The 121,896-nt window shown below is 47.7% G+C and overlaps 3 protein-coding genes and 1 long non-coding RNA gene across 6 annotated transcripts in view; 3 read left to right on the forward strand and 1 right to left on the reverse strand.

Moving 5' to 3' along the window:
• The window catches only part of WNK3 (WNK lysine deficient protein kinase 3), a 114,415-nt gene extending 91,560 nt beyond the window's left edge, over positions 1–22,855 (forward strand). For both annotated transcript variants that reach the window (XM_040404952.1, XM_040404951.1), the window contains exons 18-24: positions 12,286–13,100; positions 14,596–14,689; positions 15,257–15,384; positions 16,681–17,156; positions 17,679–17,890; positions 18,220–18,422; positions 20,012–22,855. In XM_040404952.1, the coding sequence (XP_040260886.1) occupies positions 12,286–13,100; positions 14,596–14,689; positions 15,257–15,384; positions 16,681–17,156; positions 17,679–17,890; positions 18,220–18,422; positions 20,012–20,326 (2,243 nt within the window). In that variant the 3' untranslated portion in view covers positions 20,327–22,855. The remainder of the gene's footprint in view (positions 1–12,285; positions 13,101–14,595; positions 14,690–15,256; positions 15,385–16,680; positions 17,157–17,678; positions 17,891–18,219; positions 18,423–20,011) is intronic.
• Positions 22,856–40,209: 17,354 nt separating this feature from the next.
• FAM120C (family with sequence similarity 120C) lies at positions 40,210–74,586 on the forward strand. Of its 2 annotated transcripts, none has more exons than XM_040404953.1 (16): positions 40,210–41,014; positions 47,159–47,405; positions 51,753–51,835; positions 63,028–63,156; positions 63,987–64,086; positions 64,162–64,244; positions 65,086–65,366; positions 65,506–65,785; positions 67,289–67,460; positions 68,542–68,791; positions 68,884–68,998; positions 69,418–69,627; positions 69,801–70,002; positions 70,079–70,217; positions 71,183–71,246; positions 72,526–74,586. In XM_040404953.1, the coding sequence occupies exons 1-16, from the start codon at positions 40,466–40,468 to the stop codon at positions 72,748–72,750; spliced, it is 3,129 nt and encodes a 1,042-aa protein (XP_040260887.1). In that variant the 5' UTR covers positions 40,210–40,465; the 3' UTR covers positions 72,751–74,586. The 2 variants fall into 2 exon arrangements, with proteins under 2 accessions (XP_040260887.1, XP_040260888.1); XM_040404954.1 differs by having other exon boundaries at positions 64,168–64,244.
• Positions 74,587–85,651: 11,065 nt separating this feature from the next.
• On the forward strand, positions 85,652–119,450 carry PHF8 (PHD finger protein 8). Its single transcript, XM_040404955.1, has 22 exons — positions 85,652–85,862; positions 87,883–88,123; positions 90,013–90,098; positions 90,204–90,318; positions 90,432–90,592; positions 91,466–91,607; positions 92,796–92,982; positions 93,327–93,489; positions 93,992–94,079; positions 94,531–94,637; positions 95,622–95,713; positions 96,731–96,820; positions 96,894–97,124; positions 99,058–99,173; positions 100,001–100,191; positions 100,486–100,571; positions 100,653–100,780; positions 112,542–112,891; positions 113,075–113,170; positions 115,973–116,082; positions 116,360–116,639; positions 118,306–119,450. Exons 2-22 carry the CDS (start codon positions 88,026–88,028, stop codon positions 118,395–118,397), a joined length of 3,009 nt encoding a protein of 1,002 aa, XP_040260889.1. The 5' UTR covers positions 85,652–85,862; positions 87,883–88,025; the 3' UTR covers positions 118,398–119,450.
• On the reverse strand, positions 119,146–120,143 carry LOC120977167. Its single transcript, XR_005773836.1, has 2 exons — positions 119,769–120,143; positions 119,146–119,721 (listed from the first exon to the last, which is right to left on the reverse strand). It is a non-coding gene; the product is annotated as an uncharacterized LOC120977167 (long non-coding RNA).
• Between the last annotated feature and the right edge of the window lie 1,753 nt (positions 120,144–121,896).

Raw genomic sequence — 121,896 nt, forward strand, 5'->3', positions numbered from 1 at the left:
GCCCAGACCCTTAACGTTCAAGGTGACACACCTAACCATTGAGGAGGAGTGAGTAGCAGAGAGTCTTACCAACTATGAAGGTAGTGGCAAAAGCGCAGGAGGTGTCCACTCCAGGGAGGGGATGGGCCTTGTCCAAGGCTGCTCCCTGTGGGGTAAGAAGAGCTTCAGCAATGGGGAGATGTTCCTCCGGGTTCAGGGAACGCCAATCTCGGTGAAGGGAATGCTCCCCCAGGATCAGCAGACCTCACTTTGGGCGAGGGCTGTCGACAACTCTTGTGACCCTCCCCGTCGTCTGCCAAGCAAGAGGGGTGGGCAGGGATGTTGTGGCAATCTTCCAATCAGAGATTTCAGGTACTGGCAAATCCAGCGCGGCACAGAATGGGCTGAGGTCAGCGTAGGAGCGCAATGCCACAGTGCGGCAATTTATCCGGGCGTTCAAGGAGAAGGGGAACCCCCAGCGGTATGGGATCCGATGGTCCCTCCAGGTGTCCAGCAGAGGGAAAAGGTGTTGACGTTTCTGCAGCATGATCCACGACAAGTCCTGGAAAAGCTAGACTTTGGCTCCCCGAAAGTCCACAAAATGGGAGTCTCTGGCTTTGATCATGATCGCCTCTTTCCAGGCTAAGTCGTGAACGCAGCAAATAATGTCCCTTGGTTGGGGGGTGGATCCTTTGGGTCGGAGGGCTCTGTGGGCCCTGTCCAGCTTAGTGGTATGAGACGTGTTGAAGAGCACGTCCAGGATTACCTGTATGTCCTCCTCCCCTGAGGGCTCTGGGAGACCACGGATTCTGATATTATTTCTCCTCCCACGATTGTCTAAGTCCTCTATATGACGCTGCAACTCGCGGAGCCCTGCGACTTGAGGACACTGAGGTATGGAGTTGAGAGACACAGGACTGTGTAACTTCATGATCTTTCTCTAGGGTCTCTACTCGGGTGGCAATAGAGTGTAGGTCGCGCCGAACCGTGGAGATTTCAGAGCGGCATGTTGTGGTGACCTCTGTAACCAGAGCCTGGAAGTCGCCTTTAGTAAGCAGCTGGGAGAGCATAGAAGCCCAGTCCATGGGCTTCTAGTATAGGTGCCGTGGTCATAAGAGTATGGGATGGGGGCAGCGTACCGCTGCATGGAGGAGGTAGCCACTATGTCATCCTCAAGTTCCAGAGAGGAGATGGGGGCAGAGGGGCAGAGGACACTGCTACAACATTGGGCACATCTGCAGTCTCCTTCTGCAGGGAGAGAGAGCCGGGGGGGGGGGGGGTTCCGTCCTTCCCTCCCTTCCCTGCAGCGCTGAGGGAGCGCTGCAGGGAGAGAGAGCCGGGGGGTTCCGTCCTTCCCTGCAGCGCTGAGGGAGCGCTTCTGCAGGGGCAGCCAGGTGGGGCAGGAAAGATGGCGGCGCCCTCTGAAGCGTGCCACGGGTGGGGGCGGGGGGGTCTGGAGGAGGAATGACCCCTTGTGGGGGGTGCTTGGGCAGCTTCTTGCCTATGTGGAGGTCTGTGCTGAGGACTCAAGGCCCCTAATGTTGCGCTTGGTGGCGGAGCTTGGCGCTCAGGCATCCTGCTCCATGCGCTGCTAGACTACGCCCCCATTTTTTTACTATTCTTACTTTCCTCCTGCAGCCGTCAGCTCTGCAACTGCTCCTTCATTCTCCTCCAGATTGAAGGGAGGGGAGGGCTGCTTTACATGCTAAAATCTCAGGTTTGGTAGCAGCTAGGGATATCCCAAAATAGAAAGAAAGACGGTCCAGCTTCACTGAAAATACTTGAGGCTTTATTTAATCCCGTGCAGATAAAAACCAACGTACAGCAATGCAGAAAATCGACCGGTTTCGGATCACTATAGATACGGATCCTTAGTCATGATGTGCATCAGTAGGAGGTGAGATCGAGACTAAATAGTAGACCACCAAGAACAGGTGATCGCAATCAGGTACAAGACACACCTCCTGATGACATCCTCCACATATAAAGTGCATAACAATTACAACATGCCAAAAGACATAGAAAAATAAGAGCTAGGGATATGGGCTGGGATTCCAAGCTTTCAGACAATACCAGAATGGCAGCATTATCTTCAGTACATGGGAAGATATCACAAAGAAAAAGCGGGTCAGTCAGCACATCCCAATGCGCAGGGGCACGTTGATATGGCTGAGAACAACACTGTAAAACAAAACATGCAATGCAACAGCTCTCTGCAAACCAAATAACTACAAAAATGCATAATAATTGCTAGTGTTATACTTATTAATTAGAGATGTTTGGCAAATCATTTTGTACAATACAATTCAGGAAGATATCACTGTGAGAAATCGGGGTGCAGTGAATACAGCTGAAAGTGAAAGCAAAAGCAGGTTTTACCGCAATTATTCCCAACTCGATTTCTAAAAAAAAGAAAATCCTACACAAATCTGCTGAAAATTAATGTTTATTGTTAACGTGTATTTTTTATTTTTTTTTGTAAATCTTTCTTTTTTATTTTATACTTAATATTTTTATTTTTTTTACTAACTTTTAGCCCCCTTAGGGACTAGAACCCTTGTCCTATTCACCCTGATAGAGATCTATCAGGTGAATAGGATCTCACACTGTCTCTGCTGCTCTGTGCTTTGTGCACACAGCAGCATGGAGCTTATCATGGCAGCCAGGGCTTCAATAGCGTCCTGGCTGCCATGGTAACTGATCGGAGCCCCAGGCTTACACTGCTGGGGCTCCGATCGGAGGAGCAGGAGAGAGGGGATCCTGTAGCCACTGCCACAAATGATTAATACTGGGTGGGGGAGCGCACTGCGCCACCAACGTTTTTAATACTGGGATGGGGGTGGGGGGCGCACTGCGCCACCAATGATTAATACTGGGGGGCTTGGGGGGGGGGGCGCACTGCGCCACCAATGAAGATAAGTCTTTCATTAATTCATATACAGGAGGCGGGAGCTGGCTGCAGAATCACATAGCCGGCTCCCGACCTCTATGAGCGGTAGCTGCGATCCGCGGCACCTAAGGGGTTGACTACCGCAGATCGCAGCTACAGCTCATAGAGGTCGGGAGCCGGCTATGTGATTCTGCAGCCAGCTCCTGCCTCCTGTATGTGAATTAATGAAAGACTTAAATTCATTGGTGGAGCGGTGGCCACAGCCCCTCCCCTTCTTTTGTCCTCTCTCCTCTAATTGGCGGCAGCAGCATCACAGGGGGAGGGAGACACTGCTTCCTTCTCCCCTTTGCTGCTGAGGGAACACAGAGAGCGCTGAGAGCAGCGCGTTCTGTGTTCCCAATACGTTATCGGTATATCGGCAAAATAGATGCTGATACCGATAACGTTCAAAATCCTGAATATCGGCCGATAATATCGGTAAAACCGATAATCGGTCGATCCCTACAATTAAGTACTGTTCCCACAGCCTAAGCTGAGCTCGGGCAAAAAAGTTAGGTGGTTTATATGTTTTGCTAAGGACGTCTATAGCCAGCATACACATCAGACTACTTTTATTAAAGGGCATCTGTCAACAGATTTGCACCTATGAAACTGGCTGACCCCGTTACATGTGCACTTGGCAGCTGAAGAAATCTGTGTTGGTCCCATGTTCATATGTGCCCACATTGCTGAGCTAAGTAATGTTTTAATATATGCAAATGAGCCTCTAGGAGCAACGGGGGCGTTGCCGTTACACCTAGAGGCTCTGCTCTCTCTGCAGCTGCCACGCCCTCTGCACCTTGATTAACAGGACCTGGTGTTAAGATTTTTTTCAGTTCCTGGCCTGTCAATTAAAGTGCAGAGGTTTTGGCTGTTGCAGAAAGCAGTTAGTCACTGTAAGGCTCCATTCACACGTCCGCAATTCCATTCCGCATTTTGCGGATCGGAATAGCGGACCTATTCATTTCTATGGGGCCGAATGATGTGCTGCCCGGATCCGGAAATGCGAACCCGCACTTCCGGGGCCGCAATTCCGATCCCGAAAAAAAATTGAACATGTCCTGTTCTTGTCCGCAATTGCGGACAAGAATAGGCATTTTCTATTAAGTGTCGGCCATGTGTGGTCCGCAAAATGCGGAACGCACATTGCCGGTGTCCGTGTTTTGCGGATCCGCAAAACACACACTGATGTGTGAATGGACCCTTAGGGTGTATTTGCAGAGAGAGCAGAGCCTCTAGGTGTAACTTTAATGCCCCCGTTGCTTCTAGAGGCTCATTTGCATATATTAAACCATAATTTCTCGCCCAGTTTCCTTGGGGGACACAGAAGACCTTGGGTATAGCTCATCTCCCTAGGAGGCGTGACACTAAGTGAAGACTGTTAAGCCCCTCCTCCACAGCTATACCCTCAGCCTGGAGAGAGAGACTGCCAGTTTTTGCTTAGTGTCCAAGGAGGCAAGACACTCCCTGCTCTGCAGGGCTGGTTTCTCCTTGTTTAAATTTTAGATTTTTACTTTTTTCTTTTCTTTTTGTTCCAGATCATCAGGGACAACAGAGACGCACTAGACCTCTCTGTTTCTCCCGGGGTTGAGCTGCGCCAGTGCCGGTCACCCGCACGGCTGCCTCCCCCACAGAAGGCAAGGTGGATCAGGGCAGCCCAGCTCCCCTACATCCCGCCAGCGCAAGGGTCGCCCGCACGCCAAGTCCCCCTTCCAGCGTCCTGCCACTACGGTGCCAGTAGCTGAAGGGGCGACCCTGCTGGAACGGACCGAGGGTGAAGACGTCTATGGTGAGAGATTGGCTTCTCCAGCCCAACGTCCCCGTCCCCCCCGGTCTCCTGCGTGCCTGACCCTATACTGGGCCTATGGACCCTTCTGTCCCTGCTAGACCTAGGCTGGCCCCTGGGCTGCCGCAGGGCGACATTCTGCTCCCTCTCTCCTGGCCTCCATAGGTCATTGGCACCCTTCTCCCTACAAGAAGAATGCCTGGGGAGCTGCAGAGGTCCGCAACTAGCTGCCCCTGACAGAGGGGTTATGCAGGCGTCCCACCCTCACAGGCACCCGGTCTCAGGGTCCCCCTCCCTCTTACCGGCTACTGCTTCAGGGCCAGAGCCTTGCTGCTCCTGACCCTCCTCTGCCCTCACGGGCACCGGCCCAAGGGCAAGGTGGTTGTGGCTGTTGGCCACATGGTGCGCTGTTATAAGCCAGGGCCCGCTCCATGGGTAAAATGGCTGCCGAGCGCAGGGTCCTCGCTTCTGGGCAGCGGGGTGGGCACCCGCGGCCTGCAATATGAGCGCTATGCTTCATCAGCCCCAGGCCGACCGTCGGAACATTACGGTCGGCCGGGCACCGCAGGCTTTACGGCCGCGATCCCGGCGCTCTATCCGGGTCCCCGGCTCTTCCGGCCCGCGGGGTGGGCACCCGCGGCCGGCATGTGCATGCGCCGCTTCGTTCCCCGGCCGGTACTTGAATACTGTGCGGCCCCGGTCAGCCGGGCGCCGCTAATAATTTAGGCCCCGGCTTCACGGCCTACAATTACTAGGCCGCAAAATTCCGGCCTCTGTTGGAGGGGGCTGGAACTTCTCCAGGCGGGAATTCTTCCCGCCGGGAGGTTCCCCCGCCCCCAGGGGATCGCAGCGCCGCCCTCCAGGCCGGATCCCTGTTAACCCTTTGGGTACAGGCCGGCTTCAGATGGCCTGTATGGGTGCCCCCAGGGGATCGCAGCGCCGCGGTACAGGCCGGCTTCAGATGGGCCTGTATGGCTGCCCCCAGGGGATCGCAGCGCCGCCCTCCTGGCCGGATCCCTGTTTAACCCTTTGGGTACAGGCCGGCTTCAGATGGGCCTGTATGGAACCCCCCAGTGCTCCTGTAGGTGGCTCCCCTTTCTGTTATATATATATATATATATATATTAAAAAAATTTTTTTTTATATATATAACTTGTGGGCTGCGCAGGACGCTGCAGCCTCATGTCAGTACATGCCCCCCTTCCCTAGGCGGCATGTCGCACTCCCCGGCTGCGGCGCTGCCAGGGTCATTTTACCCTCCTAGCCCTCTCTCACGATACGGCGCTGGTCAAGTGCATGCGGCCCTTTCTGTAGGCAGCATTCGTCACCCTCTTCAGTTATGGTACTGCCATGTGCGGGACCCCCCTCCTGGGCGGGATACTGTACTCTCCCTGGCTACGGTTTGGCCTTGTGCATGATCCCCCTTTCATTGGCGGACTACTGCAGTTACACCGGATACGGTGCTGGCCATGTGCACGACCTCCTTCCATAGGCGGAACGCTACACTCTCACTAGATTAGTTGCGATCTGTGCATGACCCCTTTTTCTTAGGCGGAATACTGCACTCTCACCAGATACGGTGCTGGCCATGTGCACGATCCCTTTCCATTGGTGGAACGCTGCACTCTCACTGGATTCGTTGCCGATCATGTGCGTGACCCCCTTCCATAGGCGGAATGCTGCACTCTCTGATTTCGCTGACGCCCATAGGCATGACTCCCTTCCGTGGACGGCATTTGGCACTCTCACTGGATTCACTGCCAGCCATGTGCATGACCACTTTCCATAGGTGGTATGATGCACTCTCATTGGATTTTCCCTGTGGCGGCATACATACACTCCCTCGGTCGGTGATGTTCTCTCGCCGGTACATTGTTGGCCATGTGCATGAACCCCATACATGGCGGGGTGCTTGCACTCTCACTGGATCCGCTGCCGGCCATATGCATGACCCCTCTTCCGTGGGCGGTGTACGCACGCTCACTGGATTCGCTGCCGGCCATGGGCACGCATCCTTCAGGTGACATGCACACATTCTCACCGACTGATCGCACTCTCCCTGGATGCGATGCTGACCGTGTGCATGACCCCCCCCCCCCCTCTTTTCTGGGCGGCATACTACACTCTCACCGGATACGTTGCTGGCCTTGAGCATGGCCCTCTAACATGGGTGGAACGCTTGCGCTCCCATTGGATACCGTGCTGGCCTTGTGCGTGACCACCCCTCATTCCATGGGCGGAATTTTGCACGCTCACGAGATCCAAGGCTGTCCTTGTATGTGCCGTATTGGACTTGCACATGTTCCCCTTCATTGGGAGTAGTTACACTCTCACGAAGTTTCGGTGTTGGGTGAGTTGTTGCACACTCACTTAATGCTAGGATAGCCCTGTGCATGTCCCCCTTTCACTAGGTGGACCTCCTGCATTCCTGCTGGATACTGTGTGGCTATGTGCATGGCGCCCTTCGGGGCGAAGTATGGTATGCCCTACTTCTCTGACGTAGGTACGGCCTTGGGCATTCCCCCCTTTTTTTGGGGCGGGCTTTTGCACCCTTGCCGACTGCAATTTGCCAGGTACATTTCCCCCCTTTCGGGGCGGTCAGTTTTGCGTTCCATCGCATACCATACTAGTCTTGTGCATAACTCCTTTTCAGTTTGCACTTTGCACTTCCGTAGATACTGTGGCACTCTGGCTGGCCTTCGCTGAGTGATATTTTTGCAGTGAGTGGACGTTTTTGTGCGTTGTTTGGGCCGTGTATACCTTCTCGTCCCGTAGGTGGGTTGGCCTTCTCACTGCTTACGGGGCTACTCGTACGTATCCCTCCTTTCCTCCTGCGACATATTTTTTTCTCTTGGGAGACGGTGTTTGCAGCAAGCCTTGCACTATTCTCTAAAGAGATCATTCTGTCCACCTGTGTAAGCCTAAGGTGTTGTCCAACAAACAATAAATGAATGCCTTATATATAAGTAGACGGCCTCTACCTGCTCGCTACTGCTCCGAGCTGGGCGGTGCTCATTCATTTCGTTGGCCCTTCCGCCGGGGAGTGTTCGTGGTTCCTAGACACGTACCCATTCGTCTTCCCGCAGCATTGTTTCCCTGCGCTAGTGGTCACATGGTCGAGAGTGCTGTCTGCAGCGCCCTTCGCATTCTATGTTGGCTCTGGCGGGACTACGGTCCCCTCGCCTACTACGAACCTTCTAACCAGGTTCGGGCCGCTCTTCTTGGGAAGGTCACCCAACTTCTCTTGGGTGCTCGCTTACCCAGGTCCGGAGGACATCCACCTTGAGTTCTTCAGGATATTCGCTTTCTGCGAAGCGGTGAACCGGGCGTCTCAGTGTAGCGGGGTTCTGCTTTTGAGCTGTCCTATGGCTTCTCTATGCCCACTCCTCCTTTCTTTTGGAGGGTGTTATCCCGGCCTCTGTCTCGACTGCCTTTTCTCGCCGGTTCTGTTTGGCTCCCACTCGGTACGGATCTCTCCGATGTGGCTTCTGTTCCGGCCACGCTTCAGAGGATGTTCCTTCTCTGCCCTCCCCTCTGGGAAGAGCATGGTTGTTCAGGTGGATGGTTCTGGTGTCTTGTCCACACTGACTGTACTAGCTGTGTACCTATCTAACGGGTCTACCGCGTTCTGTCCTCCCGCTGGGTGCAGATTGCGTTTTTTCCATTCTAGGCAATGTTTCTGCTATGGATTTACCTTCTCGGTAACTTGGGAGGACTACCATTTAGTCCGTCTTCCTGTGGTGGCTACATCGGCTTGGGCTTTAGCCTGTCTTGTCCTGGCTTCGGGCGGTTGCTGGGCGGACCCTTCGGTTCCTGTCCGTTTGCTCCCCCACTCCGGGTGGATACGGGACATCATTGTTCGGGGCCGACGGGACCAGTTCTACCGACCGTTCTGCCCGTGTTACTGATCATTGGGTTTTTGCCCGCTTGCCCAGGCGACTCTAGTGAGCTCGCTAGTGTTCGCTTCTAGCCGAGTTTTCGTCCAGGATCTGTGGTAGGACTTAGGACTTTACCTGGGGTTCTGTGGGAAGCTGGGCGTTCCCCCACTCTGCCTTTCTCTCTCCATGGTTCTGTCTTTCTCCAGCCCGGCCTGGACCTGGGGCTGGGACTCCGTTGCTTGAGGTATCAAGTGTCGTTCCTGTCCTTCCTCTTTCAGCGTTCCCCGACCCTCTGGGCCTGTCAGGAACTTCTTCCATGGAGCGGCTCTGGGGTTCCTTTGTACTGCCCTCCGTTACCGTCCTGGGAACTACATACTGGGCTCTTGGCGCTCCAATTTTTCCTTGGAGCCGTTACAGAAGTCCTCTCTACTCCTTCTGTCCTGTACGGTTGGGTTTCTGTAGCCATCGTGTCTCTGACTGGTGCCTGAGTGGCGGCCCTTCTTGTTCCGAGCCTTCTGTCTTCCCCCAGGACAGGGCTGTTCTCCATTCCGTCTCTTCCTTCCTTCTGAAGGTGGTGTTTGTCCTTCATTTCATTGAGGCAGTCGTCCTCCCCTTCCCACCCCCGGGAACGGACACTTCACCGATTTGGACGTTGTTTGGGCCTTGCAGTTTTTTACTTGGAGATCTCCGACTCTTGTCGACGTTCGGTCTCTTGTGTTCCCAGGAGGTCCGCGCAAAGGGTTGAGGGCCTCCAGGGTGGCTTTCCTCCGCTTTCTCAGTGTGGCTCTTGCTGTGGTTGTCGCACCAAGGGCAGGGTTCTGCTTTTGGTGTCACCATTCATTTTGCCAGAGCTATCGGTTTTTCCTGGGCCGGAGGCATTAGGCTTCGGCCATGCATTTGTAAGGTGGTCACTGGTCTTCCTTGCACACCTTACCGAGTTCTACAGGGTGCATACTCGGCCTTCGGCGTATGCTGCCTTGGGCCGCCTGGTCTGCAGGCGGCGGTTTTTTGTTGCCTTTGGGTGCTTCGCCTTGGTGCTGTGGTCCCTCCCCCTTTGGACTGCTTTTGAACGTCCCAAGGTCTTCTGTGTCCCCCAAGGAAACTGGGCGAGAAAACGAGATTTTTGTATAACTTACCAGTAAAATCTCTTTCTCGCTCTTTCCTTGGGGGACACAGCACCCACCCATCCTTTGTTCTTCTCTGACTGTTTCCGAGTTTGTTTTACCCTTTGGGTAGTTGGCTTGTTGGTTCCACTTTTTGGACTTTGCCTTTTCTCACTACTTGGACACGCAACTTGCAGTCTCTCTCTCCAGGCTGAGGGTATAGCTGTGGAGGAGGGGCTTAACAGTCTTCACTTAGTGTCACGCCTCCTAGGGAGATGAGCTATACCCAAGGTCTTCTGTGTCCCCCAAGGAAACTGGGCGAGAAAGAGATTTTACTGGTAAGTTATACAAAAATCTCGTTTTTTCTCAGCAATGCGGGCACATATGAACATGGGACCAACACAGATGTCTTCAGCTGCCAAGTGCACATGTAACAGGTCAGCCAGTGTCATAGGGACAAATCTGCGGACAGATGTCTACACAATTTGCAGCATCATGATAGGGCGCACTGTATCCACTGCCTGCACTCACCACAGGATCTTGTTGCTCTAATACTGTCCATGGAGAGTGTGAAGATGCAAACCGCCTTGGTGCTGACAGAGGTACACCAGGGAATGTGCTTGTGACGCAGGAAAAGTCTGCAATGGAACGGAGCGTTTCTCATTTTCTCAGAACCCTAGGCTGGTGCAGCTTTCCCTGTTATGCTGTCTGAAAATAGCCTGGCCTTGCATCAGCTTGTCATTCACGCCAACTGTCACTTGTGACTCTTAATTAATGACAATGTGACCTCCCTCCAACCTGTCCTGTGAGTGAAGTGATTTTACTCTGTGACTGGAAGCTGACAAGTTGCATGATCTCATTTCTTTTTGGTTTACAATATAGTGTTGTGACATTGAAAGAGAAGATGCACCTCGACCTATCCTCAAAGGGATTGTCTGCTTTATTTATATTGCTGACCTATCCTCAGGATAGGTCATCAATACTTGATCGGCAGGGGTCCGACTCCTGGCTCCCCCTCCTCTGATTAGCTGTTTGAAGAAGAGGCCACAGTCCTGCGAGCACTCCATATCCTTCACTGTTTACCTGCTAAGTGGTGCAGGTGTAATTACAAGTAATCCGTCCCATTCACTTCAATGAGGCAGCTCCTTCCTATACAATGCATTTTAATTGGAACGACCTTCTCTTCAAACAGCTGATCGACGGGGGTGCCTGGAGTCGGAGCCCCGCCGATCTGATTGATGAACTGGGGGAAGGTGTGTATATATAATGTCTATAGAGTGGAGGAGGGTAATATAATGTATATAGAAGAAGGACTGGAAGAGTGTCTACATTACTTACTCTCCTCCATTCCTCCCTCTATATACATTATATACCCTACTCCAGTCCTCCCCATCCCCTGGTCGTCAGCCATGTGCAGTCCCGGATGAAGCTATCTTGCTCCGAGAACTGCAGTGCGCTCTCTCTACCCCTCGGCTCTTACATCCGCTCTCTACCCCCAACCGTTACAGTGTGATCCTGGCTACAGTCAGTGCTGGCACCCACTGTGATCTGGAGCACTGTATCAGCACAGCACAGGCTGCTGTCGGCAGGGACCCCTACATTCTGCGCTGATTCACAATATTTCAAGCTGTTCTGTCACCAGGATCAACCCTACACAACCAGGCATATAGTCTGGTAGAGTTGATGAAGACGACTAAAAGGATACCTTTCTTTTCTCTGTAGGAACCTTCGTTCTTGAGAAATTTTAACTTTTACGAACATGCAAATGAGCTATTGAGCACCAGGAGGCGGGCTTATGTGTTTTGAGCACCACTCCATGTTCCCGGTGCTCCATACTGGCACCTCTTTCCTTTAAAACATGGTGGTCCCCCCCCCCCCCCTTCCCTAGATTGATAGTGCTAGACCAGAGGTGCATGCATGGTGTTACTACTGTACATTGTGATATCACTAATGGCAGTGTACAGTAGCAGCAGTATGCATTGCGATACTAATTGTTTTTAATGCTCCCTGTTCTCATTGGTGGCAGTGGAGGCTCAGGAGAAGGAGGCAAGAATACTCACTCTTCGATCTTCCCCGCAGTCAAGCTCCTCTGCTTCAGCGGTGCTCAAAACACATAAGCCCGCCTCCTGGTGCTCCAAAAACTAATTTGCATATTAATAAAAGTTCAAATTTCTCAAGCACGCAGGTTCCTTTAGAGAAAAGAAAGGTATCCTTTTAATCAGCTTAATCAACCCCGTCAGGCTGTATGCCTGCTTGTATAGGGTTGATCCTGGTGACAGAGCCGCTTTAATAAAATGGACATCGTCAGGGTGCAAGAAAGCAAATAAATCAAATGAATGCGATTTAATCGTGCAGCCCTACCTTTTAAGGCAACTTTTATAATGTGATACTGTGTGTGTGTGTGGGGAAACCGTGCCACGTACTTTAGATAATACTGGTAGTTCCTGTTGGCATACTGATTGCCCCTCAGCGTTTGCCATTGAAGTCCAAAGATTGGGCATATGATTTCAGTCTGCCCACTCTTCATCGAAAGTCTCTCGTAGGGGAGATTAACAAACAGACTGCATTATGGTATTCATACTTTTCTCTTTTTTTTTTCTCTCTCCCCAGGACCACATAATGAAGCAAGGCGCAGTCTTCCTGATGATCTCTCTAGTGCTAAGCAAAGCTGCCCCTTTCAGACTGGGCACATTATGCTCTCTACATCCTCCGACGGCCAGGTTTCTTCCAAAGAAGCTGCGCCTCTGGTAGTTACCACTCGCGTGTTAAATGGTAATGAAGTCCTGTCCTCTACTGTCAATAACAGTAGCTCAGTAGCAGGGCAGATTCAGAAAGAGCCTGAAGTCTATGGCAATAATATAGCTGTGGTGACAGAAGCTCAGCATCCAGCCGTTCATGGTGGTATTGGTCAGGATGCGCAAGTGGCAGACGGTGGTGCTTACACAGCGGAGTCCGTTGTGCAGCCACCTTCTGGTCCCATGGCTGCTCAGAACCCCTCGGGTATGTCTCTTGGGCCTTTAAAGTCAGACAGTGTTGGACCTTCAGAAACTCCTTACTATCCGCAGACGCCCGTCTCTGAAGCGTCACTTGTGCATTCTGCTTCAGTTGTGGAGTCTGACAATGAAGGTCCACCCAAAATCGAATATTCTGATAACTGCATCAAAACCCTTGATGAAAAATTGAGAAACCTGTTATATCAAGACAGCTCTGCCAGCTCTTATGCCGACAGCCAGAAGGAGACGCAGAGTACAGAGTCACCCCTTTCATCTTCTGCTGAGGATACCCTGTCTTGTCCTGCCCCTGAAGCCGTCAGTGTGGATGACACCAGTGTTCAGGCCACTCCGGAGCAGACAGAGCCTGTTCATCCCCTGCCAGTCAAAGCTGCTGAAGCGGTCGTTGCAGTTCCCGATGTGTTAACGCCATCTGTAAGTAATTCCCCTCTCCAGCGCTTGCCTGAGACATTTCATTTACTGGAAGTGCAAGTGTCTTTCTGCCTTCATCTATTTGATTGCAGTACTTCACATTATCTGATTCAGTTGTAGCTTTGTTTTTTATTACATCACTTAAGGCTCTATTCACAACTTGATATCAGCCTAAATTGGAGGCATATGCCGAGAGGACCTCCCAATGTATGCAGTAAAGCTCCCCCTAGTGGAGGCTCCAGGCAGCCACAGTGTTAACTTTTAAATCCCTGTCTATGCAGGAGATGTGTAGTGTCGTATCAGAAACACAAAGATTTTAAGTTAATCGACTCAGAACATCAGACCTAAAATCAACTGGATAAAAAGCTCTCACGCTGTTAGGCAGAACTTCACAAAGAACCTCAGTCCCAATCTAGGCTTTTGTCATATATATTGTACTCTTATCTCTCATTTACTAGACTCTATAGGTTCCCATACTCATTAGTGTAGCCAGCTAATGACCATTATCGTCTGAAAAGAAGTCTGCTGTGTTTGAGATTTTCGTCCAATAGGCAAGCAAAAGATCTTTATTTCAAAGAAAGATGGTTTGTGGATGAAATATTGATTGATGGTTCCCAGGAAGGTCCCTTCCCTGTTTTCACTGCAACATGTATATTCCATCTGAATGACTATATGTGTATAGGGGTGGACTGGAAACGTAACGTGGCCCTGGGGAAAAAAAAAAGCTAAAAGTGGGCCCCATGTTGTAGGTGCGTCCAAATTGCCCAAAAACGGGGGGAAACAAGTGGGCAGGGACAGAAATAGTAGGCGGGTCAGCAATACCATAGTGCAGAACTAAATACCACAGTGCAGTCCTGCCGTCCTTCACTGTATTCAACTCTATCACCGTCCTGAGGATGCAGATGCAGTTGAATTCAGGTGGGAACCTGCGGCGGCTGGCCAAGTGCATAGGAGAGCATCAGATCATGAAGGACCTGGCTGGGAGCTGTGAGGAGGGCTTGAGCCCTAGGCATTGACTAATGCGGAAATTTCCCTGTAGGGTCTATGGCCAATCCGCCCCTGTGTGTGTACAGCGGTGTCTGTAAATCGAGCGTTCATCGATTGGTTGATCAGTCAACAGCCTTTTCCCATCTAATGTGTATGGCCTTCTTTAAGTTGGCCTTTATTAGGCCTCATGCACACAACCATGTCTATATACAGTGGAGATCTATCTAATGCCTGAGCAAAGTTTCATTCAAAGATGATCTAACTGCTAGTATACTGGTAGGGTTGCTTTATTATTGATATCACTGCTGGGGCATAGTGAAGTCTCTGAAAATTTGTGAAAAAATCCATTGCTCAAAAAAGAAATCTCTCACAGCGGCTCAGACTGTGTTTCCTCGACTAGGAACAAAAATTTGATTATTTTTATTTATTTATTTTTTTACAGTTTTTCCTGAGAACTACTTCTCATATTATTCACATAATCAATTTTCTTCATTCATTTAATCCTCTGCAGGAAAGCTCTGAAGACGCCTGGCACCCTGGAATTTCTTCTCATTCCTGCACCAAACGCTCTATGGGCGCCGGAGCCTCGCATCTACAGACAGGAGGTGGATATTTTGGCCTAAGCTTTACTTGTCCTAGTCTCAAAAACCCTATTAGCAAGAAACCGTGGGCTCGCAAATTAAAAAGCTGGGCATGCAGGTTGCGGCATTCCAACAGCTTATTCAAGAGGTCAAGAGTCCGCCAAGGTAGTGTTGCTTACAGTTAGGCCCGTACCATAGGAACATCCCTTTTGGTTATTTCCGTACGTATATATTTATTTTTAGTGAGTTATTTTATTTAATTTTTTCATTTTTTTCATCCTCAGAAGTGTTCCCTCACATTTCTTGCACATTCACTTTTGCCGTTTTTCTTTTCTTTTTGTGTTTGTCAAGCTGTGTCTTTACTGACACGTTGTTAGAGCATCGGACGCTCGTTGCTTTGTCTTTTATGTGAACCACTGGTATTTGCCTGAGCATGGCAATGTGTATTTTAGCTGGAGCCCGCACGCACCGTTGTATTCCTTTGCCCCCTTCCTTCTATTTGGTAGTAGGATAACAGGTCTTCACAATTTATTCATGTAGCAGAAATCCCTGAGCTTTTGCGCTTTTTTTTGTAATCTTTTTTCTTTTTAGCTGACGATGACGGCGTGAGACGAGAGGTACCCGACGCTGCACAGAGGGTGGTAGAAGCACTGGCCGAATGTGCCTTGTCTGAGGGAACCTCATCTGGAACCAGTGCCTTCAAACGTGGACGTTTTCAGGTGTGTGCTGCCAAATGTAAAAGGACTGTATGGGGTTATTTTAGTTCAGTCTAATTTGATTGGATGTGTCTGTATATACCGTATCTTTCACTTTATAAGACGCACCCCAGGATTTAGAGGAGGAAAAGAAGAAAAAAATATTTTTCATCAGACCCCCCTCTGAGATTCTCAGATCAGACCCCCATATCAGGAACTCAGATCACACCTCTGTTTCAGGCCCCCGTTGCACTGTTACCTGACTGCACACTATGTACTGACGATGTACACAGTCGGGACAGTGCAGCGCGGCCCCAGGGAGGGTGAGTACCGGCAGCACTCGCAGCGCTTCACTTCCCGCGCCTACTTCATGCTAGTGAGCGCCTCCATAATGGAAACTCCCACTAGTATGTGCTTTATAAAATGCACTGCTATTTTCCCCCACTCTTTTTTATTAGGGGGGGCAGAGTTTGCCTTGCATCTACACCATATTCTCAAAAGTCTTCATCAGCATAGAAATTCATAATTAATATGTTTCCAGTCCCACTTCCTCACATTACATGTTTCACCACTTAAAACTGTTTTCTGGTTCTTTAAAATTGTTGGCCTATCCTTATTGTAAGCCATCAATATTGGATTGTTTATGGTATTACAGGTCAGTCTCATTCACTTTACGAAGCTGTGATTGGGGCCGTTACTAGAAAGTACAAGGCTTTGCCCTATAAACCATGGATGAGGGAGATTAGTTGTTTAATAGGGCCTCCGTCGTTCTTGTGAGCGCCGCCTCCCCTTCATGGATTACCAGGCATAGATCTGTACTGTTTAGTATCGGCTGCGCTGGGTATTACAGTTCACTACATTTTTTTTAAAGTTAATGGATTTCTTGTAACAGCTGATCTGGGGGAATGGGGGTGCCGAGTGTTGGATCCTTGCAATGTAATATTGACTGCCTATCCTTAGGAGGGGAAATCAATTTTAAAGAACATTTATTGGGTGGGTTTAAGTCGCCACTTTTGTCTTCTCTGATTTCACATAAGTAGACAAACGGTCATATGAGGGCATGTTTGTTAGTGGGGGCAACTAGATTTGACACAGCCCCCAATTGTCATTACAACAGGGATGGGATTGCTGTACCTGGGATAGTTAAATTTAAAGAAATATGTATAAGTATTAATGGCAAAATTCTGCACCTGAGAGGCTGATGAATTTTGCACATAGTTTGACGTAACCTTCAATAAAACATCCATTCTTGATTTTTATACAAAAACCGTCTTCGTTGCCTTGTGGCTTTATTCTTTTCCTTCACTTTCTTATCTTCAGGTTGTGACAGTTCCACAACAAGAGCAGTCAGTTGCCGCCAAATCTCCCAGTATTCCCTCCACTTCCCTGCCGTCAGAGAAAACCATTTCTGCAGAAGAGATGGAGTCTGCCGCCACTAGAGCTGTGGAGACGCCGCAGTCTGCCAGCACAGCTTGTGAGACAGATACATCTTCTCTTACCCCTGATCGGGAACTGGAAGAAACCTCCGTCACATGCAGCAGCGCCCCATCTAGCTCAGCACTGTGGATGAAAGAAATCAAGAAGGAAAGCTTTACAAAGCAGCCTAGTAGTGACTCGGAAATGTCTGCAGCTCCGGGTAAAGCCCTGGAGACTGGACAGAACTGCCTGGGAGAAAAGGCCTTCACCCAAAAGCAGAACTCCCTTCTCTACTCTCCATCTTCTCCCATGAGCAGTGACGATGAGTCAGAATTAGAGGATGAGGATTTAAAGGTGGAACTGCAGAAACTTCGGGAAAAGTTAGTGCATTCTGATGTTTTCTTTACCTTTTTAAAAAATGTCCATCCTTACAGGAAAGTTAAAGGTTTCTCCAGCTCAAAGAAGAGAGCAATATGTATGTTTGCATTGTACGAGAAAGTTACCAATTGCGCCATTTCCAGGTTTCACTGTGACTCCTGTTTCTCCCCGACAGTCACATGATTGGAGAAATGCGGTTTGTACAGCTGTGGCATGATGTCCCGTCTGCACCCTCAACCCCCTTAGATGGGATGTGCGGGACTGCTTGACGCAGTGGTAGACACTGCAGTGTTCTGGGCAAGGGGAAATCACAGCCAAAGTTTAAAATAAAGTATAATTAGTAGGTGAATTTTCTGATCTTGCAGAATTGGATCAAAGGACAGGAGAATATTATGGGGAAAAATTGCTGGGATAAAAAAAAAAAAATGTGTGTATATATATATAATTTATTTTTTTTTGTTTTCTGTATAAGCTTTCCTTTAAACAGAATATTAGACCAATGCATGGGTTTACTCTTTGCACAGGCACATTCAGGAGGTGGTGAGCTTACAGGCCCAGCAGAACCGAGAGCTACAAGAAGTATATACACGCTTGTGGGCTTTAAGGGATAACAAAGCACAGACCTCTGACAGTCCTTCCCAGCCAATGTCCCCACGTCGTCCCAGGTCTCTGAAGAGTAAGCAGCGCAGCCGGCCACAGTCCATGACCCACATGGATAATGGGATCGGACATTCAGGTAAGCTGTCATTCATAAACGTCAGTCGCTCAGTATCCGTCACTTGAAGATACTTTATCAATTATTTGTTTAAACTGATGATCTATCCTCTAGATCATCCGCATCAGCTGTTTGAGAAGGCAGCAGCGCCGCGGCCTTCTCACGGTTTCCCGCAGCCCAGTGACGTCACGACTAGTATCAACTGGCCTGGGCGCGGCTAAGCTCTGTTTTGAATGGAGCTTAGCCCCGCCCAGGCCATTGATACTAGTCGTGACGTCACTGGGCCAGTGGTAAACAGTGAGAAGACCGCTGCACTCTTCTAACGTAGTCTTTTTGTGTTCCTTATTCAGATCAGCAGTGTAGTGAGAGTAACTCGGATGCCTGCCAGCAGTCGACCTTTGAGAAGAAGAGCCTGTTCACTGACGATCTGCATAAGCTGGTGGATGACTGGGCAAAGGACAATGCAGGCAACATGCATCAAAAACCTAGCCTGAATCAGATCAAACTGAACCAGAACCGCCCAGAGGCAGATGGTTGGAGTCGGGGTCATGAGGTAACAATTAACCCCAAAGTCATTCCTTAAAGAGGACCTTTCACTTGTAAAAACTATGTGAACTAAGTATGCTGCCATGTAGAGCGGCGCCCGGGGATCTCACTGCACTTACTATTATCCCCGGGCGCCGCTTCGTTCTCCCGTTATGCCCTCCGGTACCTTTGCTCCTTAAGTTATAGTAGGCGGGTCTTCCCTTGTCCTGTGGGCGTCTCCTTCTCCTAGGCTGCAGCGCTGGCCAATCGCAGCGCACAGCTCACAGCCTGGGAGGTTTTTTTCTGTGCGCTGTGATTGTAAAAACTTAGTTCACATAGTTTTTACAAGTGAAAGGTCCTCTTTAATCCTTTCATAACCAAAGGTCTTAGACCCCCAAGACAAGAACTAAATTTACCCTTTGAAAATCACACATTTAAGTCTTTATTCACGTCCAGTGTGAGCCCTCAATGAAAGTATACTTTGGGAGGATTTCATGCTGTATTAGGCTGAGTTCACATCTGCGTTCTCCTCTCCGTTCTCCTACTCCGTTATAGGAGCAGGAGGATGGATTCAGCACATAATTGAGCCTATGAGGCCCATAGACTATTATGGAGTCCATTAGGTTTCCGCTCAGAGGAAGATTTTTGAGGCGGAAACAAAAATTGTGCATACAGGACTTTTGTTTCCGCCTCAAAAATCTCCCTCTGAGTGGAAACCTAACGGACTCCATTAGTCTATGTGGCCCGTAGGCTCCGTTTGGCTCAGTTATGTACCAAACCCATCCTTTCCGTTCTCCTGCTCCTATAACGCAGCAGGAGAACGGAAAAGCTGAACGCTGATGTGAACTCAGCCTAAGGGCTCATGCACACGAACGTATTTTATGCACTGCGCCACCAATGATAATTAACGTTTACTATACAAACACAGCCGGCAGCAGAAGCACATTGCTGGCACCCGACCTCTGACAGGGCGCTGCGATCAGCTGCAGTTAACCCCTCAGTTGCAGCACCTGAGGGGTTAATTGCTGCGGATCGCAGCGCCCTGTCAGAGGCAGGGTGCCGGCAATGTATTTCTGCCGCCGCCTTCATTTGTAATGTATTAAACGTTAGTTATCATTGGTGGCGCAGTGGCCAGAGCCCCTCCCCTCCTCCGCCCCGCTGCGCTCTCATTGGTGGCAGTAGCAGCAGCACAGGGGGAGGGAGAGACTGCTTCCTTCTTCCCTGTGCTGCTGAGCGAACATGGCGCACGCTGACAGCAGCGCGCTCCATGTTCTCTGATACTGGGCTGTGCAGTAGCACAGCTTAGTATCGATTTAAAAGACAAATCCCGGTATCGTATCGATACCGGGCTAAAAGTATCGGCTGGGTACCGAAAGTTCGATACCCGAAAAACCCCCAGCTCCGATACGGAACAACGGATCAGTGAAAAACGTGCTGCAAAACAACGGTCGTGTGCATGAGGCTAGTATTTATTTTAAGAGGTAGGTTACCTTTTTATTGTCTATATGTGTTCATCAATAACATGCTCACTGGTAATTGTATGCCTCTAATATGATAGTGGAGTGAAATGCATCTGCAGGTAATTAATTTTACATTTTGTTCTCATCTCTCGTTCAGGCTTCATCGGTCACATTAAACTTCACGTCCACCTGGGCCCCCCCTTTGTCACAGATTCATGGGACTGTTCCGGCTGCTATCTCGCCGTCACTCGTTCCCAATTTTACATCCAGTGGCATTTCATCCTACCCAATACCGCATGCCTGCCAGCTCAATGCAATGGGCACCGCAGGCTACCCTGTACAGTGGCCTAGCCAAACGCCAGGCCTTCCCGCACAGCACCTTGCAGCAGCATACCAGCCTGGAATCGGAATGCAAGCATTTCCCTCCGCTACAGCTCAGAAAGCTGCTACAATCCCAACATCCCCCAAATGATCCCTTTAAAAGACTGTAGAACTTTCTCTGGGATTTCCCTGCCTTCCTGTACAGACTTCATCGGACCCCCACTCGCCGTTTCTTTGGTTGTTTTACCTCTTTGGTTGGTTGTGATACAAAGGGTGTGCTGTTATTTCCCCTCTCTCCCGTTAACGGGGGATATCCCCCCCCCCCCCCTCCTTTTCTACGTGCTGTGTTGTGTGAATTGGGTTTGAACGTACCCTCGTTGCTCCACCTAGTCATCCTGCAATGTGATTTCACTTTTCACTTTTTACTTTGACAAACCTTTCGAGGCCACCTCCCGAGCCTTTGTACAAGGTTACACAGCACAACAATGTCTCCTTTCTACTAGAAAATCCTCTTTTGGCTTCTTGGGGGCTCCCCATGTTTGTTTGGAGGGTGGTCAACGACCTCCCTGGAAATCTTTTTTTTTTTTTTTTGTATTCAGTGATTCCATTTCAGAATCTCCTAAAACAGAAGCTTCCTACACCAGCTCCGGAATAATGTGAATTGTTAATGCTGTTGTGCATTTTGGATGCTTTCTACCCAGGCAAGCGGTACAGTCTCCGACGGCAACAAGCTTTATTGGCTCCAGAGCAGGGTCACTCGGTTTCTTCATCTGCTCTGGAGCACAATGTCTCTCTGGCTTCACCTGCATGCATTTAAAGCCCCCCATTTCCCCCCTCTCCGGTACCTCCTGATAACATAGAGGCCTTCTAGCTTCTGTCTTTCGCACAACTGCTGCTTCTGCTTTGCCCGCAGACTCTTGCTGTGCCTTGGGGGGGATATTGTACAGTCTGCCGTCTTTTGAATTTGATGACCTGCCATTTTAGACCCCGCAGCGTACAGGCCGAAGGCACTTCAAGTTCAGCTAGTTTGTAGATACATTTTTATACTAGAAAAAAAACTTTGTTCTGTTTTATATATTTTTTTTTTTTCATTTCCCATTTCTTTTTTTACTTCAATGAGGGCTTAATGTGAATGAGGTTTAACAATGTTGCAGAAAAATACTCCATAAACCCAGCGCTTGGGAGCGAGAAGGTAGGAGAAAAGGGGCATTAAGAATTCGGAAAGATACCGGTCGGTGTGCCTGCCGTGGAACTTGGCTGTGGTGCTTGTAGGGACCCCCCGCCTTCATGGGGTAGGCATCTGTTCATCTCAATGGATTCTCTAGGTCCTCTAAAGCAGAGAGCCATGCTAATTAAAGGTATGTTGTGGTAAAAAGAGGTTATCCCTATCTACGAGGTAGGGAATAATTATTAGATTGGTGGGGGTCCGACCACTGGGATCACAAGAACAGCGGTGCCGTACCCCCAGTTGGAATGGAGCAATGGTTGAGCATGTGTATCGTGACTCCATTTAAACTGCCGGATATAGCTGAACGCTCTAGAGTCGAAGCCGTGGTAGGTGTGCTTGACCATCGCTCTATTGCCGCATATGTTATCCCAATAGCCCATTTTAGATCAGTGGGACCCCCACCGATCTAACAGTCATCCCCTATACAGCGCTTAAAGAATAACTTCTTGTTATTTGGAATAACCCTTTAAGGAGGGTAGTGGTCCAAATCCATCTTTCAACCATTTACACATACTAGCCTTGAAAAAGGTGGCACCTAGGCTTGGGAAAGGCGGGGGTCTCCACCCCAGAACCAGCACCACTCATGTCTATGGGCTGTGTCTGGTATTGTAGCAGAGCTCACTTGGATGGGGCCCATGGACAGGCCCTTAAAGGGCACGCCCACGGATCGATGCGTTCTATGGCTCCGGCCTACAGTAAGGTTTCACTGCTGTGAATTGATTTTTGCGCAATAACTATAAGGTAGCGTGTCTAATTGCACATGGGGAAGGTGTGCGTTAACATGAGCGCTGGTTCCTGTTTTTTGTTTTTTTTTGTGCCCCAAAAAATCTGAAATGATTTGAAACCTTTGTGCAATGGAGAATAAGTTCTCGAAGGTTCGGACGGACGGTCCCCACAATCCCGGAGGATGGCGCTCCCCGCCAGTGTCATGTATATATGTACAGTGTCATTCTGATGCTCTGCATGAATGTATCATTTTTCTTTTTTTCTTTTTGTTTTATCTACCTCGTTTTGTGGCGCCCATCCTAAAACACAGGAACCGCACTTTGATGCTTTGTCTCGGAAAGGGTCTTCCCTTTTATCTCGCCTTCCTTTCTGTTCTTCCTGCAGCTCATCGAACAGAGTCGCAGCCGGAAGCAGACATCTGTAGATTACGGCCTGGGGGGGGGGGGGGCTTTTTGTACATGGCATTTCCTAAACTAACTGTAACACAAGTGTCTCTTACTTGCACACTGCTTAGTGACCGGAGCCTTGCCGTCGATGGTCTGAGTTCGCCCTTCGACTGGATTGTCTCGAGGCTCAGTGGTTGCTTTCATTTTTTTTCATTTTTTTTTGCATATAGGGCTATATAGCGATTACTGTAATTGGAGAGATCATCCCCTTCCTGTGACAGGGTCTGGTCTTTCTAGGTGTGTCATGGCCCAAGCTGAAGATAGAACTACCAATCTCTTTGAAAACTTGAAGACTCGTTTTGGTATAGGATTTTTGTCTTGACCTTGCCTTTCTGTAGTTAAGACAGCTGCAGCCTGAAAAAGAGGAGCGGCGCGTAGGTTTGATTAAAAGCCGTATTAAAAATCCACTTTTTTTTAAATTTGATTTTTGTTAAATTTTTCGAAGATTTGGAAAAGGTTCTGCTTCTTTTTTTTTTTGTGTGTGCGCGCATTTACACTCTGGCAAACATATCTATAGGCCCCAGTTTACCCATTTACTGGCCTCCACTGGGACGGTAAATAAAAAAAATTATACTGCACAGTATGTATATAGCAGTGTGAACGCACCCTAGCCAAGAAACTGCGCCACACTTGTCAGTGGGCTACATCTAGTATTGCAGATCATCTTCATTAAGGGGTATCTGTCAGCAGTTTTGTACCTGTTACATGTGCCCTTGGCAGCTGAAGGCATCTGTGTTGGTCCCATGTTCATATGTGCCCGCATTGCTGAGAGAAAGGATGCTTTAATATATGCAAATGAGCCTCTAGGAGCAACGGGGGCGTTGCCATTACACCTAAACGCTCTGGTCTCTCTGCAACAGCTGCGTCCTCGGCACTTTGATTTGACTTTAGGAGATGTCAGGGCCAGGTGTTATGATGGGGCGCGCCAGTTGCAGAGAGAGCAGAGCCTCTAGGTGTAATGGTAACGCCCCCGTTGCTCCTAGAGGCGCATTTGCATATATTAAAACACCATTTCTCTCAGCGATGCTGGCACATATGAACATGGGACCAACACAGACGCCTTCAGCTGCCAAGGGCACATGTAACAGGTCAGCCAGTGTCATAGGTACAAAACTGCTGACAGATGCCCTTTAAATTCTATAGGATTTGGCTGCAATATTAGAAACAACCTCTTTAACGATTTTCTTTGCCTGTGTCTTCTACCCCACAACCAGAGGTAAACTGCCTGGTCTGCCTTGGATCAAGACACTGCTAATTGCATAGGAAATGTGCTGATACAGTAGTAAAGTGGGTTCCTGCTTCTGGGCGTATCCTCGGAGACCAGGTAGTTTAGCTTCGGCCAAGCAGGTGGCACTGCCTTAAGATGGATGACCCGAGTGTTTAGGTTGGCACACGTCGATGGTGTCGTGACTGCTCTCTGCATCCATATTTTGTCTTATGGGCGCTAGTGGTTTCTTTTAGCTGGGTCGTAGTGCATATATAGTTTCTTTTTGCTCGAGGTTGTCGTCTGAAATCCTCTGTTCAGCTTTAAATCTCTGTGGATGCACAGCTATAGGACAGTAATACGTTGGCGCTCGGTCAATAGGTGAATGTGCCATAATTTCACCCACCAGAGGGCGGTGTGTGTGTGTGTTTGATACCCCAATGTATTCCCTACATTTGAACCAGTGATGGATGGATTCCATAGCGCCAGATGAGAGGCCTCGGGGAGCGATGATGTCGCGGCTCTGAAAGTCCTGGACGTTTCTGTCCCCTTAAGAGTGTGTGTTGTATATAGGATGGTGTGCAGATGTGGTTTTCTGTCCTGTGGCTCTCCGACTGGGAGTTGTAGTTTTTACGATGGCTGGAGAGACACAGGTTGGAGATCACTGGTGCGGGAGCGCAGCTTATGTGCACTTCTGTCACGATCGGGGGCCTATCCTCTCTTTATTACGGCAGTAGCACCGACTTACTGGGAAGTAAGCGCCTGGTAGGACTGTGGGTTCGCTTATACACTGCAGCACCTCTCTTGCAAAAAGCGAATCTTCACCTTCTATCCTCATGCCGTTTTTACGTCCAGAGATAAGTTCTGAATAATTTCTTAATAAATCGTAAAAGGGATCACAGCTTAGTTTTTCTCATACATGGCTCCAAATCCTTTGCATTGACTTTCAAACATAACATGCTGTTTACCTGCACTCCCCACTAGAGGGAGCGCACTGCATTCTGTGATATTGGCTTCTATGGCTACTGGTAGCCATAAGCTCCCTCTAGTGGTGACCGCAGGCAGACAGAATTTTATGATCTAATGCTTGACTATGCGGGGGATTTGGAGCTCTGTGTTAAAGGGTTTTATTAAATATATATATTTTATTTTTTCAAGGTGAACATTTAAAGCTCCAATAAATATACCAACAGATTGGCACCTACATCATAAACGCGACCACCTTCTGCACATGACTTGCTGCCTATGGCTGTGGTTTCTGTCCATTTCAGACTATTGTGACTTTTGTACATTGCATTCATGGCGGCACACTTAGCCATATAGTGTCTTTATACTTGTTTGGTTCTTTATAGTCCGGGCCTAGAGAGGGGGATGGGGGGTCAATGATCCGGCGATTACGTTTATTTAATTTTTTTTGTTTGTTTTGTTTTTTCGAGTTGCGGCACCCAATAAACTGTGAATAGGATTGTTTAGTTTTTTCCTCTGTGATGTTTAGTTATTGTTTGCTGCTTGCAGTACTCTGCAGGATCGTGCGGGAGCGATGTTCTGCCGCCTCAGTCATCCTTAGCACGCAGGCACATGGAGGATTCGCTGTTACAGGGCCGGTCACGTCTGCTCTGCTCCTTTACTTGGCTGTCGGTTTGTCTTTAGGTGAATGTAGCTTTAATGGAATGTAATTGCGATCTCTCCAGCTCCCTTATCTCGGTACTTACCTAGTAAAGCGGCGTGAGGGGACCACCCTTCAGTTCGGTCGTCCTCCGTAAACCGCCTTCATAGTAAGGATCGGAGGAAATATGTGCTTTATCTTTTGTCTTTTTTGTGAGGTGAGCTGTGACTTACGGTATATAATCGTATGAGGAGGCAGTATTGTATGGGGCACGCTGGCGACTTAAAGACCGCCATTCACCAGTGACTTTACGTACTTGAGACGTCTTCTAGTGGTACGTTACAGGGAAAGCTGGGTGTTGAGTAGTCCCATCTGAAGTGGCACATTGTTAGCATATCCACTCTTTATAGGGTTGTAGGGGAGGGTCTGACCACTTGGCGCCCCACTGGTCCTGAGAATGAAGGGAACATGATTCTGGTAACTGGATATGGTCCTATACCCCTTCCTTCTCAGGATTGGTGGGAATCTTAGAGGGCACGCTCCACCTGTCGTAAAGTAATACCAGATGGGAATGCCCCTTTAATGACTGTCCACCAGTGACAAACGCCTGTCTCCAGCGGCAGCCCTGCCTACTAATGCCGCAGTATACCTGCCGGCAGAAGCGGAGTGATGAACCACACCATTGACAGCCAGCCCGGAAGCATAATAGATAAGTAATGGCCGAATTGGTGTACATACATAGCTTCTGACGAGAGGGAGTCACCCCTCCTGACATGTCTGTTTTAGTCACTACTTGTATTCCCCATCTAATACCAATTCTGGAGCATCTGTTTTTGCAATCTGCGTTGTGCTGTTCCTCTGTTATCCCCCCTTGGAAATTTTGGATTTATTTGACCATAGGACATCGCCATTCCCCTGGTCTCGGACACTGTTAGCTCTGGTTGGACAGGGCCGGAGTAGGCAGGGACACACCCCAACTGATAAAGACCAGTGGTCAGGGTATTCATACAGTTCGAGGTGGAATAGTAGAGGAACGGCACAGGGCCCAGTTGTAGGAAACCGTAATTCAGAGTTGTTAGTACATGGAGAAAGCAAGTATTTACTAAAACGGACACGTCGGGATTGCTGACGGATCCTTTATATGAGGCTTAGTGATTGGGCCGGTACGACTGCGGCCCGTCTGACCCGACCTTGCTGCATCGAGGGTCTACAGTACGGTATTCACAGGATGGGTCAGATGGGGCGACACGCTGGCCTTCTTTAACGGGTCGCACATGGATGTCTGAACCCGGTGTTACACTCATGAGGAATAGCGGGCTGAATGGGAGACGTAGAGGAGCGAGAGGTTTCCCTGGAGCAGCGCACGAGCTTTACTGTACAGCCCAGTGCTTGTATTTCATGTCTGCAGGAGGCGGTGACTTGTGCCTCTCAACAAGTCGCCACACCTGTAAGTAAATCGCAGTTTTTTTTACATGTATATACGGTTTCTGTTCCTTTAAGATGAGCCGCTTTACGCCACCGTTGTCCTATTCCGTTTCCTTTCTTGCGTTTATCTGATGCATAAGAGAAGCCAGGTCGTGAAGTTTCGCCCTACCCCCACCTCCATTCAACCTGCTGATTTCGGAATGACGTTCACAATTTTGCGTTGTTGACATTTTCAGACTGTGAATAATTATTATTTTTTGTTTTTGCTCACCCCAGGGATTTGTTCAGAATGTCTGCCCCTTTAACGCCCCCCCTCCCCCCCCACACACCTTTCCTTTTTACTGCTAAATACCAAATAGCAGTGAACATTGCGACGATTTAAAGAGCCGAAGCTAAAGAAGAACCCCGGCGTTTCAGTTCTGTTGAAGCGGCAGCTCCGGCTCTGGTCTGTTTTTGCCTTTTTGTATTATTTCTTACGAGTCTGAACAGATCCCTGCTTTAAATCTACCAGTGGTTTGTGTTTTATACATAATATATATATATATATATTCTTATTACAAGTACTGTGTTTATTTTTGAAAGTTGGTCTTTTACTGCAATATACTTCAGTTTAGAGACGCAGCATGCACTTTTTTGGGGTATTTTAGAATACTAACATTCCATCACTGGAATTGTAATTGTTTAACTACAGGAGGTTCTTGTAAAGTTTGCATAAAAAAAAGTTCATTAAACTGTCATTATTAAACTTTTCGATGTTTTCTTTCTTGCACATACACACACAAACGTTTTCAGACTTCCACTTTTTTTCCCCAAAGAAGTTGTGGTGGCCCAAAGCCATAAAATGTAATGTAATGTAAATCAAACTGCCACTAGGTGGATCTTATGAGCACGGTGAAGACACCTATATGGCGTTTGTGTGTAGTTAGCTCCTCCTAGTGGCAGCTGCAGGAGGCTAGAATTTTATAATTTAAATTGGAAAAACCCTCCCGAAAATGTCACTTTTTATTGTAGATTTTTAATTTAAGTAACTATAGCTGGGGCACAACTCAGGGGAAACAAGTATATTTTTAACCCATTATTGACATAACTAAGTTTAGCCTTAAAGGGAACCTGTCACCAGGATTTTGGGTATAGAGCTGAGGACATGGGTTGCTAGATGGCCGCTAGCACATCCGCAATACCCAGTCCCCATAGCTCTGTGTGCTTTTATTGTGTAAAAAAAGATTTGATACATATGCAAATTAACCTGAGATGAGTCCTGCCCCTGAGATGAGTCAGGGACAGGACTCATCTCAGGTTAATTTTCATATGTATCAAATAGTTGTTCTTTTTTACACAATAAAAGCACACAGAGCTATGGGGACTGGGTATTGTGGATGTGCTAGCGGCCATCTAGCAACCCATGTCCTCAGCTCTATACACAAAATCCCAGTGACAGGTTCCCTTTAAGGATCAGTAACATTTTTCTCCCTTTGTGTTCCAGAAGTCATAACTTTTTTTTATTGTTATCCTTTTTTTTTTTTTTGTTTTGCGGAATGAGTTGCATTTTTTTTTAGAATCCATATTGGGGTACATATAGTGTATTAAATAAAATTTTATTAGGGTAAAGGATAAAAAAAAATCTGCATTTTTAACATGTGGTAAATACAATTATGATGATGCCAAATTTATGGTATTTTAGATTTTTTTTCCTTCTCTCCTGCAGGCTGTCAGCTCCTGCAGTGCCCCATTCTCCCTCTCTTACTCCAGGAGATCACAGCCATCTAAAGGGGGAAAGCTGCGTAGCAGCTAGACATATGGACCTGGTGTTGTTTAAAGCTGACAATCTAAGCTTTTAAAACAAGACCAGAATCACAGGAGTATCTTCACTACATCGGGGGATATAGCTGTTATAAATTAGATCAGGATTGAAAGCAGTTAACCTGTTTTCATTTTCAGCTGCTATCACTCCTGACCCATTTTCTAAGGCCCCTTTCACACGGGCGAGTATTCCGCGCGGGTTGAACGCATTGCACCCGCACTGAATCCTGACCCATTCATTTCTATGGGGATGTGCACATGAGCTGTGATTTTCACGCATCACTTGTGCGTTGCGTGAAAATCGCAGCATGTTCTATATTCAGCGAAGTGAATGGGGCCGTGTGAAAATCGCAAGCAAGTGGCATGGTAGCTAGGAGACGATCGGGATGGAGACCCGATCATTATTATTTTCCCTTATAACATGGTTATAAGGGAAAATAATAGCATTCTGAATACAGAATGCAAAGTAAAATAGTGATGGAGGGGTTAAAAATAAAATTAACTCACCGAGTCCACTTGATCGCGTAGTTGCGGATCTCTGTCGTCTTCTGTAATGTTGAGCTGCCGGCTAAGGACCTGTGGCGACGTCACATCACATGATCTAATCACATGGTCCCTCACCATGGTGATGAACCATGTGATTGGACCATGTGATGAGCACAGTGATGTCATCAAAGGTCCTATTCCTGTGCACAGCAAAGAAGACAGAAGAGATGCCGGCTGCGCGATCAAGTGGATTAAGGTGAGTTTAATTATTTTTTATTTATTTTTTAACCCCTCCAGCGCTATTGTACTATGCATTCTGTATTCAGAATGCTATTATTTTCCCTTTATAACCATGTTATAAGGGAAAATAATACAATCTACAGAACACCAAACCCGAACTTCTGTGAAGAAGTTCGGGTCTGGGTACCAAACATGCTGATTTTTCTCACGCGCGTGCAAAACGCATTACAATGTTTTGCACTCGCGCGGAAAAATCGTGCATTTTCCCGCAACGCACCATCATCTTATCCAGGCAAAAAACATGACGCCCGTGTGAAAGAGGCCTAACAGCTATGTAGTGGAGATAATTCTTTGGTTCTAGTCTTATTCTAACGCTTAGATCGTCAGCTTTTGAACAGCTGCTACAGATCCCGAGATATGAGGGGTAAAAGCGGCCATCCCCTCTCACCCTGCTGCCTAAGTTCTGCTTCGCCGAACTGTTACGTCCTTTTATCAAAGCCCAAGCAGAGCTCAGGCAAAAATGTTAAGTGGTTAAGGTGGTTTTCAAATTATTAATGTAAAAAAAAAAAAATTGGGGCGACATATAGTACAGGACATTCTCTTTCTAAGGGGCCATTCACACGTCCGCAATTTCGTTCCGCATTTTGCGGAACGGAATTGCGGACCCATTCATTCCTATGGGGAAGCATGATGAGCTTCCCGGACACGGAATTGCGGACCCGCACTTCCGGGTCCGCAATTCCTTTCCCGAAAAAAATAGAACATGTCATAATCTTGTCCGCAATTGCGGACAAGAATAGGCATATTCTATAGTGCCGGCGATGTGCGGTCCGCAAAATGCGGAACGCACATTGCCGCTGTCCGTGTTTTGCAGATCCGCGGCTCCGTAGATCCGCAAAACACGTTTCGGACGTGTGAATGGAGCCTAACAAACCTAAAGCCAGCCCTGTACCACACATGGATCCAGAGATCTCATTGCTCTGCTAGATTTATTTCAAGGTGACAGCTCAGGGAGCATGTCCTTTTTAGGGAGCGTGTGTCCTTTCTGCTGCAGCTCTCCCTGTAACTGTCGCAGCTTCAACAGTAGAAACGGAGGTGGCAGTTGAAGATCTAAACTGAGCGCGTGTGTCCACCTTAGTGAGGTGGACAGAGAAACATGGGAAAGAGCAAACAGCAGGTGGCGCTATACACACAGATTTTATTGAGTATCTCAGCGGCTATAGCAAATGTTTAATTACATGCAATTACCAAAGTATTCAGATCCATATGCGGGTTTAAAAAAATGTTGAATATTTTTCATCGGACAACCCCTTTAACTCATGGGATGTTTTATTACATATAAAAGTGTGCAGATCAGCATAGGTTTACTGGAATTTCTTCCAAGGGCTTAGGATACTTCCATTTAAACACATATCTTTGTGGATGACACATTACTTTCCATCACCCACAGCTGTGGCCCTGGAGATGAGCAGGGACCAGCAGACCTGATCTGACGGGTAAGAACATGATCCGTTAGATTCTGAAAAGTAGGCGACATAATCCAGTCTGCAGCGCTCCCCGCTGACTCCCAAATTGTCTGCTTCAGCAGGTGCAATGCATTGAGTTTCCATTGTAGTGCATGCAAGTCTAAGGCCTCATTCACACGTGAGTGATTTATGGACATGCACGCTCTGTGTTCTCCGCGGACAGCACACGTACAGATTAATTTTAATGTATGTATTCACATCTGTGTTTTAGCACGCTCTATGTTCATGGTTGTTGCTCTGAAAAATGTCTTTTCAGCTGTGACACTTTGACTAAACACGGATTCTTCACAGAAATCTTCATGGATGCATCACTGACCGTCTTATCGCGGATTTCATCACAGACGTGTGAATGAGGCCTAAGGTCACCATGCAACGCCATGAGTTGGTTGGAGTGGTATATGGTGCACTGGTTTTGGACTCTGCACCAGCGGGAAGGTAACGAGTCAAACTGGGTTTGGCAGATGACAGGAGACCGCGCCCTGGGCCAACGTGCAGTGCCAGCTGTGTGCTTGGCAGATAAGTGGAATCCAGACGGACTTCAGTGAGCAATCTGTCATATCTCAAGTTGTGCTCTTGCTTAGATGCCTATTCTAGTGGTGAAATTGGGCTTTCCGCCTCCATGGGGTCCCAGCAATCACAAGAATAGGGGGGGGGGATCGGTGGTTCACCTGTGTCCTCTCCATTCACTTCTATGGGACTGCCACGTACAGTGCTCACAGCAGCAACGGTCCTTTCTCATGGGACTGTTCAGCATCACTTGTGGACCTCCATTCTCATGATTGCTGGGCGTCCCAGTGGTCGAACCCCCAGCGATCAGACATCCTGTGGATAGGGGACAAGTATTAACCGCTTTGAAGGTTTATCCTGTTATAAGTTATCTCCGTCAGCAGTTTTTCACCTATGACACTGGCTGACCTGTTACATGTGCACTTGGCAGCTGAAGACATCTGTGTTGGTCCCATGTTCATATGTGACCGCATTGCTGAGACAAATTATGTTTTAATATATGCAAATGAGCGTCTAGGAGCAACGGGGGCGTTGCCATTACACCTAGAGGCCCTGCTCTCTCTGCAACTGCCGCACCCTCTGCACTTTGGTTGATCAGGCCAGGCAATGAAAACATCATCACCTCTGGCCCTTTCAATCAAGCAGAGAGAGCGTGGCAGTTGCAGAGAGAGCAGAGCCTCTAGGTGTAATGACAACGCCCCCCGTTGCTCCTAGAGGCTCATTTTCATATATTAAAACTTCATGTTTCTCAGCAATGCGGGCACATATGAAGATGGGACCAACACAGATGTCTTCAGCTGCCAAGCGCACATGTAACAGGTCAGCCAGTTTCAGAGACACAAAACTGCTGACAGATGCTCTTTAAATGGACAGGTGTATATGTATTTGCACTGCTGCTCCATTCAACTCCATGGGCCTTGATAAGGGATAAGTTGTAATGGGACATCCAAAACAATGTACCCTTAGGGGGGGTGAGTAACAGTTAAAGGGGTTCTGCACTTTGTTTTAACTGATCTATCCTCTGGATAGATCATCAGCTTCTGATCGGCGTGGGGTCTGACACCCGGGACCCCCGCCGATCAGCTGTTTGAGAAGGCAGCAGCGCCGCGGCCTTCTCACTGTTTACTGCTGGCCCACTGACGTCACGACTAGTATCAACTAGCGTGGGCGGGGCTAAGATCCATTGAAGTGAACAGAGCTTAGCCCCGCCCACGCTAGTTGATACTAGTCGTGACGTCAGTGGGCCGGCGGTAAACAGTGAGAAAGTGCAGAACCCTTTTAAGCTAACCATATAGAAGATAACTCAGCTAAACGCCTTTTCTGATCCCTCCCCTATAAACATGAATGCTCAGCTTGACCGAGCATGCATGTGTCCTTAAAGGGAACCTGTCACCTGGATTTTGGGTATAGAGCTGAGGACATGGGTTGCTAGATCGCCGCTAGCACATCTGTAATACCCAGTCCCCATAGCTCTGTGTGCTTTTATTGTGTAAAAAAAACCGATTTGATACATATGCAAATTGACCTGAGATGAGTCAGAGCTTGAAAATATTACTCTTCTCTGGTCACACAAGTAAGATATGACTCTTTTATATTAATTTGCATATGTATCAAATCGATTTTTTTTAACACAATAAAAGCACACAGAGCTATGGGGACTGGGTATTGCGGATGTGCTAGCGGCCATCTAGCAACCCATGTCCTCAGCTCTATACCCAAAATCCCGGTGACAGGTTCCCTTTAAGGGCTCATGCCCATAAGCGGACTTGCTTAGTGCCTGTGCTGTGGGCCACAAATTGCTTCCGATGCGCATCTACGTACCGCAAAAAAAGATAGGAGAAGCCCTAGCTTTTAGTTGTATCTGGCAGATGTGGATCTATTCATGTCAATAGTTGTATACGGGCAATGAGCAAGAATCTGGCATTGAAATTAAACATCGCCGACATCGAGTAACTTGAGACAAAAAAAAAAATATTGTTTGCGTCATGTGACTGGAGCGTGAGTGAAGTACTTGCTATTACTCATGCTCCGTGGTCACCCGCCGGCCCGCACTGCGCTGGAACTTGACACATCGTCAGATTAAAATAGACAAATCACCAGGACCAGATGGCATACACCCCCGTGTCCTAATAAAATTAAGTAATGCCATAGCAAGACCCTTATTTCTGATATTTAAGGACCCTATACTGACAGGGAGCGTTCCCCAGGATTGGCGCATAGAAAATGTGGTGCCAAAAAGTAGTGCAAAAAACAGAGCCGGGAAACTATAGGCCGGTAAGTTTAACATCCGTCGTGGGTAAACTGTTCGAAGGTTTTCTAAGAGATGCTATCTTGGAGTACCTCAATAAAAATAAGCAAATAACACCATATCAGCATGGCTTCATGAGGGATCGGTCATGTCAAACTAATGTAATCAGTTTCTATAAGGAGTTAAGTTCTAGACTTGACAGCGGCGAATCAATGGATGTCGTATATCTGGACTTCTCCAAAGCATTTGACACTGTACCACATGAAAGGTTAGTATATAAAATGAGAATGCTCGGACTGGGAGAAAACGTCTGTATGTGGGTAAGTAACTGGCTGAGTGATAGAAAACAGAGGGTGGTTATTAACGGTAACAACACTCAGATTGGCTCACTGTCACTAGTGGGGTACCTCAGGGGTCAGTATTGGCCCTATTCTCTTCAATATATTTTATTAATGATCTTGTTAGAAGGCTTGCACAGTAAAATATAAATTTTTGCAGATGACACTAAACTGTGTAAAGTAATTAACACTGAAGAGACAGTATACTGTATATACACTACAGAGGACAGTAATACTGTATATATACACTACAGAGGACAGTATACTGTATATATACACAACAGAGGACAGTATACTGTATATATACACTACAGAGGACAGTATACTGTATATATACACTACAGAGGACAGTATACTGTATATATACACTACAGAGGACAGTATACTGTATATATACACTACAGAGGACAGTATACTGTATATATACTACAGAGGACAGTATACTGTATATACACTACAGAGGACAGTATACGGCTACAGAGGGATCTGGATAGATTGGAGGCTTGGGCAGAGAAGTGGCAGATGAGGTTTAACACTGACAAATGTAAGGTTATGCACATGGGAAGGAATAATGCAAGTCACCCGTACATACTAAATGGTAAAACACTTGGTAACACTGACATGGAAAAGGACCTAGGAATTTTAATAAACAGCAAACTAAGCTGCAAAAAACTGTCAGGCTATTGGGAGATCTAATAACTATGTATAAATATATCAGGGGTCAGTACAGAGATCTTTCCCATCATCTATTTATCCCCAGGACTGTGACGAGGGGACATCTTCTGCGTCTGGAGGAAAGAAGGTTTGTACACAAACATAGAAGAGGATTCTTTCCGGTAAGAGCAGTGAGACTATGGAGCTCTCTGCCTGAGGAGGTGGTGATGGTGAGTTCACTAAAAGAATCCAAGAGGGGCCTGGATGTATTTCTGGAGTGTAATAATATTACAGGCTATAGCTACTAGAGAGGGGTCGGGGATCCAGGGAGTTATTATGATGTCTGATTGGAGTCGGGAAGGAATTTTTTCCCCCTTTAGTGGGGAAAATTGGCTTCTACCTCACAGTTTATTTTTTTTTTGCCTTCCTCTGGATCAACTTGCAGGATAACAGGCCGAACTGGATGGACATATGTATTTTTTTTGGCCTCACATACTATGTTATGTAAGCGCACACTATGACCTGGCGCTGTGTGACGTCAGGAGGACAGTGCAGCGCGCGAAGATGAAGAGGATGGACGAGCTGTGATGTATCCGCGGCGCCCCTACAGGAGAGGTAAGTATTACTGGCTCTGGGGACTAATGGCTAGGAGCAGAGATAGTGGCACTGGGGGGCTGATTGCACAGAGGACTGATGGCACTGGGGGAGCTAATGGCACGGAGGACTGATGGCACTGGGGGAGATAATGGCCTGGGGGTCTGATGAGGTTTTTTTTAAAGAAAGAGGTTCTTTTAATGTTTTATTTCTTATTAGAGTACTCGATTAATCGATAGAATACTTGATTACCAAAATAATTGATAGCTGCAGCCCTACCCTTCATACATGTTAGGTGAACGCGTACGGGCAGATTTGTTTCTGCATTTTAGAAATTCATGGGTGCGGCAGAAAAAAAAAATCTTGTTTATATGGAAAGTATTTTCAATCATGGAAATTTCTGCAATAAATATGCTGCATGTGAATATATCCTTATGCAGCTTCACACTTCCATAGAGCTGGGGTGAGGCTAGGCAGTGGGTACAGCTACAGGGCATAGAAAATGGAAATATGATGACGACGGGGGCGTAGCTATAGGGGAAGCGGCTGCTTTGGGGCCCTGACCCAGAAGGGGCCCATCCAGGAGGAGGAGGAGGAGGAGCAGGGGGACTAAAGGATTTGGTCAGGGCCCCCTCAACCGTATTACACAATGAAATTACAGTGACAGTATAGACAGTGTAGAAAAGGGATGGAACAGCTGCCGGGCCTGGTCTGAGAGAGCGATCTTTACTAGCCATAGGAATGGGGGAACGGCATGAAAGGAAGGGGTCGCTAAAAAATTACTGGGGGAGGGGGGCCCCATTCAAAAATTTGCTGTGGGGCCCAGTCATTTCTAGCTACGTCACTGGATGACGACTATGGTTGTTGCTGCTCCTGGTACATACATTAAGGGCTCATGCACTCGGCCGTGCCCGCAAACAGCGGGTCTGCAATATGCGGGCACCAGCCGTATGCTCACCGCACCACGGATGCAGACCCATTCGGAATGGAAGCACTATGTAGTGTTTCCGTAGGGTTTCTGTCCATGCCTCCGCACCGCAAAAAAGTAGTGGATGCACTACTTTTTTGCGGTGCGGACGGACCCCGACCCATTCAAGTTGAATGGGTCTGGATCTGTCTGCGGAATCCGCACGGATGTTGCCCGTGCATGAGCACACAACGGCCGTGTGCATGAGCCCTAAAACTGAACTGGCAAGGGACTGGTGGGATAACGGGTGAAAGCTGCTGCTGATCCTCTCCGGCTGTCGTTATGTGTGAGAACAATGATTTGGCAGCTGACAGCAACGTGTGAAGCTTCATGAGAAACGTGATAGCGTCTTGGCTGGCGCTGCCAACGATCACATTTTACAGAAATAGCATTAACATTGCTATGCCAAGTACATCATAACGTGAATATAGCAACTACCGCTCTGCAGTGACATCCTCAAAGGGGTTGTCCATGGCACGAAACGTCCAAGCCGAGGACAGGAACCCTGATCTGTCCGTAAGGACATAGGAGGCTAAAATACCGTAGCATACCCTTAGTGTGCGTGGGCACTGTGCCAACTATTGTATCGATACCTCAACGGAAGGAGAAATCGGCAGTAAAGTAGAGGAAGAGATGGAGACAATCTAGACTTCAGCCTGCAAACTTACTAAAACGCAAGGTTTTCTGTATTTCCGTTACCAGATCATCTCAAGAACATAGGACTGGAGACTCCAGACTGGATAATCTTCCATAGCTGGTCAAGCACCATACGTTGGATGTATACCAGCCTAACCTGCCAGTTTCAGCGGGGTAGGCCCAACCGTCTAAGGCCAACTGATATGAGTGGGGAAAAAAGGACTAGGCAGTAGGATTTCAGCATGCTCAGTCTTTGTGTGCTGTGTCTGGCAGCAGCTTTCTTCTATTCAAAACACATGCATCCTTGGCCAAGCATGGGGGCATTGGGAGACATAGCTGCCTGGCTTTAGGCCAGTTTCACACTATTCAGTCTGGGAAACACGCTCCATTATGAGAGCAGTATTACCCATAAGGGTCCATTCACATGTCCGCAATATCGGGAACAGGTGCGGACCCATTCATTCTCTATGGGGCAGGAAGAGACGCGGAGAGCACACTATGTGCACTCTGCCTCCGTATTTCCGGAGCGCAAAAAAATAGAACATGTCCTATTCTTGTCCGCAATCCCTACGAGAATAGGCAGTTCTATGGGGGGTGCGGGACGGGTGTCTTGCGGATCCGCAATACACTACGGACGTGTGAATGGACCCTTAGGCTACATTCACATGACTGTATCCATGTGCATCCTGCGGTTTTCGCAGGCCCTATGGTAAAAACAAATGCTTAAGGCCTCATGCAGACGACAGTATGTATTTTACGGTCCGCAAAAAATATGGATGACGTCCGTGTGCATTCCGTATTTTGCGGAACGGTACAGCTGGCCCCTTATAGAACAGTCCTATCCTTGTCCGTAATGCGGACAATAATAGGACATGTTCTATTATTTTACGGAACGGACACATGGAAACGGAATACACACAAGGTAACTTCCGTTTTTTTTGCGGACCCATTGAAATGAATGGTTCCTAATATGGTCCGAAAAAAAACGGACACAGAAAGAAAATACGTTTATGTGCATGTGGCCCAAACCGGACAATAAAAGGACGTTTTCTAATTTGCTGCACGGATGCGGACAGCACACGGATGGCATTCCTGTGCTGTCCGAATTCTTTTTGCAGTCCCATAGAAATAAATGGGTCCGCGTGCGATCAGCAAAAAATGCGGATCAGACGCAAACTAAAAATATACGCCCTAGGCCTTATTCACACTTCAGTCATTCACTGACAGCACACGTACCCGGTCGTTTTAATGTATTTGCAAATCCGGATTTTAGCACTGAGGCATGACCTGTTTTTTGTCCGTTTACGGATCCATCACGCCCATTATAGTCTGAGTCTGTGAAAAACACGGACGCCATCCGTATTTAACAACCATTAATAGGAGATGCTCTGAAAATTTATTTTTTAGCCGAGCAGTGTCCGCGGAGAGCAAAAAACGGACACACGTACCAAAGCCATAAATCTTCATGGATGAATCACTACACCGTTGTGTTCGTGCTACCGATCCTGCCAGCAGCTGTGGGATGCCCTGCAGTCAGCATGGCTCCAGATACCTGTGACAACCTACCAGGAGTCCCCGCCAGCCCGTCTAGCTGCTGTCCGCGGCGGCGGCCTCTTGCCTGTCTAAAAGGCTAGAATCACACATGAAGTTTTTTTTTTTCAGCCAAAGCCAGGAGCGCATTCAAAACGAACAAGGAACGTTAGGGTATGTTCACACAGAATTCTTTTTAAAGGGGATTTTGGCGCAGATTCCGTGTCAAAAACAATCGCTTGTTAATTCATATGGCGCTTTCTTTCTGCTTGCATTTTTTTTTAAAACCACAGGAAAAAAAGGAGTGGCATATCCATTATTGATGCAGATTCCGCGTCCCATTCACTACAATGGAGCCGCAAAAGATGCGGACAGCGCACTGTCCGCAACCGTATGTCCGTTCCACGTCCTATTCTTGTCCTTGATGTTTTACGGACAAGGATAGGACAGCTCTATAGAGGTCAGGACGTTCATTTCCACAAAATGCAGGACGCACACAACCGTTTCGTGTGCATGAGCCCTAAGAGGGATTCTCCAGCTTTTTTTTTTTTTTTCACAATTTGAAATTTCAGCCCCAACCTGCGGGAAAAAAAAATCCCATACTCTCCTGTTCCCGTCTGTAGACTTCTGGATGGACGGGCTCACGTGCGCTGCTGCAGCCAACCGTCGTGTTACTGCTGGGTCACGTGTCGCGGTTGAGGTCAGTGATTGGCTGCAGGGGCACACATGACTGCATCCGTGTGGAGGTTTACAGATGGGGACCGACAGACCGCTCAGGAGCGTTGGCATGTGTGACCCAGCCTTAGGGCCCACGCAGACGGCCGTAATGTGGGTGCGTTCTGGCGTCCATGTTACAGCGCCAAATCCTCGCTCAACCAGAATCAAAAGACTGGCAGTCGGGACGGGATTTGCGACTGTAATAGAGAAGATAAATTGCGCCCATGTTGCGATGTCTTCATGATGACTAAGGCACACTTGTGGGTGGCACATTAAGATGTATGTCTATCCCAAATGCGCCCCCCCCCCCCCCCCCCTGACTAACGCCCATGACTTGATCCCTACAAATCCCGTAACCGTGCCAACTGGGGGCTGCAAACGCCATTCCCTGGCTTCACCACGGATAAAAGAAGGGGACACACCGCCTGGCAATATTTTCATTCATGACCCTTGGACGCCAGTTTTTAACTTGCCACCTATTGATAGCTCAGGTGGGCACTTTGAATGGCATGAACCTGTGCCTACCATTTTGCTCAATGACAGATAAGTACATGCCCCCTGTACCAGGCACAGATATCTTTCTTTAATGGGGTATAAAATATCAGCAACTTTCACACAAAACCCTCATGAGGGCAAAAAAAACTTTATGCATATTTTCAGAAAGGCAATCTAGAATGGCAGAAAGCCCCCACATGTGCTGCCGGGAAATGTAGTCCTGGGTTGCTAACAGCGTCAGCCAACGTGCCTGCCGCCAGTGACGTACAGACTACACTTCCCAGCATGCATTGAGGCTCCGCCTCCCCCTTCTCTACAGTGTACTAATTCGTATTCTATTATTCAGCTTATGAAGCAACGGCGGATCATTATTGCCTATTCGTGGCCGCGGACATGTTCCCCTGACTAAAAACAGCACAAACGGTTTATCTAACAGCACATTAGGCGAAGACGGCGCTTGACCCCGCGCAGGCTCTCGGTTGATGTAGTTCGCTTCTCGTACGCTGCGGTCGCTAGTAACCAGGCGAAGACTTCATTTCCCAGAGTCCACCGCGCTCTTCAGAGGAGACGAATGTAGACGTCGACTCGCGCTGCGGCTGTAGGGAGTTGTAGTTCGCCTGTCTCAGGCGTTAGTCGACGATGATAGGGGCGGGGACTACATGTCCCAGAGAACACTGCGCCCCTTCAACCACCTCAGTAAGAGTGGGGCGTAGTAGTAAAAAGCTGCCGAAGAAGAAGGCGATTAAGATGGCGGCTTGTGCCGCGCAGGGACTCTCCCCCCGCACCCAGCTCCTGTGAAGTGGGAGGAAGCCGCCCGAGCCCCCGCCGCGTCCTCCGCTCACTCCCCCCTCCATTTTCCCGCCTCGCTCTCATCCGGGTTCTCGTCCTCCTTGCTGTCCGGCCGCGGGCCCGGCACAATGGGGGTGCAGGGCTTCCAGGAGTTCCTGGAGAAGCGATGCCCGGGGGCCGTGGTGCCCGTTGACTTACTGAAGTTGGCCCGGACGGTGGCCCGGCAGCAGCACCGCGCGGGCCTGTCACCCGGGGGATACCCGCCAGCCCCGCTGCCCCCCGGCCCACCACAGCCCCCCTCCCCGGCGGGGCCCCCGAATCCTCCCCCCTGCCGGGTCCTGGTGGACGCGGACTCTGCCCTCCAGCGGCTCTATGGCGGCTACCAGACAGACTGGGTGTGCGGGGGCCAGTGGAACGCCATGCTGGGCTACCTGGCGGCGCTGTCCCAGGCCTGTCTCTACCAGGGCGGCCTGGAGCTGGTGGCCATGTTCAACGGCACGCTGGCCAAGGAGAGGTTGCCCGAGTGGGCCCGGCGGGCGCAGGGCGAGCGGCAGACGGCCCAGCTGATTGTCAGCCACGTTGGAAACAAGGGCACCCCGCCCCCCCGGGCCTGGTTCCTGCCGCCCGCCTGCCTGGCGCACTGCATTCGCCTGGCCATGATCCGGTTCAGAGTGAAGGTAACCAGGACTGTGCAGTGTGCCCACCCTGTGCCATGTCTGTGCCCTACACCCACCCCCCTATAGACTGTGCCATCCCACTAATGCATGGGGTTTTCGTTGAGCATGCTGTGCCTTGTGGTCCGTCGCTGTGTTTTGCCATCTGTGCCCGCAGGCGTCCAGCTGTGTTTAGTCAAAGTGGCATCAAGTGGGCGCTGCATGGTTTAGCGACCGCTTGCATCCCCCCTGTAAGTCTGGAGTATCTATTGTCGCTTTAGGTTGGGTACTATCCCTCTATTATTCCTGCTAGAAGTTCTGAGCTGGTCCAGATGGGCGCTACCAGTTTGGGGTGTGTGCCCTGGACATTGGCAGCACTGATTATACTTTAGACCAGGGATGCCCAACCTGCAGCCCTCCAGCTGTTGTAAAACTACAACTCCCACCATGCCCTGCTGTAGGCAGCCTGGCGGCTGGCTGGGAGTTGTAGTTTTGCAGCAGCTGGAGGGCCGTCGGTTTTCACTTCTATGTGAGTTACAAAAACAGCTGACTTAGGGCTCATGCACACGACCGTTGTTTAGCGGTCCATTTTTTTAACGGATCCGTTCCGCATCTGAGGTTTTTTTTGTTCTCTCTAAGTCCGTTATTCCACAAAACATATCCGTATGCGATCCGTTTTTTGCGAATTGGAAACAGTAACTTATTAATCACCAAACACATGAGCCATATGAGCATTTCTACAGTAATGATCCGCAGAATACGGATGACCTACGGATGTGTTCCGTATTTTTTGCGGATCCGTTGACATGAATGGGGCCTCGGACTGTGATTTGCGGACAATCGTAGGACATGCGCTCCTTTTTTGCGGAACGGAATGCACACGGAGAACCTTCCGTTTTCGCGGACCTATTGAAGTGAATAGTTGCGCAAAAAAAAACCGGAACGGAAGTGGAAAGAAAATACGTTCGTGTGCGTGAGCCCTAAGTGTGTATTCTGGGAGTTGTAGTTTCACAGCCCTGGACTATACTGTAGACAACCTCTGGCACTGCAGCTGTTGTGAAACTACGACTCCCAGCATGCACACTTGCTCTGCTCTTCTAAGAACGCCTATAGAAATGAATGGTGCATGCTGGGAATTGTAGTTTCACAGCAGTTGGAGTGCTGACGGCTGCTGATCCCTGCTGTAGACTGTGCAGAGGACACACTCCTATATGGACCTGGAATAATAAAAGAATGGCACAATGTAGCCATAGGTATGGATGCTCCAGCATTGTGCTCACATGGGGAATGCAAGTCGTAACTAAAACAGACCTGTCAGGAGAGGGGACGGGTCCTCTTAAAATATAGAGGGAGGTGCCACTATCCCATAGGACTATAGAAATGTGTGAGGATTGGGTGACCGTATACATTAGGCATGGCTGTCCCCTCTTAACTCATACAAGGGGGGAGATCCAACATACCCAGTCCAGGAGATCAGTACCAGACATGCATGCCCATAAGCACTTAGCCAGCCCGGGCCTGTCCTACAGCGGTGGCATTGCTTGACTCGGGGCCTAGTCTATGGGTGACAGATTTACAGGTACATGATGTAATCTGTAGTGAAGGTAATCTTCTCACCAGTGACTGTATCTGTGAGTTATAACCTCCCTTCTGATCCTCACCTGTGTCATGTGACCAGCACAGGACAAGGGAGTCAGTGACTTACTCTATTCATTCCCGTGAGACGGACATTGAGGTTTCCATAGGAATACACAGAGAGAAGTCACAGTGCTGGTCACATGACACAGCTGAGGATCAGAAGGGAGGTTATAACTCAGATACAGTCACTGGTGAGAAGATTACCTTCACTACAGTTGACATCATGTATCTTATCAAATACAAATTTGTGGGAATGCTACTTTAATGGCAGGGTCTGAATGGTGGGCAGTGGCAGATGTACCCCAATTGTGACCATTTATTTTCCGGTACAAGTATCGCCTGCTCAGGTAATTCTCATTAGGGCACCTCACAGGCAGCAGATTTGTGGTGACTCGTTCATCTGTATACGCTGTCTGCTCCACTAATCTGCTGCATGTGAATAAACCCTGAAGCTGGTCACACATGCTAAAGGGGTTCTCTGTTTTTTTTTTTTATATATTGATGGCCGATCCTCAGGATAGGTCATTGATATCAGAGGGGGTTCGACACCCCTCACCCCAGCTGTATGAAGGGGGCAGCAGCCTCTTCCTAGGCCTGCGACGGCTAACCTCCGGCACTCCAGCCGGGGTAAAACTACAACTCCCAACATGCACACTTGCCTGGCTGTTCTCACCACTCCATAGAAATGAATGGAACATGCTAGGAGTCGTAGTTTCACCACATCTCTGTGCCGGAGGTTAGGCGTCACTATCGTAGGCCGTATGACGTCACGTGACCTATGGGCCTGAGCTGCGTATGTACTATGGACGGCGCTGAGCTTGGTGAGCTGCATGGAGCCTGTGACACTCGGAGCGCCACAGCTTCCCCAAACAGCTGATCCGTGTCAGGCTCCCACCGATCTCGTGTTGACCCCTTTAAATCTATTTTGTCCGACTCTTGTCATGTCGAGGGAGATTAAGGATCAGACATTTTGTTGGATTTCAACTGCCTGATCCTTTTGTTAGGGAGATAAACCGCTGCAAGGGTCATCTGGCTGCAGATTTCTCCTCCATTCACAGCTGAGCCAAGCATGCATGTGTGTGGGAAGATTGGGAGGGCTGTCCAGCATAGCAATCTCAAAGGGGTTGTCCATGGTTAGAAAAACATGACTTCATTATTTATTTATTTTTTTCCCAAAAACAAATCCACACCTGTCCATGGTTTGTGTCTGGTATGGCAGCTCTGCTCCATTGAAGTGAATGGGGCTGAGCTGTAATACCACACGCTACCTGTGGACATGGGTGGCACTGTTTTTTTGAAAATGGCATCCATTTTTTTTTTTTTTTACTAGTCCTAGACCACCTTTTAAGTCTGTGTAATCCTCTATAACAGGGATCGGCAATCTCCGGGTCTCCAGCTGTTCTGAAACTACAACTCCCAGAATCCTCCTTTCATTCCTATGGGGGTTACAACAAGAGCTGAGCAAGTGTGCACGCTGGGAGTTGTAGTTTGACAGCAGCTGCAGTGCCGACGGTTACTGACCCCAGAAGACAATCCTTATAGTGGTGGTTTTTGAGGTTCTCATGCGGGTTATTCCTACTCCTCCTCCTCCTGGAGTAGGTTTACCTTGGATGGCGATCTTTATAGCATTCATTAAAGGGGCGTAGTAATACCAGACACGGCTTCTGTTGATGGAAGGGAGCCGCCATGTTCTTCCAGTCCTGAGCTACCCCTTTGACGGATCTGTGGCTGGACTTTAGCACGTCAGTATAGTGTGAGGCTGAGCCAGACTACTACTCCTCCATCCTCCGAGCTGTGTGACTACACCGCACCTTTTAATTGTAGTAGTTGGGTATGGTCTGTCTGCTGGCCGTGTCTACAGCTCGCACGTGACTGTCCGGCCTTATGTCTCCAGCAGTGATAGTCCTGGTGTTTCACCCAGGGTTTTCTAGGACTTCTATATTGATGGGTCATCAATATCTGATCGGTGGGGGTCCGACACCCAGGACACCCGCCGATCAGCCGCTGGGAGAGTCTGCAGCGCTCAGACAAGTGCTGCAGCTTATTCCTCCGCCTCTGAAGTCACCTCCGTCGGTCACATGGCCTTTTTGCAGCTCAGTCCCGTTCAAGTGGATGTGATTGAGCCGCAATACCAAGTGCAGCCACTACCCTACATATGGCGCTGTGCTTGGTATATGACTAGACCGGAGCACTTGTCCAAGAGTCAGACCACCACTGATTTCATGTGGATGACCTATCCTGAGGATACCTCACCAATATTTGATTTCGGGAAAACCCCTTTAAGTGCCAAATTTATTAAGATGCGTAGGGTCCTAGGTTAGGGCAGTACTGAGAATATAAAGTTAGCATGCCTTATATTGCTTGTTGATTAGGCGTTGACCCCCAGAAACCTGCTGTTATCAGAAGAGCTGCAAATGTCCGGTCATCCGTGTCCTGCATGGTTGCATTATGTCTGTACCCTTCCCCCTCCCCGTTACTGATGTCCTATGAAATGTCTTCCATCATACTGCCCCCTAGGGACAAAAATATCTGAAACCAGTTGCTCTTTATTTTCTTTCGTTTCTTGGAAGGTAAAATGCTACAACCAGCGCCCATTCAGCAACATTTACTAATTTTGTCTAGGGCCTCACGCACAGGGCCGTTTCCGTTTTGCGGTCCACAAACCACAGGTCCGCAAAACCCGGAGACCGGCCGCGAGCATGCCGCAATGTTCACGCTCCCTTTACTAGAACTGGCTATTCTTCTGGTCTGCAAGAATAGGACATGTTCTGTCATTTGCAGGAACGACCACGTGGCTGTGTCACATCTTGGCCCACGTGGTGGATTAGTTTTGTCGCGTTTGATTTGCAAATAGGTGAAAAACTAGAAAACATTTTTTTTTGCTAAATTGCATCAAATGTTGACACTTTACACCAATTTCTAGGTAAAATTCAGTAAATGTAGTCTGCTGAACTAGTGGTGGCAAGGATGCACACGATGGCTCACCAATGGGGTTGTATAATCTGCCTAGGGGAATCCGTATAGTTACATGTCAGAAGTGGTTATGGGTGGGCTCCTAGTGCTGAGACCCTCCACTTATGTCTGACCAATGGGCCCTTTCACTTTCCCGTCTCCAGGTAGGGCTATGTACAGGAGATAGACTTCTGTATGCGCTGAATTTGGAGTCTCGGTAACTATTTTCCTTCCCAGTCATGGATTTTATATTTTTTTTTATAATCTCATCCACATGTTGCAGGAAAAAAATGTCTGCAACCCTTTAAATCCGCAGCGGGTCAATTTACACTGCAGATTTCTGGCTTGGATTTCACTCTTTGCAATGCCAAGTAGAAAATCTGCAAAATCCGCCCCATGTGGACGCATCCCTTAAAGTACACCAGCACCGACGGACAGGCTGTGGAGTTGTACGCGGCAGATCCGCTGTGTTCTACAGCCCCAGTGGAGGATGAGATTTATTTTTTAGAAATCTCAGAGATTGACCCGTGCTGTGCATTTATGAGTTTATGCTGCGGATTTCTCATTTTACAATGCATAAAGGGAAATCCACAGCAACAAACATTCTGTGTAAAACCAGTCCGCCCAGTCTGGGTGCCCCCTTGTAGGCACTCGACCAGAAGCCCACCACTCCCCTATAATCTCGGAAAAAGGACCTACGATATCATGATGTCTGTCCACTGTACTCTGGTGATAGCTGTGAACACAGCGTCCATACCCACCGCAGGGTTCGATCACTTACCTGGTCACTTTGTGTTGGGGATGAGGAAACCAGTGCTGGGTTGGTAGGAAGTGCTCCCTCCTGTGGGGGGGGGGGGGGGGGGGCGGGCGCTAAGGTGGTGCAATATTTTATTGACCTACACTAAACTTTGGGGTCTGTGACTCCATCCTAGTGAGGCCTCATGCACACGTCCTTTGTTTTGGCAGCTCGGATGCGGGCCCATTCACTTCAAAGGGGCCGCAAAAGATGCGGACAGCACTCCGTGTGCTGTCCGCATCCATTGCTCCATTCCGTGGCCCCGCTAAAAAATTATAACATGTCGTATTCTTTTCCGTGCTTTGTGGACAAGAATAGGCATTTATATTGAAGGCCGTCAGTGTCGTTCTGCAAATCGCGCAAAGCGCACGGACGCCATCTGTGGTTTTCGGATCAGCAAAACGCACCACGGTTGTGTGCATGCGGCCTAAGTGTGAACACGTGCTCTTCAGCGTCATGAACCTTCACTATTTGAAAATGTCCTGATTTTCTTTTTTGAATAAAGTTTTTGAAACCGCTTCAGCCGATTTTTTTTTTTTTAAAGTTTTGCTTGGGCAATTAAAATTTGAATCCAAAAATTTTCCGTGTGTAGTTGTGCCTTGTCTGTGCTGAGCTTTCACCGCTGTCGTCCTTCCCTTGCTTGTGGGTGTGCGTCCGGGGAACGTCCCCTCTGTCTTGTCACTAGGCTTTTTCTGCCCCTTGCTCTGCTTCTGCATTCGTATGTGACGTGACATCAAGTAATCACAATAATCACAAACCCGGTGACCCTTCCTGCATTTCAGGTGTTTCAGAGTCTGGAGGATCATCACCTGGAAGTGGTATCCTTCTTTCGGGAGAACGGATTTAATGGCCTCATTGCTCATGACTCTGAGTACGCTCTGTGTAACATCCCTGCTTACTACAGCTCGCACGCCCTCAAGCTCAGCTGGAACGGGAAGAATCTCACTACCAACCAGTTTCTAATGCAAGAGGTGGCCAAACAGCTGGGCCTCAAGATGAGCACCTTCCCCATCTTCGCTGCCCTTTTGGGTAAGGCAGCTACCAAGGGGCTAAATTCTGCAGCGTAAAGGGAGCATGTCGCCAAATAGATATCAATCCAGCTGACCTGAGAGGTGTGCGACTGCCAGCTGAATTTAATGGTGCTGGTCCCATCAGGTTCTCTTTAATAATATGCAAATGAGCCCCTAGGTGCAATGAGGGTGGTGCCATTGCACCTTGTTGCACCCAGAGGCTTCACTTACTTGCAGGTAGAGATGAGCGAACTTCTGTTTTAAGTTCGGCGTCTAAAGTTCGGCTTCCGGTTAGCGGAGGATCCCGATATGGATTCCGAATTCCGTTGTGGTCCGTGGTAGCGGAATCAATAATGGTCATTATTGATTCCGCTACCACGGACCACAACGGAATTCGGAATCCATATCAGGATCCTCCGCTAACCGGAAGCCGAACTTAAAACAGAAGTTCGCTCATCTCTACTTGCAGGCCAACTACTTTGACTTAACACAGGGCCAGGCAGTAAAGATGTAATCGTGTCTGCGCGTAGGCTTTGGCGCAGTACAAAAGCACCCTGGCCGATAGGGGCTGGAGAAGAGGTGGGGGCGTGGCCTGTGAGTGAGCAGCGCCTCTAGGTGCCACAGGATGCAATAGCACTGCCCTCCTTGCACCTAGGGCCTCATTTGCATATTATTAAAAGGCAAATTTCTAAGCAATGCGGGCACATAGCGAGATGGGACCAACGCCATTAAATTCAGCTGACAGGCGCATACCTCTCGGGTCAGCTGGTTTTATTACTTGGGAGATATATTTGGTGACTGATTCCCTTTAAAAGGGAAGGCGTGTGTTCTGCCCATGTTTAAGGGGTTTTCCCATCTCAGACAATGGGCCCCTACTCTTAGAACAGAGCCCCGAAGGTTATGGAGGGCGCACTGTGCATGATCAGCCGCCTTCCATTTCTATGGGGCCGCTGAAAATAGCCAAGCGTTGGCTCGGCTGATGATTCCGCCAGCCCCATAGAAATGAATGGGAGCAGTGGCTGCGCAAGCGCAGTGCGCTCCCATTCACTACCTACGGGGAGAGCACTTGGTGGTGGTGGTGGGACCCCGGGGTCTTCTGGCAACCACCTTACCTGCTCCGTTCTCGGGGCCCTGCACCTATAGGACAATGGGGGCATATCCTAGCAAAATACCCCCATTGTCTGAGATGGGAATACCCCTTTAAGCACACGTGTAGGATCTGTATGTGAGGGTAATGTATTTCAGTTGGGACAAGGGTTGTGTGTCCTGCGGTGTGACTCTCAGTAGGCACATCACGTGCACAAGGCTTTAGGCACGTAAGTTTCAAAAGCAAAGTACAGTTGTGTGAGTGCACCCACATAATCGGGGATCAACAACCCCCAGCTGCGGTGAAAGTACCACCCCCAACTTGCTTGACTCCCATAGAAGTGAACCGAGCATGTTGGGAGTTATAGTGTCACAACAGCTGTGGTGCCGGAGGTTGCTGACCCCGGATTTGGATCAGTACGTGAACAACAGTGTTCCAGTGAATCTAGCATAAAAATGAAGCAATTTTGCAAATGGTTATTTAAAAATGTATAGTTTCCTGTCTACAGCTCCTATGCAAACCAAGGTGTCTCCATAGTAACAGACTTCAAACATACCTTGTGTAGTCAGATTAATCTGTCACTTTTTATTTTTACTACCGTTTTGTTTGGTTAGAAAGAGGGATGGCAAGATGACTGCAGGGTCAGACTACACAGGGTTTGTCGTCCGTTACAAATAGCTGTATACCTAAAACGAGTGGTTTTTTTTTTAAATTCAGATTTAAAGGGGTAACCCAAGACTTCAGAGCTGATGGCCTATCCTTAGGACTAAGCTTTAGTAGCAGGCACAGCCACTAACAGTATGCATGCTAAAAACAATGGAGGGGACGCCCCCTTCAGACTGCTGAGGATTGGACCGACTAATATTGATGGTCTGTCCTTAGTATCCGTTTTGAAGTCCTGAATAGCCCCTTAAAGATTTGTTAAGGGTATGTTACAGTGTTGCTATCACAGTACCAGAGAATAGCTGGTAACTGTATGATGGTTGGGGGGCACATTTCCAGGACCCCCAGAGATCCCTACAAACGCTTGGCTGTTTCTGTCTTTCCAATAGATTTTGAATAGAGCGGCATGCAGGCAGGACCTCCGCTCCATTCAAACTCTTCTTGTTGTGCTCTTACATTGTTATATGTGTGAACGGACCCTAAATCATTTGTGCCGAGAGCCGTTCTGGGTGATGTTTTCACCGTTAAAGGGTCTGAAAATGCTCGCCACACAAAGTGTCTTCTGTTGATGTTAAAGGGGTTTTCCTATTACAAAAATGTATCTCATATGTACAGGAGAGGGGATAAGTGGCTGATCGTCAGGGGTCCATCCTGTGGGACTGCCATTGATGGCTGTGCAATAGGGAATAAGCAGTTGCAATGGGAGGACACCTAGACTTTGTATCACGCTGCAAAGATAATTGCTGTCCGTAGGGATTGCATTAAAGGGGTTTTCCAGGGAGCTTAATATTGATGACCTATCCTCAGGATAGATCATCAGTATCAAATCGGTGGGGGTCCAACACCAGGCACCCCTGCCGATCAGCTGTATGAAGAGAAGGTACGCACCCTGCGCACGTGCTGTCTCTGGTCTCTTTCTGCTCGCTGTTGATATGGCACCCACCGTCTCCTCGCACAGCTGATCAGCACCCCCGCCGATCTGATATTGATGACCTATCCTGAGGAAAGGTCATCAATATGAAAAGCCTGGAAAACCCCTTTTAAAGAGATTTCTAAGTGAGAAGTAGCTCTAAAATCCCACCCCATAGCTATTCGAAAAGCGATCTACTCATTAGACTGCAGAGATTGGAGAGATGTTCAAGCTACTCGATGCATACCCTACGCCGAGCGATTCTTCTTGTAGTGTAATAAAAGGCTAGGTTTAGCCATAGCAGTCATAAACACGCATGTACAAGTCAGTGACATCTGCTCTTTCCTCTGAGAGCTCATGCACACGACCGTATGTATTTTGCGGTCCGCAAAAAAATACGGATAACATCCGTGTGCATTTCGTATTTTGCTGAACAGAACAGCTGGCCCTTCATAGAACAGTCCTATCCTTGTCCGTAATGCGGACAATAATAGGACATATTATATTTTTTTGCGGAACAGAAATACGGAGTAACTTCTGTTTTTTTTTTTTTTTGCGGACCCATTGAAGTGAATGGTTCCGCATACGGTCTGCAAAAAAACTGGAACGGACACGGAAAGAAAATACGTTTGTGTGCATGAGCCCTAAAGGAAAACTCTACTTCCTACAAGATTTCACAGTTTGCACCGGCAGACAATTTTTAACTATCTCTGCCTGCACATTAGATAACTTTGGTCGACCATCCCATGTGTATGGTGGCTTCCCCCTACCCCCGCCAACAGCAAGTGTTGGAGGAGATATGAATCGGGCAGATTGGATTTCAGCTGCCCGATCCTTTTGTTCTCGGGGTGATAAATTGCAACTAGTGGTGTATAGGAGAATGGGGGATCCATTCAAACCTATACAGACATGGACTGGTGAATGATCCCTGAATGAAAAGAACGTGGTTATCTGGCGTTCGAAAAGCATGGCTACTTCTTCCAAAAATAGCGCCACTCCTTTCCATGGGTTGTGGCTGGTATTGCAGCTCAGCCCCATTGAGTCTGAGCTGCCATAAAACACAATCTGTGGACAGGCGAAGTGCTGTTTTTGTAGGACAGCCGTTATTTTTTTTTTTTTTTTAAATCCAGGACGTCATTTTTCAGTGGGGAGTTGTGTGCGCTGACCCAGTTGCATATTCATATCTATTTTGAGTTATGCTCACTAAATGGGTTGTCTCTCACTTCAGCACATGGCATTTATCATGTAGAGAAAGTTAATACAAGGCACTTCCTAATGTATTGTGATTGTCCATATTGCCTCCTTTGCTGGACTGTAACCATGGAAACGAGCAGTGTATAATGTGATGGAAAAATAAATCAGACCGCCCTGCAATCCAGCAGCCGTGGTCATGCTTGCACACTATAGGATAACTTAGGCTATTGTTAGATCATGAGAGGCACAATCTGCCAGGGACAGAGGCGAGGTGGAAGCGGGCATCACATTGGATTAATGAGCTTGTCGACGCTAGTTAGAGGAGAGGTAAAAAAAAAAATTGGTGGCGTCCTCCCTGGATGCCAGTGTGTGTGTGGTCAAAATGTTTCCCTTTCCTTAAGCTCGTCTCAGAGGGGTTCTGAGGGTACAACTTCTTTACATTGCAGTAAATGTAGTATTGCCAAGTCTGTACGCTAGTCCATTAAACCAGCCGTGTAATCTTATTTCTGCAGGTAATCATATTCTTCCTGATGAGGACTTGGCCGCATTTCATTGGAGTTTACTGGGACCAGATCATCCACTGGCTTCACTCAAGGTGACTTACTAAACCTATAGATGATGTAACCTATAGACCTGCACCAGTTTTATCACAGGGGCTAAGGCAGGATGATAGATTTGGTGCAGGGATAGACACTTCTGTCCAACTCTATACCAACCAATAGCCTACTTACGTTGAGACAGAATTTGGGCGCAAGGCCTCTTTGGCCTCACTCCTTTCCCACAAAGTCACACCCTTTCCTCTAAACTCCACCCCCTTTTAAGTAAAACAGGTTGGGCCAATTTGAACCACTATTGTGTGTAGGCATTAACCCCTTACCACCGACATATGACGTAATAGTACGTCATGGTGATCGGGCAGGCATCGGAGCGATCACTGCACCCGATTGGCTCCCTCACCCACAGCATGCACCTTCTGACCGCGGCATAGGGGTTAATCCCCCGACATCGGCTTTTACAGCGATGCTGGCGGATACAGCAGGGGCCCGGCTGTATCGGCCAGCATCGCTGTAAAAGCAGACGCCGGCGGATTAACCCCATCTATGCAGCGGTCAGCGCTGACCGCGGCATAGAAGGTGCATGCGGCGGGTGAGGAAGCCCATCGGGTCCCCGCCCTGCTGTGGCGGGAAACCGATGGGTGAGAAAGGCAGCCCTATGCCTTGCACGGCATCGGGACCTACCTTCTACGGGGTACGAGGAGATCCAGGTACGGTCTCCTAGGCAACCAGATGTATTGTAATGCATTGCAGAGGGGATCAGACCCTCAAAAGTTGAAGTCCCAGAGTGGGACAGAAATAAAGTTTTTAATAAAAGAAAAAAACACCCCTTTCCCCTGATTTTATAATAAAAAATAGGAAAAAACATACATATTAGGTATCACCGCGTCCTTAACGACCGGCTCTATAAATATATCAAATGATCCACCCTGTCCGATAAACGGCATAAAAAAAAATAACTGTGTCAAAAAATGCCATTTTTGTCACTTTACATAACAAAAAGTGTAGCACCAAGTGATCAAAAAGGCGTATGTCCCACAAAATGGTACCAATAAAACCGTCACCTCATCTCGCAAAATTTTTGCACATTTTTTGCTTCGAGGATTTGTTTGTGTCACGTGAACACGGAGCGGGCATGAAGCGCTTGCTATTAGTTCCCCTCAGTCGTCTCCCACTGGCCCGCAATACTGAGCTTTCCAGCAGGGGGCCTCCGGACATTCCACAGCACATCCATGGTCCCGCGCTGCACTGACCTCCTGACGTACGTAGAGCAGCGGGGAACAATGGAGTGTCGGCAGCGCCGCTGCTGGAAAGGTAAGTTGGTGCGACTAAGGCTGGGCACCCGAAGTGCACAGCGTCATAGCAACCATTGACGCTGTGCCTTGGGTGGAACTGCTGGCGCAAGGTGGGGTGAGAGCTGAAGGCACTGGGGTGGGGGAGTGCTGATGGCACTGGGGGAACAGAGCTGATGGAACTGAGGCCCTCGGGCTGATCGCACAGGGGGGGGCCGAAGGGTGTTGGAGACTGATGGCAGGGGGGGTCTGATGAGTTTTTATAAAGGAAAATAGTCTATTAATTCATTTTTTCTTATTAGAGTACTCGATTAATCGTAAAAAAAAATAATCAATTGAATAATCAATTTCTAAAATAATCGTTTACTGCAGCCCTCACATGGAGACACTAAAACATTCCTTTGTTTCAAAAATGCTATTATTGTGTTAAAGTGAAATAAAATAAAAAAAATTATACATATTAGGTATTGCCACGTCCCGTAACAACCACTCTATAAACAATAATATTCACATTACCCTACAAAAGGTGAAACACCGTATAAAAATAAAACAGTGCCAAAAATGCAATTTTTAGGTCACCTAACATCACATAAAGTGCAAACACCAAGCAATCAAAAGGCATATGCCCCCCCCAAATAGTACCAATCAAACGACAATTCGGTCAAAAATAAAAAAAGCTATGGCTCTCAGACTATGGAGACACTAAAACATATATTTTTTTTTTGTTTCAAAAGTGCTATTGTGTAAAACTTAAATAAATAAGAAAAAGTATACATATTAGGTATTGCCACATCCGTAACGATCTCTATTAAAAATGTCACATGAGAGGGGGCGGAGCTTGCCAATGGCGGAGTGAGCAGCACACTGCCTGAGCTCCTGAGCACCGCCGGCATTTACAGCCCCATATAGCATCCAGAAGCCCACAGATTTTTCATGGGTCGCAAGAGGGGCACAGCTAGCACCCCGGCACCCGCATCACGAGAATCGGGGGACATCACAAAGTTCCTGTGCCCGTCCAGCCAGCCTGAAAGCCTGAGATCCGGCGCCACAACCTCCAAGATGGCGGAGCAGGCGCGGGAAACGAGCGCCTCTACTCCTCTGACTAGAGGGAAAACTGCGGCCCTCACCTCCAGGAACCAGGGGGAACATAGCACCGGAGGACCTCCGGTTTCATATGCAGCAGTGGCAGCAGCGGTGAGTCCTACCTTGGGGTCCGTCCCTTCATCGCCAGCCTCCAGGGGTTCAGAGGCCTATTCAGGCCCACAGCTCTCCCACCACAGCTCCCCTGCCTTGTCGGCTGCCTCCAGTAGATCGCCCACTGCCCTCTCCCATGAGGATGACTGGGACTGGAAGCTCCATTTAAAATCCCTTCCCACTACTGCTGAGGTAGATGCTTTGCTCAGCAGGATGGAAGCTTCCCACCAAGCAAGATATTGCGGCCTTGCATCAGGATATCAGGCATGTGGGGCAGAGGGTAGAGGAGGTGGAGAACAAACAGGAGCAGATCTTTAATACTCTGGATTGTCACCCGTGCAGTCATTATTAGGCTCGCTGCTCAAATGCAGGACATTCTAACCCACATGGACGATATTGTAAACCGCAATAGGAGAAACAACCTCCGATAAGGGGGGTCCTGAATCTGTAGAAGATCTGCCATCCTGGGCGCAACGCCATTTTGCCTCTATTTGGAAATTAATCCGGACAGGATCATTGAGATAGATCGGATTCCATCGGGCGCTGGGCCCAAAATCTACGGACCTGAAAACGTCCAGGGACATTATTTGCCGTATTCACTTTTACAAGGAGAAGGAGTCCATCCTCAAAGCTGCTCGAGCTGCGGCTGGCCCTGAATCGGGCACGAATACCATCCGATCCTCCGGACCTTGCACGCCGCACCTTACAACCTTAGGAAGGCCTTGAAACCGCTTCTATCCACACTCAGGGACAATGAGATCCTGTATAGATGGGGGTATCCCTTCCAGCTCTCGGCCAAGAGAAACGGGAAGTCTGCTACGTTCAAATCTCTTGAAGACCTCCCCAGATTTCTGGCTACACTAGATCTCCCCGCGGTGGAGCTGCCTGACTGGCCCAGACCCCTCATGGTGCCGCCCGTTAGTGATCGTGAAGAATGGCAAGAGGCGATCCCGAAACCGCAGAGGCATCCCAGACGCCATTCCAGACCACCTGTTTGAGCCTAATTGGCTTTCGTGGGACTTCACATATTATCCCAATGCGCTGGTTCAGTGTATAGTATTCATGTTCTAATGTTTTATGCTATATGTTATATATCTTTGATATTCCTTTTTATATGCCGGGGGTCAGTGGGGCTGCTGCCTTGCCCTTGACCTCTCCTCCCCTCGTTAGGGGTATCGACACCTGGTGTCGAACGTGACTATAGTCACTTACTAGTCTACCTCGGAGCCATAGTTTTTGGCTCTCTCTTATAGGAGGTTTTTTTGTTTTTTGTTTTTTTGTTTTTTTTCTTTTCTTTTTCTTTGTTGTTTTATCTGCGTGTTGCTTGTTTGTCCCTTGTCTCTTTCGTTTGTTTGGATCCTCGTGTTCCCTCCCCCACTTAATCCAGTTTCCTCTTTAGAGGTCGTAAGATGTCCCCTCTCTCTTTTTTGTACGTATAATGCCAGGGGCATAAATAAAACCAGAAAAACGTAGCAGATTCTATATCGCTTTCACCGGAAGCGGGTCATGCTTATTATGTTCCAGGAGACCCACTTTAAGCTCGCCCTCGGTTCCCAGGTGTGACCCGTGGGTATTACACGACTTGGTTCCATAGTCCCAACCCCGTCAAAAAAGCAGGAGGTGTATCTATTGCATTCCACAAATCTTTTCGGCCTACGATTTTGGCTACAGATATTGATAGTAGGGGGCGCTATGTATTCCTCAAGCTGTCTGATGGTCCACGTGTATACACGGTTGCTAATGTCTATTTTCCCAACCGGGGGCAGATTCCATATGGCTCCAAGATTCTCAGGAAACTGGCTCGCTTTGCAGATGGATCCTCTATCATCCTGGGCGGTGATCTGAATATGGTGATGGACCCGGATCTGGATTCTTCGTCTGGTGGGTCAGCTATCTCTCCGGCATCCCAGCGTTCCTTTAGGGAAATCCTGTCCTCTCTCCGCCTTGTAGATCTCTGGAGGGTGCTGCATCCGGGAGTCAGAGATTTCAGTTTTCATTCTTTAGCCCACAATAGCTATGCCAGACTAGACCATTTATTTATTTCACAATCTTTGCTTGAGGAGGATCCACTTAGCTCAATGGATGGCTTCCTTTGGTCTGACCACACTCCAGTGTATGGCCTACTGAGATTTCAGCAGACGCCTTCCCGTCCCTTCACGTGGAGATTGAATGACAATCTTCTTAATGACCTGGTGTGCATGTCAGACATTAGGAAGGCCATCTCTGAGTTACAGTTTAACCACCAAACAAGACCCCTCTCCCCCGCCGATTAAATGGGAAGCCCCTTAAGTGTGTGCTCAGGGGATTTTCATATCTCATGGCGCTAGACTCAAAAAGGAGAAGTCCGCTAAACTCTCCTCCCTACTTGCACAACTCGACGGGAAAGAGACCTCAAATAAATTGACCCCCTCTGATCAGTTGAAAGCTGTATCTCGCTGCTCCGCCAACAAGTAATTCAAATTCTAGTCCAAAGATCACTATGTTTGCGTGATTAGGTTAAACTTTGGATTTTTTTGAATATGGCGATAAAGTGGGAAGTGGCTTGCCAGAGCTCTACATCCTAGGTTACCCAGACCCAGATATCCTCACTTACACATCCGACAAGGGAATTGTTTATGCTCCATCCGAAATCTCATCAGAATTCGCACCTATTATAGCCTCTTTATGACTTGATACACAGGGAGGGACTCAGCGGTCTGCTTCCTTTACACAGGATACTAAAGATTATCTAGACCAATTCGGCCCTGAAAAGATTCCTAGCGTAGATTCTTTGGCGCTGGAAGATGACTTTTCATCCCCAGAAATTGCGGGAGTTATAAGAGAACTCAAAAATGGGAAAAGCCCAGGCCCAGATGGCCTTACCCCACGCTTTTATAAGCTTCTTATAGATGAGCTATCCCCCTTATTACTCGAATCTTTTAATTCCATAGCAGTGGGAACCCCCTTCCCTCCCCAAACTTTACAGGCCCATATAACGGTTATACCTAAACCTGATAAAGATCCCTCTTATTGCTCCAATTATAGGCCTATTTCTCTTTTAAACGTGGACCTAAAGGTGTACGCTAAATTACTAGCCTTACGATTACACCCCCTCATCCCGAAGTATATCCATCAGGAACAGGTGGGCTTTGTCCTGGGCAGGGAAGCTCGAGATAGTACCTTGAAGACCTTGGGCATCATAGCTAGAGCTAGGAATACTAGGTCTCCTCTGTGTTTACTTTCAGTGGATGCAGAGAAGGCCTTTGACAGGGTCAATTGGGGCTTCTTAACCTTAACCCTGGAGCATTTAGGACTCGGTTCTAAAATGATTAAACGTATTATGGCTCTCTACTCTTCTCCCTCAGCTCAGGTAAGGGCTAATGGCCTTTTATCCACACCTTTTGCTATCAAGAATGGTACACGCCAGGGTTGCCCCTTATCCCCCTTCCTATATATTCTGACCATGGAATCCTTAGCTAATGCGCTGCGCAATAATCAAGATATAAAGGGGGTGAGAGTTGGAACTAAGGAGCATAAACTTTCCCTTTTTGCCGATGATTTGCTTCTCTATCTGTCGGACCCCAGAATAGGCCTTCCTTCGGTCCTGCGGGAATTTGAGAGATTTGGGAGGCTTAGTAACTTCAAAGTTAATATCCAGAAATCTGAAATCTTGAATATTTCGTTACCACGCAGGGAAATTTCTCATGTTAAAGAAAGCTTCTCGTTTAAAGTAGCCTCGGACTCGATTCGCCACCTTAGGCATTAACCTCCAGCAAACCCCAATCTCCTCTTTCAAATGAACTACAAACCCTTATTTAGGAAGGTAGAGGCTTCTCTCCAGAAGTGTCCCCCCTGCAGATTTCTTGGTTTGGTAGAATAAATGCCCTAAAGATGGATATCTTTACCCAAATTCTCTACCTGTTCAGACTGCCCCGTGTATTATACAAATAGTTTTTTTGCCCAATTGCGGTCATTAGCATCTAGGTTTATCTGGAATGGGCACTAAGGCCAGGGTGAGTTACAGAGTTTTATCCAGAGCGTAGAGTGTGGGGGGAGCTGGCCTTCCTGACTTCCAGGCTTATTTTAGAGCTTCCATCTCTAATTGTGTTCTAGACCTTATACACAAACGATCTCTGAAACTTTGGGTAGACATAGAACACACCCTCGAGCCCCCAATGGTACCTGGGATATTTTGGCTCCCTATAGCAACACTAAATAGCCCTTCTACATACTCTTTGTTCTCCCCTACTTCAGATCCTGATCAAATCTATGGAGTAGATTTGCCTCCAAAATCAAGTTAATCTCCGCAACGGGTCCTTTGACGCATATTGTGGCTCATCCTGGCCTCCCCTCACAGATCAAGAATCTCCCCTTCTTCCGCACAATTCCCCCGCCCCGGATCCTAATTAGGGACATCTTTAACAGCTCAGGGCTCCTACCTCTCGTGGATCTATCACACATATTCCAAAAACTCCCCGAGCCGCTGGTTCCACTACTTTCAACTTCGTAGCTTCTTGGGCTCTCTGGCTCCGGATCGCAGTTGTCTGCCCCTCTGACAATTTTGAAAAGCTCTGTGTGCCCCAACACAGGCCCAGATCATGGTATTTCTTTGAATATATGGCTTGCTGGGTGCCGGTGGAGATGGGGACCTATCACTCGTTGAACAGATGAGAGGTGTTGGGTTTGCCTCTGGTTGGGAGTGAACTGACGTTCTCCCTGTCCTCTGAGCAATGGAATCGTTCCCTCTTATTTACGCATAAATCATCCAGGTTCCCTGTCGTTTACAGGAGTTGAACTATAAGATCCTTACTCGTTGGTATAGGACGCCGGGTTAAGTTGCATCATTTTTATCCATCGGTCCCCAACACCTGTTGGCGTTGCCATTCAGAGGTTGGTTCCATGCTACATATCTGGTGGACCTGCCTGGGGTCGCCCCCTTTGTGGCAAGATGTTTTTCTCTGTATAATGCAACTTTAACGGTCTACTATATCTCCTTCCCCTTTGATTGCCCTGCTCTCTATATTCCCGGGTAGGATCAAACATGTCAAAAAAGGGAGTACTTAAAACATTTGTCCTTTCTATGAGACAGAATCATACACGCCAGTGGAGATCCTCAGACAGTTTGCAGAGAATTACGTGGATACGTGCCCTGGATGCCTTATTCAGGATGGAAGAAATGGAAGCTGAGGCCTGTAAACCAAGTCCAAACATTTGCACTAACCTGGGAACCTTGAATCCAATTTAGGAGCTCCTCTCGTTTTCAAACCTGGTTGGTCTCAGGTGACTGGTACCTGGGATACGTGATATGATGTCTTGTCCTTTCCCCTTCCCCCCCGCCCCCCCTACTTTCCACCCCCCCTCCCTCCCCTGTCTTTTGTTTCGTCGTGTTTGTTCTTGTCTGTCCCCCTGTCTCTCCTAGGTTAACGATTTAATCTGTTTCACTTAAGAGTTTACATATTAGTAGCCCTTTGTTCAAAACGCCATCACTGAGTATCTCAGGATTGTGTCCTAAGTTCCTTTTGCCTTCCCTTTTAGTAGTCAAGGTTCTTCATATCGCACTGTATGTACCTAATATTGCTGAATCTCTCCTTTAGCATTTATTTGATGGCATTTGTTTTCTCTGGTCTTCATGGTTGCGTCCCAGAGAAATATGGTGGTCTCTGAATCCATCTGTGCACTTTATTTTATGTTTTACATGGTCTTGGAAATGGAATTGGAGATATATTTTTCATACAATGTCTTGGTTGCTATGTATGATTGTTGTGTTCTTTTTCTATTCAATAAAAATAGATTCAACACTAAAAATGTCACATGACCTAACGCCTCAGGTCGTAAAAATAAATAAATAAAAACTGTGCCAAAACAACCAAGTTTTTTGTCACCTTGCCCCATAAAGTGTAATGAATGATAAAAAAATCATATGTACCCAAAAATGGTACCAATAAAAACGTCAACTCTTCCTGCAAAAAACGAGCCCCTGCACAAGACGATCGGCAGAAAAATAAATAAGACGTTCCGAAAATGGAGACACAAAACCATAATTTTTTTTTAAAAAAGATGCTTTTTTTTATGTAAAACTGAAACAAAGAAAGTACACATATTTGATATCATTGCGTCCGTAACAACCTGCTCTATAAAAATAGCACATGATCTACCCCGTGAGATGAATGTTGTAAAAAATAAAAACTGTGCCAAAACAGCCATTTTTTTCTTACCTTGCCTCACAAAAAACGTAATATAGAGCAATTAAAAAATTATATGTACCCCAAAATAGTACCAATAAAACTGGCACCTTATCCCCTAGTTTCCAAAATAGGGTCACTTTTTGGAAGTTTCTACTGTAAGGCCTCATGCACACGACCGTTGTTTTATTCCGTGTCCGTTCCGTTTTTCGTGATTTTCTGCGGACCCATTGACTTTCAATGGGTCCGTTGAAAACTCGGCTAATGCACCGTTTGTCATCCGCATCCGTGGTTCCAGTCCGTCAAAAAAATATAACCTGTCCTATTTTTTTCACGGAAAACGGTTCGTGGACCCATTCAAGTCAATAGGACCGTGAAAAAACACGGAGGCACACAAGATTGTCATCCGCGTCCGTTTTCTTCCTATCATTTGCATGGCAAACTTGACTTAGACTTTTTTTTACTTTCCTTCATGTCTGGTGATCCTCCAAAAATAAAGGAAGACACACGGAAACAAAAACGGATCACGGAACAACGGAACCCCATTTTGCGGAACGGAACACAACAGCGGTCGTGTGCATGAGGCCTAAGGGTGCATAAGGGGGGCGTCAAATGGGACATGGCATCTAAAAACCAGTCCAGCAAAATCTGCCTTCCAAAAACCATGCGGCGCTCCTTTTCTTCTGCGCCCTGCCGTGTGCCCTTACATCAGTTTGCGACCACATGTGGTGCGTTTCTGTAAACCGCAGAATCAGGGTAATAAATATTATGTTTTGTTTGGCTGTTAACCCTCGATGTGTTAAAGAAAAAATATGGATTAAAATGGAAAATCGGCCAAAAAAGTGAAATTTTGAAAATTAATCTCCGTTTTCCTTTAATTCTTGTGGAACACCTAAAGGGTTAACAAAGTTTGTAAAAATCAGTTTTGAGTAACTCGAGGGGTATAGTTTTTACAATGGGGTTATTAATGGGGGCTTTCCACTATATAAGGCCCACAAAGTTACTTCAGACCTGAACTGGTCCTTAAAAAATGGGTTTTGGAAATTTTCTTTAACAATTTAAGAATTGCTTCTAAACTTCTAAGCCTTCTAACGTCCTAAAAAAATAAAATTACATTTGCAAAATGAAGCCAACATAAAGTAGACATATGGGGAATGTTAAGTAATAAATATTTTATGATGTATCACTTTCGGTTTAAAAGCAGAGAAATAGAAATTTGGAAAATTGTGAATTTGGTAAATTTGGAATTTTTTTCATAAATAATGAAATATATCGACTCAAATTTACCACTGTCATGAAGTAGAATGTGTCACGAGAAAACAGTCTCAGAATGAAGTTATTACTACATAAAGTGACACATGTCAGATTTGCAAAAAATGGCCCGGGGTAGAAGGGGTTAATAAGTATTTATTGCAATGCCTCCAAAATACTTACGGTATTGATACGTGGCAATAGCATGATCAACCTAGTAAATTGGGCATACTGCCTGTTAGGGTTGATCATGCTGAGTGCAGCAGTCCAGTATGTAGTTTAAAAAAAAACAAAAAACATACGGTACGTTTTATTTATATGCTAATTAGGTGCTCGGATCACCAAGGGGCGGGCATAGCTACTCGGAGCACCACTTTTACCCTTTGCCAGTCCCAGAGCCAGGCATCCTCACTGCTCCCATGCCTGGCTCTGGAATCTTGCACCAGCGAGAGTACAATCAGTGCATGCACTGTTGGGATCTCAGAGCGGGAACAGCCAAATGAAATCCACTCATTTACTAGGGTTGATCATGCTGACAGATGCTCTTGAATGCAGTACATTATTGCTTATTTGCAAATGCAGCATCTTCCTCACCTTGCAATGGCCTGTAGTAGGGACCCCACTTTATGAGGCACTCTGCTCAATGCTAAGCTTCCCCCCCTGCAGTGGCTGCTGATCATCAGGCCAGCTTCTCCTAAAGGTCCCTTTAGACGGGCTGATACAGCAGGCAATCGCCTGGTTGTCAGTGTAGGAGACTTCTGTATTTACATGCGGTGATCTCCTCCACAGTATGGGAAGGAACGATCACTAATGCCATCGCTCGTCCCCATGCTGAATCAGTTTGCCGGCAGCATAGAGTGTCTATACAACACGATCTGCTGATGATTTTTGTGTCCGCACAAATGATCTATTACCCCATGAACAAGCGTTTTGCTCGTTCATTGGGGTAATCGGCGGCAGCTTTACACCGCCAGATAATCCCTAACAAGCGTTTCCGCGAACGCTCGTTAGCAATTATCTTGCTGATTAAAGAAGCAATCACATAGCAAGCCAATCCTAAAAGACAACGAGGCAGATAATGCACCCACTTCATCACAAATTTGTGTGATGGATTTGGTGCATCTTGTGTGTTAGACACTTCTCTTTACACCACCACGTGGCTGGCTAATAGAATTATGCGCCAATATTATGGCGCACTCCAAGAATAAATTTGATGCAACTCTACTTAGCCTCACCCCCTAGTGTGTCGGAAAAAGTGTCTGGCGCATGTGCCTTAGTAAATCTGTCCCACGTTTTCTTATGTCTTCCAATTTAATGACTTCCAACTGCTTCCAGGTCCGTGCGCACCAGCTTGTCTTGCCACCGTGTGACGTTGTTATAAAAGCCGTCTCCGAGTACGTGGCCACTATTAAAGACGCTTCTAATCTGGATGCCGTGGGCAAGGAGATATTCAGACACTCACAGGTGAGTACTCGCATTTCTAGTTTGGATGGCCGAATATTCTGTCATGTTTTTCATTTTTTTTTCTTTTTCTTTTTTGTTTTTTAAATCAGATAATTTTTTTATTAAAGGGAACCTGTCACTGGGATTTTGGGTATAGAGCTGAGGACATAGGTTGCTAGATGGCCGCTAGCACATCCGCAATATCCAGTCCCCATAGCTCTGTGTGCTTTTATTGTGTAAAAAAACTGATTTGATACATATAATCAAATTATCCTGAGATGAGTCAGAGCTTGAAAATATGACTCTTCTCTGGTCACACAAGTAAGATATGGCTCTTTTATGTTAATTTGCATATGTATCAAATCGTTTTTTTTACACAATAAAAATACACAGAGCTATGGGGACTGTGTGCATGAGGCCTAATTGGGGAACGAACTGAACACTTACCTGGTGACCTCTTCAGCTGCAGATCAGCAGATTCCTGGGCCCCTCTTCTGCCATCCAAGATGGCCGCACCGCTTCTCAGACTACCTGATTGGACAGCGCTTTTCACATGAGCAGTGTTGGTTAATCCGAGGGCAGCACGAACTGTCTTGGGCTACCAAATGCATGGTGGACATCAGGCAGCCTGAGCAGCAATTCAGCCATCTTGGACAACAGAAGAGGAGCCCGGGGACTGGTGGATCTGAAGCTGAACAGGAAATTACCAGGGAAATGTTTTGTTCGCTCCCCAGTTAATGTAATTTATTTTTAATTTTTATTGACTTGGGTCACTTTACGTGAACTGTGGCATCACTCTGGAAGCCATCAGCGAGCTGGGCTCATTGACATATATTTCTTTTGCGTTGTAGTCCAGGACAGAAGATAAGATTGAGCGGTTTAAAAAGGCCGTGGAATATTACTCGGTCACCAACAAACAGTGGCCTCTCCATCTCAATCCTTCTTTTGTCGGTGAGTATGTTGGCAGTGAATCGTAACTGGGGTGCTGGTTGCTGGAGAATGCCTCTAAGTTTATGCTTTCCTAAGTTGCAGGATTTGGGCCCAATCAGTTCGGAGTTCCCCCTCTACCACACAACCAAATGGGAGGAGTACCTATTGGCAAGCCTATGGTAAGTTTTGTTTGTCTGTACAGCAGTGTTCCTCAACTCCAGTCCTCGGGGCCCACTTGCCGGTGATGTTTTTCAGGATTTTCCTAGTATTCAGCAGGTGATATTAGTGTGAGTGCATCAGGACTTCATAGTAATCATTCTGTGGGATATTCTCAAATCATGACCGGCCGGTGGGCCCTGACGACTGGAGTTTAGGAACACAGTTGTACGGCATACTGTGATTAGTTATTGTTGTTGAACGGGTTGTCTGGGGTTAGAGAAATCCCAGCTCTTTTCCATGGCCTGTCTGGTAGCTCAGCCCCATGCATTTAAAGGGGTTTTCCTGGAGTACAATATTGATGACCTACGCTGAGGAGAGGTCATAAATATCAAATCGGTAGAGGTCCTACTCCTCTCACCCCTGTTCATGGCTTTTTGAAAGGGCTGCAGCGCTGGAACGAGCAATGCAGCCTCCTCACAGCATGCCAAACACAGGGCTGTCCATTGGATTGTGGCTGTGCTTGGTATTGCAGCCCAGGACCATTCACTTGAATGAGACTGAGATGCACCTAGTACACGTGACTGATGAAAGTGACATCACTGGTTTAGGAAGAAGCCGCAGTTCTAACAGAGTGACACAGTCTGTTCAAAGAGCTGATCAGCAGGGATGCCGGGAATCTGACCCCCAATGATCTGATATTGATAACCTATACTGAGGATAGGTCGTCAGTATTGTACACCCACCCCTTGAAATAGAATGGGCTTCAGTACCAGATACAACCCATGGATAAGTGTGGCGCTGTTTCTGGTTTGTGAAGACAGGTGGTTGTTTATGAAAATTACCAAATGTCTTTCCTTACAGTTCGGACACCAGATGCCCGCAAAGCTGCAGTATCAGCACCACCCATTTCCTCCCGGCCCCAACTCTGGCTTTGTGTTTCCTCCTCACCACATGGGTGACTTCTCTCACTTCCATGATGACAACCTTCTGAAAGGGGGCCCGTTTTCTGGCTGGTCTCTCCCATATGACACGACCGGTTCCAAGTTCCACAATCACTTGATTTTGAAGCCTTCTCCTTCATCAGGCCAGGAATCTTCACCTTCCTCATCCTCTGATGAAGACCAGAATGGCGCCGCATCCAAGTAATTCTCGACGTTCCTTCACTGTTGTAGAAACCTGATATATTTTCTCAAGCTGTTGTTTAGTTTAGTTGCAGCCTTAACCATACGATTTGGAAATCTTGCTGTGAGAGACTTTTCTTTCTTTTCTTTTTTTACGCAGTCATGTGACAGATTCCCGTCAGCATAAGACTAACTGGGAGGAATCCTCTGGTGACAAACTATCCCACAACTGGGGCCACCAGACAGGAGGTGGAGAGACTGGCCAGAACATGGGGCACAATGAATCCCAGATTCCATCATTGCTGTCCATGGCGACACGGAACCACATGGACATCACCACTCCACCTCTACCTCCAGTGGCCCCCGAAGTCTTACGGGTGGCAGAACACAGACATCGCCGTGGTCTTATGTATCCATACATTTACCATGTCCTTACCAAGGTAAGACATCCAAGGACAGAGAGGACAGGATATACCTTGCTTCATGTGGTTGTTCTCCTCGCTCCATGCTGTAGGCCCAACTTGAGAGGTCACTGTATCCCACCTCCTTCAGTTCTTTACATTGCAAACATTGATGATAACACAGCAGTGGCCATGTTAGGAGAGTCTCGAATGCATCGCTCTCCTCTTTTTATTTTAGTTTGCTGTAGTACATTTTATATTATAAATTATAACCCAGGATATCTCTTTTCATGTAATTTTATGGCATGGGAAGTGCTTTCAAGACAATTTTTCAGTTCTGAGCTTTGCCCATAGGGGGCAGTAGGCAGCTCATAGCTATGTCCATTTTATATTTCGGTCGGCCTACAGTATATGGACCTATGGTCTTCAGCATTATGTGGTTTGCAACACGACTGCTACGATATTTCCCCATTGCAAAATTATACGATGGTCTTTGGGGCCCCCACCAATCCTGGAAATTATGGGACTAAGGTCCCTTTGGTCCTTCTGCCCAGTAATGATTCCTGCCACCCTGTCTGGTGGGGAGCATCGCTGTGCAGGGAAAACTGTGAAAGGGTCCTTCATTCTGGATCATTGCGGATCTCGGCAGTTTGACCCCCACCAATCAGAACTTGATGGCATCTCGTATTAATAGGCCATCGCATTTTATGAGGATAAGACCTCTCCAAAGACCCCTATACAAGGTCAACACAGCAGGCAATTATTGGGAAAGATCTGTTCATTTCTGACAATTGCTTTCTCATCAGAGGAGGTGAAAACTGCATGTGATTCCTTGTCCCCATACAGATTCATTGTTTCTGGGCAGCAGATTGCTGTTTAAGCAGGGTGACCTGCCGCTTAGAAATGATGATTTAGGTGACCGGACCAGCGATGCGACATTTGCTTGTTCATCGGGTAATTAGTGGCACCTTTACACAGAGCAATTATTGGGATCTAGTGTTTCTAGGAAAGCGCCTTTACAAAATCTTTTGACGGCAGAGTATTGTCCTGTGTAAACCTATTATACCATGGTCTCTCGGTCCACCACCAATCCAGAAAATGATGGGACCAAGGTGTAAACAGATGTGCTGCTGACCAACAATCTGTATGGGAATGAGTGATTGTGGCATCCCCATACAGAGGAAACAATTGCATCATGTAAATTTATTATTATTTTACACACTTATATAGCGCTGACATATTCCACAGACATTAGCATCAAGCTGTCCCCAATGGGGCTCACAATCTAACTTCCCTATCAATATGTGGAGTGTGGAAGGAAACCCACACAAACTAATAAACTCCATGCAGATGTTGTCCTTGGTTGGATTCGAACCTAGGACCCCAGCACTGCAAGGCACCAGGATGGGATGAATGATTTGTTCCCGATCATTGCCCTGTACAGTCTATTTACCTTCGCTGTATTGTGTATAGCACTACTTACTACTATGGCGGTCAAGATAACTCTCCTCATCAGGTTATCTATTTTTTTGTTCTCCATAGGGTGAGATTAAACTGCCTGTTTGCATAGAGGACGAGTGCAATGCAGACCTTCCTCCTGCTGCCATCCTCTTCCGCCCAGCTCGTCAGTATGTATATGGGGTCCTTTTCAGCCTTGCTGAGACCCAGAGGCGCCTGGAGCGACTAGCCATGCGTCGTCGCCTGCCTGTGGACAGTAAGTGATTAATGTACCTTTTTTATGGCTTGTCTATTTCATATATTGTATTTTATACTGTTCTGATTTTGTGTCAATCGCTGTGTATAAAGGGTATGTAGTTTCCCAGCATTTAATAGGTTATTAATAATTAACCACAAGCTCTATATGACACTTGAGCCCTATTCGCACCTACAAGGTAATCCAGATATTTTCTGGAGTGTACCCGGAGGAGCTCTGTGTGTGAACGTCATCCGCAATATCTGTCCCAGACTTTTTCCGCCCTAGTGCTAAATCCAGATTTTCTCTGAGACCCGTAAATGTTCCCCAAAATCACAGTGGGTGTGTTGAAGTACCTGCCCCATGCCTAATCGCCCAGAACATTTCCTCTGCTGTGAGAACACGCCCGACATGAAACATGTGTGAAAGGCAAACACCAGTAAATCTCCGGACCTGATATTACTGAAATTTTCCGGAGTTTACGTGTTTACTTCCGGTCTCTGCTAGTTTTGTGCTTGCTCTACACAAATCCTTTGTTCTGCTAAGCTGCCTTATCTGAAGCATAATCTTCCTAAGAATATTTCCATCTGCTGTTCACTGCTGCCCTGTCGAGTTGTCGTATTTTCAGGATATTCATTCTATAGTCTATAAGTCATAGGACTAGAATCACGAGTAATCACCAATATATTCTGTGCTCACTAATAATGTAGGGACCTGGGGTCTTTGCATTGGGATCAGCATGTGCATGTAACCATCTGCATATGATTGTATTGGAACTCTATAATAGTTTAGTTTTAGGTACTTTCACTGCATCTGTGATTGGTCAGCTTAGGGTACTTTCACACTTGCAGCAGAGGGATCCGGCAAGCAGTTCAGTCGCCGGAACTGCCTGCCGGATCTGTCAAAACGTATGCCAACTTATCCTGATCAGTCTTACAAATGCATTGAAATGCCAGATCCATCTTTCCAGTGTCATCCGGAAAAATGGATCCGGCATTGCTGTATTTTGAATGCCGGATTCGGCTCTAATACATTTCTTTAGAAAAAAATGCCGGATACATGTACAAATTAGAATTTATTTTTTGTTCACTTACGTCCCCAGTTCCACCAGTGATCATCAAGGAATGGTCCGCCTATAAAGGAAAGTCTCCTCAAACACCAGAGCTGGTGTCAGCATTGACCTTTAGAGAATGGACCTGCCCCAATCTGAAGAAACTATGGCTCGGCAAAGCAGTAGAAGACAAGAACCGCAGAATGAGAGCCTTCCTGGCATGTATGAAGTCGGATACCCCCAGCATGCTTAACCCAGCCAACGTCCCCACTCATCTCCTCCTGATGTGCTGCGTACTACGGTGAGGAGCACTGGCATTCTCCTTTTACAGGGTTGGAGGAGTCGTTCGGCTTTTCTGGACGTGGAGGAGTCACAGCTTCTTGTTATTTGCAGGTATATGATGCAGTGGCCGGGAGGAAGGATATTACTGAGGCATGAGCTGGAAGCCTTCTTAGCCCAAGCTGTATCTTCTCAACTGTATGAGCCAGACCAACTTCAAGAGCTCAAGGTAAGAGACGGACTCTTCATCAATATTTCAGGATGTGTCTAAGGCCTCATGCACACGACCGTTGTTCTGGTCCGCATCCGAGCCGCAGTTTTTGCGGCTCGGGTGCGGACCCATTCACCTCAATAGGGCCGCAAAAGATGCGCACAGCATTTCGTGTGCTGTCCGCATCCGTTGCTCCGTTACGTAGCCTTGCAAAAAAAATATAACATGTCCTATTCTTGTCCGTTTTGCGGACAAGAATAGGCATTTCTACAATGGGCCGCCTGTCCTGTTCCGCAAATTGCAGAAGGCACATGGGCGGCTTCTGTGTTTTGCGGATCAGCAATTTGCGGACCGCAAAAAAACGGAACGGTCGTGTGCATGAGGTCTATAGCTTAGGAGAAATTTGCTGATTTTAATACACTGTTGATATTGAACAGATTGAAAAACTAGATGCTCGCGGAGTGCAACTGGCAGCTCTTTTCATGAGTGGGGTGGACACTGCACTCTTTGCCAATGATGCCTGTGGCCAGCCTGTACCTTGGGAACATTGCTGTCCTTGGATTTACTTTGATGGGAAGCTTTTCCAGAGCAAGCTAATCCGGGCTGGCCGCGAGAAGGTCCCATTAATTGAACTTTGTGATGGCCAGGTAAGAAGTCCATTTTGTCTTAGATTTGCCTAGTAAAGCCCATGTCTGATTGTAGGACACTGACCAAGGGAATAATGGATTCTCAGAAAATGCCAGTTTAGATATGTTTTTTTTTTTTTGTATAGTAAATCGCATTGTCAAGATTATGGTGGTCTGTTAATTTCCCACTGCAGGCAGAGCAGGCAGCCAAAGTGGAGAAGATGAGACAGAGCATCTTGGAGGGGATCAATTTCAATCGCCAACCACCTCCACCTCTTCTTCCGCCGCCACCATTTATGCCCCCTATGATGCCACCGTTTTACCCTGTACCTCTGTATCCTAGAGCCATGGGTTCCATGCCCCCACCTCCTCCTGGAAGAAACAGAGGCTTTTCAGGTGCGTATTTTATATCTTATGAGACAAGATATATTTTATTTTGTTTTGTTTGTAACTTTTCTTTTCTCCAATGCAGGCGTTCATCCAATCCCCCCACAAGGAGGGAAGTTGGAGATTGCGGGTATGGTTGTAGGACAGTGGGCCGGAAGTAAACCTTCCCGAGGTCGGGGAGCTTTTGGCATGCAAGTTGTCTCTGTTGGGGGTCCAGGAAAAGGGTGAGTGTACGATACAATGTGTTTGATCTGTTTTTGGAGGTCTGTGGATAGTGGTATTCTGCTTAAATGTCAAATCCTTTACAAGTGATGGACATCAGGATAGGCTCTCACTAACAGATAAGTGGAAGACTGGCACCCCTGACCATCAGTTGTCCTACAGTAGCTTGGCACCAAAACTACACAGCATCATCCGTTGTACATTGGACAGAGCTGGTTACTGCAGAGCGGCTCCCATCTAAATGAATGAACCAGCTCCGTACAGTGCACGACAGACAGGGCTTTGTAGTTCCAGCGTTGCTGCGGAACCCCTTAGGACAGGCCTTGTAAAGGGCTGGACAACCCCTTTAATTCAACGCATGCAGTTCTGTTTCTCATATGAAATGTATATTTTCCTGTCAAAAAAACAGACGTATCTGCCGAAACTGATGGACCGTATTATAATTCAGTGTGGCCCGTCGAAAGCCTCTTGTGTCTATCATGCGACTGTGTTATCATAGCATTGTGGCTTCCATGGTAACCTGAAGCCAGAACGATGATGTGTACAGATCCTTAGGGTATGACTACATGGCATGGTTGTGACACACGCATGGCCGTGCAATAGTGTGCAACCATATGAGCTGCATTGTGGTCCAATTAATTAGGACTGCACTGTTTAGTCGGTCTGCAGTGTTAGTGGCCTAATGGTATTGCGGGTGCCATGTGGCCTTTAACAATGCAGACCAACTAAACTGCGGTCCTAACTAGTTAATTTGACCATGTTGCAGCTCATACGGCCGGGTGGTACCTGCAGCGTTGCATCCGCATCGCCTCCTCGCTGTGTGGTCGCATACCCTAAGATTGTCTGTATCTTAAGTGCCAGATGTGATCGGCTGAATATAATTTACTGAATTAAATATCAGCTGTATAATGTGAAATGTATAATGTCCATTTTCATAGCTTTTTTACTCACTTTTATTTATTTTCAGACGTGGAAGAGATAACAACTCAGTTAATAAAGTGACAAAAACAAACAAAAAAGTGAACAAACAGGTAATAAGCACGGGTGGTCTGTAGACGATGGGCAGTTCTGTAGCTGCCGTGGTTTTACATAAAATGAGATATGTTGTCTTATTTTATTAGATTTTATTTGGTTCTGATGTTCCTAGGAACATGCGTGTCGATATATTGGTAAGATAAGCTGCAGCAAGACACTGCTAGCCCTGGTTTAAAGGGGTTTTCCTTAGGAACAACACCTACCCCATATGCAGCTGATGAGAAGCGTTTGGTAGGGTTGATGCATCTGAATGGAGTGACGGTCACACGTCTGCTGCTGCACCATTCATCTCTATAGGATTGCTGACGATAACTGTACAAGGCTCAGCTATCTCCTGCAGTCCCATAGAGTTGATTTGGAGCAGCAATGATGCTCTCCGTTCAATCAGGGGAACCCCGTTCTTGTGATCGGCGGGGGTTCCCAGTGATCGCACCTCCACAGTCAGGTGTGTCTGAGAAAAACCCTTTAATCCTGCGTATATTAACAAACAAATCCATCCTGTTTAATCCACGGCTGTATTACACTAACAGATCATCTGACAGAGTTTCTGACCAATGATTGGTCAGATGGCCATTTACACAAACAGATCCAACTACTGGTCTGATTGGACAGAAATTGGTCAGATAATCTGTTGGTCTAATAGAGCCCTGACCTTTGCTTCTCCTAATTGCAACCATTACATTGGTGATGAATCCCCCAGAAATCACTGGGTTGCCAAATATCTTTGGCTAGCATAAACTGATTATCTGGTTTAGAGCTCATCCACACGACCGTATCTTCGGTCCGCATTTTTTGCAGATCGGATGCGGACCCGTTTATTTCAGTGGGGCTGCAAAAAATGCAGACAGCACCCCATGTGCTGTCTGCATCCATCTGGCTGTTCTCGGTCTCTGCAAAAAAGATGTCCTATACTTGTCCGTTTGTCATTTCTGCAGGCACGCACCCGGCCGTTATCCGCGTTACAGTCATGTACGTGAGCCTTTAGTCAGCTCATATGGAATATGGATGTAAGATGAGGGAGTCTCCTGCTCAGATTCCCCACCACCACCACATTAGCTAAAGCAGAGCAAACCAGATGAAGAATGCCGGTGCTTTCCTTTGGCAATAACCGCTTATCTCAAGAGGTGCTGGCATCCCTTGTGATCAGCTCATCATTAAAAGTATAGGTTATCATAAAACTGTTGTAGATGATGACAAACAGCAGAGAGCATAGACACAATGTCAAATGAGATGTAATTTCTCGTCACTCAGTTCACGTTTGCATTTTACCTCTAGGGATCGACAGAAGGCCGTAGCCCGTCCCATGTGAATGGGACCGGTGGAAACGCAGTCACCGAGGAAGAATCCAGCCCTCAAACCGTAGCATGTGCCTTACCCAGAGAATGCAGTGAGCCTTGCAGCAATGGAAACACCCCTCACTTCACAGGAATGAGCAGCGAAGGCGCGGACAACTGCCGTGACGAAAAGTTGGGTCCAGCAGCCCTCCAGAAGGAGGAGTGAGCAGTGCAGGGCAAACCTGGAGGAGGAGAGTATGATAGGGAGGCACAGTCACCCCGTCACCCCTTTAAAACTACAACATGCAGTCCCTCTGCACACATACTTAACCAAAATCTTCTATGGTGCTCTGTCAAGGTCTACTGTGGTGCCCACATACGTTGTCCTCCGTGCTAATGGACCTTCTGCCTAGCACGAGGGCATCAATGAAAGCACTGATTCAGTATGATCCCGTTTCTGACGCAAGTATGTGACTTGCGTCTTATTTCTACCAACCCATATAGCACAGAAGCCATGAGTTCTGGTTTGTGACGTATATTGCAATGCTGCTAGTTGTTCCTGTCCATAGAAGGAATGAATTGCAATATATAGAGCGTCTCCGCCACAGGATACTACTGTGATGAAGCAGAGCTTATAGTGTTCTGCGTCCGGACTAGGAGAAAGGTGATCTATACTGACTGACTCTCAGTATTAAGTCGTGCCTCCCTGCCTCACACTCCTCCTCCTATTATCCTCCTGCCAGACTACCCGATCCTGTAGATAATGTGGGACTTTTTGTCAGAATTTTATTAATATTATTTTTTATATGTACATATATATATAAAAATATATATATATATAAATATGGCCTTTGTACAAAGGGGACATTCAGGAAAGAGGACTGTCATGGGCAGATTTTTCCTGCCTTCAGATAAGGTCAAGCCTGTGTTTTATGCTGGGTCATTTCAATTGCTACCGGGAAAAAAAAATCCTCCCATTTCTTTCATACCTTTTGGGTCAATATTAGCCATATATAACGCTGGTGAGATCACGTGCCCTCCGCACCCACTCCTGCCATCAGCGGCACCTCCGGACGTGGCTGCGTACCTTCATTTCCTAGCAGGCTCCTATATCGTGATACGTTGCGGATTGTTCCAACCACTCGTATAGTCTTTGCTCCAAAGTTTGGAGGAAATGGAGCAGAGAAGGGTTCAACTCTCCATTTTAGCCCACTGGTAGCAAATGGAATAACCCCGCTTGGCAGGGGAGCCTCGCGCACATTGCTTGACGTCACAAAAGGTGAAACCTCATGGCGAAGACGTACTGTGAATGATTGTATGTGCATAACAGCGTCTGCCGCGGATCCGTGCCGGGTACGCACCTAGGACTCGTCTGACAGGGCTCACTGTGTATATTGTGAATATGCATACGTTTGTGCACAGACTTTATGTACAGAGAGAGGCAGAGAGAGATCTATTTATGTAACCTATAAATATATATTTAGTTAAAAAGCCACATTTGCATCCTAAGCAGAACCAGTATTCCTTCGAGAACGCTGCCGCTGCTGGGGGGAGGTTTGTGGTGAGTCTGAACTGTACTCCGGACGTGTAATTCACTAGAACAGGAGAGGGCAGATTTAGCTCTCGTGTCCAGCGCTCCATTTTTTTGGAATCCTCGCTTGGCGCCCACCTCTCCAAAACTAACGAAAAATGAGAATTTTTTTTTCTGTTACTCTTGTTGATGAGAGAAACAACCTCGACACCCATCGGCTTTTTCTCGGTTTGATGGGCTCGCAGCCTTGTTGCTCTGCACCCGTCACTAGAAATATAGGAACGACTTCCCTTTTCCCAGTAGGGAACAATCTTAAAATTCCAAAGTCCTTCCTCCCATCTTTTAAGTTGTCTTTGTGTGATTCTCTGAGCTCAGACTATGGGCAGCGTCTTGCATCCAGTGAGAGGGGACTGTTCGGTGGGAAGTCTACTTTCACACTGGCATTTTGGCTTTCCGTTTGTGAGATCCGTTCAGGGCTCGTACAAGCGGTCCAAAACGGATCAGTTTGGAAAAGGATCCGCTCAGAACGCATCAGTTCAGTCTCCATTCCGCTTTGGAGACGGACACCAAAACGCTGCTTGCCAGCCAAACGGATCCGTTTTCACTGACACAATCTGGCACAATAGAAAACGGATCCGTCCTCCATTGACTTTCAATGGTGTTCAAGATGGATCCGTCTTGGCTATGTTGAAGATGATACAAACGCATCCGTTCTGAACGGATGCAGACGGTTGTATTATCTGAAAGGATCCAAACAAAACGCGAGTGTGAAAGTAGCCTAAAGCAGTCCTTCTTTTTTTTCTTTTGGGACTTTTAGAGAGATTTGGTGTTTGTTTTTTTTTCCCTTCCCTTACTTGCCTTATAAATTTATAAGTAGGAATAATGGTGGTTCACGTTTCTATCCATGAGGGTTTACGGAGCATTTTTGTACATCTTTGCGGTTGGATGTGAGGAGTTTGGTTTAATAGCTTCTTTGGCTGTTGGTATAAATCCGCTTGCTATACCTGTGTATTGGGGAGAGGGGGGTCATTATTTTACGCTGTTCAACCAGTACCATTTCCCTGTTTGTAGTAATTAGCCAAATTCTTTGGTGTTACAGGGAACTTGTCACCAATTTAGGTCCAGTTATGTTGAGAGGTCTTTATACAGTTTATCTTCCATTCAACGGCTTATTAAAGAGAAATGGGGGCTTTGATCGTCACCAATCCAATGATTCAGCAGCATTGAGAAGAGTCTGTGACACTTCTGATCAGCCATTAGGCCATTTTCACACGGCCATAATACAGCGACCCTATTCCAGCCGTAAAAACACCCGGACTCTTCACTATTCGACTGAGCCATAAACGGTGTTGGCTTCAGTAGAACCAGATTTGGTCTGGGTACTGAGGATGCGTAAATGGCATCTGTCAGCAGTTTTGTACCTATGACACTGGCAGACCTGTTACATGTGCGCTTGGCAGCTCCTAAAGGCTCATTTGCATATATTAAAATATCATCTTTCTCAGCGATGCGGGCACATATAAACATGGCACCAACACAGATGTCTTCAGCTGCCAAATGCACATATAACAGGTCAGCCAGTGTCATATGTACAAAACTGCTGACAGATGCCCTTTAAGTGCCATCATATTATGACCTTGTGAAACCGGCCCTAGATTGTACCCGTTTCAAGGATTGAGACGCTTAAAGGGTTTGTCCAGCCCCTTGCAGTTTTTTTTAATGAAAAGCTTAGAACCCTATGAAAGGAACTGAGCAACACTCCCCTTACTGATCCCCTTTACTTAGACACATTTAGTTTAGCCAAGCGTGTATGTACGGTCAATGGGGAGAGCGTAAAAATCCGGTGTTGGATACCTCTTTCACCATCTTTCGGATCCTATCGTGCGCGCCCATGCTCATCTCCTGGGAGCACAAAAGGATCAGATGAAAATATTCACTGGACCCAATCCTTATCTCCCCCGACATCTTGTTGAGGTAGATTTGGGAGCTCCCCATACACATTAGACTCTGCTGACAATACACTATTGTGTATAGGGGCCTTTATCGGTCTCTGTTTCCTCACCTCTAGTGATGACATGTGACCTCAGTGGTGTCTGCTGCATCCAGCGATTGGCTGCAGAAGTCACATGGTGGCCAGGATGCAGAAACTGAAGTGGCGACAGGGGATCGGTAAGGTTCAGTTTTTCTGTTTTATAGCCTTCTACGCAAAATTATTTTATTTTCTTTTTCTTTCTTTTTATGATCCCAATCATCCTCTACTGAGCATAGTGGTACCTACAGCGTGAATCACATGGATAAGATACAGACACCGGTTCCTGCCCCTTTATAATAGTACTTTGTCCCTTCCATCCCACCTTGACTAGAAGTGATTTCAGTGTGTACTCGGCAGAGCTGAGCCCATCCAGCGCACAGCTGGTAGAATAGTTTTGCAGTGTCGCGGTGCTGTTATCAGCCCTTTACATTGCATGCGTTTGTGGGGGGGGTTATTGTATTTTTTATTTTCTCAAAACTTTATACAAAAGAAGGGGAGGTAACGTTACAATGGTCTTTATCAAACCTCAAAAAAAGAAAAAAATACCATCTGGCGGCATAACAGGCTTTGGGCATTCACATTCCCATTCTTGACGGGAGTTCATGCCAAGCCACCTTCTGATGTCGGCATCCTCTGATGCCCTGCTGCTCGGGTCTCTTCTTTTAGGCATTGTTATCAAATACATTTCCTGGGGGTGGGGGGCGCTCGACCCAGGAATCGTGACGAAAATCCCCCTCTGTTTACTACTACGGCCACCCGGATGGACTTATTACCGTGGCCACGGATCATGCCCATGATGACCACAAGGTAACCCGAGGGCAAAACTGTTTTGTTCATAAGGGGGGAACCTGTCTTGACATTTCACAAGGGGGAAAAGAACAGCCAGTTCCCACCCAAAGTGTCAACTTGTGATTTATTTTTTTATTTTTTTGCCGTTACAATATAATACTTTTTTTTTTAATCGTATTTACCGCATTTCACGATGAAAACTAATTTTAATCACACGTGAACATCCACTTCATTATCCACTATTAATTGCCGTATTGATTACATTTTATTTTTATTTTTTTAGATTTTAGCTACAATTTTCAACATTTGCGTTTGTCTTTTTTTTATTTTTTTTTTATCATGCATTCTACGCACATTATTTTACATAGCTGGGCAAGAGGGGCTAGAAACGCTCGACCCGGGCTTTGTCTAAATGATTTTTCACTAACCGTAATCTCTCGTGACGTTGAATTTTTAAGTAACCGCTAATCTCGTTTATATCACAGAATTGTTTAAATCTGCACTTTTTCCTGATGACCTTTCTGACGTTAGACGCGCCAGTGTCCACCGTGACGTGTGTCTTTCCTGCATCCAGGATGCGCACAGAGACAGCTTGGCGTATACGCCAGCGTAACTTTTTTTCAATAGACTTTTTTAGTTTTTTTTTTGTCTCGTTTTAATTTTGGAAAGGTAATTTTAAACAAGAATCGTAGGCTTAATAAACCGATTAAGCGCGCGTAACGTAGAAGGGGTTGGTAGCAGCCCTTCCTTCTGTTTGAATTGTTACCCCGGCTAGGCTATATACTTTTGGTGTTAAGGGGGAGGGAAGGGGAGGGCGGGCGGTTATTGTTGATGTTACACTTCTTGATTATAATACATATTGCTCAAATCAACCTTGGTAGGTTCCCAAGGCCAAAATGGGCCACGGCTTTTGGCCGTTGGACGGCAGGAAGCTTTGGGAACAGTATTTATGTGTCTTCTTGTATTGTGCACAGTCTGACAAGACACATTCATGACACTTTTACCTGACGCTACACAGCAGTGCAGTACTATGACGTTGATACCAACCACTCCCAGTATCCTGGGGGCCGGGGCCTTCCCCACTTTTCTATCGCAACACACCATAGACGAAACCTTTGCCAACCAGCACATTTAACGTAGACCTTCGCCGTAGTGTCATGGCCGTATACCGCCCGTCCATCGACCTTGTTGGCCGTATATCGACTGTGTTGTGCAAGGAAGACTGTGGAGTGCAACGCTGCCCGCCGACATCCGATCATTTCCATTATTGATGTCCGGTGCAGCCGGTAAAACCCATTCGTGGTCTTTTTTGACTTGTCATATATTCTTGACCATTTAATTTTACTTTTTATGGCTCTGTCACATCCTCGGAGATGATTCTCCCTCTGCTGAAATAACGTGTCTTTTTCAGATTTTACATTTTTTTTTTTTTATAGATGTTGAAATGAAAACAAAAAAAACATAAAAGTAAAAAACTAACATTTTCTTGTTAAGACTTAAATGTAAGAAACAACAAAAAATATGAAAAAAAAACGTCCTTGCACCCGATTCCTTTTGGGTGTAGACCTTTGACCCATCTGTATCCGCTGCGCACACGTACTTGTGATATTACGCTTCTTTTCTTCCTGGTTTAGTGGTAACTAATGGCTAATGAATTATTTTTTCAAGAAGAAACAGAAACCTTTGAAAGGAAATCTTGCAGACTTTCAAAGTGTAAGTATATATATTTCGTAAGCCCACTCCCTGTTACACCCGATTTAATATAAACTTCCCGCTTTCTCTTCAGGTTTTTTTTTTTTTTTTCCTTTTATTTTTTTTTTTTTCTTGGAGGTTTTCATTTTTTAGCTAGGTGAATCCTTCACTGCAATGAATCCTTGTTAGTAATTTCATGTTTAACTAATACTGTCTGTGTTTAATTACAGTAAAAAAAAAATCTAAAAAAAAAAATCTAAAAAAAATAAATAAAACATGGCTTCTGGATTATATTTTCTCCCCCTGTTAATAAACGCCCCACTCCTTTTATGCTAGTCACCTGTTTAGTGGATGGGTAATGTGTAACTATCTCCCACCTCCCGAAATCTTCCTGTCCTGTAATCCCTGCCCCCAGCATCTCCATAGTTTATCAATGTAAGTTAGAGCGGCAAAACTCTTGAGAATGTCTGCTGTTGTTGAGAAGGTGGTGAACTTACGATGCAGAATGTTTAGGAGTGCTTCATGGAGGAGCTTGGTTTCCAGTTAGAAAGACTTACAATGCTTAATAAAGTCTATTCTTTTAGTAAAAACCTGTGCCTCTCGCATTTCTTTTTTTTGTCTTTTCATAGGGGGCTTAGCTGCACAATACAAAAAATAACTCCATACAAGAGCCTCTGTAGACATGGTCAACTCTATTAAACCAGGCATGGTGTCTAGTAGGGTTGATCATACTGATTAAGGCCTATTGCACACGACCGTATGGCTTTTTCAGTGTTTTGCGATCCGTTTTTCACGGATCCGTTGTTCCGTTTTTTGTTTCCGTTGTGTTTCCGTTTCTGTTCCGTTTTTCCGTTCCGTTTTTCCGTATGGCATATACAGTATACAGTAATTACATAGATAAAATTGGGCTGGGCATAACATTTTCAATAGATGGTTCAGCAAAAAACGGAACGGAAACGGAAGACATACGGATGCATTTCCGTATGTGTTCCGTTTTTTTTGCGGACCCATTGACTTGAAAGGAGCCACGGACTGTGATTTGCGGGCAATAATAGGACATGTTCTATGTTAAAACGGAACGGAAAAACGGAAACGGAATGCATACGGAGTACATTCCGTTTTTTTTGCGGACCCATTGAAATGAATGGTTCCGTATACGGACCGTATACGGAAGGCAAAAAACGTCCAGTAAACGGGAAAAAAAAACGTCCGTGTGCAATAGGCCTAAAACGATACCTTTCTTTTGTCTGTATGTTGATCAGCTGCAGACATATCTTTGTTTTTATTCATATGCAAATGAGCATGTTGGAGCACCGGGAGTGGGGCTGAATCCTTGGAGCACTGCTTTTGTACCACCCTTGCGCTCTGCGCACTCCCCTGTCCACTTGATTGACAGGACTAGACATCAGCATGCTGAGGGAAGAGTTGTGTCCTAGCATGTACATATCATATACACTACTTGAGAATATAAGTTTTCTATGCTTAGAAAACTAATATACATATTGCTGGTTTATTCACAGATACAATATATGATTTATAAAGACACCAATAATAAGTGTTAGCGTTCTAAGTATAGAAACCACTCTTCTCAATGTGATAAGGCATCTACATGCAAGGCTAACCACTTATCTCCTGGCTATAGCCTTATCACATTGAGAAGAGGGGTTTCTATACTTGGAACGCTAACACTTATTATTGGTGTCTTTATAATCATATATTGTATCTGTGAATAAACCAGCAATATGTATATTCGCTTTCTAAGCATAGAAAACTTATATTCTCAAGTAGTGTATATGATATGTACATGCTAGGACACAGCTCTTCCCTCAGCATGCCGATGTCTAGTCCTGTCAATCAAGTGGACAGGGGAGTGCGCAGTGTCAATCCAGACTGATCAACCTGGTAATTGATCAGCTTACCTAGATGTATTACAAGGGATGGTGACTTGCCGGTAGCGGACTGACCTGCACGGTTCTCACTGTGCTTCCTGGTAGTAGTGCTGGAGACTCGCTGCGATGTTTGTTGAGCTAATACATATTACTGGTTTATTCACAGGCACAATATATGATTATAAAGACACCAGTATTGAGTATTAGCTTTCTAAGTATAGAAAATCAGTCTTTCTCAGTATTGGGCCTCATGCATACAACTGTATGTATTTTGCAGAACAGCCGGCCCCTAATAGAACAGTACTATCCTTGTCCATAATGCGGACAATAATAGGACATGTTCTATTTTTTTGCCGAACGGACATACGGAAACGGAATGCACACAGAGTAACTTCCGTTTTTTTTTTTTTTTGTGGACCCATTGAAATGAATGGTTCCGTATACGGTCTACAAAAAAAACGGAACGGAGACGGAAAGAAAATACGTTTGTGTGCAAGAGGCCTTAAGGTAAGTGGTCAGCCTTGCATGTAGATGCCCCAGGTTCCAATCCTGGAAGAGATGTCTAGATTGTTTTCTTCAGTTATTTTTTTTCTTCCTCATTTAACATATAATAAGAACTGTAAAAAATAAATAAAGGGATGGCTGGGAATTGTAGTTTAACAAAAACTGAAGTGCCGAAGGTTGCTGACCTCTGGTCTAATGTATAAGCAAAAAACATGGCCGCTATATGCTGAATCCATATATCTGTCCCCGTGTAATGTACCAAAAAATTATGCTGCTATATACTGTACATACATACAGGACACAGGGACATTTACTGCTACTTTTACACTCGCATTTTGGGCGGATCCGTCATGGATCTGCAAATACGGATCCGTTACAATAATACAACCGCATGCATCCGTCATGAACGGATCCATTTGTATTATCTGTAACATAGCCAAGACGGATCCGTCTTAAACACCATTGAAAGTCAAGGGAGGACGGATCCGTTTTCCGTGTCAGAGAAAACTGATCTGTCCCCTCTGACTTAGGCCGAATGCACGCAGCCGAGAGCGGTCCGTGGTATGCCGGGCTGGATTCCTGTTCAGAGCAGGAGCGCACGGTGTCATTGGTTGCCGCCGCTGCACTACTACTACTCGTATAGTGTATTACTGTAGTGCAGTGGCGACATGAAGTGCACGGCGTCATAGCAACCAATGACACCGTGCGCTCCTGCTCTGAACAGGAATCCAGCCCGGCATACCACGGACCGCTCTCGGCCGTGTGCATTCGGCCTTACATTGTGTGTCAGGACGGATCCGTTTGGCTCAGTTTCTTCAGACGGACACCAAAACGCTGCAAGCAACGGAACGGAGGCGTTCTGAGCGGATCCTTTTCCATTCAGAATGCATTAGGGCAAAACTGATCCGTTTTGGACCGCTTGTGAGCGCCCTGAACGGATCTCGCAAACGGAAAGCCAAAACGTGAGTGTGAAAGTAGCCTAACATTGTTTTCTGACATCAAAAAGTTGCAAATTTTGGCACACACCATGCTTTCCCAAAAATTTGCAACTATTTGGGGGCCTTTGTGCCTAGCTCACCACTTTTCAAAAAAGTTGGCTAAGGGGCCTGATGTATTTATTATAATTTACACTGGAAAACTTGCATAATTTATACCTGAACTGTACAACGGCGTCCTTAGGCCTTGTTCATGTTAACATGTCGGACGTCCATGAAGGATCCGTGTTGAAAATGAACTTCAAAAACATCTAGCAGTGGACAGAGAAAAACGGATTAAACATGGATGCCATCCGTGTTGTGCCTGTGTTTTTCACGGACTTGCAGACTTCAATGGGAGGGTGTAGTCCGCATCACAGACCAAAGTAGTTGCATGTTTTTTAATGACCCACGGTCATTAAAAAACTACTGATGTGTGAACATTCACATTAAAATCAATGGGTATGTGTGTGGTCCACAGGAAATGCGAGCAGCAGATGTCTGTGAAAAACGGAAATGTGGACAAGGTCTTACTGACACAGATTTCAGTTCTGGCGCATGGACCTGCCACAATTATTAGGTGTCTGTCTCTTAAAGGGGTTATGCTATGGTTGATGTAAAAAATTAATACTCCTGCACCTCACATGGGTCCAGAGATCTCCCCATTCATTGCTCCAATTGCTCTGCTAGATTATCTTCAGCCTGACAGCTCAGAGGGCGTGTCCTTTCTGCTGCAGCTTCTAACAGAACATATTGAAGATTTAGGCTCCATTCACACATCCGTGGTGTGTTGCGGTTCCGCAACACACCTGCCCGGCACCCCTATAGAAATGCCTATTCTTGTTTGCAAGCTGCGGACAAGAATAGGACATGTTCTATCTTTTGCGGAGCCGAAGATCGGGGTCGCGCTCCGCAAATGCGGGTGCTGACAGCACACTGTGTGCTGTCCGCATCCATTCCGTCCCCATAGAAAATTAATGGGTCCGCACCCGTTCTGCAAAATTGCAGAACGAATGCGGACCCATTTGTGGATGTGTGAATGGAGCCTTAAACTGAGCACGTTCGACCAGCTAAGTGAAACGGACAAAAAAGGGGGGAGGGGGGAAACAGCAGGTGGCGCTATACAGATACATTTTATTGAATAGTTCAGTGGCTATACTACATTTTTAATAACATGCAATTACAAAAGTATTCAGACCCAGGTGCTGGTTTGAAAAATGTAGAATATGTTTCTTGACACAGCCCTTTTAAAGAGGACCTGTTACCCCTCCTGACACGTCTGTTTTAGTAACGGCTTGCATCCCCCATGTAATAACAATTCTGCAGCATCTATTCTTATGACTGTGATGTGCCGTTCCTTTATAATTCCTGCTAGAAATTATGAATTACTAGCAGTTTGCAGTGGTCTGGTTGGGTGTTACCAGTTGGGGCTGTGTCCCTGCACAGTTTGACTATCCAATCAGTGCTGCCAGTGTGGGACTGCAACTGGTAACGCCCATCTGGACCTTCTTTTTTTTTTTTTTTTTTTTTTTTTGCAAACTTCTAGTAATTCATAACTTCTAGCAGGAATAATAAAGGAATGGCAAAACATACCGTAGTTATAAGAATGATTCCACGGAGGAAGCATATAGTTTACTCTCATAGATTGTGAGCAGGACCCTCACTCCCCGTGTTTCAATTGTATACTAGCCTGTAAACCTGCGATGTCTATTATGATTTGTACATGTGCCCTCTGAGTTGTAGAGCGCTGCGGAATATGGCGGCGCTATATTAATAAGGGTCCATTCACACGACCGTATTTCTGGGTCTGCATCTGTTCCGCAATTTTGGCAATTCTATCATAGGGCTGGCCGTATGCGCATGGCCGGTACCCGTGTTTTGCGGACCGCAAAACACTTCCGGCCGTGTGAATGGAGCATTAGTAAAACACATGTCAGGAGAGGTGAGCGGTGCAGAAGTGGTCCGTGCGCCGTCCACATTTCTTTTTTGCAGACCCATTGACTTAGGCCCCCTGCACACGAACGTGTGCTTCCCGTTGCCGTATTGTGGACCACATTTGCGGATCCGCAATACACAGGTGCCGTTCCGTGGGCATTCCGCATCACGGATGCGGACCCATTCACTAGAATGGGTCCTCAAATCCGGAGATGCGGAATGGTACTGAACGGAACCCTACGGAAGCATTACAGAGTACTTCCGTGGGGTTTCGTCCCGTACTTCCGTTCCGCAAAAAGATAGGACATGTTCTATCTTTTTGCGGAACGGTCGGATCGCGGATCCATTCAAGTGAATGGGTCAGCGATCCGCTGTGGCTGTGTTCGTGCATTGCGGCCCGCATTTTGCGGGTCGCAGCACGACCACGGGGCGCACACGTTCGTGTGCAGGGGGCCTTAGGCTACTTTCACACTAGCGGCAGGACGGATCCAACAGGCTGTTCACCCTGTCGGATCCATCCTGCCGCTATTTCACCGTGCTGCCGGACCGCTGCTCCGTCCCCATTGACTATAATGGGGACGGGGGCGGAGCTCCAGCGCAGCACGGCAGTGCACGGCGAAAGGCCGCCGGACTAAAAGTACTGCATGTCTGACTTTATAGTCCGGCGGCCTCTTACCGTGCACTGCTGTGCTGCACCGGAGCTCCGCCCCCGTCCCCATTATAGTCAATGGGGACGGAGCGGCAACACGACGAAATAGCGGCAGGATGGATCCGACAGGGTGAACAGCCTGTCGGATCCGTCCCGTCGCTAGTGTGAAAGTAGCCTTAAATGGGTCCGTGGTCCTCACCTTGTAGACATATTCTATCGTTTCACAGAACGGAAAGCACATTGATCATCCGTGTGCTTTCCGCATCCGTATGTCCATTCCACAAATTGATAGAACGTGTCCTACACCCGGCTGCAAAATGTGGACCACGGACCCTTTTGAAATCAATGGATCCGCAAAAAATGCGGATGGAACACTGGCGGCATTTGTGGACCGCAGAAAATATACGGTCCTGTTCATGAGACTTAAGGCTGGGGCGTCGTACAACACTGAATTAAATGGTGTCGCAGAGCATCGCGACAACTGCACAAGTCGCACAAAACTGCGATTTACAGGCAAATTGCTGACAAGTGGTCCGGGTGTTTGTCTCTTGCCTTTGCTGAGACTTGTGGCCGTGTGACACATCACTATGAAGCATCGGCATTTAAAAGGGCCACGTAAGGAATTGGGGAGAGCTCACGTGCATCCGTTATCCACCGTATGGGTAATACATGTATTATTGGTGGCGGTCTGACCACTTGGACCCTCACCCATCATCATCATCATCATCATCATCATCATCATCATGCCAGTTGGGGTCTACAATTTCCCTGTGAATGGAGCAGTGGTCACTGATAAATATTAATTGGGGTCATTTATCAAACTGTTGTAAAGTAGAACTAGCTTAGTTGCCCCTAGCAACCAATCAGATTCCTCCTTTCATTTTGGACAGCTCCTATGGCAAATTAAAGGAGGAATCTGATTAGTTGCTAGGGGCAATAAGCCAGTTCTACTTTACACCAGTTTAATAGATGACCCCAATTGTTTTGGGACCAAACCCCTTTAGTTGGCACCAGCCCCAAGGCTTACTATGATCCTGCTAGTAAGTGAACCGCCTCTGCCACCACCAATATGGCCGCTTGAGGTCGATGTCCTTTCGAGAAGCTTTATTGACACGAGCATGTCACTGAACTCGGGGAGGAGCTAGTAGGCTAATGGCGTCGCGAAGGCCTCAGTCCCCTATGCCGCGGTTTCCGCGGGGCCAGTCTGGATTAGGCCGCACTCCACTCGACCCCTGACCGGCTGCAGCTCTCCTCACCCCGCGGCCGCTTCTCTCCACCTCCCCCCTCCGGTCTGACCGCCGCTGGAGTATTGGCGCCTCCGCCGCGCCAGGCCTGGGCCTCAGGTAAAACGCGCGGCCGGGCCCGTCATGTGAGAGATGTATCAATACCCCCATCATCCTCATCATGTGCCCCAGCGGTCTGTATAACAGTGCCTCCTAGCTGCCCACACAGTCATGGTGCCCATGTGAATGCATCTGATGCCAACCACTGGCCTGTCATAGTGATTGTCTGCCCACCATGGTACTCCTGGACTATAATGCCCACCTAGAGCCTCCTGTATGTGATGCCAACCCTAGTGCCCCTGTAATAGTCGTCATATACTTATGTCTTCCATAATATGATGCTGCCCATAGGGTGCCAGTGTAGCACATGTATGTTCCATAGTGCCCATATGATGCCAGGATGAAGCATATATGATACATGATAATGCCAATCTTGGTGCCCTTTTCCTACAGTAGTGTCTGTATGGTGCCAGGGCAGTGCATATCTGATCCACACTGCTCCCGAGCTTAGTGCCCTGTCCCTATAATAGTTCCCAGATGGTACAGGTGCATTTTATCACCCACAGTGCCTACTGTCTGTGATGCCAACTGTATTTGGTGCCTTCATCATAAGTTACTTGGTCTCTGTGGTGCCAGTGCTGCTGTTATATGACCCATAGTGCCAGATGCTATCGCTCCTATAATAGTTTCTGCAGTCTTGCCTACCCAATGTGATGCCAGTCATAGTGCCCATATGATGTCAGGGCAGTGCGTGTATTATCCATAGTGCTCCCTTAATAATGCCTACTATATAAGATGGCAATCTTAGTGCCCTGTCCCCTATAATAGTGCCTAGATGGTGCCAGTGTATTTTATCATCCACTGTGCCTACTGTATATGATGCCAACTCTAATTGGTGCCTGCTTGATGCCCAATAAGTGACTATGCCTTGTGGTGCCTATAACATGACAGTGATAGTGTCTGTAATCATGCTTACTGTATGCCATGCCAACCATAGTGCCCATATGGTGCCAGGGCAGTCCATATAGGATCCACAGTTCTCCCATAATAATGCCTACTGTATCGGATGCCAGTCTTGGTGCCCTTTCCCCATAATAATACCTAAATGGTGCCAGTGTATTTCATCATCCCCTGTGCCTACTGTGTATGATGCCAACTCTTTTTGGTGCCTACATCATGCCAGCTTTGAATATTGATGACTGTCCTGTGGCACCAGTGCTGCTGTCATATGATCCGTAGTACCCAAAACATGCCAGTGATATTGCTGCTATTGTGGTGTCTGCAGTTGTGCCTACTGTACGCAATGCCAGTGCCCCTATAATAATGTCTGTCATAGCGTCCTTATGATGCCAGTGCAGCCCTTCTACCAGTCACATCATCTCCATAGTAGATCTTGGCACAGTGGCCATTATAATATGGTTTGCTCTCCTGAGGTTTTGTCCTATGCCCCCTATGCGGGTACAGAGAGAAGCCCCCGGGGACCTCCAGGAGTGGCATCTGCTGCTACCATTGGAATAGCTTTTTTCAGCACATGGAATTAAAGGGATTGTCTATCGTCAGTGACCACATTGTATGACTTATTGTGACTTTTCATTCAGAAGACTTAAAGGGGTATTCCCATCACAGACAATGGGGGGGGGCATATCGCTGGGATATGCCCCCATTGTCTGATAGGTGTGGATCCCACCTCTGGGACCCGCACCTACAAGGAGAACGGAGCGGGGAGAGCTGTGGCTGGAGGACCCCGGATTTCCCGGGGTCCGTCCCCCGCCAAGCACTGCTCCCATGCAAGTGAATGGGAGCGCACCGCGCACGCGCGGCCCCTGCTCCTATTCATTTCTATGCTTGGCTAATTTTCGGCGGCCCCATAGAAATGAATGGAGGGCGGCTGCACATGCGCAGTGCACCCTCCGTTCATTTCCCCGCTTTGTTCTCGTTGTAGGTGCGGGTCCTAGAGGTGGGACTCGCACCTATCAGACAATGGGGGCATATCCTAGCGATATGCCCCCATTGTCTGAGATGTCAAAACCCCATTAAAGATAATTACAATGAACCGCTCTCCATTGTCTCCTCTCTGCAGGGTTCTCCACAATCTTCGTTTCATGAGAACCATTGACTGGTAGCAGAGAATTTACCACGTTGCCTGGACTGTCGATGCGCCCTCCCCCCACCGAGTGGCGATAAAGAGGGCCCCCCTGCCACCCTCTGTGGTGACCAGCCAGCATGGCGTCTGTTCCAGTCTACTGCTTGTGCCGTCTGCCCTATGACGTGACCCGCTTTATGATCGAATGTGATGTCTGCCAAGACTGGTTCCACGGCAGGTGGGTTGGTTCTGTATTGCTTTCCTAAAAGAATTGTCTGCTGTCGCCTGTTTCATGGCGGGTAAAGTATGACGCTACTGGGTGAAAGATTTGTACCACCTAGAGGTGAGAAAATCTGTCTGTACGAATTGAATTGGTTCATAAATCAGCCTGCTTGAGCAGGGAGGGGCTGGTCCTGCTGCTCAAGAGACTCCCCCTCCCCAGGATTGACAGGGCCAGACATCTAACCTGGCCCTGTTGCTCTGAGTAGCGGCTCCAGCGCAGAGGCTCTGCTGCTGCTGCCTGAACAGAGCATATGCCATTACTCTTCCTAGTGTATCCAGACTGAGCCGCGCATGCGCAGTCGGCATCTGCTTGCACTACAACTTGGAGCAACTGCACAGGTGGGATATCTGGGGGAGGTAGAGTCTCTTGAGCAGCGAGGCCAAGGCTGTCCCAAATTTGGCAAAGGCTCCAGCTCTTAGGCCTCTTTGACACGGGCGTCGCGTGTGAGGGTCGGACAAGATGCGGGTGCGTTGCGGGGAAAGGCACAATTTTTCCGCACGAGTGCAAAGCGTTTTAATGCGTTTTGCACGCGCGTGAAAAAAAATCGCCATGTTTGGTACCCAGACCCGAACCCGGACTTCTTCACTAAAGTTCAGGGTTGTGTAGATTTTATTATTTTCCCTTATAACATGGTTATAAGGGAAAATAATAGCATTCTGAATCCAGAATGCATAGTAAAATGTCCATTAAGGGGTTAAAAATAATAAACAAATTTAACTCGCCCCATCTACTTGATCGCGTAGCGCAGGGATGGCCAACCTGTGGCTCTCCAGCTGTTGTAAAACTAAAACTCCCACCATGGTCTTCTGTAGGCAGTAAGGGCATGCTGGGAGTTGTAGTTTTTGCAACAGCTGGAGAGCCTCAGGTTGACCATCCCTGGCGTAGCAGATCTCCCCTTCTTTCTACTTTCTTCAGGACCTTGCTAAAGGACCTGTGATGACATCACTGCTCTCATCACATGGTCCATCACCTTGTTGATGGACCATGTGATGAGCTCAGTGACGTCACTAAAGGTCCTTTTCATCAAAAAAGAAAGAAGACATGCCAGGCTGAGCATTCAAGTGGATTAAGGTGAGTTTATGAATAGTTTTTTTTTTTTTTTTTTTTTTAACCCCTCCATCACTATTTTACTAAGCATTCTGTATTCAGAATGCTATTATTTTCCCTTCTAACCATGTTATGAGGGAAAATAATAAAGATCGGGTCCCCATCCCGATCGTCTCCTAACAACCGTGCGTGAAAATCGCACCTCACTTGCTTGCGATTTTCACACAGCCCCATTCACTTCTATGGGGCCTGCGTTGCGTCAAAAACGCAAAATATAGAGCTTGCTGTGATTTTCACGCAACGCACAAGTGATGTGTGAAAATCACCGCTCATGAAGTGAATGGGTCCGGATTCAGTGCGGGTGCAATGTGTTTACCCCACGCATTGCACCCGCACGGAATTCTCGCCCGTGTGAAAGGGGCCTTAATGGTAAATATCCTCCCCGGGGAATGTCTCCCCCTTGGTCTTGATCTTTGGCTGATATTTGCATCAAACACTCTGGAAACAACACATGCGCAAGGGTCCAGTTCAGCCCTTTAAAAAGGAAGGATTCCTGGATTAGGTAATTGCACAACTAGCGATTCCATATGTCATTGTTGGAAGCCTTCGCTTTAGCAGTTAAGTCTTCCTAATGATAATGTGACATATTCCCCCAGCCCTTTAAAAAGGAAGGATTCCTGGATTAGGTAATTGCTATTTATGCAGTTGCCTAATATTTCCTTTAAATGGTCCACCCTGCCGATCGTACGCAGGAAAGCTGTGCCTCACAATGTCGTCTTATGTCTTCTTAATGGCAGCTGTGTTGGTGTGGAGGAGGAAAGCGCCTCAGAGATCGACCTGTATCATTGTCCGAACTGCCAGATCACTCACGGGCCGCCAGTCAGTAAGTACCCTATGGAATACAGGTAGTGGGCATGTGCCCTCGCCCGCTGGCATAGTGGCCGGTCTGGGGCTCCCAGGCTCATTCTGTGATGTTCTATTCATTCAGTGAAGAAAAGACGAAATCCTAAGCCAGATCCTGCCGTGAACAAGGAGGTGGGGAAGCCGGTGCAGACCGGAAGCGCAGGCTTCATCAAGGAGCTTCGGAGCAGGAATTTCCCAAGGTAAAGCTGCTGTGCGCCGTCCCTTTAAGCACATTGCCATTGGCTCACGTCCTCCTAACTTTCCGAGCCGTGTTTGATCCTTTTTGGTCCTCACAAGTCTCCTCTACATCCAGTGCAGAGGAGGTGATCCTGAAGCCGCAGGCAGCTCAGCTAACCGTGGAGTATTTGGAGGAGAACAGCTTCAGCGTTCCCATCCTGGTTCTGAAAAAAGATGGACTCGGCATGACCCTTCCCCCGCCCTGTTTCACAGTAAACGATGTTGAGTACTATGTGGGTAAGACAGTTGGCTTCTGCCACATTTTCTAAACTTGGGCCTCATACACACGACCGTATCCACTTTGTAGTCTGATCCTTGCCGTGTGCATGCTGCCATTATTTTATTTTTTTAGACCTGTAGAAATGTCCTATCCTTGTTAGGAAATTGGACAAGAATAGGACATGTTCTATCTTTTTTGAGGAGCCACGGAACAGACATACGGATGCGGACAGCACATGGTATGCTGTCTGCGTCTTTTGCGACCGCGCTGAAATAAATGGTTCCACATCCGATCTGCACAAAATGTGGATTAGATGCAGATGGAAATTACGGTTGCGTGCATGGGGTCTTAGCATGTAAATTGTACTGAGTGGGTTTGTTCGTACTAGAGAACAGGGGTCCCATGTATCTGCAGGAGCTGTGGGTCCGCTCGCTCAGCTGCTTCTGTCTCTCCCTACAATAGCGAGTGCTGCTCTTGCACAGTAAACCCTTCAAGAGGCTGTCCGTCCGTGGTAACATGCCCCGCAGCAGCCGTTCTCTGTCCATGGCCACAGAGGTTCATCGAACGGTTGCTGCGGTGACCGTGGACCAGAAGGTGCGAGGATTAACTTATGGGGGTCCAAGTGCTGAGACCCACACTGATCCCTCAAACAGGGAGAAAGCAGCCCCCACACAAAGCACTGTGTCTCCTCCCTGCAGGAGACTGACCTGAGGCGGCACTCACTTATTCACCACTGTATCGGAGTGGCGGTGAATAGGCGAGTACCTTTTTTCTTTCCTGGCCCTTGATAAAAAGGTTACGGTGGTCTGACACCTACTGCTTATCCTTTGGCTAATATATGTATGACTAGTCGGAATACCCCTTTAATGTCGGCTTTTCTGTGCTCTTAGGGGGAGAGAAGGAGATTGATGTCATTGACGTGACGAGGCAGGCCGACATGAAGATGAAGCTGAAGGATTTTGTGAAATATTACAATGGCCCCAAAAGGGAGAAAGTGCTGAACGTCATCAGCTTGGAGTTCTCGGAGACGAGGTGAGTGACGTAGAGTAACGCAGAAGATTTCACGTCTGGACTCTGAATATGTCCTACACCGATATTAAATGAACAATTCGGGCAAGACCTTTGCACCCTTATACCTGACGACAGGGAGTCTCTCTGTGTCCCTTAACAAACTTTTCCTATGTTATCCTGACACTTCAAAGGTTTTGATTGGTGCGGTCTGAATGCTGAGACCCCAATCGCTGAAACAGGGAAGCGCTCGCACATTGCCGTGTCTCCTTGCTCTAGGAGACGGACCACAGAAGACCCCCTATTCTTTCTATTGAGCCCGTCTTCAGCACAGAGTAGAGACCGTCCTCCTCTGTGGGAACTCTTCTTTCTCCTCATTTTAGCAATCGGTTGGGTCTCTTGCATTCAAAACCCACCAATCAAAACCAAGGGGTTGGCCACTTTTCGAACGTATTGTTTGTTTAAAAGAGCTTTTCCTGGTGCCTGTTTTTCTCATTCTGTTGTCGTTGCGTCCCCAGATGTCATCATTGTCTGTGCTGTTCGCGGCACCTTCAAATGACGTCATGCAGCATATACCTTGCTTCAGCCACCCTTCCATTCCGCACTGTTTGCCCCCCGTCCGTGATTTTACTGCGCAGACGCCAGAGGAAGCATCCTGCGCATGCCTATTCTACTTCTGCACCATTTCTTCATGTCTGACTGTGCAAACTCTCAATGAAGAGTTCGGCGCCTGCGCTGTCTCAGCTCCATCCTGTGTTTAAGTACACTGGATGCAGGAGGGAGCTTAGACAGCGCATGCGCCAAACTCTTAATCAGAAGTATGTGCAGTCCAATGAAGCGGAGCAGGAGTAGACTGGGCACGTGTAGCAAGCTTCCTCCAGCGTCTGCGCAGTGCAATGAACGACGGGAGCTACCAGTGCGGATTGGACAGGTGGATGAAGCAAAGCATCCAGTATATGACGCCACTTTAAGGTGCCACGAACAGCACAGACAATGATTACATCTGGGGACGTGACCATAAAAGACGTCAGGAAAAAGGTCATTTAAACAATCTAACTATTAAATAACGTACAGGAAGGATGCATAAAAAGTGTCCAACCCCTTTAAATCTGTTCGGTGCACCGCCCTCTCAGGCCTGCATTAGGCATTACACACCGATGTCAGTTGTCTCAGTCATTCATAGTTCTTGATCTTGTCGCATCTTTTCAATAGGTTATCGAACCTTGTGGAAACTCCCAAAATTGTCCGCAAATTGTCCTGGGTTGAGAACTTGTGGCCGGAGCAGAGTGTCTTTGAGAGACCGAATGTCCAGAAATACTGCCTGATGGGCGTCAAGGACAGTTACACAGATTTCCACATAGACTTTGGGGGCACCTCTGTCTGGTACCACGTGTTAAAGGTAGGCGTTTATGTGATGCTCCCCATCTAATGCTGGCCATTAAAACGGTTCTGTCCAGGACTAAAGAAAGCCACACAGGACGTCGCTGACCTCTACCCCTGCTGTGCCAACAATGCCAGTCGTTATATTAGAATTATATAAATCGTTACCTGATGCAGGGGGCGTGCCAGGTCCTTTACGACCTGCTAGGAGATGTTGATTGGCAGCAGCTAGAATGAGCTACTGTACGCATTGGTATATTATGCAGATGTACCATTGTGTCAGGGCAGCCATGTTTTATTACAGTCTCTTCCCTGCGCTGAGTGGTTGCAGTAATGAGATTTTTGTGTCTTTTGTCTCTACAGGGAGAAAAGATTTTCTACTTGATCCAGCCAACCAAGACTAACCTGGCCTTGTTTGAATGCTGGAGCAGCTCCTCTAACCAGAATGAAATGTTCTTTGGCGATCAGGTGGACAATTGTTACCGGTGTCCAGTTAAACAGGGGCACACGCTCTTCATACCCACAGGTGATCACTTTATTACTGAGTTATTAAAGGGGTTACCCGACCATTTGTAACTAACGACCTATCCACTGAATAACTCAACAGCATCTGATTGGTGGGGTCTGACACCCAGGACCCACACCGATCAGCTGGTTGAGAAGGCCCTCTGCTGTGGCCTTCTCACTAGCCAGTGACGTCACAATCGTCAGCCACGTGGCCTGAGCGCAACTCTACCCCATTCAAGAGAATGGGGCAGAGCTGCAACAAGGCCATGCGACCGATGGTCATGACATCAGTGGCCTAGAATAAGCAGTGAGAAAGCTGTGGTGCTCATAGAAGTGCAGGGCCTTTTCTAAAAGCTGATCGACGGGGGTCCCAGGTGCCGGACCCCCACCAATCAGATGCTGATGACCTATCCAGGGGACAGGTCATCCGTTACAGACGGTTGGATAGCCCCTTTTAAGTACCCATTCACAGATCATGTGTAAGGTTCACATACTTATGATTAAGCATATGTTCTTCACAGGGTGGATCCACGCTGTGCTCACTCCGGTGGACTGTTTAGCTTTTGGAGGAAACTTTCTGCACAGTCTAAACATTGCCATGCAGCTCAGGTAGGAGAACAGGAGGCCCTTGCACTCTGTACAGCACAAAATCCATGTGAGCACGTCGCTGTAGGAGGCCACACTGTCCTGTAAGGGTACATGCAGATTTCAGCACATGTTCCACTCCAAAATCGACTTCGTATTGCTGCCAAGAGCATACGAGATTGTGTATTGCGGGGAATAAAAACGGGGGTATGACCCTTTATGCTGCAGATTCTACTGCAACAGGAAAACACCCGCTGATTATTCCCATTGATTTGGACTAATCTGCATGCATACTTGCGGCAGGTTTCAAATGCAAAGCCTCTGCAGAAATCTGAGGGTGAGCCTTCAATTTGTTACCCGACGGAAAAATATTTCTCTAATATTTTTGCCATTGTGTATTATCATTTTCAATAAAAGGTGAAGGTGCGGACATGAGGTTCGTCATCTTATGATGGTTCTTATTTTCATTTGATAGAGCATATGAAATCGAGAAGAGGTTGAGTACGGCCGATCTCTTTAAGTTTCCAAATTTTGAGTCTATTTGTTGGTACGTGGGGAAGCATTTACTGGATACATTTAGAGGTAAGTGACCCCCAGTGTGTCCTGGCGGCCTTTTTATGCTAATGAGAGGTCTTAAGTACAGATTTTAAGAGGATTGCTATCTTAAGGACCTATTAGACTGCACGATTTTGGTCCAATTATCAGGGAAATGAACATGCATTTCTGATTATTGGCCCGTGTAATCGATAAGCCGATGAACACGCAGCTTTCATCAGGATGAAATATATCTGATTATTGGCAGCACATCTTCCTGTGTAATTAGGGCTGTGCTGACGATCATGTATAGAAGAGAATAGCTGGTTTCAACACATTGAACTTGTATCGTGTGTCTGCAGAAGCTCCCGTACTGACCTCCCTAGCACTGATAGGATCATATAGCATTATCTTGATTTATGATCTTATGTAACCCTTAGGGTTCTGTAATGCATTATGCCTGTGTTGTACAATACATTCCAGAAGTCTAAGGGTTACGTAGCATCACCAATCCATATAATGCTATACGATCCTATCAGTACTACGGAGGTCAGTACGGGAGCTTCCGCAGACACAGGCTGAGAGTTCAATGCATTGAACTCGCCCGTGTGAAACCAGCCAAGTAGGGAGAAATGGTGGCAGTAGCAGTCATTCCTCTCATTCAAAGCATCGGCCTGTGCAGACAAGGCGCTCCCACGGCCCGAAGATCGACGGTGCAATGCCGCCCTTAGTTATGGCCTTTCATTATGATATGCTGTCTTTTAGATCAGGGTGGGTCCAAACTCTGAGACCTCCCCCCAATCATCTTGAGAATAAAGGAGCCACAGCACTGATTCAGCACTAAAGCCCCCTCACCGTTTTTCCATTTAGATGAATGGGACCGGCTGCAGTTCCCTGCACAGCAAAGTGGTCAGGAGCACCACTGTGCAGAGGGGTCACTCACTTTGGCGTCACCCAGATGATGATGATGATGCTGCTGCATGCTCTCACTCTACATTTTTAATTATGATCAGCATATCTTTGTGTATTCAGGTCTGAGAGAGAACAGAAGACACCCTGCATCTTATTTACTGCATGGAGCCAAGGCCCTGAACACTGCGTTCAAAGTTTGGACCAAGAAGGAGGTGCTCTTTATTTAATATGATAAAGGGGTCATGCAAGGCTAGAAAGAGGATCCGTGTATTTTTTTTTTTTTTCCTTCTGTGTTTTAGTTCTGCAGTATTCAAGTGAGCGGCCTTGAGCTGCACTTCCAGGCACAGCCTAATGAAGCGAGCAGCAGTGTTTCTGAGAAAATGCAAACCCTTTTTCCAATACCGAATAACTTCTTTAAATCGGATTGTCCCACCATAACAACTTATCACCTCTTTACAGGATAGGGGAAAGTATCTGATTGGTCGGGGTCCAACCACTGGATCACCCACCTATCACAAAAACGGGTCCTTTTAAGGGTTTATCCAGTGATGTGATAATGATGACCTATCCTAAGGATAGGTTATCATTAAACATCATACGGGGGGTCCAATTCCCGGAACCCCGCCGATCAGCTGTTTACGGGAGCTGCCGCCCTTCCCGGAGCTCTGGGAAGCACAACGGCTCCTGACAGCTTTCCAAGCACAGTGCCGTACGTAGTATAGTGGCCGGTTTTGCAGCTCAGCCCCTTTCACTTCAATAGGTCCGAGCTGCAACTAGGCCATGTGACCAATGTACGGTGACATCATGTAGCCTACGAAGAGGCGGTGGCACTCACTGAGTGTCCGGCCTCTTCTAAATGCTGATCAGTGGGGGTCCCGCCGATCGGATATTGATGACCTATCATGAGGATAGGTCAATTTATATTGCGAGATAACCCCTTTAAGTTCCCTAAGAGAACAGAGCAGAAGTTAGTAATACATGCTGCCTCTGCATTCATCTCTATGGGATGCTGGAAATGGTCCAGCAGCTTCTCTTCAGTAATCCCATTGAGATGAATTGAGTGGCAGGTGATAAGTTATGATGGGATAGCCCATAGGATAACCCCTTTAAGTGTCAGCAAGATATGAGTGATAAGTTATGATGGGACCGGCCAATTAAATACAGATAGAAGCTTCCATCTGTCCTGGGGCTTCTGTTTCTATCTCATTTGGATGTGGTTTGATTTACAGGCAATTATGGATCATGAGGAAGAGATTCCAGAGACCATCATCACTGTACAGCTGATCAAGGACTTGGATCGCGAAGTCAAACTTATGGAGGTGAGGTTTTCTTCAGGTGGCATCTCCCCGAGCCTTACTTCATGTCTCGTGAAACTCTACCCTCTCCCTTCAGGATATCTTCCATCAAAACATTGAGAAAACTGGGAATCTGTTGGGTATGACTCGAAGTCCCATCACTGGTACGTCCACTCCTGTCATGTCACTGCTGGCCAAGAGCTCCAAGAAGAAAATTTTCAAAACCAAGGAACTGTTAAGGAAAGGGGGAAGGATTCATCTGGAGGATGACTTGAGCTCAGAGCTTTCTGACATGCAGGGGAATACCTTGATGCCCAAGGAAGAAATGGTAGGAAAAACAAAAAATTTCAGTTTCCTCTCATTTCTGTGTCGTGATAGAACACGTCGTATGGTCATTACCTGCTTCACTGAAGGAATTAAGGGCTATGTCCATCTGTGTTTTGCAACCATGTGTTGTATTGTAGTGCATGTTAAAAAAAACTTTGCACATAGTCTTAAAAACCTTGTTGTACACTACAAACCCTTGTAGTCGAATCCTGCGGTCATACTTCCTTCGTTCCTCTCTCACTACCTAGTAGCATTCATTTGGTGGGTTGACAAATAGTAGAGGGCAAACGGAAGCGAGTACAGCTACAGGATCAGAGGGCACACAGGTTTGTAAAATATTTGTCTGCATAGGAGCTGTATACACAAAACTGACTTCATTCTTCTATTTTGGAAGTATTGGAACCAAAAAAAAAGTGGTTGCAAAGTTAGACACATTCTTTAAGCGCACAAGACGTTTGCACTCCTCAAAAAATCTGTGGGGCCTGCTTTTGCTGCCCATATCTCTGGATTGGTAGCAGTTAGAGATATGGGCTGTGATTGGGAGAAAAGACAAAGCAGCAGCACTCTGCACACACAAATAAAGTACAATAATGCCATAATTATAGAAAACATTCTGGTGCTAATGCTACGCTTATTTTGCAAATTTGAGATTCTTGGCATAAGCATTTTGTACAAAATTATTTGGGCCCGTCTGCCAAACGTCAAGGCGATCTCTATAAGACGGGAACCTAACACTAGATACTACCTGTTATGTGCCATAATGGCCACCATAAAATTCAGGGAGCATAGGTTCCACATGCATGCTGGGTCCACTCTGCTTTTTACCATTTTTGGTGCCATAACGGCCTCCATAAAATCCAGGGATGCAGGTACCAACTGAGCCCACTCTATACTTCACCTGGTGCCAAATGGCTTCCAATACATGGAGAGCAGCCTACAGCTTTATACTTACTCTAATTAAAATCAGCCTATGGGGCAGGCAGGCTGTGATTTGTCTTGTTTGAAAGCAGGCGTTTCAAGCTTTCAAACAATATCAGAATCGCAACATTATCGTCACTACATGGGAAGATATCCCTGTTAGAAATCGGGATGCAGTGAATGCAGCTGAAAGTGAAAGTAAATGTAGATTTTACCACATTTATTCCAGACTCCATTTCTAACTGTGATATCTCCTGCTGAAGTTGTGCTAATGCTATGATTCTGGTCTTGTATGAAAGCTTGTCTGTAGCTTTTACCAATCCAGAGAGGAGCTTCTCCTTCTGCTCGAGCTTGGATTGGGCAGAACTGTTAGATGGTTAAAGGGGATATCCAGGAAATAATGATGATTACCTATCCTCACCCCGGCCGGGCAGCTCGCCAAGCACAGCAGTACATTGTATAGCAATACATTGGTATTGCAGCTCACCCCCATTCACGTCAGTGGGGCTGATATGCAACTAGGTCATGTGACCGATGTGCGGTGACGTCACATGACCTAGGAAGAGGCTACTGCCCCCATGGAACACCCGGACTCTTCTAACAGCTGATTGGTGGGGGTGTCAGACCCACACGAATCTGATATTGATGACCCATCCTCTGGATGTATATTACCAGATAACCCCTTTAAGGTGTCTGACTGACTTTGAAAATGCCCCAAATTATTAAATGATCTGCGCATTTTAAATTTGGCACAAATCACTGTGTCATTGTCCTTTAATAGGCTTCCATTTCTTAACGCGGTACCTGCAGCCTTCTAAAAATGAGGAGGACGCGCACTAACTTAGCGCTGCCTCACCTTCTGAGCGGTGATCCCGTTCACCCTCTGTGCAGGTAGAAACAGTGAAGACTAAACGAGCACTGCAGCCCCCACTGATCATAAAGTGATGGCATGACCTAGCAACATACCATCCCTTTATAGGATGTGAATACCCCTTTCAATCTGTTTTACTTTTTAGACCGACGATGACTTGGACATGGATGATCTTGATGAAAAGCCCGATGGCTGCCTACTGGATTCAGAATTAACTGAGAGCAAACTGCGACTGGTCCTGGCCAATGGTGTAAATCTGAGGTTGGTGACTTATAACCTTAAAGGGGTTCTGCAGTTTGCTTTAACTGACGATCTATCCTCTGGATAGATCATCAGCATCTGATCGGCGGGGGTCCTACACCCGGGACCCCCGCCGATCAGCTGTTTGAGAAGGCAGCAGCGCCGCGGCCTTCTCGCTGTTTACCGCTGGCCCAGTGACGTCATGACTAGTATCACTGGCCTGGGCGGGGCTAAGCTCTGTTCACTTGAATGGAGCTTAGCCGCGCCCAGGCCAGTTGATACTAGTCGTGACGTCACTGGGCCAGCGATAAGGCCGCGGCGCTGCTGGAGCGCCTCTGCCTTCTCAAACAGCTGATCGGTGGGGGCAACTTCTTTTCTGTCTGGACCAGGGATGCCCAACCTGCGGCCCTCCAGCTGTTGCAAAACTGCAACTCCCAGCATGACTAGACAGCCTACAGCTATTAGTGCATGCTGGGAGTTGTAGTTTTGCAACAGCTGGAGGACCCCAGGTTGAGCATCCCTGGTCTAGACCAATGGTCCCCAATCTGTGACTCAGTATGTATTACAGTAGCAGCAGAGGGGATGAGATTTTAAAAATCTGCATAACTTGACCTGTGGTGCGGATGTTAAATCCACAGCATGTCCTTTATGCTGCAGATTTTACACCTTGCAATAAAGACAAATCGACATCAGATTTCCCAGCAAAATAGACTCCATCTGGAAGTGATACTGGTTATAACTTTTACTGCTGTTCCTTCCATAATGTCCTGGCTGTCATGACATGAGACCTGAATCTGATTACTCAGACCCTGCACTAGGTATAACTTATACATGTTTTGTTTTTTTAGTGGCAAAAAGATTCGTGTAGGAGCAGGAAGTCGGCGTCAGGGATTAGTCCCAAAAACCCCTAAAAGTGAAACTATGGATCCAGAACTTTCTCCCAGTGACCCCTTCTTCATGGACTCTGAAGAAGACCTTCAAATTGATGAGAGCCCACGCAAAGAGAGAAAGCTGGCTCCTCCAAAAAGAAAGCTCCATAGTATGTACCCAGTAGATGCTTTGACCTGTATTTGCTCTTTAGTTTACATAGTAATGTTGGCATCAGTGAGTTTGCTTCTTTAAAGGGATTGTACAGAATTTGAAGAAAGGCGCTCCTGCTTTCACGCCAGAAACGACTTTACTCTATTTCATGGGCAGTGTCTGGTATTGCAGCTCAGCCACATTCAAGGGAAAGGAACTTAATTTCAGTAACTGACCTTCTGCATGGACTAGAATGGAAGTCATTGAAACCTCTTTCATCCAGTCCTGTACAAATCCTTTATTTTTATCGCAGAGTTCCCACGGAAACTCCCAAGAGCGAAGCCGTGTTCAGACCCTAATCGGGTGAGGGAGCCTGGAGAGCTGGAGTTTGACGTGGAGGCAAGTAATCTACCCGTATGCATTGTATTAAAGTTGTTCATGAAGTTCTCAGTCTGAAAAATAAGTGTGTTCACTTAATAGGAAGATTATACCACAGATGAGGAGATGGGAGAAGCCGATGAAGACCAACTTGGCGCAAGCAGCGGAGGAATATTAGACCTTCTAAAGGCTAGTCGACAGGTCGGAGGCCCAGACTACTCTGAGATTGAGTAAGGAGAAGATGAAACCAATTCTACTTTGTCTTGCCATTCATTGAGTCCTCTTCTCTGTAATGTAGTGCTCGACCCTTAAATAGATGTTCCCATTTTCTAACGATATTGCATATAGCTAACCATTACGATCAGTAGGGTCCAACCTCTGGCACCATTGCTGATCCCAACGATGAAGGGACTGCATCACCACTCGCAGAAGGCTGTGCTGTGGATTGGGAGAATCGCTGAAGGAGCCTGAGCCTGGTGATCCAGATCCTCCCCCCCCCCCCCCCCAGTACAGACTGGTCATTAAAGGGGTTGGCTACTGTGTGTTACTAGCTGCACATGTGCTGGGAACAGCTCGTGCTTGCAGCTAGTAATAGACGTTATTAAATGATCTTGGCAGATGGTTTAATTTTACGTTTACTAGCAGGTCATCTTACCTACTTGCTGGCACTGTGGTCCCAAAATGGATGGCCACTGATGGAGGGTGGTGTAACCAGTCTACCAGCAGTAGCCTCCATTCACTTACATTGGGTCTACCAGCAGTAGCCTCCATTCACTTACATTGGGTCTACCAGCAGTAGCCTCCATTCACTTACATTGGGGACGGACTGCACATGAGGAGCTACTTCTCCTTTCTTTTCCCAGCATAAATGAATGGAGGCCACTGATGGATGGGACTTAAGAAATGACAAACAGAAGTGGTGTGCGGAAGAAGACTGAACTTGGCAAATGCATGTTCTGGTTTATAATGATGTGGTTTCAATACAACACAGATTTTCTCGCCCAGTTTCCTTGGGGGACACAGAAGACCTTGGGTATAGCTCATCTCCCTAGGAGGCGTGACACTAAGTGAAGACTGTTAAGCCCCTCCTCCACAGCTATACCCTCAGCCTGGAGAGAGAGACTGCCAGTTTTTGCTTAGTGTCCAAGGAGGCAAGACACTCCCTGCTCTGCAGGGCTGCTTTCTCCTTGTTTCAATTTTAGTTTTTTACTTTTTTATTTTATTTTTGTTCCAGATCATCAGGGATAACAGAGACGCACTAGACCTCTCTGTTCTCCCGGGGTTGAGCTGCGCCAGTGCCGGTCACCCGCACTGCTGCCTCCCCCACAGAAGGCAAGGTGGATCAGGGCAGCCTCGCTCCCCTACATCCCGCCAGCGCAAGGGTCGCCCGCACGCCAAGTCCCTCTCCCAGCGTCCTGCCACTACGGTGCCAGTAGCTGAAGGGGCGACCCTGCTGGAACGGACCGAGGGTGAAGACGACTATGGTGAGAGAGAGGCTTCTCCAGCCCTACGTCCCCCGTCCCCCCCCGGTCTCCTGCGTGCCTGACCCTATACTGGGCCTATGGACCCTTCTGCCCATGCTAGACCTAGGCTGGCTCCTGGGCTGTCGCAGGGCGACATTCTGCTCCCTCTCTCCTGGCCTCCAGGACATTGGCACCCTTCTCCCTACAAGAAGAATGCCTAGGGAGCTGCGGAGGTCCGCAACTAGCTGCCCCTGATGGAGGGGTTATGCAGGCGTCCACCCTCACAGACCCGGTCTCAGGGTCCCCCTCCCTCTTACCGGCCACTACTCAGGGCCAGAGGGCCCGCGCCTTGCTGCCACTGACCCTCCCTACTCTCACGGACACCGTTCCAGGGGAAAGGAGGTTGTAGCTGCCGGCCATATGGAGCGCTGTTCTAGGCAGGTGCCCGCTCCAGGGGTGAAATGGCTGCCGGGTGCAGGGTCCTCACTTCCGGACAGCTGGGTGGGCACCGTGGCCTGCAAAATGAGCGCTTCAACAGCCCCGGCCGACCGTCGGAACAAAACTTGTGTTCCACTTCAAGGCCGTGATCCCGCTCTATCCGGGTCCCCGGCTCGCGGGGTGGGCACCCGCGGCCGGTATGTGCCGCTCCGTAGGCCCGGCTGGTACTTTAAGTACTGTGCGGCCCCGGTCATCCGGGCGCCGCTAAAAATTTAGGCCCCGGCTCTTACGGCCCGCGGGGTGGGCACCCGCGGCCGGTATGTGCCGCTCCGTAGGCCGGCCGGTACTTTAAATACTGTGCGGCCCCGGTCAGCCGGGCGCCGCTAAAAATTTAGGCCCCAGCTTCACGCTACTAGGCCGCAAATTCAGGCCTCTGTTGGAGGGGGCTGGAACTTCTCCAGGCGCGAATTCTTCCCGCCTGGAGGTTCCCCCGCCCCCAGAGGATCGCAGTGCCGCCCCCCAGGCCGGATCCCTGTTAACCCTTTGGGTACAGGCCGGCTTCCGATGAGCCTGTATGGGTGGATCTGTGCCCTGTAGGTGGCCCCCCCCCTTTTATTTTATTTTTTTCTGCCTCAGTGAGGCTGTGTGTTAAAAAAAAAAAAAAAAAAAAAAAAAAAAAAGAAAGTTTTTATTATATATATGACTTGTGGGCTGCGCAGGACGCTGCAGCCTCATCTCAGAGTGCTGCCTGTATACATGCCCCCCTTCCATAGGCGGCATGGTGTCGCGCTCCCCGGCTGCGGCGCTGCCAGGGTCTTTTTTCCCCTTCTAGGTGGTTTTCTTGCCCTTTCCGCGCTACGGCGCTGGTCAAGTGCATGCCTTTTCTGTAGGCAACATTCGTCACCCTCTCCAGTTATGGTGCCTGCCATGTGCAGGACCCCCCTCCTGGGCGGGATACTGCACTCTCCCTAACTGCGGGTTGGCCTTGTGCATGATCCCCCTTTCATTGGCGGCCTACTGCAGTTTCTCCGGATACAATGCTGGCCATGTGCACGACCCCCTTCCATAGGTGGAACACGGCACTCTCACTGGATTCGCTGCCTGCCATAGGCATGACTCCCTTCTGTGGACGGCATTCGGCACTCTCACTGGATTCACTGTCAGCCATGTGCATGACCACCTTACATAGGCGGTATGATGTACTCTCATTGGATTCACTGCCGGCCTTGGGTATGCCTCCTTCCCGGGTGGCGGCATACATACACTCCCTCGGTCGGTGGTTGTTCTCTCGCCGGTACATTGTTGGCCATGTGCATGACCCCTATACATAGCGGGGTGCTTGCACTCTCTCTGGATCCGCGGCCGGCCATATGCATGACCCCTCTTCTGTGGGCGGTGTACGCACTCTCACTGGATTCGCTGCCGGCCATGGGCATGCCTCCTTCGGTGGCATACACACTTTCTCACCGACTGCTCGCATTCTCCCTGGATGCGATGCTGGACATGTGCATGACCCCCCCCCCCCCCCCCCTTCCTTTTCTGGGCGGCATACTACACTCTCACCAGATACGTTGCTGGCCTTGAGCATGGCCTCTAACATGGGTGGAACGCTTGCGCTTCCATTGGATACGGTGCTGGCCTTGTGCGTGACCACCCCTCATTCCATGGGTGGAATTTTGCACGCTCACAAGATTCAAGGCTGTCCTTGTATGTGCTGTACTGGACTTGCACATGTTCCCCTTCATTGGCGGAGTAGTTACACTCTCACGAAATTTCGGGTTGGGTGAATTGTTGCACACTCACTTAATGCTAAGATAGCCCTGTGCATGCCCCCCTTTTTCACTAGGTGGACCTCCTGCGTTCCTGCTGGATACTGTGTGGCCATGTGCATGGCGCCTTTCTGGGCGAAGTATGGTATGCCCTACTTCTCTGACGTAGGTACGGCCTTGGGCATCACCCCCTTTTTGGGGCAGGCCTTTGCATTCTTGCCCACTGCAGTTTGCCAGGTACATTTCCCCCCCTTTTTCGGGGCGGTCAGTTTGCGTTCCATCGCATACCATACTAGTCTTGTGCATAACTCCTTTCAGTTTGCACTCCCGTAGATACTGTGGCACTCTGTGGCTGGCCCTCTTCGCTGAGTGATATATTTTTGCAGTGAGCGGACGTTCTTGTGCGTTGTTTCCTTCTCGTCCCGTAGGTGGGTTGGCCTTCTCACTGCTTACGGGGCTACTCGTACGTATGCCTCCTTTCCTCCTGCGACATACTTTTTTCTCTTGGGATACGATGATTGCCGCAAGCCTTGCACTATTCTCTAAGGAGATCATTCTGTCCATCTGTGTAAGCCTAAGGTGTTGTCCAATAAACAACAAATGAATACCTTATATTTAAGTAGACGGGCTCTACTGTTCGCTACTGCACAGAGCTGGGTGGTACTCATTCATTTCGTTGGCCCATTTGTCCTTCCGCGGCATTGTTTCCCTGTGCTAGTGGTCACATGGTCGAGAGCGCTGTCTGCAGCGCCCTTCGCATTTTATGTTGGCTCTGGCGGGACTACGGTCCCCTCGCCTAATACCATTTCCTCCTCTTCGGGTGCAGTGTGGTATGATTCTTTCCGGATTGGCGCCCTCGGTGCTTCAGTCTGATCTGCTACCAGGTTCGGGCCGCTATTCTTGGGAAGGTCACCCAACTTCTCTTGGGTGCTCGCTTATACAGGTCTGGGGGACCTCCACCTTGGGTTCTTCAGGGTATTCGCCTTCTGCGAGGCGGTGAACCGGGCGTCTCTGTGTAGCGGTGTTCTGCTTTTGAGCTGTCCTATGGCCTCTCTGTTGCCCACTCCCCCTTTCGGTTGGAGGGTGTTATACCGGCCTCTGTCTCGCCTGCCTTTTCTCGCCGGCTCTGTTTGGCTCCCACTCGGTACAGATCATTCCGATGTGGCGTCTGTTCCGGCCACGCTTCAGAGGCTGTTCCTTCACTGCCCTTCCCTCTGGGGAAAGCATGGTTGTTCATGTGGATGGTTCTGGTGTTCCTTTTGAGTCTCCCTTGTCCACACTGGCTGTACTAGCTGTGTGCCTAGTTACCGGGTCTACCGTTTTCTGTCCTCCCGCTGGGTGCAGATTGCGTTTTTTCCATTTTAGGCAATGTTTCTGCTTTGGATTCACCTTCTCGGTAACTTGGGAGGACTACCATTTGGTCAGGATTGTCTTTTAAATCTCCCACACCGGAACTGTAGTCCGTCTTCCTGTGGTGGCTACATTGGCTTCGGCTTTAGCCTGTCTTGTCCTGGCGGTTGCTGGGCGGACCCTTCGGTTCCTGTCCGTTTGTCCTTCTGCTTCCCCACTCTGGGGGGATACGGGACAACCTTGCTCGGGGGCCGACGGGACCAGTTCTACCGACTGTTCTACCCGTGTTACGGGTCTGCGCCTGATCATTGGGTTTTCACCCGCTTGCCCAGGCAACTCTAGTGGGCTCGCTAGTGTTCGCTTCTAGCCGAGTTTTTCGTCCAGGATCTGTGGTAGGACTTAGGGTTTTACCTGGGGTTCTGTGGGAAGCTGGGCGTTCCCCCACTCTGCCTTTCTCCATGGTTCTGTCTTTCTCCAGTCCGGCCTGGACCTGGGGCTGGGACTCTGTTGCTTGAAGTATCAAGTGTCATTCCTGTCCTTCCTCTTTCAGCGTTCCCAGGCCCTCTGGGCCTGTCAGGAACTTCTTCCATGGAGCGGCTCTTGGGTTCCTTTGTACTGTCCTCCGGTACCGTCCTGGGAACTACATACTAGGCTCTTGGCGCTCCAATTTTTCCTTGGAGCCGTTACAGAAGTTCCCTCTACTAACAGTTGGGTTTCTGTAGCCATCGTGTCTCTGATGGGTGCCTGAGTGGCGGCCCTTCTTGTTCCGAGCCTTCTGTCTTCCCCCAGGACAGGGCTGTTCTCCATTCCGTCTCTTCCTTCCTTCTGAAGATGGTGTTTGTCTTTCATTTCATTGAGGCAGTCGTCCTCCCCTTCCCACCCCAGGGAACGTTGGAGATCTCCGACTTTTGTCGACATTCGGTCTCTTGTGTTTCCAGGAGGTCCGTGCAAAGGGTTGACGGCCTCCAGGGTGGCTTTCCTCCGCTTTCTCAGAGTGGCTCTTGTTGTGGTTGCCGCACCAAGGGCAGGGTTCTGCTTTTGGTGTCACCATTCATTTGGCCAGAGTTGTCGGTTTTTTTCCTGGGCCGGAGGCATTAGGCTTCGGCCATGCATTTGTGCAAGGCGGTCACTGGTCTTCCTTGCACACCTTACCGAGTTCTACAGGGTGCATACTCGGGCTTCGGCGTATGCTGTTTCGGGCCGCCTGGTCTGCAGGCGGCGGGTTTTTTGATGCCTTCGGGTGCTTCGCCTTGGTGCTGTGGTCCCTCCCCCTTTGGACTGCTTTTGAACGTCCCAAGGTCTTCTGTGTCCCCCAAGGAAACTGGGCGAGAAAACGAGATTTTTGTATAACTTACCAGTAAAATCTCTTTCTCGCTCTTTCCTTGGGGGACACAGCACCCACCCATTCTTTGTTCTTCTCTGACTGTTTCCGAGTTTGTTTACCCTTTGGGTAGTTGGCTTGTTGGTTCCAATTTTTGGACTTTGCCTTTTCTCACTACTTGGACACGCAACTGGCAGTCTCTCTCTCCAGGCTGAGGGTATAGCTGTGGAGGAGGGGCTTAACAGTCTTCACTTAGTGTCACGCCTCCTAGGGAGATGAGCTATACCCAAGGTCTTCTGTGTCCCCCAAGGAAAGAGCGAGAAAGAGATTTTACTGGTAAGTTATACAAAAATCTCGTTTTTGCTGTAAAGGGGTATTCCCATCTTTAAAACGGATGGCCTAGAACTGGGATTTGCCATTACATTATAAGATGGGAATACCCCTTTAATAGAGAATCAGCACAACCCCATCTCTGAGTGCATATGTAATAGTGACCAGCTGTAATATATGGTCCTGTGGAGAAGGAGCTGCCTCTGTGCTGTTACCATCTACTCTGTATACTATAGGGGACGTTCCCATGTTCAGATAGCCCCTTTTAATTTCCACACACAGAGTGCATATGAAAAGACGTTGTCCTGATTAAGACTGGCTGCTTTTATTTTGTTTTCTCGTCCGTCTCATTGGGGGACACAGGCCTTGACCATGGGTATAGCTGTTGCCACTAGGAGTTCCTCCCTCTTCAGCTATAACCTTCCTGCAGGGACTAAGCTAAATCAGTTTTAGCCTAGTGTCTGTAGGAGACAGACCTTCCTGCGTTGCAGGTCTACTAGTTTAATAATTTTGTCTTTTTTTTTCCCCTTCTAGCGGGAAGCTTCAGGCAGTCTTTTAAACAGCCTGCACTCCCAACCAGGAGACGGGAGACCAGGGGGTCACCTAAACCCCAAACTCCGGAAGAAAAGGAGGACTAGAGGTTCCCCTAAAAACCTCTTTCTCCCGCCAGCAATCGCATCACCACGGCCGCCCCAGCGAAAGTCCCCTCTGTTTCCAGTGTAGCGTCCCTCACCAAGGGGCCGCACACCACAGGTGGTGATCTGGCTGGAGCCAGAGGGGCAGAAGACTTCAGACAGGTAAGTAGAAGACTGCCCACAGTGCCCCCCTCCAGTTCCCTCTCCTCCCCATGTGTAATGGTCCCCATGTAGTCGCCTGGTACCATTAAATGTTAGGTGGCACCTGGTGCAAGGCTCAGGGGGCTGCTCCGGTTGTGTGGTTGCACGATATCGCCGCTTCCACAGGGCCGCCGGGGCCATTGGTAATGATGCCCCGGCTCTTCATTTGAGGCCTACTACTGGGGACGTCTGTTTCCACAGCCTCGTCCTCCTGAACACTCCTTGGAGAGGAGGGGGGCGGAGTTTCCTCCCAAGGTTCCGGCTTCTGTGTGGCCTGCTCCTGCAGGGCTCCCCCGCAGCTTATTTTTCCCTGGCCGGCGTCTGGGTTCGGCCGGGGATACCGACGTGTGTTGTGGGGGGGCAGAGATTATGGGCAGGTGCTGAGAGCTGCCATTATTTGGGGGTGGGGCTTGTTTGCCCCACCCCCAAGCCAACAGCAGTGACGAGTAGGCTCCGCCCACTTCCAGGATTTTACTCACCTGGCAGGAAGCTGATGGTGCTTGTTGCTTGGAGGGACACAGGCTGGGTGAGTGTTTTGTCCCTTCTTACAAGGCCTAACCTTTCCCTTTTTCATTGGGGTGCCAGGGGGGTCATTATGGTCCAGAAGCAGGCGGTCCCTTTGGTGCGTTATTTTGCCTGTGCGTCGTCGCGCAAAATTTCCTTCCCATCAGTCAGACTCCCTCTGCTTTGCGTGTGCTGAGCCACCATCAAGTGGCTCGGCCCTGGACGAACCGGAATGGGTTCTGGAGTGCGTTCCCTGTCTAGGGTGGTGCAGGATGTCTCCAATACTAGCAAAGCTATTATAGATATATTGGGGCGTTTGTCGGCAAGGCAGTCCTCTGACCGGTCCGACTCTGGGTATCATCGCGGCCGTCCCATAAAACGGGCCAGAACATCTTCCCCCAAAAGGAGTTCTGTGTCTCCCGTGTCCTCGGCCTCTCCTCCTCCTGCTAGAGGGTCTCACTTCGATGTGTCCTCAGTTGAAGAGGCATGTTCCGAGGAAAGAGGGTCACATGAGGATTATCTCACCGGAGGGTCAGTCGCCCAAACTATCCTCCATGGTGGACAATTTAATTACAGCAGTTATTGAGATGTTGCAGGTTAAGGATCCAGCTCCGTCATCTGCTGGCGCGGGTGTTTCCTTTTTAGGAAGTCCAGTCATTTGCACAAGTGTTATCCCAGCCACCAGGAGTTTGATTTCTCTCTCTCCAAGGAGTGGAATTACTCTGATAGACATTTCATGTTGCCGAAACGCTTGAACGTTTCCTTTTCCGGAGGATTTGACTAAGAAATGGTCGGACCCGCCAGTTTACTGCTTGGATAAACATAAGCCCCATCCGCCATTGGCAAGGTAGTCTTTTTCTCATATCAAAGTTAAGAAGCTGGAAGCCTTTGAAGCAGTGGGCACAGCGCTGCAGTCGGTGTTTGCCTCTACATGGGTGAGCAAGGCTATGGGAGAGTGGGCAAGTAATTTACGCCAGAGTCTCGGCTCAGGGGAACTTGCAGATGTGTCTGTGCAGCTCTCGTATGCCAGTGCATATAATTGTGAAGCCACTTTGGATGCGGCCAGTGGCTATTCGCCGTACCCTATGGCTCTACTGCTGGGCGGCAGATAATGCTTCAAAGCGGACCCTGACTGCCCTCCCCTTTTCCGGCAGCAGACCTTTTTGGTAAGCGCCTGGATGAGATCATTTCGGACGCTACAGGTGGTAAGAGCACGCATTTACCACAGAACAGGTGGTCTAGTAGGTCAAAAAAGCGGAAGCCTTTTTTTCGTCCCTTTCAGAGTTTTTCCATCCCCAAGAGGGCGTCCGACAAGTCGACCACGGATCGGAAGCGCAAACCTTCCTTCAAGCCGCGCCCTTCCAGGCGTTCCCGTCAACAGGGCTCCAAGTCCTTTAACCCTAAGAACTCTGCTACATGACGGGCGGCTTCCTGCGCCCTCCGTTCGGGTGGGTGGCTGGCTGGCTTCATGTGTTTCGACATGTTTGACTGGCTCACGTCTCAGATGCGTGGGTGAGGGAGGTCATTGCAGAGGGCTACAAGCTGGATTTTAAGTCCTCCCCTCCGTCCCGTTTTTTTTCGGTCGTTTCCTCCGGCCTCTCCAGCAGCCGCAGATTCTTTTTTTCTGGCAATGCGTACGCTGCTGCAGCAAGGTGTGATTATTCCGTTTCCTGCGCAAGACCGTTTTCAGGGGTTTTACTCCAATCCTCTTTGTGGTTCCCAAAAAAGAGGGGACTGTCCATCCTGTTCTGGACCTCAAGGCCCTCAACCGTTTCCTTTTGCGTCCGCAGATTCCGGATGGAGTCACTGAGGTCGGTCATTGCTTCCATGGAACTGGGGGAGTACCTGTCCTCGATAGACATCAAGGACGCTCATCTTCACGTGCCCATATGCGTCAGTCATCAGAGGTTTCCCTGGTTCGCAGTGGGTCCATTTCACTACCAATTTGTAGCCCTCCCGTTCCGCCTGGCCACGGCTCCCAGGGTCTTTACGAAGGTTCTGGCGGCAGTCATGGCCCTGCTCCATGCCAGGGGGATCATGACTATCCCTTAGACCAGTGTTTCCCAACCAGTGTGCCTCCAGCTGTTGCAAAACTACAACTCCCAGCATGCCCGGACAGCCTTTGGCTGTGTGGGCATGCTGGGAGTTGTAGTTTTGCAACAGCTGGAGGCACACTGGTTGGGAAACACTGCCTTAGACGACATCCTGGTGAAGGGTCCGTCGTTCCGGGTGACTTTGGACAGCTTGAACATTGTTCTAGACACCCTGGAGCGCTTCGGATGGATCCTGAACAGGCAGAATTCTTGTCTTCATCCATCGCAGTGGTTGGTTTTATCTGGACATGGTACTGGACACTTGTCAGGCCAAGGTGTTCTTGCCTCCGGAAAAACTATCTGCTCTGTCTTCAGATTCTTCCCTTGTTGCGGCCAGCTCCGGTTCCCATTCGTCGCTGCATGCGGGCTCTGGGGCACATGGTCTCTGCCTTCGAAGCCGTTCCCTATGCTCAATTCCATACCAGAACGCTTTAGCGTGCCATACTGTCTAGCTGGGATCGCACCCGAATTTAGGGTCGCTACATTTAACGACATGGCTGTTGAAGCCGCCGTACTGAAAGCTCATGGGTTTTCGGATGCGGTGGTCCAGACGATGATTCGGGCCAGGAAGCAGTCTTCTTCCAGAATCTACCACCGGACCTGGAAGTCCTACTTTAGTTGGTGCAAGCGGCGACAGCTGTCTCCCATTCACTTTTCTTTGCCGCGACTTTTGGCTTTCCTGCAGTCGGGCATGGACTTAGGGCTGGCTCTCAGCTCTCTCAAAGGGCAAGTGTCAGCTCTCGGCGGTTCTGACTTTTCTTAAGCGGTTGGCGCATGCTGCGCCCCCTTTCCGTCCTCCATTGTATCCTTGGGATCTTAAGCTAGTGCTCAACGCTCTTCAATCTTCTCTGTTTGAGCCTTTGCAGCAGGTGTCGCTTCCCTTCCTGTCTTATAAGGTGGCTTACTTCTATCCATAGAGTGTCGGAACTCGCGGCTCTGTCATGTCGGTCGACCTTCCTGATCCTCCATCAGGATAAGGTGGTCCTTCGCCCTGTGCAGTCCTTCCTGCCGAAAGGTGGTGTCGGCATTCCATCTAAATGAGGAGATTATTCTTTCTTCATTTTGTCCGGACCCGTCTCATCCTTGGGAGCAGTTGCTCCACACCCTGGATTTGGTACGAGCCGTGCGGGTTTATCTGTCTCAGACGGACGGATTCCCTGTTCGTGATTCCAAAGGGGCCGAGATGAGGGCTGGTAGCGTCAAAGACTTCCATTTCCCGATGGATTTGTTTGGCTACTGTGGAAGCGTACCGCGTTAAGGACCGGGTCCCACCCTTCCGGGTGACTGCTCATTCGGCTCGGGCAGTCACGGGGCTTCGGCCCTTCAGGTGTGCAAGGCGGCGACCTGGTCGTCTTTGCATACTTTTTCTAAGTTTTACAGAGTGCACACCTTTGCATCTTCTGACGCTTCTTTGGGGCGTAGAGTTTTGCAGACAGCGGTTCTCTGATTGGCGGGAGGGTTGTAGTTAAGCCCACCCCCAGGGACTGCTCTGGAATGTCCCATGGTCAATGCCTGTGTCCCCCAATGAGACGGATGAGAAAAACTAGATTTTTGTACTTACCGTAAAATCTGTTTCTCTTCCGTTCATTGGGGGACACAGCTCCCACCTATTCTTTTGTTTATGGGGTTTGTAAATAATGTAATTTTCTTGTGTCTGGCTTCTCCTACTGCTTTTGCACTAAACTGATTTAGCTTGGTCCCTGTAGGGAGGGTAGGAGCTTACACTTTGTGTGCTTAGTGTCGCCTCCTAGTGGCAACAGCTATACCCATGGTCAATGCCTGTGTCCCCCAATGAACGGAAGAGAAACAGATTTCACCAAGTACAAAAATCTAGTTTTTGATAACCGACCTACATCTGATGGTGTGTACTGTTTTTCTAATTTACAGTGAAGCTCCTGCGTCTCCGAGCACCCAAGAAGCTATCCAGGGCATGCTCTGCATGGCAAATCTGCAAGCTGCCGCCTCCTCCTCTACGCCCTCTAATCTGCAAGCTTGGTGGGCATCGGGTCAAGAGGGTGGGGCTTCCGGAAACCTACCACAAGGCGTAAAAGTTGCAGGGAGCAACAAGGCTGGCAGCAATGGTACCAGCGGAGGAACGGCAAACAGTAGAGTTATTCTGAGGCCAGGAAAGAGGCCGGTAAGACGACCAGCACATCGCAGCATGGACAGTGAGGATGACGACGATAGTGCAGATGAGCAGGAGACCCTGGGAGCATGCTTCAAAGACTCAGAGTACAGTAAGTGCAAATGTCTTAGGAAATACGTAGGCAATAATACCTGGCCTAAACGTGGCACCCCTAAAAACTGTATTTCTAAAGTAGTATAATAGCAAGTACTGTACACCTAACTGCACGTCTCTAATGATGTGGAAGGTTTGCCACATCTGTAGTCATGACTTTACACTTCTGTGGTTCCTATAGTTTACCCTTCTCTGGAGTCAGATGATGATGACCCAGCCCTGAGGTCACGTCCCAAGAGAAAGAAGCAGACCGACGACGCTCCATGGAACCCAAAAGGTAGGTGTTGGACAGGTCTGATTGTGCTTGCATACATGCTGCTGATGTCTTCTGGTTGGGAGTAACATCTGATGTGTGTGTGTGTGTACCCCAAAAAGTGATGAACATCTATTGCAGGGGTCAGCAACTTCTTGCATTCCATCTCAAACTACAACTCCCAACATGCACACTTGCTCAGCTGTTCTCCCAGTGTCCATAGAAGTGCATACTAGGAGTTGTAGTTTCACAACAGCTGACCTCTGATCTACTGTAGCTTCATGTAGGGCTGAATTCCAACTTTCTAGTGTTTCCACATGCAGCTGTAGATAGGAGATGTAGAAACGGATCTTTAAAGGGGTTGTCCAAGTGTTAAAAACTGGTGACCTATCCTCAGGATAGGTCATCAGTATCTGATCAATGGGGGTCCAATTTCCAGCATCCCCGCCAATCAGCTATTTAAAGAGGCCGCTGTGCTCCTGTTAGGGCTGCGGCCTATCCCTAGACCAGTGACGTCTTGTTCATCATTCATGTGGCCTAGTTGCAGCTCAGTCTCCTTCAAGTGAATGGGGCTGAGCTGCTATACCAAACCCGGATGCTCTCCAATGGCGCTGTCTTTGGTGAGCAACGAGGAGGCCGCGATGCCCAGGTTTAGGAAAATAGGTCATCAATATCAGAATCCCCCTAAATCAATATTAAGTTAGATGCATTAGATCTGTAACCATCCCAGTAGTTTGACATTTATGCCTCATTCACACATCAGTGTTTGGTCATTGATTGTGAGCCAAACCAGGTGCGGCTCTAAACACAGAACAGGTGCAGATCTTTCCCTTATACCCTATGTCTGTGCAGCCTCCACTCCTGATTTTGGCTCACAATCACTGATGGAAGCATTAAGGGTCCATTCACACGTCCCTGTGTGTTTTGCGGACCGCACATCGCCGGCACTAATAGAATATGTCTATTCTTGTCCGCAATTTACGGACAAGAATAGGACATGTTCTCTCTTTTTTTCAGGGAAAGGAATAGCGGACCCGGAAGTGCGGGTCCGCAATTCCGTATCCAGGCAGCACATCGTGCTGCCCCATAGAAATGAATGGGTCCGCAATTCCTTTCCGCAAAATGCGGAACGAAATTGCGGACGTGTGAATGGACCCTAAAGGGGTTCTCTGGCATGACACAAAAATTAGACAGTCACCGATAAGTGTGTCCAAAGGGGGAAAAAAATTGATTATTCACAGTCCAGCAGCTCCAGTCCTGGCCATTTCAGGTTCCAACCAGACAGAACATTCTCTCAATCACTGGCATCGGCTGCTGTGCTGGAAGGAAAGCTGAAAATTGAGGTGCACATGTGATGTACGAAAGCGACGACACTTCCTGTGCAATCAGCCGTCCATAATACGCAGCAGCACTGTGGAGAACGGGATTTTACGAAATCTCATTCACAGAGTGGGGCAGATATACTCAAAGTGGCGAGTTTGGTGCACTATTCTTAGTATAAAGTCGATCGCAGCAAAATGTGGTAAGACAAATAGGGTAGAGGGAAATAGGATTGGTGGGTGTTGGTAACACCTCAATTCCGCCTATTTCCTGAAACCCGTTGTGAGCGCCAATAGTGGTTGGTCGGTAAGAAGGTGTTTTAGTGTGGTGTAGGTTTGTTAGAAATACAGAAAAAAAATGAACATAAACAAACTACACTGGGTGTCAAGTGCCTGGGAGACCGTTAACTGTAGTGTCATACACGCCAATGTGTAGTGGATGAATACAGCGAACAAGTTAAAACAAATAGGTAAAATTTGTTTAAAAGGATACAAGTATCATAAAAATACTAAAGTATCGTATATACTTCTTTACTCGCTTCACGAGGGGGGTGGTTTACCAGGATAAGCATAATACACCTGTAAACCAAACCCCCCCCCCAGCCTGGATCGCTTCTAGAATCTTACAAGATGAAGGGACGTGCCTGTCCCGAAACGCGTTGAGCCGGATATATACCCTAATAAAGACAAGTGAACAGAAGCACCCGTGTGATTGGCTGCCTTCATCTTGTAAGATTCTAGAAGCGATCCAGGCTGGGGGGGTGTTTGGTTTACAGGTGTATTATGCCTATCCTGGTAAACCACCAACCCCCGGGCACTTGACACCCAGTGTAGTTTGTTTATGTTCATTTTTTTTCTGTATTTCTAGCAAACCTACACCACACTAAAATACCTTCTTACCAACCAACCACTATTGGCGCTCACAACGGGTTTCAAGAAATAGGCGGAATTGAGGTGTTACCAACACCCACCAGTCCTATTTCCCTCTACCCTATTTATCTTACACGTGCGGACACTCTAGTCCGCTTGGCAAACCCTTGAGCAGCCTATCTACCACTCTGTCTTCTCCACATTACTCCTACAACCCCCTGGCGCCTCAAGTTTTTCAAATCCGGTGGAGTCCATTCCATCAGATTTGACTAACCCTCAAACCTTCTCTCTTCCTTTAAATTCATTAAGAGACAGGCTTCTAATAGGTTTGGCTAAGCTACCTTTACACAGGGCAATTATTGGGAACAAGCTTTCCTCGGAACACTCCTTCCCAATAATTGAATGCTGCAAAAACAAAGCCCATAAACTAATGCTGGGCATTCTCTATACACAATACCAAGCGCAGCCGCTATACAAGGTTTGCACCGTGCTTGGTAAGCTCACAGGAGCACCGATGCCTTCTCAAACAGCTGATCGGAGGGGTTCCCGGGTATCGGACCCCCACCTATTCAGAGGATAGGTCATCAGAATCAAGATCTCGGAAAACCCCTTTAACCGCTTTTTGTTTATTCTTCAGCTCGCGTCACTCCAACACTTCCTAAACAGGCTCGGCCGGTTCGTGAGGGGACACGTGTGGCCTCGGTGGAGACGGGGTTAGCGGTGGCTGCAGCAAGGCTCTCTCAGCAGGTAAAGTAGCAAATCACAAGTGCTGTAATCTGGTCAGCGTGGCTAGGTTCACATTTCCGTACAGTAGACTGTTCCTCCAGAGGATCAGACTACCTGAATTATCATAGTCGAAGCATGCAGTAGTATTTATGCCATAAACCGGTATAGTGAATGGGGATCCGGTGGTGTTTGGATATGGTAATTCCAGTAGTCTGCTCCTCTGCTGGAAGACCAAATGGGAGATGTAAACCTAGCTGTTGGAGTCAGTTACCTTTATTGTCTTCCTTTCCTGTATTAGGAGCAACAGAAATCTCAGAAGAAAAAGGTCGCCACTAAGAAGAAGCCGCCAAGTGAACCTGAACCTCCAGCTGTCCCATCTGAACCAGAGCCGCCGCCTCCTCCGCCAGAGCCACAGGTTGAGGTCTTCTCTGGCAGTCTTGTGGATCACGAATACACAGCAGGACCCAATATATTTGGCATGGCTCAGGTTAACCGAGGCACTACCCCTATGGCACCAGGTGTCTTCCTATCCCACCGGCGGCTTTCTGCTACCTCTCCAACCAGTCAAGTAGTTCAGGGTAAGAAAGTTTGGTTTACCTTATGTAAGGGCCCCAGTTACAGTGCCTTGCAAAAGTGCTAACACGGATTGTTTGAGGATTTGCATTATTTAATTTACAGAACATGCCCACAACTTATTATTATTTATATTTTTTTTATTGTGAAGCAAACAACAAATAGGACAAAATAACAGAAAAAAATGTGCAGAACTATTCACCCCCCTAATGTCAGTACTTTGTAGAGCCACCTTTTGCGGCAATCACCGCTCCAAGTCGCTTTGGATAAGTCTCTAGGAGCAGTCGCCACATCTTACCGCTGGGATTTTTGCCCATTCCTCCTTGCAGAACTGCTCCAGCTCCTTCAGGTTGGATGTTTGTGCTTGTGAACAGCGATCTTTAAGTCTGACCACAGATTTTCTATTGGATTGAGATCTGGGCTGTGACTCGGCCATTCCAACACATTTACATGTTTCCCCTTAAACCACCCAAGCGTTGCTTTAGGCGTGTGTTTGGGGTGATTGTCCTGCTGGAAGGTGAACCTCCGTCCTGGCCTCAGATCACGCACAGAGTGGGACAGGTTCTGCTCAAGAATATCCCTGTATTTAGCACCATCCATCTTTCCCTCAACTCTGACCAGTTTCCCAGTCCCATCCCCCCAGTATGATGCTGCCACCACCATGTCTCACTGTGGGGATGGTGTTCTTTAGGTGATGTGATGTGTCGGGTTTGCACCAGACATAGCGTTTTCTTTGATGGCCAAAAAGTTCAATTTTAGTCTCATCAGACCAGAGCACCTTCCTCCATACACTTTGGGAGTCTCCCACATGTCTTCTCGCAAACTCACAACGTACCTTATTGTTTTTAGCTGATAGTAATGGCCACTTCTTCTGGCCACTCAGCCATAAAACCCAACTCAATGGAGCGTACGGCTTATTGTCGTCCTATGTACAGATACTCCAGTCTCTGCAGCTCCTCCAGGGTTACCTTTGGTCTCTGTGCTGCGCCTCTGATTAATGCCCTCCTTGCCCGGTCCGTGAGTTTTGGTGGGCGGCCGTCTCTTGGCAGGTTTGCTGTTGTGCCATGTTCTTTCTATTTGGTTATGGTAGATTTGATGGTGCTCCTGGGGATCATCAAAGATTTGGATATTTTTTTTATAACCTAACCCCGACTTGTACTTCTCAGTAACATTCTCCCTTACTTGTTTGGAGAGTTCCTTGGTCTTCATGGCAGTGTTTGGTTAGTGATGCCTCTTGCTTAGGTGTTGCAGCCTCTGGGGCCTTTCAAAAAAAAAAAGGTGTGTATATGTAATGACAGATCATGTGACACTTAGATTGCACACAGGTGACATGTCACTAATTATGTGACTTCTGAAGGTAATTGGTTGCACCAGAGCTTTTTATGGGCTTCCTAACAAAGGGGGTGAATACATACGCACATGGCAAATTTCTGTTTTCTATTTCTGAACAATAGTTTTATTTATATATTGTTCTCATTTCACTTCACCGACTTAGACTATTGTGTTCTGATCCATCACATAAAATTCAGATTAACAAAACATTGAAGTTAAGGCTGTAATGTAACAAAATACAGAAAAAAAAGTCAAGGGAGGTGAATACATTTGCAAGGCTCTGTACATATTCGCCTTCCTAATTTTGGCTCTGGATGTTACATTTGTTTGTATTTTCAGGGAAGAGACCCAAGAAAGGCTTGGCCACTGCAAAACAGCGACTGGGCAAGATCTTGAAGATCCACAGGAATGGAAAGCTGCTTCTGCTGTGACCTCCTTCCCTCAACTCTTGGTTGTCCCTCCAGCTGAGTAGACTTTTGTAGGGCCATGGGACAAAACCCTCAGAAAGCAGAGCTGTCTTGCCCCCAAGCTGTGCTCAACACTTATTTTTTTTATTTTTAAGAACTACATATAAACATTACATATTTTACAGAGAAACAAACCAAAATGGCAGGCTGGACCCCATGCTGTGGGCGTAGCAGCTAAACTTCATCCTCCGCCCTGGTGTGGGCTTTCTTCCATGATGGTCACTGGTTTCACATTAGAACATAGAGTGAGAATCACGTGAAAGGTGACAACACTTTTTAGCTTGCAACATGGCCTTTGGGATGAGTTTTAGGACGTGGAGATGTTTTAAACAAGGGGCTAGTAGAACAAGATCAAAAATGGATATTTATCTCTACCGGCCCTCATCCAAACTGTGTGTCCTTCCTCTTGCTTCTCTCCTCACATCACTAAAAATCATGATTTTATGAAGGTTTTTTTTTTTTTTAAACAAAATACTGTACTCAGCACTTGGACTGGTCTGAAGATTGTAAAAGGCATCAATGTCTTGTGGTTTCTTACGGGAGGACATGGGGGCTGGACTTCTGGCCTCTCCTTGTCCAACCTGCCTTCCATAAACATATTCCCCCCCCATTTTTAAATGCAGATGGACAGTGTCTGGGTAAAAGGGAACTCTTACAGCAGCATCACAAGCACTCCTATGTCCCCTTCGTATTTCCTCTCCAGTAATGGGCGCAGAAGAATGAAACCTCTCCAGCTTACCATTTTTGGGAGACAGAATATGGACGGGACCCTGGATCACAGCCACATCCTGAAAAGATTATTATTATTTTTTTTAATCAATGTCATTTGCTTTCTCTGATATCCGTTTGCAGTGCGGTAATATGAAGAAGGTTTGCTCGTGCAGCGGGGTCTAGATTTATGCCACATTACAATATCTGCAGCAGGCAAACAGCATCACCATTCTGCAGCCCCCGTGGGATCGTACTAATTAATTAGAACCAAGTTGTGTTCATTGTTAATGGTCATCATTATCTGATTGAGGGGGCTGTAGTGCTCTGGAGAGTACTGCAGCCTCCTAACAGCGCCATACATTGTATAGTGGCGGTGCTTGGTATGACAGCTCAGCCCCATTCACTTGTATGGGAATAAGCTGCACCTAAGCTATGTGAACAGGATGGCACTGGCCTAGGGTAACCTGCGAGATGTCTGGCACACCACATCCTCCTTAAAGGGATTATCCAAGAGTATGAAAATTTCCCCCCCAATATGCCCAGGTCCCTCACAGTGAAATTATTTGTGCCACTTCTCCTGGTGCACGAATGAAAACATTTGGGGGGGAGCAGCCCTAGCATCACCTGAGACGCTAGGGAGGCTCGTCTCTGTCCCCATCCACCCCTGACGCCGGATGTTTTCATCTGCACACGGGGAGAAGCGGCGCAGGGAGCGGGTTAAGTATATTCAGTGGGGGTGGGGTGATTTTACACTCTCAGATAAGAGAGTCTAAAGCAATTGGGAAACCTCCTCTAATATGATCCCACTGCGGCCGTACCAGAGTATGAAAATGCCGGCATTTAGTACCGCAGCGCTGGCTTGTTCCATAAGGTGTATTCAGCTCCATTACACTATTGCATCTGCCTGGGATACATCAGAAGTCGACCCTATTTGAATGGAGATCATGCACAGCGTCAATCTATTTCTTCTCTGTGGGACTGGCGGAAATAGCCCAGTGCTGTATTGGGCATTCCCCTACAGGAGGAATGGTGCAGTAGGGCATGCATGTCCTGCGTGGACACAGGATGCCCCAGTTCACATGCTCAATGGGAGTCCTAGCAGTTGGGCTCCCACACATCAGATCCTTATCTCCTATCCCACAATACGTGGTACAAACCCTTTAAGCCCTATGGATCCGTACAGCACTCCAGTAGCGCAGAGTTATGGCACCCCCTGCTGTCCTCATTATGTCCGATGGCAGTGGTCACACACGCTCAGTCCTATCACCCCGGCTGCGGAGTTGTTCTTCCTGTAATAAGAGTAGGCACATTAGTAGCAACTTGCTCCGAACATATTAGGTGGTGGGAATCAAGAGAACATTAGGGGGCGCCATAACAAGCATGTGGCAGTAATATCTACAACTAGTAGCTTTTTTTTAAAATTATTATTCAAATTGACAAATGATTTGCGTGAAATTTAATCGGTTCCTTTAAAGAAGGATTACAACAACGATCAGTTTTTTTTTTTTTTTGGTCCAAAACCAGCGCCACTCTTGTAGATGGGCAGTGTCTAGTATTGCAGCTCATCCCCATTCAAGTCTATGGGGCTAAGCGGCCATGCCATAGACAGACCATCTGTGGACAAGAGCTGTGCTGGTCCTGGACAAAAAGCAGACGTTTTTCTAATCCTGTCATGCTGACCACGTTGCTGTACTTTTCATATCTGCAAAATGGATTTTTATACACAGCGTATTTAACCACATGAATGGCTCAGGAAGAATACACAATATCAGAATTACGAGACTTTACCAGCCAGGGGAATGAGGTTTTAGCAGTTTGTACAATTTATTTTTTAACAGGACATGAAAAAAAAAGAAAGAAAAAACTAAAAACAGCAGCACCTTTTCAGATGTGTGAATAAGTTTCTCACCGTGTTTGCGCATCGGCTTCATACTGTCAGGCAGCTGAGTGAGAAGCGTTTCTTATGTTCAGGTTTCCGTTTACTACTTGTAATTTATATATTTTTTTAGAATGTCTGGTTTCCCCTTTAAGTAGCTATAAATGAAAACAGCTGCCGGAGTATCCTGTCTCTTTACTTGTGTCTTGTCCATTTACTGGTCACATTATTACCTCCGTCTGAATCACCTTGAAGGGCTTGTCCAGTCTCCGTAAGAAAACTGACGACACCGGTGAATCGCCTGAAATAGTCGAGTGGTACTTATCTAGCAGTTCCAGCCGCACTGGCCATATTTACCCGGCTTATGAGGTTGAGAATCTGTGACCACTGCAGCCAGTCACAGCCTCCTCAGTGTACCGCTGAGGCCAGTGTTTAGCTACAACGGTCTTGTGTTACTGGCTGGGAAAATCGGAGCGGCGACGCTGGATTCACTAGGGAAGTTCTGTTCTATAGTCCAGGGTAATCATCGGCGTTGTCCGGGTTCTAACTGAAACTGGACAACCCCTTTAAGGGGAAATTCCTTTCTGAGACATTTATGGCATATCCTACAGATATGCCATAAATGCCCAGTAGGTGCTGTCCCAGAGAGGAGACCCACATCTATCTCAAGAACGGAGCCCCTTTCTCACGGCCACAACAACATGGCTGTCCATTCGCAGGTCTCTATTCACTTATACTGGCGTTCCAAAAATTGTCTGCTGTTATTTTGTGTACACAGATCTGATGCGTCTCCATGGTTGCAAACAATGTATGGTCCAATTCTGCGTTTTATCAGTTGTATATTAGCAGGAGGTACAACCCGTTATCTTACTCCCA

Source organism: Bufo bufo, chromosome 8 (genome assembly GCF_905171765.1).
Source record: "Bufo bufo chromosome 8, aBufBuf1.1, whole genome shotgun sequence".
Classification (NCBI taxonomy): Eukaryota; Metazoa; Chordata; class Amphibia; order Anura; family Bufonidae; genus Bufo; species Bufo bufo.

What these genes read in the sequence shown, in the direction of transcription:
- PHF8 (XM_040404955.1), top strand. Translation starts at nt 88,026, where the DNA reads ATGGCGTCTGTTCCAGTCTACTGCTTGTGCCGTCTGCCCTATGACGTG. An exon ending in TCTGGTACCACGTGTTAAAG is followed by an intron (nt 92,983 to 93,326) that starts GTAGGCGTTTAT and finishes TTGTCTCTACAG; the next exon opens with GGAGAAAAGATTTTCTACTT. An exon ending in CAGCAAGGCTCTCTCAGCAG is followed by an intron (nt 116,083 to 116,359) that starts GTAAAGTAGCAA and finishes TTCCTGTATTAG; the next exon opens with GAGCAACAGAAATCTCAGAA.
- FAM120C (XM_040404953.1), top strand. Translation starts at nt 40,466, where the DNA reads ATGGGGGTGCAGGGCTTCCAGGAGTTCCTGGAGAAGCGATGCCCGGGG. An exon ending in TCTCAATCCTTCTTTTGTCG is followed by an intron (nt 64,087 to 64,161) that starts GTGAGTATGTTG and finishes TGCTTTCCTAAG; the next exon opens with TTGCAGGATTTGGGCCCAAT. An exon ending in ACCAACTTCAAGAGCTCAAG is followed by an intron (nt 68,999 to 69,417) that starts GTAAGAGACGGA and finishes GATATTGAACAG; the next exon opens with ATTGAAAAACTAGATGCTCG.